Below are 103812 nucleotides of genomic sequence, written 5' to 3'. Positions count from 1 at the left end.
GTCGTTCTACAGAACCTTAACCTCCCCGTAGCCTTTCTCTCCTGTCTCTGCATTCTGTTCTACCGTCGGTTTGATGCGTTCCTGTTGGACTTGGCGCCTCCCTTGAGCGCCTGCTACTGATCAGCAGTGCGCCGGTTCACTTCACTTAATCGACAATCAAATGGTCTGTAACATCTGCGGTGTCTTCTGCAGCATCGTGCATGTAGCAGTGACGCTGTCCACTCCAAGCAGCGGCAGCAGGATCGGGTCTGCCGGGACGTCGTCGCTCATTCGTTTCGTTGTGTCCGATCAACGATTCGAATATTTTGTGTCTGTCGCTTCTCGTGCCCTTGTATTCGATGCGACAACTCACTGGTACTATTCTATGCTTCGACAGGCGGAGACGCGACTCCTGTGTTTCTGTGTAGCCCGCGGCCACAGTAGACGCAGCACGATGCTGCTGCTAAACCGAGCTATTGCTGTGTCATTGATGCGCTCCCTTTCGACGAACGTTGTCGTAGCCCGTAACAGTCCACCTCACAGTGATTTACCACCTTTGTGCCTTCAACACGACGATGAGTGTTACTGCTGTGGCTGGCCTGCGACGGACAAGCCATCTGTATCATTGTCGATGGGCTAGCCAGTTCTGTTCTGTGACAGTCTGCGGTTCGCTGCCGCGTGTGTGTACGTGTCCGTCTGCTCAAGGTTATATAACTTCTGATCTAGACGAACATAGGCCAGCTCTACGTTATTTCTTCTTTTTTCCATTCATTTAACCCGCTTGGTCACAACGTCAACGATCCACCACCGTTCGGCAGATGGTGTGGCTATAAGCTGCAATGCTTAGGACGACGGGCTACGAGCTCTTGGTTTCAAACCTGGACCTAAACTGAGCAGTTTTGATGGCTTGACACGGTGCGATGCCGAGGTGGTGGCGATAATGGTGGTCGAAATTTGAAATGACAACAACGATCGATGTCAATCGCAGTTGAGGCCGTGTCACCGGTTCAACTCCCAGTTACCTCATTGAGGTGCTCGTTTATCGGTTACCAGAAACGTTATATATAGTACAACTATAGAAAGACCCGTAGCAATACAGGGACACGCACGCGCACATATACGCTTCACAGCTGCAGAATGATTTTGTGACACCGTTAGCCTACTACGTTGACCATTATACATCTATACAGGTACCTCGCCTCGACGAAGTGTCGTCGACAGCCTCACTTATGCCTCTTCGATGACTATTCCAACTAGTAGTGGTAACCCTTTAGGACAATGCATCCTTCGGGAGGGTTCCACTTATAATAATAACGATCGATGTCCTGTTGAGCTGTGAAATGTGTCCGCGTGCATTCGGTGTTGTGGTTTAGGCAACTGCAAGGTAGACATGTGGTGAGAAAGCACAGCACTCCGACCGGATCATTCGCTCCTGTCCTTCTTGTTTCCATTTGTTCGCTCTGGCGGTCATACGGTTATGTTGAGTGATGGTATTGTCGTCTTCGTTTTCGAAGCTGTACAATGCAGGCCTCTTAGCAAAAATCGCACGAATAGTTATTATAGAATGGCACCGTCATGAATAGCTGTCCTAAATATTAAGCAGGAGCAGATGAAGCTAACGGCTCAATTGGTGATTTGTCAGTCCGCTTATCCGTTCGCTGCTTATACTTGGCTTGGAGAAAGCTTGACAAGGACTGCCAAAGATGATTGATTCTGTCGAACACATTGTTCCTTCATGGAGAAGTAATGCTGATCCATTGGGCCGTAGGATAACCTGTAGCAAACACCTTTCCTTGACAACTATTGGCGATGCTGTACAAACCCCCGTACGCACTCTGGCAGTAACGAAGTCCCTAGAAAAATAGTATTAAGGAGATGTGCAGATGGGTTAATATTACAGAATCCTTGCTGTGATTCAGTCATTTACCTATTCATCGCATATCTTACCTTAGACCTATAAAAATCTTGAAGCCTGGTTGGAATAGACAGCTTCAGTAAGCTCACTCGACTACTCTGTAAAGAATAACAAAATGCATGTAAACTGTAGTCTAGCATCTTGCATACATTACAGGTAGCAAAACTGTCCAGTACTATTTGGCGCATAGACATTTGAAGTAAGTTCTAAATAATCATGACCACTATAATAACGCGCCAACTTTGGCTAATGTCGTTCGCTACGAAAACTGAACAATTAATGCGTGTAAGTCTATTGTGCCTAAGAGTAATTTTCTAAATAGATTGCTCAAGAAAGCTTCCCAGCACCCCGAGACAATAGGAGCAGATTGAGACTCCGAAATGGATGTTAGTGAAGTGTTAAAGTATCAGCGAATACTCATCGCAGCCAACGCCTGTCTCTATCTAGCAGCCGAATACGGAACCGTTAAGCCTGCATATAGCGAAAATAAGATTTCTTGTAGAAGTGTAGTGAATATAGAAACGTGGCGATTGGCTTTTTAGGGATAATTGTCTTTTTTCAGGAGCAATAACTCTACTGGTTCGGATTAAATCACTTAGAAGTAAAAAAATCTTATTTTTCTTACCGAATCTCTGGTAACGCACTCATATACGTTACAGCGCATTCAAATGAAGGAGAAATCTAAAACTATTTGTTTTGTTGACCGATAGTATCTCGAACTCTTCCATCCATAGAACAAAACTTAAAAACTAATAATAAAAAAGTAATAATAAGTAAATTAGATGAGGGCATTTGTATTTTCCATGTGTCTTAAATTTTGAGTTTTTTTTTTGCACGATCGAACAAGTTATACAGTTAACGCAGTCTTTCACTTTTCGTGTAAATAGACCTGTGGTAATAATAATAATTATTATTATTATTATACGATGTACGTCGTACATTTATTTAGCATACCGTTGCTCTAAATTTCTGTTTAACTCAATACGCTATAGCTTTCATCGAATATATTAGTTTTGACTTCCATCTTATCAAGCTTTATATGAACATTCAAGTAAACTCCTATTCGACGTCAGAGATTTCTCTCACGGTTATCGGATCATTTGTATTTGCATTACAATTGAGTAAGAACTAGAAGTGATGTAAGCTCTCTTTGTCGTGACGACTAGACCATACTCTAGATTAAAGTAATGTCAAACAACTGAAGAACCACACTTCATTTTGCTCCATACCTACATCGCATCAACTAAGAGCCAGTAGCCAGAAAATACACATACTGTGTTTAAATAAAGATGAATACTCAAGTTAGTTAAGCGGCATCTGAAAAGGCCAGAAATACATTTGAAACTACAGTTTATGTAAAGATTACTAAACTTAATAATGCAACGTTTATTACAGCACGCACGCACGTAACGGTCACGCATGTAGTTAACGGCATTTATTCAGGACTACATTGAACAGAGTATGCACTTTTGACCTGCACAGAATAAATACTGTAGGTAGTAAGACATCCAACAAAGACAAACGGGATACAGTAAACGAAACAACGTTTATTCTAAATATTTAGTGTATCTTTACAAATCCAGCACTTTCTCAGTTTTTACACCAAGCCCATGGAAGCATTGCTACTTAGTTTGCTCTTATGTACTACATCCGAGAACTATAAGCAGGCTTTCACAGTCATCCCCCTTGAAAATGCAATTACGGCAAGTAAATTTGAAAAATGTAGTTTCGTAGTTTAAGAATCGGCAGCAAATTGTAACTGAGTTAACAAAGAGAACGATATATTAAAAGTAGAACACTTGTTTTCTTTTAGAAGTTGATTCCTATCAAGTTAACTGGCCGACCTTGGTATTTGTTCGAGATCTCCTGTTCGATCTGACCGCGAAGAACCTTGGCCTTTTTTGCGATCACCTCCAGCTGGGGCTCAAGCCTACAAGGCACAGGAAATTATATACAGCTTGTTTTTATAAAAAAAAAAAATTAGAACTACTAATTGTTATATCAACACTTCAATGGTCTACAATAAGGTACAGTAGAGACAAGAACAACTTACTTGGCTTGGTCCGTCCGGGCTTCTTGACGTCGTGCAATAACGGCGTCCCTGCTCTGAATATACTTATCGGTAAGATACAGCTTGTGTTCCAGTTGCTCCACCTGCCGAACTCAAGAATATACAGATAACTGAACATCTTTATTAGCTCGAAGCCTCTCCAAACACTGTAGCCTACCCTTTATTATTATTACCCATCCATGTTGTCAACGGTAGACGGCAAAAGTATTCCAACGAGCTATCTTCTAGTATATTAATACGTTGCCGCTGAAGAAGATACGAACGTATTGAGCGAACTCATCTAAAAAAACTATGGTTATTAACTAACACATTTCGCTATGATGAAATTCTAGCTAAACATAATATCATACCAAACGATCAACGTATTTTGGTGACGAATGCAATTGGTAGAGGTGAAGCATCTTGTGGCTGGTAAGCGACCCGAGAAGCGCCTTTACGCGTTCCACCATAGCGTGAACCGAGGCAACGCTCTGGCTCTGTATGGCTTCTGTAGCCTTCTGCATGATGCTCACTAGTAATACATCACCTTTGAAGAGTGACGGGATCAAGGCAAAAAGACTCAAATAATCATATGATTAGAGTTTTAATAAATCAAGCATATTTATTATCTGCTTCGGAGACTGACGATATCAGCATTGTTTATTTTGCGATGGAACTAAATGCTGAATAACGTTGTTGAAATCAAGTTGTCGTCAAATTTCGAGCTAGATACTATGCACGTGGGAAAAAAAGTGGCAACAAACCCGTACCTTCGATTAACATTTCTTCAAGACGCTGTGTCAGAAAACACTCGATTTCTCGCAGTTCATTAAGAAACATTTCCCGTGTAGTAGGATTGTGTAGAACAGAGAGTGCATCTATTCCCTGCGCTACGTCCGCGCCTCCCTCATCGCTACCTGAAAACAGCAGCCCATCACCATGAATAGTTACTGAATTTCTATTAGAAGTAAAATGAAATAATTGATAACTCATTTATCGTTAAAAAAACAAAGAAGAGAATAGTCATTTACGACCACTAGACTCTCATCGATATATAAATTCTCCTTCATGGTTACTGCATTTCTAACATGCATTCTAATCACTAATTTCACTAAAATCCAATTTCTATGTACACACATGAAACCCAGTAAATGCTGGACAATTTATTTTTGAGGTTTACGTATAGCTTTCCGCTCACAGGGACAAAAAGGCCCACCTGAAATGCCTCCATTTGCGGCTTCATTACTTCCTGAGCCGTCATCCTGAATAGCGATATCCCACGAAATGTTATCGTCACCGTCGGCTCCAAAATCGATCTGATCAAGATGAACAAAATCGCCATTTGATTGTGAGGTGCTTTCAAGCGAAATAGCTTCATCGGCGGCAGAATCTCCAAAATTAATCTGTTCATCAGAAGCTGTTTCTATGTTAACTGGTGATGACGGACGCCGCTCAGCAACAACATCGGGCACACGCCCGCTTCGCCATTCGTATGTCGTTGTGTTCCCTAGTACACAGATAGCAATCGAACAGTACTGCTAGCGCAAAAGTATACTAAACTGGCATTGATTCAATTTGCGACTTTGATTGTCATATCTGATCTTGCGATGAATGATTCTTCACCTTTTTTTAGGATGTAGTGTGTAAGAGGGAGAAATTCGGCATCTGGAAGATTGTGTCCTAGGGTGAAGTTGATAAAGGCCCGGTAAAAATCTATAGCTGGTTTAAGTTCCGCCACACTGTTCGCAACATCATCAAAAACCCCAGGCAGTTCCTTTAAGAGCGACAGCAGCTCCGACTTAACATGCACGCCCTATTCGGAAATGGAAAATGCGAGCAGCATATTAGATTTTGTTTGAAGTATTGGTCTTTTTCCCCACATATGCTTTGCAAACGCACTTGAAATCAGTACGTACCTTAATTCCGAGCTTCTGGCACTCTCGTTCAAACTGTGTCCGTACCTCAGCGCTGCTTTTGAGGTAGGCCTCTTCTTTGCTAACGCTTTCTTCCTGAAGTTGACGGTTTTTATTGATCTGTCGTTTCATAGATGGAATCTCATAATTTATCGTGCGCGTTAACTGCTGGGCTGCGTCAGCAAGGTACACATTGTCAACCTGTTGCACAAAACATAAGTAAATTTGCCATGCGATACTTATACATCCCACGAGCGTTAGTTCGTTAATTTAGTATTATCATATTAACCTTTCGAGTGCTTATGCTTGCTAATAATATTAATATAATCTATTTATATGGCTTTGATAACATCTGTTTTTTACCTAGATTTAGTCGTTACTTTAACCTACACTTGGATCTTTAGAAAAACATCCCTAAAAAAATGGCTATTGAGGATGGTAATTAGAAAACTATTGAAGTACAAAATATATCATAGTCATATTACCTTATATAGCCGAATAACCTCAAGCCAGTCTTTCATCCTCTGCGACGAATAGCATCCAAAAAAATTTTTAGTATCCTTTTCGGTTTCCTTAAGAATTTCCACCAATCGTTGACAGTTGAAGTAGTTAATAACTATAACAGTATTCACAAAAGCACCAAAAATACTTTGATAAAAAATATTTTAACATAAGAATGTCTTCAAGTCGACAGCACCATTTTTTTCATCAGCTAAACATTATGATAAAGTCTTTATCAATGTTGTTCGGACTAATTTCACACCGTGTGGATTCCTCTATATATCTAGAGCTACGTACTCACTCCAGTTCACCAAAAACTTACATGATCCGGATAGAAGTTCACGAACTTCGTCAAGTTCTGGCATGTCTTGAATAGCTATATTAATTTTTTCCCTTACCGGCACGAGATTTTTCTGCCAATCCTTTGAGCAATGTCGACGACTCACAAGCCATTCTGTGGTCAACCAGCATTGAACACAATGGCATTATCAACTGAGGTGACTCCATAAAATGTACTATACGCACAACGTTTGCACCCAACTGATTTTTTCGATGACCATTTATTAACCAAGTGATCCTTTAACGACCTTTCGTTAGACTATTACTTGCAATAAGACATACCTACCGAGCAATTTGTTGACGGAAATGTCGATTGGAAAATGCGCGTCCTGCAAATAATAGATTAGTTCAATATTATTATGTTAAGCTAACCATATTGAATTATAGACATTTTTACGATGCCTCTTCTTTCGAAAAATATATCCTACAAAACGTTAAACACGCTTAAATAAACAGTCGCAAATACGGTCGTGTACACTGTATTAAAGTGTCCAATTAAATTTTCTGCTGATGTGTTTAGGCTTGAAACTGTTCTTAAGGTTAGAAATTGTTAAGGTTAGGTTTTTTTGTGACGCTCTCAGAAATAAGGTGTTATTTTTTTGTGGTGAACTCTGTGTAACATTCTAGGAAATGCTACTCCAAAGGTGCAACAATAGAAAATGAGTAATTGTTAGAGATGATAAAAACGAATTATCTTGGAATTAAAGTTGGATCAGCGAACATAACAATCAGTATATGTCAGGATTTGCAAATACAACAACAATTTATTGAGAACCATTTATTGAGGAACAATGATTTCAACGGTGTCTTCTCAATATTGATACAGAATGCGTCGATGTTAGTCGAGTTATCTGGATTCAATTATTCATAGACGTTCATTGCCTTGTGTTATATCAGTGTGTTGAAACAAAACGTGAGTCGTGTCATACTGCTTCCATGCACTTGCCTTCAATGTGAAATATATTTGAAACAATAAAAAAAATAACTGAAACATATAATAGTGTAAATGCAGTCGAAGGTTGAAGTATTTATGGTGAAAGATTATTGCATTCTTAATTCACACGTAAGAGAATCATATAAAATGTCGCAGTTCCCAGCACGAAGAGGCGAGCTTCTCTTTATTTCAAATGTTGCACATGAACTCTTTGAATGCATTCCTTTATTTATCCGTAAACACTCACCGACATTATGACAGCTGCTGAGCTTGTAAAGGAAACAAAATGAACTACGTGCATTAATTGTTCTGGTCACTACATTACCAGCTGGATTTGAACGTTAAAACTTGTTGTAGGCTGCAAACAGATGGTTGTTGCGTGTGTGTTTGTGTGTCTGTGTGTGTGTATGCGTCTATATAAATATATCGGTCAACACGCAGAACACGGTCGGTCCAATGGCGGGAAATTTAAGATGTTAGAACGACGAAGCGAAGGTTTATGATTGAGCGTCGTATTGAGTCCGCACATCTATAAAATTAATTGGGACATACACAAATCGAAGTCTTAATTCACAGTCAATTATTTCCTTAACAGGAGCAAATAGTTTGTCATTAAAAAATATTCAGAAACAAATCTAAGCACGCTATAGCAGAGTAGTCTTCTAGTAGTTTCGAATTTTACTGTCTTTTTTTTTTTCGGTATTGCTCATTAGGCATTCCATCTACTGCCGGCTATCTCCCAGCAGAAAACGATGTGTCTGAGCCAGGGTTTGAACCTACATCACAACGTGTTTTTAGGATTAGCACGCAAATCTGTTAAGAGTCATAGGGAATATATCATATTAGATTAGCTCATTTTGATTATAAACTAATGAACTGCTTCTGGCATGAGGTATAATTGATTTGTTTTAACTAGTTCCGTTAATTCGCTAGTTATTTAAGAATCTCATCCTGGAAATCGCGTCTACTTTAAATCCTAATAGCCTAGATTCTTTTTCTTTTGTAAAACGGGTCACAAACTTGTAATACAATGTATTTCTAATAACCTTGAGTATTAAGTGTTTGACTCATTATAGGAGCTTTTATCGCTAGTCGAATAAAATTGGTGCTACTGCGAATTTCAGCTCAGTGAAGGGCCCTAAGTAATTGTTATTACTTGTTACTATCTCTCGCTCTTCGATGAATTGAATAAAATTATAAAATATAGTATATATATATATATATAGTAACAACAAAAGGCGCTTTCCTCTATTGTGGTCTGAGGCTTGCTTTTTGATCGAGACGAAGCAGACGATGGTGACGATTACGATGCACTTGCAGATGACACACTGGCTACAGAACTCTATGATGATTACTGAGAGACACTTCAACGACCTTTTACGCCTTCGTCAGCCGCCGTAATAGCGGTTTTTTCGGTACATTTAATACATAGCATACCACATAACAGCACTGCGCGACTAATGACCTGCAAGTCACCAACGCCAGCCACCGAACCAGGCGGGGCCGGTCGATCAAGTTTGCCAATCTGGGGAAAAAATAAAATAGCATTGTGAGGTCGAGTTGTCGTCACGCAAATAAATTTTTCCACCAAACATATCTTGTGTTATGATATCGTTACGCAAATTTGTCTATTAAACTTTGTATTTTTCAGGAGCGAATCTTTGCGTGGATTTATTGACATATAGAACACTTTTTGCTCTGGAGGTTACCTCGCTGCCATAGTTCGCTTACGATAAGCGAACAACGAGTGAGACCCTTACAGAATTCTACTACGAATGTGGCAGTTTCCCGCTGTATATTCTCTCGTTATTGTTTTTTCCACCTTCGCTTTTCGAGGACAACAGAGGCTAATGCACCCGCCCCATGCCATTGGCTTTCCGCCCGTGTGTGGCGGTCTTTCGACGCCTCGTGCTACTTGACTACGGCTAAGTTAGCACTAGTAAGTTGTTACTATGCAAGGAGTTTACGATAAATTTAGTTATTGTTATAACTAAATTTATCGTAGACTCCTTGGATTAACTTGGCGTTTTTATTGAGCAGAGTAAGACGACCTTACCGTATCTTATGGGCGAGTGCCACGATCTGGTTGCCGAACCTGGTCATACAGATATCGTTTTTTATTGACCTACAGTTACCGATGGCCTGTCACTATAAGTGCTCAAAGAGCTGTCTATGCCACAAAGTTATACTGGAAAATATCTCTAGTTAGTGTCGTTGCTTTATAAACGCTTTATGATATTTTAAGCTTTCCAAACGTTAACTTTCCATATGGAAGAATACAGATTGAACTTATGTCCAAACGCACATCTCGATGATTTAAGACAAAAAGCGTTTTTCTATCGATTATTGAAATACATCTTTGCAGCTTGGCCATTAGCTGAAATTGATCGTCAAATGATATAGAATCAGGTTTTTCGAAATTATCCGCTCGTACGTTAAAAGTGATGCCTTTGACCCTGCTGAAACGTGCCTACTGCCGATAGCCCTTAGACGTTCATTTAGGGGTCTAAATGTGATCGGCTTGTCGAGGACTAGAAACGTGCAGGCTGCTCGACTAGAGAAAATTATAACTTTAAGATATTTTATCGGAAGTTAGCAAACGCTATTTTTTATGTCGCTTCGTTGCACCTCTGTCACAAATTATACAACTCACAGGTAACTGTGTATAAATTACGACTTTTTAAAGCGATGATATAGAAATCTGTAACGTCATATGAATATACGATAATAGTACAGCACTTACATGTTTAAAGTAAGGAAAATAGTCAATGGCAATGGGTAATACAACGACGCACAACGCAACGACAACGAAGTCCTCGAGATCGTATTATCCATAGCGTTTCAAATGGTCAGAATAAAAAGACTAAATGGAAATAGGTAACAAAGATGATCTTCTGTCTCAAACACTGCTCAGTTTATAAGGCCAAAAAGGGGCCATTTTACATGCGATACGCTATATATAACATGTTAATTTAGATAAGTACACTGTTGCAATTTTTTAATAAGAACATTTTTATTCATACTTTATCCTTACGTTCGTTCTACATTTTTGCCTTATTGAGTACAACCCCTAACTCCAGTGGAATTACTCGGGGGTTAGTCGATAAATAGATGCGTTATTGGACTGTGGCAATGCAGTCGTGTGGTCTCGACTAGTATTTCACCTGTAAAGCGCCCGTAAGAATTGTAGAGATGTCTAACCAACCAGTATCAAATTAATAAGGAAAAGCCAGTCCTACTACGGCTATTACCGTCTTACGTGTTCTACATAATTGTCTCTTAGTATTTTGTAGAAAATGTCGCTGTTTTTTTTTAATTAGTTAAACAGTATTATCGCAATGTCCGTAATAGCGTTTTGAATATTTGACAGAGCTAGTCTTTTTATAGTTTGTAGTGCCCTACAGAAAAGTCTTTTTCACTAATAAAGATATATCTACGCATAGGTCTATAGTCTCGGTGACATTAAATAGAGCAACGTAAGCGCCCACTTTTTCCTCTTGAACAATCCAAAGTTCTCGTATCAATGCTCTTCTGTGCACATTATTAAAATGAATACACTTCTAATTCTAATATTGAATTTCAGTTGAAGTTTAAGCCCAATTTTCTTGGAAAGCTTCCTGGCCTTTTCAACATTGTCCAGGCTCTGCCTATCTGTCCTTTCGCCTTCCGAGAAGACAAGGCACTTCTTGATGTACTATTGGGCCTCGGTTTTCTTGCCCATATCTATGAGGACTTCGGCCATAAATAGGTGGTTATTGTTGAATATGCCTGGACACACTGTAGAATAAAAATAGGAACGACAAATGCTATGAGAGAGCTAGCGATTTGCGTTAAGCGTATTGCTTGTAAACTCTTAGGCAAATACCCTTACTTCAGTTATTTAGTTAATTAATTACTCTGGTTTATCGTGACCCTTGGTGTATAATTTGTGCATTATCTGCTCCGAGTTACAGCTGTTGGATTTCCGTTCCAAACGAATACCCCAAATTATTGGAGGTGACTTTACGAATGAGCTCGAATTCATTCATTCGCATGAAGAGTGTGTTGGCGCTTTATGAGCTTTATGGCGCTTATGAGACTTTAACTATAGACCTAAAAACATTAATGTATCGAATCCTACACTTGTGCTATATAGTTATAAATAAATAAATAAATAATAATGAGTATAACGATAACAAGGGTTGGGCGCAAAACGCACGTCCCATTTATGAGAAAGAAAGGTGCAGATGGACGAAATAGAATGAGTTGAGGCTCACGCGCATTCAGACTAATTGTTAATCGATATCATTACTTGCTGATTTGTTCCATCAAATATGTACCAAGCAAGAAAGAATGATGGAATGCATGCGATAGATGTTTTCGAATAAGTCTTGGAGCTTTTGCGGGACTAGATTTAAACTCGATACTGACTAGTAACTATCACGCCGCAGGTATTTTATTGAAAATATCATTACGCAACTATAATATATATGGCTTATAGTACTTGATATTTTGGTAATGCACAGCTAACAAAAAATTATAAAATGATCCAATCATCATGAGAAATACAAGTGTATTTGAATGCAAATAGCAAATCGGAGACCGTAGCGTCGTGTACGCGAGTAATAATGCTCAATCTGTTAGGGTGACTTGGATGGAAATCGCTTGGTGCGTTTTAAGTACAAAATTTGAACTTTTGTTTTTTGAAAGTTACTATTTATGTAGAGCAAAGGCTGATAGCGTAAGATTCCCTGTGGTTACTGCCACCTGATGAAGATTTATCAATTTTTTCAGCTATAAATCTCACCTTACATTGCTCAGCTTTCTGAAAAGCGTTGGCAGCTCCATGAAGGATGGTTCTGATGGCTTCGCGAATGAGGTTGCGGCTGCCTCTTTTTGAAGCCAGGACGAAAAAACCACCTGATAGCATCAGTTTCCGATCATGTAGTATGCCGTCTCACGATTTATATTGAGTGGAAGGCATTCATATAACACGCAACCAAAAACGATCAATAGGCGTCTTTTGGCGAACAACAGTCCTTAAAGCTAGAATTTGAAAGGCTGCATGCACTGGAAGAAGCGATTTGGAGAAGCACGCTATGAGTCAATATCGGCGGAGGATCCTATCGAAATATACTGCTACTAGAGGCTTCTATGGACATAATTCTGCTGCTGCAGAATCTTAGGTCGAATATTAGGGTTCAACATAAATCAAACAGTCAGTAAAAGTCTACTATGTTCCCGAATAACGAATCCTTCTTCGATTTACCGCTTGAAGGAATCATGTTTATCCTTTGAATCGAGGCTGATAGCAAACCAAGGTTGCGAATTGCAACAGTGTGGCTTCGTATTTGTTTTTCGCGAGTATCTCTATGGCCTCAATAATCGCCTTATGCTTTGGCTTTGTCGCTTTGTATTCCGCTTCTGTAAACAAAATTCGAAAGAGAATAAACTAACTATAATATAGTAACCCATATATTTTTGTGCGATATTCACGTGCAAACGCGTGAAAATCATGAAAAGTACTCTGTAAATCTAAACAAATTCAGGCATTGAAATACTACCCGACAGGTCAAAAAAGCCGGTTGATCAGGCAGAATATGTTGTCATTAAAATCATTCTTCGCAATTAAGCTTGCGACGTGGCACATGTCTAGCAATCAGACACCGAGAATAAATTAGAAATATTCGGTGTACTTTGTAACGCGTAAACAAATTTTATAATAGACATCAACATCCGTTTTGTAGTTATTTTGAACTCTATTATAGCATCCCTTTGCGTGCAGTGTTGATACACTATGGTTGCTACTTTGGTATCGACGTTACAATTTATTCAGTACAAAATGACAATCTTTTGTCATTTTCAACTTCTGTGGCGGTCTGAGGGCTTGACTAGCAACACTTCTCGAGCTCGACAATCGCAATAGTTATACGAAAAAAACACTAAACTAACTCGATTTGATCATTGGCATGTTCAAACGGAGAGCCTATTTCTACATTCTATTCAAACGCAATCCCTGCTGATGATATTTTAGTATATGATATTGATTTGGCATCTCGTTCGGTAATGTTTGCTGAGACAAAGGTTCACGATAATAAGTGCGCCCTTATAAGTAAAACAGTTTCAACATTGGTCTCCCGATGGCTATGACATTAACAGTGGCAAATTAGAAATGTTTACATAAACTAGGCCTATTTGTATGGCGTAAATTATTTTCATAGCATAGCACTTGATGCTAGATATTTGTGAAGTTGAATATAATTTAGGCGTCACTTATTACGAATTAGTCATTGTTCTCTCGCCTTAATACCTCCATATACTTGTTTCTAAAAATGTTAAGTTCAGATTACATTCATGACAACTCGATACCTTGATGCATCGTCAATACTACAACGCAAGCACTAGGTGCTGAAGAAAAACATTCGCTACGTAAATATAGCAATAGATAAAATAAAACAATAGATAAAATTCGGATTTAATTAGCTTAAATCGCTGATAATCAATCGACTTTGTGTAATAATATGTTCGTTTCCAACATCTATCGTTCGAGTAACCGATAGACTGCCGCATAGAGCATTAAAACATTTGCTTTGAAGGTGATGAACACTTTCAGTATACGTAATCTATACACTCGCATACCGCTAAGTCTGATCTAAAATTAGATAGCAAAGGAATTTGTAATTGTTCTCAAGAGTTACTGGACGTAGCTGTCAACTCGAAAACAGACTTTTAATTTGTGAACTACCATTTTTATCGCTATTCCAGTTCTGTTTGTTTTATTTACAGAAAGTAAATCCCGAGTGTTACTCCTATAAGGAAATTTTAAATTATTTCCGTATTTAAACCGCTTCTTAGATATGTAATTTGGTTGCGAAGCAGCATTAGTTTCTAGACTGCAATCAATGGTTAAATTTGCTTTGACAGAAGATTACTTGGCCAGGAACATGTTTTTGCTCTATCAATCTAGTAATCATTTCTGTTCCGCTATTATCAGAATTTGTTGACTCAGCTTTGTACATCTAGGGCTGGATCTAACAGTAGATATATACGGAGTGAAGAAAAACGAGAATAAGTTCATATGGTTGCTAAGTTTCATATTATAAATCGTTGACAGTATCGTATATTGTTATTAAGCCATTATAAAAAGGGTCAAATTGTCGTATAAGCATAAGGCGAAGCAAAAAAGCGAACGGATGGCCCAGAAAATCTACAAAAACCAAAATCGGTTTGGAAACGTTCACTTATATAAGGTAGTGCTAACTAACCATTAGTTAATTAATTAATAACTAATCCGTAAGTTTGAAATATGGGCTAATTTTTGGCTTTTAGGTTCAACCTGCTAATTTTTAGGCAACTATCCAACTCTAGGTGGACTTTTATGAACTTGTCATCACGCCATGTATATAGGTAAGCGACTACCTCATGACGGAAGTTTAAGACAAGTAATCACTACACTCAGTCTTCCAATTCAAAAATAAGACTTGCTAATTCGTTTTTGTTTTACCTAGTTTTATTCTGTATTCCGTTTCAACGTTAACGGATGAAACTATTTGCTACAAATTGGCAGCTTCCCCGTAAACACTCCGGTATTGTCGTTGAAGAAAGTAGCTTTAAACTTCACAACAAAATAGCTCGTCAACCGCTGACTATTATTTTTGTCAAGAAATTTTGATACAAGATCATATATTGAATGAGAACTTACAATGAAGCTTACGAATAGCTTCAGATCAGATATGTGCGTGTGTTACATTTTTGTTTTCTTTTATATTTGAGCTGATCTTATTGTCGGTGCGAAAATTAACAGCAATCATTAATTTAGCCTTCTGTTGATAACAATATATATAATCTTAAAAGGCGATGATTAAAATAGTTTTATTCATAAGTTTATCTGTTGCCTATAAAGACTATAATCTCAGAACGTCTAAACTGTATGTGAACACCTATAGCATATGCGTATACGACCAAAACGATGCATCAGAATAGGAGCTGAAGGTGTTTTTAAACCATGCGAAACTCACTGTCTAAAAATTACACATAGTAACGTAGTGATGTAAAAACAAGCAGTATATAATATGCTCTGAGGTAAGATATAACTAAATCACAGATAAGTAGACAAATCAGAAATGCTTAGGAACGAACGAGAATAACCAACAGCTTTATTCTAAATAGAACGCGAATAACGTATTGCACCATTAAGGGCGCTCCAAAAGGACACTAAGCGCGTTGCAACAAATAGGTTTTCCATTTCGGGTTTGAAGGGTTTAGGACTTATCTGTTGTCAATTTAATAGAAGAGCATATTGTAGTGATATAGATGCCTAAAAGAACTCTCCATATATACACGTAAGTCACTTTTTCAGCCTAACGCGTAGATTGGGTAAAACTTCGAAGTCTGAAGTAAAGCACACGGTATGGCGGCTTGAATGCACCTAATACAGGATCGAAAACCACGCTAAAGATTTCGCCAGTGCACAAAATCATGCACCTCTCGTTGGTGGAAATACTTTTCTTGCCGTATATGCCAACACGTTTATTATCAAGGCAATGCTTTAGTCAGAACCGAAGCTCGGCAAGTGTTTTTTAGTCAGAATTAGACGGTGTTTGCTGCCAGTGTTAAAATGTCCCAGGACTGATGTGGTGTTTTTTCCCCCAATTTTCTCTTCCTTTATAGATTGCGACGAATATTGGATTTAAGACGATCAGCTGAATACTATTTACTATCTATATATAGGAAGAGCTGACTATGAGTACATTAAAATAATTTGCATCTTGTACTCGCTAAATTTAATCTCCTCCTAGGCGATACGCTGGAGTTGATAAGCTAGTGCTTAAACGTATCAGACTAATAGATACTGACCCAAGTTGACATTTAGAAGCCAACTTACATAGGAATAATTGCTTCTAAAAACCCCGCAAGTAAGCCCCCACTGGACCTCAGGATTGGATCACCTTCGAACTCCGTAATGATTCATTGTGTTACAACGCTTGATTGCGGCCTCGATCTTCAAGCAGAGTTTTAGGAGCCGCTTTTAAAATGAATATCTCACAAAGCTTTATATTCACTGAAAATATCCGTAGTTGTTGTATCGATAAAGGAGTGCGCCGGTCACCCATGAATAACGGTATTAGCCGACGGACAACATACATAAAGAAAAACAGCCTGTGTAATTTATCGTGTGGCCTTGGTCAGCTCAGCCGGTTTTCATCAACCTGCTAACTTGTCGATCAACTACCGATAGAGCGGCACCGAAAATAACAGGCGAAGGTGGCAGGCGGATTACCTTTTCTTTGACGTCTCTCTGTGCGTAGCTATCGGTCGCTCTGTTATTTTGCATTTCTGTTGCCTCCTTGCTGGCCACCAATAAGAAAGGTCGATGCTAATGGATTTTGTCGTTGTTAGTAAGGCATCAAAACGGTGGAAGTACCAGAAGTTGTTTCCGCTCCTTAGCGTTTCCCCTCCACGGTTTGTTAAGAATGCTCTTGAGTATCGAAGGCCGTTGTAGTGGCGGCGACGGTAGTTCTGGTCAGTTAAGTACAACCGTGATAACGGCGCTTAACAATAATACGTATCCTAGTAATCTTTGGCTTCGGAGGCGTTTATGGGTCCTGATACCATTTCGTGCCGGATGTATCCTGCACGTTTGCTTACTGTTCTCTTTTATGCGGCGACCGACGTCGACAGTATCGAAAGTAGCATCGGTAATAGCGGACTTGGTGTTGCACTGAAACCGTCGGTATTCATTCAAGGGTCTAAACATCGCCTTTGCTTACTATCTGGTTTATGTCGAAGAAGCTAATGTCGTTGAGGCCGACTGAGTAAGCTCTGTGGAAAGTAAGAAAGAGTGCGTGCGCGTATTTAACCGTTATGTAAAAGTAATAAACTTTAGCAAAACAACCCTTGAACTAATCTGCAAGTACTCAAACAGAAGTAACAGCATTAGTTTCGGTGGAGCAGTGGGGGGTTCGGGAGCGTTCGGGACTGACGAATATCGTTCCTGATCCGTGTGTGTGCCACGACGGCCCGCCTTCGACAAGGCACCTTCTGCATCAAGGGACCTTCCAGTCGACTGTGTTAGCGCCTGCTTCAGCCATTACAGGAAAAACAGCATTATGTAGCATTGTGCCAATATTTTATCTCTGATCTACCTGGCAACTGCTCTGTTTATATATATATATATATATATATAGGATTGTCCAAAAAGTATTAACCCTTCTGAAGCCGAATTTTAAACCAATACTTATACATTAAAATAATGTCACTGATATAATTGTATCGCTTTTTAATCCCACTACTATGAAACTTCTATGGTTTCTCGACGAAAACATGTGATATGAGATCTTTGCAACCATACGTTGAAACTAAATTCAACATTATTACTATTAATCAAATTAAACATTAAAGAAGTTCTGTACCAATTGAAGTAAATGATGCTCTGATAGGTGCGCATATATACTATTTCCGGTCGATTTTTTCAAATATGTGGCTTGTTTTAACCTCCGTTGCCAACAGTAGAGGTCCGAATCAAACGTTTAGTCAAGTAACAGCAACTTACAATGCACGTTGTTTTTCTAGTAGTACCAGTAACGTATCAACATGAACTTTTTTGACATCAGTAAAATTATAGAACATTTATTTTTCTTCATTTGCGCATTAATAATCCATTTTTCATCACCCGTGGTTAACCGCTTCAGGAATGATTCTATTTCATTGCATTTTTGTAGAGCTGGAAATATGATTATTTTTTTTGCGTCAGTCCTTGTAGCACCCAAAGAGCTAGCTGTTTTTTGAAGCCAGTTCTTTCAAATTATTTAAAACTGTTTGGTGGTGGATGTTCTGCTTCTTGCAATGCTACGGCTACTCACGTATCGTTCTCGCTCCACCTTTCAATTTCATCAACTTTTTCTGTAAGTGATGGATCTTAACAGGACCATGTTTCACACTGAATCTTCCAGGATGAAAGCGGCAGGATCATTTTTAAACCTTTTTTCTCATAGCGCATTTTAGCCGTAAACAGAACCAATTCTTTTATGGGTTTGGGTACCACGTTTGTCTTTATCGTAATAAAATTGTAAAATATAACGATTTGTTTTATAAAAATTTGACTCGTTTTCAAGGCGCTCTACCGTAAACTTGAATAGAGGCATCCCAACAAGTTTAACACATCTAATAATGCAAAGCCTCCGCTTTTAGATGGCCCTGCCCGATGCGATTTATATTTCATGACAAATGTGACTTTAAATTCATTTAGCTAGAAAAGTGGTCAGAACTTTTTTTGAAAAACCAATATATATTTATGAATATGAAGACTAAGAATAATATTATTGGTGTCGATTGTCACAGCGAGCAGATAAGATGATTTTGTCGAAGCTCCGTGGATGAAAGTAGTAATTGTAGTTATCATAGCGTGGCGTCAGCGTTAGAGAACGGACAAAGAAAAAATGCGGTCGTCGTAGAGCATGACTTTCAGGTTATATAACCATTATCGCAAGAATGCGACAACTTTACTATCGATTGTGAAGCAGCTCTTGCTCCCCAAAGACCAATAACAAAGGGTTGATTCGGTGGAAAACTGACAAATGGTACATGTCATTTTATTTAGTCGTCTATCATCCAACAGGAACGAGACGGCTACAAGCATCTGAGCATTAGACACACAAACAGTCGTCAAGGGAACGACGAGACTGGGGTGTACGAGTGCTGGGGTGGTGTGCAGAAAAATCCTGCGGTCTCTTGAATTTAAACCCCCAAACTGACAGAAAAAAATCGACGTCCACAACTGGAATGACCGTTGGGTGTTCTGTTAAACGCACCAAACGATGATCTGATAAGTGATTCTTGGCTAAACGAGGTACAGATCGCGTTTAAGTTGGACTAGCATTCAGATTTACACGGTTCATATCATATCAAAACGTAAAATTGTATCACCTTATTGGGCTGTGAGTACTCTAAGCGATGGTGCGCACTGGAACCAGAGCCATGGGCTGTGTACAGCAGAACAAAAACGATGACGATACATTTCCGTAAGCATAGGTCATACTAATGAAAACTATGGTGAAAAAAACTATCTAGCGTAACAATCGTTCGCCAGGCTCTCCCTTTGCTATTTACTTGGATAGTTATATTTCATCGTTCAGAACTTGTTTTACCTTTACCGTAACGCTAAAATACATTCGAATAGCGTTGAAGCTTTAAATTATAATAATTTTAGCAACGATTAACAACTATAAGAGAGCGTTGAAGTTGCCGTTTCGCTATATCTATGCATCCTTTTATATTTTGTAGCGCAGATTCAAGAATAAACAAACATTTTTCGCATGACTGCACTATCGAAGAAGGCGTCATTTGTTCTTTTTTGGGCGGAAATCAACCCAGTCGAGATGCTAGAATTGACGTACATAAGGGGCCCGGTTGTTGTACTACCGTCACTTGTTCGCTTGTCACTTGTAGCTAATCCCACTTTATGTATCTGCTTGGCTGCACTCACCTTTGGCCACAATAGCTTTTCCTTGTTTACAAATCGTCAGATATACCTTTGGAATACCTTTACACAGAACCAACTTGCGACATATCGACATTTAAAGATACACCTATGTTTCATCTATATTTAAAAAGCAGTTTGCGGCCGGTGGCAATGAATATAAATAACATTCTACACAAAAGGATTTCCAACAGCTTCAGGTGAAATTCGTTCTTGAATCACGTCTAATCAAAACCTAGGTTGAAGAAACTGACTCTGCTCTATCTCTCCAATCCGGTCAGACTTTTTTAATGATATTCTGTGGTAAATAGCCTATCTAGGCCTTTACTCGAAATAAAAGCAGGAGGAATGGTGCTCTTATAATTGCTCATCTCTACAAGATATATAACGCAACGGAAAAATGTAACATTCTTCTTCATCTAATGCGTAATCTTCATCTTGCCAGGCTGCCTTTAGCGACACAGATTAAGGTACAAACCAAATTATTTAGTATTTTATCGAGAATACCTCACTTACGTCAGTGACATGCCATGAATAATCACTTTAGGAAGGAGACCGATTAATTAATAGACTATATAGACTTCTGTGTAATCCTAATAGCTGCCTGTTTCCTACAGCTGACAAACTGATCGTTGGGGAAGGCATCGACAGAGGGGGCCTAAAACAGATACGTTTCCTGTATTCACCCCTCAGAGTTTTTAGAGTTGATTTTACAAGAAGAAAATTTGTATCGATAGCAGTTCGGATTTTGATATTTGTAAGAGTAAGAGATTCACCAGCTTTATCGAATATATGAACACGCCCTCCACTTATACTGTCAAACACACATAACAAGTCAATTTGGTCAACCTCCGCAAAAATCGCTGCCAAGAAGCTGTTTGTTTGGTAACTTTTTATAACGAACCAGGTGACATAACGTTGAATCGTAAGGCATTACATCAATGGTGCGTCCGTGAGGTACACTTGACCACCTCTCGGAGGATAACAGGAATTCGCATTTTAATGTAAATAATATACAAAAATATGCTTGGTCATCTAGTACACGGTCATTATAGAACAACTCGCTTTAGTACCAGACTACTAGAATCGAGTCTAACGGCTTTTTATAAAATGATACATTTATCGTATTCTTTTTTGGCAAAGGCCTTGGGTCGTGTGCGTTGACTCGTACATAAAATCAATTGTATAGGTTTAAATCGAGTTGGGATAATGCAATTCAATTGTTTTGGAAATAGTTTGCGCTTTTCAGGCTGAGAACTGGCACTAACAAGAAGTGTAACGTTTTTAATCAGCGCTTATCTAATCCATGCATGACAATACCATGCAACAGGCATTCTGCGCCTGTATATATATTTCAAGTTGTTCAGTGAACTGACATTGAATTTTATAGAGTAACAATGAAATTCAAATGAACCATTTAGCTTTGTGTATAAGTCCTGGTCAGAGGCACTTCTGAAAATCCACCTTCTAGCTACGGTGTAGGTCAATGCGCAGTTGAAATGATTCAAGAACAAACATGTCGAGGCCAAAAATTTTATATTCTTTAAAATTGAATACAACTAAGTGATACTAACCTTTTATTTAAACATGGCAGTGTGCGTGTAGCATTGTTGCAAGGTTTTACATGTTTTTCTTTAGCCCTACAATCAAAAAACGGGTGGTGAACTCTGTCCTTTACGTCTGGACTTTATTCGGATTTCCGCAATCAATAATACCGGCCATGGTACAGAGAACTGCCACGTATGCCGCCTTTACCCGTAGTTGTGACGTCAATTCAGTAATAGGAGCTTGATCCCTAAACGTTACCGCTGGAAGCTCCCGAAAAAGTTTCAACTGGTCCACTTCGTATTATTACGGACTATGGGAAAATTAATCAATTAATCGCCAAATTAAGGTAACAACGTATCGGATAAAACTAGATCAGCCCATAAAAAGCTTGTGAGTCAAAGTAGGTCAGACAAAAAAGTTATTACTATAATGATCTCATTGTCCTTTAATGACGCAGCGATGGTAAGCTTCATCTAGCCCATCATGACAATTATTTCAATGGCAAGTTTAGTGCTTGACTGTATCTTTAGACATCCAACATGCCTTTGGCTCGAATTCCTGCTAGACTAAAATAACATTTGAAATTATTTCGCTGCTTATAATAAATATTTTCAATCAAAAATACAGATAATCAAAGAAAACGACGGCAGATTAGAAACCCAAGTGCTGTTGACAATCTGCGATGCAGATCTAGTTGAGTGGTAACTTTGCGCAAGCTTCTTCTAATTGAGCATATTAACTAAATCGGTGAATCTTATACAAGCGTATAATGTGCATGTGTAGCTATAACCATTTACATCGCACACCTGGGAAGGATTCCCGATATCTCGTTTTTTTTTGCTCAAATATATTTTTCTGTAGCCGGCTAAAATTTGCATACTATATCGTCAAAAATAGTTCATGAGTTTTTTTTTTGTCTTTTTGCCTCTCCAGTGTCTCGTTTACCTATTTATGACCAGATGCTAAATGCCGTAATCTCTACAAACCTATCCTAATCAGGTTGTTCTCGTCATGCTTCACTTTTCTCCGACCCGCGCGTCCGGAATCCCATATTGGTTGATAAGAAATTTGCTGAAGCAAGCAACAAACGCACGAACTTTTTTGACGATTGTGTTTAACCCAACAAATAACGACTACTTAATTAAAGAACATATAACAATTCAAAATGTATTTCACGTATACGAAAATCGTGTCATATTAGCTCCTGTAGGTTGATCACAGCTTTCTTCGTTAGAACAATATCGGTCTTTTTTAACCTTTATTATAAATTTTTCCAGAACATACAGCAAAGCGATGTATTACACCTATGTAATAAGTCCATAATACAAAAATTTTAAGTCCATGAATCCATTACTGTATACCAACTTCTATCATTGCTTCGTAATAATAAAGTAAAGGGTCAAAATAAAAATGCCATACCATCCACCACCGTTCACCAAGTTATTAGGATGGAAGACAAAATTGTCACTGAACTAAAAACACGAGCCTTTTGTCATTCATAGTTTTGTCTGCAAGATCGGCACATTCACGATATTTAAAACGAACCACAACCATTATATTCGATTGGCAGCGAAAAAGGATACTGCCAACGGCTACGTTTAGCGTACCTCACATTGGCCATGTTCGATTGTCACTATAAACATGGAAGTTGGGCAAATAATTCATATGGAATACTCATTGCAGTTACCTGGCGCCTTTCAGTTACTTCGCACATAAATTCAGAGGACATTGCTGCTAAGAAGTGCAATTATTTTTCTAATACTGTGTGACAAATGACATCGGTACACTGTGCATGGGCGGCTGAAAGAGAGCCACGCGTAAGATCCATTCAGAACTTGTTGCGTCTTTCCACCATCGAGATGAGCGAGTATTTTGATTTCATATAGAATTAGTTTTATATACATCTTGGTGACTACATAGTCACCAAAATGCACGAGTGTAACATTAGAACGCTGTACCGGCAGTCGATCGTCGTTTTCGTTGTCGCCCAATAACATACATCACATGGTAATATCTACACAGGTTTTCTGGTCACTATAGCTTGATGCCATTCTTTTTTGCGATTCTGCGAGCTTCCTCTGCATTTTTCTTGGATTCATCATCCCGATTTTCCATTTGAACGCATTTTCGAAGATAATCACTTGCTTCTTTATTTTTGCCCATCTGCACCAAACACTGCGCTGCCATAAGGAAGCATGTCGAAAAGATATCTGCCTTCACTGACGTCCCATAGCCGGAAAATACCGCACAAAAAGCAAGTGTTACTATTGAAAAAAAAAAACTTTCATTAGTTTCACATAGTATATTATTCAGGGCCTATTCAGATCAACTGAGCTGAAAGAATTATTGTCAGAAGATATCGGCCGTAATATTATGGATGCTAGTTACGACAGGTAGAAATTAGCTGCAGCTTAACTTTCATAGTCCTTCTAATAGAATTTAAAAAAAATAAATTGAATAAAAAATTATATGCGTTACGAAACAACTGTCTATCGCCGAATCCAGTCTGGCGCTGTGTAATGCAAGCAGAGTACGAAGCGCGCAGTATATTATGTATTCTCTTGAACTCTCGGCATTGGTTAATATTAAACAGGAAATATTTAAAAATCTTTCCTGCATGGTTAGTGGCAAAAATATGTTCAGGCGCGGATGGCAACTCGACCTACATCTTTCAGCATCCTTGAAGTGTTCAAGTGCAATCTCGTACGTGGACTCTGGAGGCGAAGCAAACAACGCGGCGGCAGCCTTCTTTTTATACCATGACACAGATGCCACCTGAAACAAAGGATGACAGATCATAACATGAATTTAGTATAAGTACATCTTCAGCCTTTTTTAACTAATACGTCTCTAAAATTCTATCAGCCAATTCTCAACCTTTATGACCGATGAATAGCTAGGCGCCTCTTTAGCTGAGCTGAATTGAATCGGTTGACATTCATATAGTTTTATACTAACAGATTCAGGAGATTTTGAGAAATCCAAATACAGTACTCCTTTCAGGTTCCACAAAGCAAACAACTTTCGTTTCGTGAATATATCACTTTGTGCAGGATTCAGCCGACTGTCCGGATTAGCACACGACGCTTTACACTAGACATTTGAGTACAGGGTCAATTTCGAACCGTTATTTTTTTTTAAAAGAATTTTTCTTTTAATTCATTTGGTAAGGTAACTTTGTTAATTTTTTTCCAGAAGTTTTCGTAAACTTACTTGATAGCACCATTTCCCAAGGATATAATGAGCATATCCGTCGTCTGGGTTATACTCGATGGCCTTCTGCAATTATCGATGAAGTTTGTGCATTTAGAATAATTTTTAGACTGATCTAATCAAAAACGTCTACTTCAAAATTGATCTAATAGAATATATTCTTAATTCATAGAACCACGAACTTATTTTACCAACTGTCAAATTGCGAAAAAGGACAAAGCAAAAATTGTTGAGATATAATAGTCCAGTGTGCATTTCCAGTATTCACCAAATCAAACAATATGCACAGGAAGTTGGAAGATTACAATAGCTAAAAAAGCATTGATAAAGACGTCCTTTATGAGCCTAATAATATACAGTTAGGTGCAAACACGTAGAACAAAGGTAGGATATTACTGATTCACGTTTTGACCATATATATTGGAAAATAGTATTCTACAAACCTGAAGATGATCCCTAATTAGAAAAGCTTCTTCAATTTGCTCCTTGAACGTGGCATGCTGTTCCTTTGAACCCAGAAGGATCGCGATCCATTTGTGCGTGTTTGGACACTTTGGATTTTTCTCTAGATTAGCACGCAGCATTATAACTCCTTCCTTAATAGCCCGCTCCATTTCTTCCGCTCTTCCACTTTTCTCAGCCACTGAAAAGCGGTTTTGAAGTTATTCACTTTAAAAATTTGCTAATGTTACGATAAACATAATTGACCATTTTTACTTCAGTTTCGACATTACATACCCATTAAGCAAAAGCTTTAACCAAGATGTTTCGGCGCTTCAAGCTCGTTGACGCAGTCGAGTCCCTATCTTCTGAGAGCAATGTTTCAAGTTTCGTCCTGCTTTATTATAATAACCACTGAGTTTCTGTATACACATTTAAAAAAACATAACTTAATTACGCCATAATTTCGTTCACAATACAATTATGATGTTCACGATGTGTGTGTGTGTGTGTGTAAAATAACTGAGCGTCACATAACACGTACAGAATCGTGATGATTTTGAAGTTACCTTTCCACTGCATGCGAGCAACTCTCCATTGCACTTCTGGATCGGGATCGTCCTTAGCGACCATAATAGCTTGATGAGCTTCTATTATGTTTCCAGCTTCGTACAACTCGTCGCACTTCTTAACAGCGTCAATAGTTGTCATTTTGGCTCCGATCGTGAAACTCCACGCGGTGGCAGGGACCGACGATATGAAGAACGTCCGAAACTGTCTATTATGACGGTTAAATCGATTCCGCCAGATGTTCACCTGAACGAATGAACAATGCGAACAATCTCAGTTCAAAAATCACGCGATTTATGTAAAAAATTAGTGCTGCGTTTTGAACGTAAAAATAATCAGATTGAGCTACACGAGCTGACTAAACAATCGCACGAATATTTTAATTCCACGATGAAATAAGCTTAAACCAATTAGTACCTAGCCGAACACGTCTGGAAGTCTTCATATAATCTAAATGCTCTGCGAATAATTATTCTGCATCAGCATAAAACAACTTTGCTAACGAACGATGTACGACCGGTAGAAGAAAGGACACTTTTGACTGTTGAAAATTATAAGGCTCCAACGAAAGATCCGAACCCTCGTTTTGCATTTTCAGGACTCGTTTATCTTTCAAAAATACGCAGAACTCGACTTTGTTTGTTTGCATGTGATAGTCAGCATATAATTGAATATTCGAAACTAAATAACAGACGATAGAATTGATTATCGGAGATTCAAACGACAATCTGTTTTTGCAGCAATGAAACTATCGAATAGTTTCAAGTTAGAAACAGAACCTTTCCGTGGGCACAGAATTCATAATAAGCGACGCTAATACACACAAGCCGTTTCAACTTTTTGGTTGACACTAATGAGAAGAACCAAACTTTGCTCTTCTGCTATGAATTCAAAAGCGTACACAGGAACTAAGATCGATTCGATTGCTGCATTCGGCGTAAAAGCTAAGCTCCCCCCTGAACATCCGTTTTGAAAAGAAGTATCAGCTCTAGTATACGTAGAATACGAGATAGTACGTATTAACAAAACTTGACACCTGCTAAAATGAATGATGTTTCCTCAGAGAGAAATCGAAAGCAATTAAATTGAAAGCTTTGCTGAAAGCAACTTCACTTGAAAACCCCTCACAACTTTGTGCCTGTCTTTCTCGGTGTACACCCATAAACCAATAAAGACACGCAGACATCTTTGCTTGATAACCGTATGTGGTGGAAGATGATGTCACCCTTCATACGCACGTCACGACGACCTTCGAAATGGAAATAGTGGCTTTTTGTTTTTGAGACAATACATTAGGTGCCAGTTTGTGATAATCTGCCGCCACGTAGCAGTTTGTCGTTTAATGCACTCACGGTGACTGTCACACGGCGTGACGCCACTAAAAGAAACTCACAATGGATATTGGAACAACAACACCTACCGTACAACCGGACAGTGTGTTTGCAAAATATTTCGGTACTTATAATCGATCGCACGTGTAAACAACAGCATGGCGAATACACGTCTGGCTATTTTCAAGAAGCTGTCATATCTGCATTGCAAAATCCAGATTAAGCCATTACCTGAGATACAAGTACGCTCTGAATAACAAAACAGTTCGACCTAGTTAAAAATTAACTTTTAACCTCAACGATATTATTATATACTATGCCAGTGCGCGAGAATGAGTGTGTCCGGACTATCGATCAAAATGGTAGAATTTCTTATTTTTTCTTGTAAACTTGACCTGACTGGAAAAGTGTAGTGGGAAGCATTGTTTTCATCTAACGTTACTGGCATTCGCCGTCATCCACGATTGAGTGTCGTCAGCAATTTGGTTTTGCCAATTATTACTGTATCAGTTTCATCAGATATTAGGGTAATGACTAAGCCTTTTAATATAAATTCTGGATTAGTCAACTATCAAAAAGATGTCGAACCAAGTTTTTTAATGTGGTATCAATAAATGTTTCCTCTCTCACCGCTCCTCAACCCGAAAATATGGACCTTTGCTTTTGCACAAAAACAATTAAGCTGAGAAATATAACTAAGCTAAGAAAGATAGATTATTAACTCTCTTTCTTCGGAGCTTTTTGTGGTACATTAAAGCAATAATTAACAGCGCCGTACAACTTCTGCTTCGCTTCTTTAGGTGGAGAAGAGCCTGTTGATTCTGTTATGAGTAAATGGGTACGCTTCAGCCTGGTAGCGTTATTTTCTAGTATCTTACAACAGAGGGACATTAAAAGAGCCAACACTGCCGGAATCAATGGGTGCATATATCGCTTAGCCACTGTGGGAACCAAAACATTCATGTATACTATAATATTTTATACGTTGTCATCAAGCAATTAAGACGTTATCTATTACGGGACTCGAACCAATAATTTAGACCTGTCTGCAGTGGCATCGGAACATTCTCTAAGCGTAGAACGGCAACAATAGGTTATATACGTCATCTGTATACGTGATCTAAATAGTTGGTTTTCTCATCGAGAACAATGCGATATGGCTTGAAATCATTCTATAGGAAGTAGTACAGGTGCAATCTTTTCTGTCAACTGCTAGATCTAACCCGCTTTCCAAATTAACGCCATCGACCACTTACGCATTAGATCTAGCATCTATACAAACCTAAGAGCAGGCTTTGTCAAGGCATACTAACGATTTTTCTTCTGTGACTCCCTGTGTATAGAATGAAATGCTTAATACCGTTCGTGTAACAGTAAATAAAACTAACGGCCAAGTCATTTGACAGTCATGAAATTCAAACCGATTCCTATTTGAATAGCTTAAAAATCACCTCCGGCAAATACTAGTTTCATTATTTAATCACATTTGAATTGTAAAAGCTATTACTGAATTGCCAAAATAGATTGCGTAGAACACATATCGCGGCTGTAACTTTGTATTGATATTTAATATGTAACAGTAAGAATAGATTTGCTTTTGTTTCAGTCAAATGTATTAGGGTCATTCTATTTATGCCTTCTCTTTTACCACGAAGAAGGTAACGGCAATAAAATTAGAAAATTGCCATCAAGCTCCATCAGAGAAGTTCTTTTCACTGCGGTCACACTTTTAGAATAATTCTAAATCAAGACTATTTTCCTATAACTCGGTACGAAGGAGGAAAAAAGCTGTAGGATTAACATATTAGACAAAGTAAAGCACACTAGACAACGCCAAGTCATCATAAAGCGCCGCAAAGCACCCATACTGACTACAAAAAAGGTTAGAAAGTATGCGTCCTAATTTAAAATACTAAATTATTACTAAACATTCAAAAATGTTAATTTTCGGTCCAAAATAATATGGAAATGTGCCGAAATTCTGTGTAAAATATTTGTACTTAAATAATATAAATGCATACAATTAACACGTTTGAATTAACAGACAAAAGCCTGGCATACCTGACCCTGTTGGAAAACCTGGTTGGTTATTTTCAAACAATAATTTTAAAACTTATCCTTAAACAAGCCTTTATCCTTCGAACAATAAGCATTTTACTACTCATGCTGACCACTCATTGGAGTAGTCATGGACACCACTACTCATGTTGTTATAACATATTGACCACAGATTGTCACCTGCCGCCGCTTCAATCAGATGAGAGGCGGAGTACCCACACTCAACGAGTGAAGGCACTGCACACGATACATTATTGCAGAATACAACGTCAAACTCACTTTGGTGGACAGGTAGAACAAAATTACCACTTGAACTCACCACGGTTAAGCTGAAAATGGAGGCGTTGCCTGATTGGACGTAGCTACGTGCCACTGATCCAATGACGCGAGAGACGCCTAATAAGATCCGAGGTCTGACCGCCCCCACTCTGAAGAAGCCCGGTGCGATAATCCACATAGCGCCGGCCTGTACTCACTCGCAGATCACAAGTACAACCAAACCTATGGTACTTACATCAACAACAACGCACAGCATATAGGTACTCGTTACACCCTCACACAGGCCGACCGGACTCTCGTGGAGCTCGTAACGACAACACAGGGAGACACAGAGAGGGAAGGATCGCGGAAGTGCTCAACAATCATAGGATACAACAACTTCAAGGGACAACAGGCGAACGTTGAGCTCGGGAAAAACAATCGCAATTTGTTACTTCAGTCGTTAGCTAAAAGCGGCGACGGCGGCACCAATGATAGAGCGGCGGCACCAATGATAGAGCAGCAGCACCTTGCAGCCACACAACCACGATTCCTTAATGCCGAGGCAAATCTCACGTCAGAGAAGAAAAACTGAAGTCCCACATCGGCAACTATGATACCTCCATCACTGGTGCTGCCCTAGAACACAACGACAGTTTCAGGCAGTCGGCGACGGCAGCAGAAGCGGGTAAGGAGAAGCTCTTTTTTTTTTTTTCGCTCGCCTTAGCGCACTGTACCGTGTCAATGACTGCTGCTGTGGATGGTGATCGCTGTCTGTGTTGTTATTGGCCAGGCGAAATGAGACAATCTTCTTTGACGTTATCGGCAAATAGGCCCCCCAATGTGGGTGATTGACTAAGTAAAAATAAAAGTACTGTTAGTAGTATTGGGGAGTGACGTGCACCTTTTTGCAGGTTGTTCTGGCTAGATAGATCGCTGGCGTCATCGGCGACGTTCCCATGCTTACCGTCAGCTGCTATTACGCCTATAACCCGATCAGCCATTTCGAGCATTGTTACATGATACACAAATGAAAAAATTTAGTAGCAACGATTCTAGGATATTTTTACATATGCATGATTATCTTACGTTTTGCATGATAATGAGAAAAGAGAAAAGTATAATCGAATGCATACCTTGTTCTTTTTTGCCATTGTTAGTTGGGTTAACACTGAAAATTTATAGTACTTTTTTTCTCATTTAAGAAAAAAAAATAGAAAAGAACATGAAGTTTATGAGGATTGCTTTGCGGATTTACCTCTTTCACAATATCTAAGTAATAGTAAACACAATGGAATTACCAGTACGCCATTTTTGGTGTCGAAGTTATTCTTGGCTCCATCCTAAATTGCTCTGTAAGACGTAGACAATAGAACCTAGCGACAGCGGTGCAAATGAAACTGCCCGCATTTATTCCAACAACATAATATCATTATATGTATAATCTTTTCACAGAATGAATACATCATGACTATAGTCAGAAATTACTCGAATAGGGATCTGTGCTCTTATAATTAATAGTTCAATAAAAAAGCCATCCATCCTTTAAATTTACACATGTTTTATCATCGATCAAAGGAACGAAATTCGAGGTACTATGACACTAAATGCCGATGACTTGAATAAATGGACTTAAAAATACGTTAAGATACTACATATAGCATAGATATTTGTATAATGTAATAGTCGTTCAACTTTTGAGATGGTCAACCAACAACAAGATAGATCTAGCGTTCTGATTTGCGGCGAAATTGAACATCTGTTTCCTGATGATATTTTTACGCTAAAAGGCCGTGTTAACCGTGTTGCTGCGTGCTGCAAATAAAGTGATGCTCTGATTGATTTATTGTATAATTGTCTTAATAAGTGCGCTAAGCTGACCTACAAGATAAATTTATCAAATCATTAATTTTTGCATGAAATATAGCAATGCTTTTTATATAAACATTTCTTGGCCACAGCTCGCTTTACTTGAATTCACTTGACAATAGTACTCTCATGCATCAAGTGAATTGCAGAAGAATGGTTCATTCAACTACTAAAAAAAGAAAACGAAACATGGTGAACTAAAAACTAACAAAGATTGTACAAAGAACGTGCTTGGTATCCTTCTGTCATAAACAACTTCGCGCAAACTTCATACATCGAAACTGAACCGTGCTAATCTTTGGGAACGAACGGTTAATCGCCTATGTACTGCATACTATTTTCTGAGACAGTGGGCATTTTGGTGTTTATTAGATGACCTTTTGAGGTACATTGACGTGGGCCTTAATGAAACCTCAACTCTGCTATAAATTGATACTATTATTATTGATATTAGCAAACTAACATCTAAAATGCCTTTCCTCTATACAATTATATAATTTATTAAGAAACATACATTTACCATAATTATCACGCTGGTGTGCTCTCCTTTTGAGGCCCTCCTTGGTTTTGGATGCTCTTAATAAATACAATCCAGTTCACTTAAACCCCACTCATTATTATTACATGATCACAATTCTTCTTCTTCAAGTTCTTTTTTATCCTTGCCTTTTTCTTCTTTTGTTTGCTTTTTAGCCCTGACCGGATGCGTCTAAAGGGGAATGTTTCTACATAACCAACAGATACAATTCGAACGAGCATTATATAATGTTTAGAACGACTTCCATACCATCTTAAATTTATACTTCCTTTACCCGGGCATGGTAAACCTTTTTGTTACCCTTCCCACTTACATCTCAGCCACTACCTAATTACCATCACTCTTTCGCTATATTTATCTATATTATATATATTTTCACTAATGATATTCTAAAAGTACAGTAGAAGCACAGACTCTGGTATCGGGTAATGTTGTGTAATGAGTGGGTAGCTATTTATAATAGATCGTCACGTAAATCTTTCTCATTTTCCCTTTACAGTTTTCCATTAAGTCTAAATAATTCGTTATAGTTTTAATAGCAGTAAAAGTAATAATTAGCCATCGTCGTTTTCTTTTATACATATACCACTCGTCTGATTCGCTTCTTGTTCTTACGCGATACAATAAAACGCTCATTTACGCTTTCTCCAGTTTTTTCCTGTTTTTCCTCAAATTTTTAAAAAGTCACATGTCCTCCTAGGGAGGAGACAAAACAAGAAATTGTTGAGCACAGCCGTACTGAGGTTTTTTCCTTTACTTCGCTTACGATCGGTGCATGCATGAGTTATTTTTATCAACTATCGTTGAGCTACGTAAGTTGTTGTTGTTGTTGTTGTTAGGTTTTACTCCTTATTACAAGCAAAAACCGCCTGTTCTATTAATTCAATAAACTAAGAATGATTTACTTGTGAATTATTGAGTAATCTGCTCGCGTTCTTAGGTCAGTCCCTGCGATATCGATTTCTTCAGTTTATCTTTCAGCTATTCTTTAAATCACATTCTCCCACTAAATATTCTGTGTGTCAGTATATGCGACGACTAATTGCGTCACGTAATCTAGTAATAGAATTTGATGCTCCATGCCGAATCCACATGGAAACCGGGTTTACGGACGGTTACGGTTTGCTCAGCATGAGCGAACTCCAAGAGTTGGTCGCCTAAAACACAGACAGAATAATTAGGTTAATGTTACACAAAAGGAGATGTTTTGAGTGCTAGCTTTTTTTTGCAAGACTTCAGTTTAACAGAAGAAGCAATAAATTTTCATGTCAGCAATGTGTCACTTTTAAATATAGTACTCATTGCTGATAGCAAATTCCATCCAACCGGAGCGAACATACTTAACCTATTTTAGGCAGAACAGCCCAAAAAGAACAGTGAATTCAACCTAATATCACTAAAAAAGTCAAAACAAAAAGTTTCGAATCTACAGTCATAACAAAGAAAAATAATCATGACGGACTAAAAATTTAGTTAAGCTTACCATAGGTAATTTTAGTGGGCAATTTAGGTACTCCAACGAGAACGATTCTTTCCACCCACGCAGGTGTTGTGAAATTCCCTGGGCCCTTGAGGAGCTGGTAATTGAGAACTCCATCGCGGTATTGTGCTAGCGAGTAGATTAGAGCTCCGGAACGGTAATCAAACGTCGCTTCATCGTCAATGTAAAGCGTTCCTATGGCAATGTCCAGACAAACATCAAGAAAAAAACTTAACTTCGTCTAGTTTAATATGTGATACGATATCTATATGTTGTACTATACAGTACTGCTCGTCTTTAGAACTAAGTTTTAACACGCTTATAAAGGTTCTTACCGTTGGCAGATGTGCCGCTTTTATCAAGTGCTATGGTAATGGTGTAAGGGTCTTTAGCTTGCAACGGTGAACTACGACGAACGCGTTCTTTAGTAAAAATTATTGATCCACCTCGTCGGAATACAGGGATAGAGGCTTGAGTTACTGCCTGTGTAACTTTGGTGCCACCCGCAAATTTCTGATGCGTCAAGTAATCATACCTGTTTCAAAGCACGTTTTTAGTCTTGTGTTGATTAGATAGTAGCACAGTGTGGTTCCACTTATGAGAACTGTATATTAGGGCCGAAGCATGGGCTTCGGGTGGAGGTTGTCGATCCTACAATCGGATATTGTGTTAACATGCACGTTGTCTTTCTTACATTCATATAACATTAATGACAACTAAATCAAGTCTAAAAAACATTTAGAGAAAAAAAACTTCCTTCAGGGCAGAATTCCACAGAATTCGACTTGACTTGATTTCATATAATATAATAGAAATTAAAGTCAAGTCGAATTTCTACTAACTCATCGCAAGATTACCAACTTACCAAACAGTGTCTCTGCCTGGGAAATAAATATCGATGCTAGTTGCACCCTGCGTAAGCACCGGCTTCACAAGTAAGCGGTCTCCCACCAGATGCGCATCGTCCATTCCAAACGTCTCCTTATCCATTGGGAATTCCCACCACAAAGGACGCATCGGCGGTTGTCCATCAATTTCATTTTCATAGAAAAGAGTGTACCAAAGTGGGAGCATGCTATATCTCATTCGGAGTTGATCCCGTAAAATATTGACGGTAATTTCATCGAACAGCCATGGCTCGCGTCGCCTTGAGTCGTGATGAGCGTGCCCTCGGAAGAAAGGTTGATATGCAGCCATCTGATTCCAACGGATCATCATTTCACTGTCGGGACTGCCAAAGAACCCACCCACATCTGCGCCTACAAATGTAATGCCAGATATCGATAGCGAAAGCAACATAGGAATCGTCACACGAAGGTGATCCCATGCTGCCATATTGTCACCTGTCCACACTGCACCGTATCGCTGAGATCCTGTAAAAGCATAGTACATTAAACACGTATGCGATGAGCGTTCACCAATAATGGAAACTATTTAGAACTCTGCAATACATACAAATAGAAAACACTTCAGTTGCAAGTGAACAACATACCTGCGAAGAAAGATCGGGAAAGCACAAATGGACGTAACTTGCCCTTGGAGCGGTACAAATGGCCTTCATACGTCGATGAAGTAAACATCAAACCATAAAGGTTGTGCACGTCTCGATGCTCGACATCGCTCACATGCTTACAATCCTTCTGCATTGTCACTTCGGGTCCGTTGAAGACCGAAGGTTCGTTCATGTCGTTCCACGTAAATAGCTGCTCCGTCGAGCCCTTGTATTGGTCCAAAGCAAATTTTTTTGCCCAGTAATCACGAACTTCGGGATTGAAGAAGTCTAGGTACGACGAACTACCGGGCCAGCACCAACCGTCATAGTCGTTGCCCGCTTTATCTTTGACGTAATAGCCTTTAGCCGATGCCTCCGAGTGTACATGATAGTTTGGGTCACGCTTAATGTGTGGATCGATAATAGTTACCATATGTCGTCCTTTTGCTGTCAGGTTGCGAATCATTTCTTCTGGCTTAGAGAACTTAATGCTATCCCATGTGAAGTACCTTTTGCCATCAGTATGCTCAATATCAAGCCAGATAACGTCCATAGGAATGTCGTGCTCATCAAAGCCAGCGTCAACAGCACTAACATCATCCTGATCATTGTAGTTCCAGCGTGATTGGTGATAAGCAAGAGAGAACATTGGAGGCAAAGGTGTTGTTCCTGTGAGCAAAGCATATTGTTTCGCGATATCCTTTGGTTTGGGGCCGAGCATAAAGAACACGTCTATAACCCCAGTTTCCGAAAACCAGTGAGTCTCACGTCGAGTCTCGTGCTTTTTATTACTAACAAAGTCAACAACAGATGATAGCACTCCGCCGGCAGGTGATTCAATATCGATCCAGGTCTCACTTGGGTTTAGCCAGAGAAGGCCAACAGTTCGCTCCTCGTTGTGTCCAATCATCACGGGCACGGTTCCGTACAACGCCATCGGGTTATTAGTTTCGTACTCGAAAACGTCTAAATTGTACATTCGGTACGGATCCGTTTTTTCTCTGCGTAGAGACAAACGATGTAATAAAATATCAATAAATAAATCAGGAAATGAGTCTTGATCTCCATTAAAAAATCATTTTTTAAAGAATTAACTAGTGTACGATAGAATTAAATAGAACAAAGTTCACAATTCCAAGCGGATCGATCTCTACCGATACTGGTTTGCTTGGCCACAAGAGAACCTTTTACACGTACAAGGGAATGATTTGATGAGGGTATTCAACGCCAACTCAGCAATCTCCTTCCAAACAAAATATATCTATCTCCTAAGAAATATGTTGGCACCAACCATTTCACAGCAAAGCCGCAATCAGCAAAATTTTATAATTAAAATCTTTGCGAAAATCCTACTTAGTGCACGCTTACAGGCACACACTAAAACCCATCACCTGCCACTGCAATTGATCCCAGGCGAAATATGCAGTCTAATAAAATTCGTTCGATACTGGGGTTTGCAGCGCTAAGGAACCAAACTTGATTTAGCTTGCCACCAACGAATTACAAAATTCAAACACTTACATAGGCACGCTCTGATTAGTGGCTGTTTTACTGCTTATGGCCGACCCGCTGTCCCTTTTGCTAATGTCAGTAAAATCCAACACAACATTCACAAAAAACAGAAAACAACAGAAATAACAATAGCAACGATAAAATTGCAGGCCGAGTAAAGATACAAGTGTAAAAAATCAACATGTACTAGAGAAATTATATTAAAGGTGACAGATAACACCAGCCGGAATTACAGAAAAAACTCACACCGTTCATCCGCCTGTAAACATACAGAAACTAGGAACTGCGGTCTACCACTACAATCGCAGTCATACTCTTATTTATATATCATCATTAAAGTATTAGAAAACGACAGAATAATACTAAAGGTAATATGCTCGGCACACACAACAGTTAATTTTAAAGTGTTGTCAATTAAAGTAAATCATACGGAATTACCTGAACCATAACGCAGGCCATCGAGAAGTGTCCCTTAATCAAAAACGAATAAGAGAAAAACGAGGCAGAATGACACATTCGTTCAACTAATAATACCCACACTTATGGTCAATCATCATCTGTTTCTCCTATTATAAACGTCCTTTACCGATATACTTACGTTGCAGCTGTTGTATTACAACATGTCCTAAAATTACGGAAGATACGTTGCCATTTATACCAGTCATCCGGAAAATGAAATTTACGTATACTGGTACCTACAAAATGGGAATCTACGCGTAACTTTTTGATGGTATTTTACACAAAAAGCATATCGGATTTGTTTGGTTTGAATTCGAAACATTTTAAAAAGCAGAAGTATCATACGTATTGATATTAGCTATGCAAAAAATGAAAATCAGGCCGGGTTAGATATGACGAGTATAAAATCCGATGGTCCAGGTGATAGTCCCTGGTTTGATAAAGATCTTCTATGCATCTATTTCACGGCAAAGTATGGTGAATATTGAAATTGTAAAATGCAGTGCTCGATCTGATATGAGACAGCCATAGAACAACAAGTGCAACTTCACGCCCATCGATACAGATTTTAGTTAGCCTGGTCTACCTGGACAGACGGAAACTGTAATGAAATACTTCGTTGGTCTTAAGATAGTTGTTTTCGAAATTTTTGATTTATGATCAACTTTGTGAAAATAATATGTCAATAAAAGAATAAGTACGTGAACGGATATCGACTTTCTTTGATTGATTCAAACTCACTTTGTGGGTCTTAGGGCGAAGCTATCAGCATGCTCGGGCAGTCCATAAACGAAAGTAAAATCTTCAAAAGTAAAATCCATGCCTACAGACATCGGGCCTCGGGGTTTCGAATCTATGTGACCTTTAAAGTTCTCCTCCCAAGCACCATCCAGATCTTCGCCTGTCTTGTTGGCTCCTGTGAAAAAAATCACAGGGAAACGCATTTCAATTTATCATCTAATTTTCGCTCAGTTACATATGCACTCTATGACAGCAGGGTTATTGTTAGACACTGTATTAACAGCACCGTTAGCGTGTGACGTCGCTAGCGATATTGCCTTCCGGAGGGTCAGGCGTTCGTCGTACATGTTCGTGTACGCATGTCGATGCAATTCATATAGAATCAACAAGCTCTAATTTTATGTTATGCTGTTACAGTCTAATTGGCTCGATTATATTACTCTGGGAAGTGTGACAGTATTACCTTCATGGGCATTTTCCGAATTGTCCTTTTCAGTGTCAGCATTGGCGTCGATGTCCTTCTTCGCCTCACCATCCTAATCGACAAAAACACATAAATAATACAAATCCACAAAACGAGAGAGTAGACTATATAAAGACATGCAACAGAACCCCTTAACCGTCTACATTTACTGCTCTAGACATGAACAAAGCGCTCTGCGTCTTTTGAATACGTGTAGAATTATTATCAATATGCAAGATATTCAGGTACCTACTGGCTGTCGCTGCACATTTAAGGAAAAAACTATGTCCCATGCAAATTCTTGTTTCGCATGCGGCTTAAGAAGCTCACTGAATTTAAATGCTGGATCACTATCAGCCGCTTATCTCAGAGTTCGATTGTCATGAGATTTCAAACGAGAAAAATAAATACTGTACTATAACGGCTGTTGAAATCTGTTAAATCACGCACCTAATGGATGTCGAAAGGAGTCATGCATCCACTTAATCAATTCGAAATATGAGTGGTATTTTCTGTGCGGCGAACGTGTGTGCGGTCACAGTTCATACCCTCCGTGAGCTATGGACCCGCCAACTTCATCCGTATATTGATCATGCAATACAGCATTATCCTTTCTTCTTGCCGTACGGATTGAAACGAATCGGGCTACAGCTACTAGCCCGATTCAGGTACGCAAAGAATTGATAGTATTTAAGTTAAATATGCTACTCCCCGAGTTTTCCCATTTTAACGCAAAAGCAGAAAAACCAAAGCATGCTATTTTATCTGGGTGCCCTCATTCGAAGCATAATAACTTAAACAGAGTTAGATTTTTTAGAGGGATGCAATTAGTGATCGTAGTATAAATATAATGTAATACCCAGAACTTTGAGAAGAATCCACCCGATAAGCTGGCTTTCTTTCCATCCTGACCCAGAAAGCAAGCAGTCCGAAAAACGTTTGAGGAGTAAAGAACACAGTAAATTTTGTCAGATGGATCAGCTGGTTGTATCACGACTCATTTTTTACGCATCAGAGGTCTTGCATGACACGAACACTGTGTTGTGTGCACGAAAGGCCGCTGGATTATATTTTCCGGATTTCCAAAAGGATAGTTAAAATGTAAAGCGCATTCTTAAATGAACATGCTAGTTGAGTGTCCGATACCAGTAAAGTTCCTGTTATCATAATCACATTTAAAGACCTTTTTTCGAACTATTACATCAAATATTTAGATGACACGGTAAGATGCGCTAGCATAGTCATACAGACAATTATAATAGAGCTATCCTTTGCACCGCGTTTTTGGTCAAATAGAAAGTTTGATTTGAAGCAACCGTTAAATAGCATATTTACTTCACTCGCTAAATGACGCCTAACTGTTTTTCTGAGGTTAAATTGACGTGAGTGCTTTGGAGGCATCTTCACCGCCACTTCTTTCTGTAGCAAAATAATCGCTCCAAAAATGCTATTCGACCAAACCTATTGCCGTCAAGTCTATTAGAGAGAGATTACTCGTTTTACTGCACAATGTATGGAAAAATACATCTAACCATCATTCGTCGAAACAGAAAATTACCATTCAAGATATGTCGAGTTGTGATCAATGATATGTCTATTCGGAGTCATTCAATCTAATAATCTTTTGTTATAATTACCTGATTCCTATGTCGACGTTAATGAGACAATAGACAATAGTACAATCTACTTACCACAATCTTCTCGCCACGTTCGTTATACTGAAAACGAAAGAAATGAATTCTATAAGCTTTATAATGTATGATATAAAGGAAAAGCCGTTTTGGTGTTTTTAGTTGCTTGAAACAACATAACAAGCGAAAAGTCCGAATCTACAAACAGCAGTAAATTTCTGCATAGACTCATACGGGACTCTTAATTTATTATGCCCGGCCGCTTATATTGTTCGTCTACTCACCGAAACTTTCGATGGGTCTACTTCATCATCTGCGTCCTTTTTTTCTTCTTCAGCCTTAGCGTTCTTTCTGTAATCCAGTAAAGTATACATCTAATTTGACAAATAATAGTAATTACATGGTAATAGTAATTTAAAAAGCAAAAAAGTCAAATGTACATTTCTAACGGAAATAGGAGTCGTTTATCCAAGCAATAAAGGAAGCATATGAAGTAAAAAAAAGCAAATTCGTCCATAATAATGGATCAACAGCAATACACATACCATAAATTATGGTAGCTTTTATCACAACAAAAAACGTCAAATAGTTCAAATGGTTAAGTTAACAAAATATATTCTTTAGATTTCAGGTAAACCTAGTTGCAAATAAACGATTTTGGTCGAACTATCGCAAACTGTCAAATCAAGTGAAACTCTCAGTATTATATCCGGCAATTTGCACAATAATTTTAATTGTGGGCTCTCTTTCTAACGTGTTGTATAGCGTCACAAAAATGTTTGTTCCTAGTCAAGTTCATTCAGAATTCCTTTACTGGAACATTTACCACAATTAATTAATCACTTACTTCTCATGTTCACGATGTCGATAGTGCTCGAACACCATAAGGCCACGCGCATTGCCAGAGAACACTAGGGTGTCTCTAGAATATACGTCAATGCGCAGCGGTTCAGCAGAAACGACTACTCGGCCGTCAGCTCCAAATGTGGCCTCCAACTTATCCTCTGTCTTGGATATCAACGTGATCCTGTATCATATTAGCCACCAACATCAATGTATTGTTTTTGTAATCTAACGTGTACAACTCATGCCTACCATGGACCCGGCAGAAGATAGTGGGAAAAAGGGAACCACAAATATTTTAAGATACAACGAGACGATGCTCTAGTCGAGCTTTCAAGAATACACGATCTTAACATTGCGATATAGAGATAGGAAATCACAATTTCTATATGTATTTTGGATTCTTACGGAATGTTCTTGATACCCGAACGAAGCGCTGGTAGTGCTATGTAACGCCTAACAGGGCAGTTTTTTTCATCGATGGTCATCCGAAGAGTGCCACCCTCGATTCCTTCAAGACGAAGCATGAAGGCTTGCTGGTTGTGTGAGTTAAGAATGTCCAACTCGACGTGACTTGCATCTTTCTGTTCGGCAGTTGTTGTCAATGCGATAAAGGGTGATTGGCCTGGCTGGAGACGACGGTTACGTCTGGAAAGAATATAACATATATAGTTAGTGAAAATAACAGCTGATGTGTAGTAGTGGTCATCCAGCTTAGAAACTGGATCAGACGTTAAGTCCGCGGTATCGCTGCTTCAAGTCCCTTAATGCGCATATACACAATGGTTGCCAAAAGTAATAAAAGATCATTAGGTTTTTCAAACCAACCCTATTAGACGAACTAATGGAAAGCATTTCTCAGAGGACTCTAATATCAACGGTCGCGGCGCATTCCACAAATGTTATGAACATCTGTGACATTATCGTCAAACCCTCACGCAAACTTCCTGCAGCTACGTTTCATTCAACATTTTCCCATTCGACTAGTTTCCAGAAAAGTATCCAAAACTATAAAGTAAATATTTCTTTTGTGAACTGATAACCACCAGAGGTGTGTATCAACTATTCAATCTCTTAATAACTGCTGCCATTCTAAGACACTGTGGTGTGACCTTTGATAACTTCTTAACCTAATAGTAGTAGTAGCTATTTTATGTACGATAGATTGAAAACCGTTAACAAATAAGCGGCACCTACTGTTATTGATAACACCAGATTCACGCTAAAAAACAAACTGAACAAGTTATAAGGGAAATCCGATTAATTGCGATCGCTCACATAAAAAAAAGTCTTGGAACTTAACGAGGAGCCAGTTTATACCATACAGGTTCACACGCTAATCTATAATATATATATCGTAAAATTTGGCTGTTCTCGGCAGGCACGAAACGGCACTGGGTGAGCGCATTTTCTGTTGCCAGCTCTCAGCATAAGTTAACAGCAAAACAGTACTTCCTTTTTAGAACAGGGTAAAACCTCTTTGATATGTACATCCGGACCGCAAGCAGGGAAAACGACCTTATTCAAGTCAATCACAGCAATACCCAATTGACAATGAATTTAGTTCTTCATAACCCAGTTAACACTTGCATCTTAGCATCGTCCAATGCGTACGCATTACTTATGCTCCTTCTTTTATAATTTCCTATTAATAAAATTGCGACAACCGCACACCAGAATAAATTATAATAATAAAAAGAAACTGAAAATACTTAGAGCTGGTATAGAGTTCACCTGGCTTTTATCCAATTATTAAGGTTATATCTATCTAACGTCTAGCAGTGATACGTACCTACAGAAGCCGCTCTGTTCGCACGTTTTGAAGTTAGACCGATCAACTGCGTACGTCACCTCTAAGAGAAGAGCAACGAGGACCGTCACGCAAACCGTGATGGCAGTGCCACTGTGTAATAGGTCTCTCATTCTGCAAACACCATAATGCAAAGATAAATACACTTTGTAAAATTAAGAGTTCACTCACAGTAATTAAAAGTAAACAGGACATATTTCAGTGCATGAATTTGTTACTAAGTTGCCTATATGTGCTAACCCAAACACCAGGCATGCATCTTTTACTCTGTATATCTGTGTATTATAGATATACAGCACTTGTTCTATTTTTATAAGACACAATTAACAAAAAATTATGAATACTGAACATTAAGTGTAACATTGTTTTATTGATACTCACCTAGATGATCGACAAAATAATTTACGTGAGTACAATTCAATTACCTCAGTCACGATTAATTGTTAGAAGAAAAATATCTATGATCATAACCGTCTTATTCTTGCTGTAAGACAATTACCTCGTAACAAAACATCACTAAGCGCGTTTTTCTGAAATAATATTCAAAAACAACACTTATCATGTCCTCATCAAGAAGGTGAGAAGATCAGAGAATGCCAAGACTAAGTCATAAATCTATCATAAAAAGCTTGTAACAGATATATTCGAACTTGATATGATTAGCTCTACCCACAAATTTCCGATAGATATTCACGGACTGGGTCTCGAAACATTCATACAATGGAACCTACGCATGGAAGACTGATACTCAACGGTTCGATAGATTTGCTTCTATATGCGAATAATCGGAGGACGCGTTACACGTTATCAAAGCATCATCTTGCACTCGTATTGTGCGACGCAAAATGGCGTCATGGAAGGCTGGAATATTGGACCAGTGGGACAAAATAGCATGCATCGAAAGATGCTATCCATTTCTTAAACCTCTAACAGGTATGTAGTATCTATAGATTAAGGCCTAATAAGCCTGACTGAATAAATCTCTCAAAGATTTCATTCATAAAGATGATACTATGAACTAACGTACTGAAAATGGTGCAGATTGGTACGTTCACAACCTTGTCCTAGAAAACCTTTGAACGTTCCTTAAAATCTCGCTTCTGTTTTTGTTGGTATTTTAATTCTTGGCGACATAGATCGCATTTAGTCCAAATTGAGTTATTTTTTCAACACAAAATAATGTAGAGTACACCATAGGCTTGATATAGTCAATAGTTTGAATCGATCTACCTTTTAGAAGCATTTTGAAAAACTTTCGTACACCTAGAGCTTCTTAAGCTAAGGCTGTCATTTGTAGCTCATGATGATTTTAATTATTGGGCCGACAGTGTAAGGATAAACTGGTAGTTGTTATATGAAAATATATATGGATAATGATCATTCGAGAAAGCAAGACGTATTTGAAACGTCGGCTATTACACAGTACAAGCAACATCCCAGTAAACCTAATAATAAGAAAACCAGTCCTTATGCTACTCACTTGATATACATAGTTTTTGTACGTTTCGTGCTACACTTCTATGTGTTGTTTCACAACAGTTCTAACAGATCGTTAATAGAATCAGTCTTCAAACTTAGCATCCACCAAACACATTCGAATACAGAAATAACGAATAGAGAATTTCTGAAACGCAATCACCATGTGGGTGAACTCTGCTGCCACCTGAAATCTTACTTTTATTTTATCATATACTTACCGAAGTTTATAAAGCGTATCGACCCTTGTGTCTAAAAGATTCTAAGTAATATACCCGTATATTACTTACAACTTTTTAGCAGAAATAAAAACACCTAGAAGAAGGATACGTTAAGATCCCTATGCACAGGGAAATTATTAAAAATAAGCAGTCTTATAATTATGGTTATACAAGAACCATAATCAGAATCAATGGACCTCATGAACTGAATCCCTCGAGCTGGTTTCGAATCTTTGCATCCCATAGGGTGACGACAATAAAAAAACCGAAGGCTAACCACGATGATTAGATCAACTCACTTCACTCAGAAAGTTAATAACCATGTGCAACTTTTACTGACATAGCCTGCTCGCGCCGCTAGCTTCGAGCACGAGTGCCATACTGTCGAACACGAGAAATATCAACCTCGGAACTTAGATCGTCTGTGGTCGCACAGAGCAACTGATGTTAACGTCAGTATGGATGGACCACGCACGCGTTATCTATAGACGGACAAAGTTGTCAGCAGTTCGAGACGCAAGATTCTACCCGGCAGCGACGACTGAGATGAGATCGATCACACATACCCACACATCTTTTTGCAGCTCTTCTCGACGGTCACCATTGCGAGCCGTGCTATTACAGCCAATCGATGCACTGTGCCGAGCGAATAATAATAAACTCTATTTGTGGCACTAGTGCGATTGTAAGAGAATGACTGCAAAAAATTTAGGAGACAATTCGACGAAATAGTAACTTCTCTATAGTAGAAATCTGCCCCTGCGTTTCCTATGCCGGCAACGATGAACCTTTTTCCAACATCTATTATTACATACGCAACGATACCTTCGTTATTGTCTGGTGTATCTGAAGCTTGTGATGTCAATGTGTGAACGGCATCACGGACGTAGTGGTTACGTTACAAAAACGAATAGGAAAAATATGAAGAGAGATCTGTGACGTATACTTACTTGGAGGCCGCCATGTTGGCACTCTAGCAGACGGCGCAAAATAGATGCGCGCCGGTTTTTGAAGCACAAAACTTGATACGTAAAGTATGCTCTGCTTGTAACCGTCACAGGTGAACACGAATGAGAGCATTCACTGTGTTTTTTTTTAAATACATTTATTGATTTGTTGGTATTACCTAAGTATTTATAATTTATTTTAGATAGCAAATGCTATTATGCCTCGGTAGAGCAAAAATATCCCACTTCGGTCATCTCCAAAACGTAAAGACTAAAAGCGTGTAATGATTATCTTTGTTTTCAGTCACCAATCTGTTTTTTGACTTAGACGCGGAAAAAATACGAGCACGCTTTAACGTGATTTGCGAGTGCAAAGTATCTGGCGAAGACAACGGCCTTCATCAGTTTGAACCGGGCTTAGCGAGGTTGTCTGGTTTGTTGATGCGCACAGAGCCGCTACTTGTTTAACATCAGTAATAAATCCAACGGATTCTTAGGAAGCACAGTGAGTAGCAATAGTGGGCGCTAGCGTGGGAACACTGATAAAACTTAAATAAAATGGGATGAGGTGAATTTGAATAGATAATGATCTCATGCCTAATATTGGCGCGGAAAATGTGGTATGTCAGACACTGTATAAAAGAAGAAATTACGTGAATAGACGTTAAAAATTTGTAAGTCGATCTGTTTTTTTTGCGGCGAGAAAAAATAGGTTAGATAATCACTAAAGGAAGTGCAGGCCTATCTTTCGTGTTACTATAAGAGATTAAGCAGTCTTCTACGTTTAGTCACTATCGATGAAATCTAATTTTAATTTCGATGCTGAAGGAAAACAAGCGGCCATCATGGTAAAGATCGGACTCGAACTGTGCGCTTACTTGGAGAATTTGGAGTCGCTAGCACCGACTGATGTGGCTTTCGTATGGTACTTTAAATTGAAGTGCGGAGCTTGTGGTGAGGTGCACGACAACATTGTGTCTCTTGAGCAATCAGAAAAACAGGTACGCACCTCTATGGTTTATGAAGTAAGAATATGCACACGAACTTTTATAAAAAGTTGTTTACAAAATTTAAGCAAATAAGTTCCAAAATTCCTGAATATTCAAGTACTAATGTCATAGTTTCAACCTTTTTTTTTTATTTTTCACCCCTTAGGCTATTCCGGATAAACGCGGTAAAGCAAATCTGGTAATTAAATGCAAATTGTGTCGACGCCAAAACACAATCGACATTCTGCCTGACACAATCAAACCGTACTCCGATTCCAATAAGTTCCAATTAATTGCTGGCTTCGAGTGTCGAGGCGCTGAGCCTATCGATTTCCATCCCAGGTAAATAACATCACAAACCCGAAGTCTGATTCTAGTATTCGCTATCTGATTTGGTGAACGTTCTGCGGCTGCTGATTTGGCAAAGTAACTTCTTGCGGACAAAACGGCATAGCATATCCGCTACTTTCACAGGCGATAAAACCAATTATTCTTGAAAAACTTTTTATGCCACAAACATACTGAAATCAGCCATGGCCTTTGCAGAACACATGATAGCTTACTAGTGCACTCATCTTAGTTTAACGGATGAGTCAGATACTGTGAAGTGATAGAAGTAGGTAAGTTCCATAATAAAAAAATTGTGCTTGGAAGCTATCGTTAAGTTTTCGGTCAGTAATTGACAACCTATTTCTTAGCACATGAGTTTTCCATCGGTAAATCGCAATGCGTTAATGATGTACTTGAAAGAGCTCGTTGGTACAGATAATGGTAGTGGTAATGATTACACTATAATTTACTACATTACCCCCCCCCCCCCCAAGAATTATTTTGGAGTACATTCTGTGGGTAGTTCAATGAATGAAAAGCACTACATCATTATCAGTTGTTATTATTACTTAGCAACATTAAGCCCATAAATATAAATCGCAGTAGGGCATATGCTATCGCAGCACGCGATGTTAAATTATTTGTATTTTAGATCCAAAATGTCTGTATAAACTCTAAAATTAATTTTATTTTACATCCAGCAATGGTTGGATAGCGAAAACAGAAAAAGGGAGCACGTTCAAGGAGGTCGACCTCAGTGAAAAGGAGTGGGCCGACTACGATGAGAAACAGTCACAAACGGTCGGCGTCTATGAATTAAAATGGCAATTTCGAAGGATATAAGTTAATATTATAATAATATATATATAAACATGGGTAAATAAACTTTGTTTTTATATTATTTTATACATTTCTTAATTTATTCTAGTATTTATATGCATGTTTATATTATGCGTACATCTCGGTCAACGAGTCTGATAATTAACAAAAGTACAACATGCGGGGTTTATTTAGGATATGGCAACACTAAGTATGTTACGACGTTACACCTTAAGGACCTACTAGTATATACATACATCTGAATAAAAAGTGGTTATACAGCCGTATTTACTATGGCAAAATCCAAAACTGTAGGCGTTATCTTGAAGTATTGATAAAATAAATTGCTTAAAGCAGATAACCCTATATCATCTAGGAAATACAATTCCTAAAGTTGCCCGTTTCCTCAGACCTTTGAGGAAATAAAATTTAACGGAAAATCACATCATAAAATTTCTAGGGATAACTTGGCACTGCCATATTCTACGTTAAGTTTTTTTGGAAAGCCACATTTTTACTTTAACAGGGTAAAGTCTGAATCTTCGGTGGAACGAGCCAGAAATTTCTGGCCTAAGCTCTGCCATATGATGCATTTTTCATAAATTAGGAGATTGAAAAGAACTTCATTTTGCAGAGGTATGACGCATCGTGGGGCTGGCCACCACTCCATGGCTTTTGCTTGTTAATCCACTACTGGTAAGCGGTCAAAGCTGATGATGAGATTAGAGTTTAGCAACATTTTATACAAACACTCGTTTAAATATAAAGCCGTATTATCTTGTAACTATTAGGTTACTCATTTATTGCAAAGATGTATCATCAGTTTTATTTTTTCAAATAGGAGTGAATCAAACTAACAACGTACTTATACGTTATGTATCAACAGAAAACACGTTCACTGAGATTTTCATCTTCATGATTATTGTTAATGTTCTTATCAGTAACATCATCGGACAAAGTGCGTTATCTAATTTCTTAGCACATTGTTTCAAGCAGATAAATTTGTAGCCGTTTGTTTTGTTAATCTTCAAGCGACGGCCTCCTCTGGCAGCTATATTCAATAGCTGCTAATATCACCACAAAACATAATATTTACTCATGCCTATATGCATTCGTCTTACATAGTAATAAAACATCGTTGTTATTAAGAAAATATGTTAATTATGCTTTAACAGAATATTGTTGGCCAGAAGCGGGCCGTCTTTGGGCTCAGGCGAACTCCGCTAGGGTTTAAATTTGCCATTAACTTTGGTTATTAATTACATGTTGATATTTGATATAAGTAAAACCAAGGTAATGAAAAACATTTCGTCATTGATCAGATGAGAAAGTATAGTAGCAGATGCCTCGTCTAATAGACGTCCATTTCGAGAACATACTCGCTCATTTTATCGATCAAGCTTCCATAGGTTCGTGCAGAGTGGGACCCACTAGGAGATGTTATATCACTTGAGATTTCTAACTGTTTACTTATCTAGCGCTATTGATAGTAACCTAGAGTTAGGACTGTTCAGCTTCGGTCGCTAGCGGAAATATGTACGGCAGTAGTGAACGAAAATCACATTTGCTTCAATTCGCCTGCTTCTTGTTCTCAGTGACTAACTATATTTTTCACGAAATCAAGCTCAAGTTTTTTTTTGAGAACACAATACTGTTACAAAAGGGCAAAAGCTTCGTATTTTTAAATGTCAAAGTTGATGCCATCATCGTATAGCAACATTTTGTCTTGCTTTAGCATACATGAGCAGAAAATTAGATTTCTTTTTTGCTGTCGTGCATCCCGAAATATGCGTAGTTACGAAGTTATTATTCGTATTTGCCTTTTTCTACGTTAGGTGTACATGTGACCCAGCATAGGTTACCTTGTAACTTAAGAATATTTTTACTAAACTAATCTTACTTTTTAATATCAATAAATCAATATGTATTATTATTACATTGAACTCTTTCTGTTTATATATATAAGAATCATATATGTACTAAACTAATCTTACTTTTTAATATCAATAAATCAATATGTATTATTATTACATTAAACTCTTTCTGTTTATATATATAAGAATCATATAAGGTCCCGCTTGCGCACTTCTTATACGAATGCTATAAAATCGGGACTCTGTTAATGGCTATGGTTATGTCTATTTATCTGTAGGTATATGTTTTTTTTAACTGGTAGGGTGTTTTTTTTACATTTTTTTCGTTATTTTTCATTCGGTGCCTTAACAAAGGTCGCTACCATCGAAGGTGTCCTCCTCTGTCCCATTGACTTCACCCTGGCCTAGTTCAACGCCCGATGAACTTTGGCTAGTTGACTCTTTGGCCTTTTCGGCATGGATGTTACGAAGCTGTCTCGCCACCTTAGCCATCTCGGTGTCCAAATGTTTAAGAAAGGGATGGTTCAAAGCGTGTACGATTAATTTAGGCTCACGCTCGTCGAAGCCCTGTGCAAAGAACAAGTGTTTTTTTTAAGTAATTTATTCCATGGATGCTTTTCAAAACGCTAAATTGTCACTTTTTTTCGCACCAGCTGTACTCAGTTCTTCTTCTCATTCAGCTCAATACACCTTCTATTAATTAATGAAAAAAAAAGCATACTTCTCAGGTTATCTAACATTTTGCACAATATTTTAGTGCTAGCGAGCCAGATAGACATGTAGGGTGTTAAATAAAGTTGTTGCTAATACAAACAACTTTATCTGTGCTTAACAGATAAATGCTGGTTTATGCAGGACTCATTAGACCAAATGAATCCGGGCTTGTAAGAAAAAAGTGGAACACCGTAGAATAGTAACTAGTCGTACGGAAAGCGCGTAATGGAACCTTTCGAAATGGTTCCAATCATAACTGTGAATATATGAAAAAATTAAAAAGTCTTAACCCTTCATTCACCTTCAATAGGGTAGACATGATATCGTATTGCTCCTGATCAAGCCATCCCGAGCCATCCCTGAGGGCTTTCTGCGCAGCGATTTCGTCTCCACGAGCTATCTGAATGAGTATCTGATAAACGACAAGACGTCCTGACAGATCACCGCTGGTTCCGTCTTTCTCGTAGCATTCGCGTTGCCGAAGAACCATATTCAAAGCATCATCGTAACTGCCACGCACAAAATTTGTTGAAAGTTACTGATAGTTACAAAGAAGGTTCTCCATGTTTGCTCTGATCTATGTAGATGCGGGCAGTGGTTCTCATTAAACGTTGTATATGCAAGAATGCTGTAGCACTCACAACAGCGTTATTCTTATGACAACTATACTTACTCCTTGAGTTTAAGAGCGATTCGTAGAGCTGAATTATAAAACCCTCCGGCCTGTCGATTTTTTTCTTCCATGAGAGCAAGTTCCGCTGCTCGTTTGTAGAATGCGCGTGCGTCCTTCCAGTGTGGTTCATTTTGTTCTAATATTTTAGCCCCTTTTTCAAGGCATAGCGCCGCCGAATCCGGACTTCTGCAAGCCGATTTATCGATAAAATTATTATTAGGATCAAGTCTGGCTAGTTATAGCCACTTCTAGCCATTTGTTGCCCGATCTAATCGCACTAAAGTTTCAATTCTGTTTAATTTACGGGCTATTCACTGTTACTTTATTGTCTAAACACTAAAAATATCTCAGAAGGACTAAGCTGTTTCATCTGATCGTGCACTTGTTCTCTTACTGCTTAGTTTCAAATTACTCCATTCTTCACTAAGGGCTTTCCGATATTCTTCCTGTTGTTCCTTTCGGAGGCATTGCAGCTTGGTCAGTACTAAATAATTAGTTCGCAATTTTCAGTAATCCTAGGTGTTAACAAGTAATTTCTCAGGCATTCAAAAGCTTGGATTTGCCTTAGCACTTGAACCCTTACCATACATACCATTTTTAGTGGTGTACACCACAAACAACAACAAACCGTTTGCAGGACAGGCTTGTCAAAGGTAGAATAATGTTGAAATACTTAGAAACAATTCGTTTCTTGCAATTGCATTATTCAATATTAATATTTGTACTCTGTAAATAGTGTTTTTTGCAGTTTCGTGTATTTTGATCATACCACTGTATCACAGTTTTGAGCATATATATTCACCACAGCAGCGTCGCCGTCTACCACATAATTTAAGTGCTCGAAACAGTTTTTTTTTGCATTTGATAATTTCTTTTTGTATTTGAAATTTGAAGAAATTTATTGACCCAAAAACGAGGTTTTCATCATATATATAGACATATGTATGCAGGCTTTATTCGTTTCATTTGATATCACTCAAAAAAATATGCTGCAAATCTAGTATGTTATATATGCGTAACTAACTGTAATGTTTTAGATTTATGAGTATGTGCTCATTATACATATTTATTGTATTTAAGACAGTTTTCCTTATGCAATCTAATATGGTATTGATTGCCTTTGTTGCCGTTCCAAAGCAACATCGTACATAGAGAGAGATTAGTCCATTTATCTATAAAGAAGAGAGGTCTAAATGTACACCTGTGCTGGACAAAGAGATTGCTAGCCCGTTCAAAGAGCGCTGACACCTGCGGGTAGTCTTTCATATCTCTCGAGGTTAGAGCAGCTGCCTCGACCTGTTTTCCAGCAGAGTAAAATGAGCCTTGTTTAACGAAACAATCGGCGGCCTAAAATCAGACGACGTTTTTTCGTTAATTAGGAGGGTTTCCACGATATAAATGCATACGTACAAATCGTTGTTATGATTTGTCATCGGATTTTTCAAACACCTATTTGTTCGATACATTCGTACTAGCTACTTTATTTCAATAAAATATTGTCAAATTATATTCAAATTTTTTTAATCGGGCGAGAAAAACTTTCACCTTATACAGTAACAAATGTTATTTCAAAAACGATAAAAACACTTCTACTTTTGCCTGAAAACGTTCGGCAGTATAATAGTATTTAATTACTATCTCAGTTCACAACACCCGACCATACTATCTCTAAAAGCTACCAGTTTATTCACCATTCCTATATTCACTGTATACCTTCAGCAAAGCATCTCGCTGTTTTTCGTGTTGGCCACGAAGCAATTGCGCAGCTCTCTGATAACAATCAGCAGCCAGCTCGAAATTCGGCTGCCATTTAAAGAACGATGTCTTCAGATGCTTTTCCGCGTCTGCAAAACACGCTGCGATTTCCGCCTCCTTACTCATTGTGACAAATTGACTATCTGGGGTGTAGAATAAGATACAGCGAAAACAGAATTAAGTATATTAAACGCGTTGTTAGCGTCGCGATTTATGCTGCCTATGCTATGCCATAACATTCTGGACTACAGGTATCGACATGAATCTTCATGCAAAAAAGTACTGAGTCATTAAGGTGAAGGTTTCAGGATATAAGGACCAAGGCTTTAAATCTTTTAGATAGTTTAAAAACTACATTTCCCCATCAGATGTGCGCTTATATTAAATGTGGAACCGCGTATTCGCACAAGCTCAAGCAAACTCAAAACATATGTAGCAAGTTCTGCCTATTAGATTCTGCTAAATCCACAGACGAAAACGAACGTACTCTTTGCGTTCTAAGCTACTATTGTTTACGTACGATCTCGTGTGTACTATAGTACAGTCGATCATGATGTATATTGTAGTCATTGGCTAAGGCAAACTTCGAATATTCAATCTGAGTGAACAACTAGGGCATGCCAAACATCTCACATATAAGCGCAAAATACAACGTATAGTACAGAGGTTCCTTTATTGTCCCAGTGTTGTATTTTTTATCTGCTTACACGCTCCGCGAACTCAAAGCTTCTGTAGCTCAAGCTTCTAGCGAGGTGCCTCGCAAATAATAAAGTTGTGTGAGTTCGAATACTGCATCATACAGAAAGAGATGTAAACAGTTTATGTCTATTGGTCAGCCTTTGGTTGCAAACCGAGTATTGGCGACGTCAGATTAATTAAAAGACGATAGATGTATAGAACGGCAACTTTGCCCCTATGGATTATGCTGCTCGTTTTCGAAATAATCAACTACTTATTCCGACCAAAAGCATAAATCGTTTTCCACTATTCTTACCGCAGCAACACCAGAGTAGTAGTTCACACCTAACACTGTAGATACTTATAGATGGTTGCAGTTACTTTGTCAAATATTCGGCGGCGCCATGTTGCTGCGGAGTCTTGCTTATTTACAGCGAGCAAAATGGATCTAGTCTCCTCTTGAATGACGTTTATGGGAAGCTTATTTAAATAATCGATATAAAATGAAAAGTTTTTATGTCAAACAGGTTCGTTCAAGTGCACTGGGCAACTGAATAATAAAGAACGTCTGTACAAAACTCGGATAAGTTTCTTATTCTTTATAAGCCGAAGGTGATGCGATATTTTTATTTGTTCTGCATCTAGCTTGTCTGTGCGCTGAGGGTTTGTACTTCGATCGGGGTCACTGTGAACATAAGTAGCTTTTAGTGCAAAACTATGACGACCGAAGAAATAAAAATCGTGAAGGACCCGTTCCCCTCGCCAGTTGGGTTTGAAAAGTAAGTAACAGGCTTTGTGTCACTCAAAGAGTACCCTTATAAGGAGAAAGAGATTCTGCCCTTATTTTTGCAAGGGATACGAGCACTAGTACGATTACTGATGAGGTATTGTTTAGAGCAAGAAAATTTCGTTTTTTAAAGGTGCGACGCACAAGCAATGAGTTTTCTTTCCGTTATCATACAAACAGACTTTGAAATCCCTTGCATGTTAGTATGCGGGCGAAAGTCAATTTCTGTCAGGTACCTATATTTCGTGACCAAACAACAAAACGCTTTTACCAACGTTGACTTTCGAAAGATCCCCGTAAGATCAAATGTGTGTAGTGTACATAAAGATCTGCAGTTCTGAAAAGCAAACTCGATTATTGGCGTATCCATAAATAAAAGGCCGTCTTTTCCACTTAAAACTTAAAGGTGTATGAATTAAACAAAAAGTGGTAAAAAAATTACTTTCTAAATCTGTGAAACCAACATTTTTGCTGGAGTTGAGCACATAATAATATTACTCAGCCGCTACCGCGGTAGCTTGTCGGTCATTCAATGTAATGACGTCAAGCCACAACAATGTTTGAAAGTTCCAGTGTTGGGGGTTTCTAGATTAAGTCCTGCTGTCGACATATACATGTGCAGGATTCGAAGATGCAGGAATCGATTCAAGGGTTACAAGCTGATTATAGGATGGACGTCAAGGAGGCACCTGTTACTATGAATTCCATATAAATGGAAAAAAAGACGGCAGCAAGTTGGAATGTTTCGTATACATTATGCCTGTGTATTCATCTTCTCTTGCTGATTATAGATGGATTGCACGGTTGCGGAAATACCGATTTAAGGAAAAAAAGCCATCGTATTACGACTCACCTGCTGACAAAGATCTTTTAAAGAAGAGCGTCATACTTGGAAGAAGTGCTTTGGCTACTAGTGCATATATCGGTTTATGCGATGCGTTTTTAATTCGCGAATACACGCAGGTACGTAGGGAAGGACACGTAGTTCTGCAAGGTAGCAGTCCTACCGACCGTGCGGATACGTGATTTATGAATTTATGAGATACTCGCGAAAATTATGTTCAAGATTAGTTTATATGTTTTCGTCTTAGAGGGCCGGAATCAGCTCTGGTATTTCAACATGTTTATCTAATTTATTAAACGCCGATTGCGTAAAAAGATTATCGCTTTTAGCTTCTTGTTGAGTTTTGACTATAATGGTGGCGGTTATTAATATTGTTGTTAATTATATTGAGCGTTGTTACGATTGGCCTATTCTTTTTTCTGTCATTTCTAGTAAGTAAATATCTGAAAGGTCTATATTGTGACCAATTACATGTAATACTTCGCCAATTATATATTTTCATGTAGGCTGAATTGATCCCATAAAAGCACGCTGTTTTGTTGACGTTTATTTTTATTCAAATGAAATTCTAATATTATAAGAGGAGAGCACAGCCGTGCAGATCAATGTTATCGTACATACGCCAATCGTTTTTTTCTAAAAAAGGTAGGTCTTTATAGCAGACATTTTGTGGTATTCACGATGCCATTTTATACACTTAACGTAGAGGAAAAGGATGTGTTTTCTATGCTCTTTCGAATCAACTTTGAGTCGCATGCACAATTAAAGCTTGTCCTAACATAGCTTCGGTATATAATGTACGAAGTGTTTTTTCCTGAAATTCTGTTGAATCATTTAGTCTTTTAGCTATTTAGTAATATTAATGAGTTCATTGTTGTAGCAATAATCGAAGAATTTATATATTCCGAACATCTTAGGTGCTTCCGATCCTTTGGCGAGTTGCGTACTGGGGTGTACCAACCTTCGGTTCGTTCGGAGCTTTCATCCTCGGTAGGTTGGCGCTTTGGGTAACGATAGGAGCGCTGTTACCTTTATTCATTAACTATGAAAAACTTACTCTCTTATATTTAAGAACCAAGCGTATTAAGATCATGCCATGTCGAGTGACAGTAGCATTGCTATAGCCTGAGTTGGAATTGATGACGATGTAGTAATTGTTGCTGTCACTGTTTTTGTGATTGTTCTTATAGGGAACGCACTGGCTGTAAAAGCGAACGGCGGTAGAGACATGCCTGCATGTCACATTGCAGGTGCCTTAACCTGGAGTGCAGTGTGGGCAAGGTTCTTCAGGAGTCCTTCGTTATGTTGGATAGTTGGAGCACCACTAGCCGCCCTGATGTTCTATACCAAGGTTAGATGTCGTGTTCTTTCTATAATGCTATAATAGGTTAAGCTAATCGTTGAAGAGTACAATACGCACTTATCTTTTTAAACTGTGAAAAAGAAAATTGCCTTTGCTGATCAAAAAAGTAGGAGATATGCTATATTTCTTTTTAAGCCTTTTTTCATTCAAGATTTCAAGAGTGATCATGTACTCCTGGATATGGCAACCAATTATTCCTTGTGCAGCCCCTTACATGTTACCGCAAATTATGTTACAAAATGACATCTACCTATAACTATTTATCTTGACTACTTTCAACTGCGAAACTGTTTACTTCTTTGTTAGTTAATATCTATTTCCTTATAGGCTAGAAGACGGTTTTGTGATATGGAAGAAATCTGAGACAGCCTTTTCTCAACCGCTTTTATTATTACGCAGTAATATGTTGAAAAGTCGTTGATCAGAGTTGTTGTGTTTGCTACACGGTATCCACAACCACATATCAAGGAGGAAGCAGATGTGCGCGAAAAGCAATAAAAAATAGTTGCATATTTCGCAGTTTAGGTTTACGATAGGTATACTAAGCTAATTACTAATACTAATTAAAACGCTTCTGTAAAAAAAAGAGTAATGTACTATTATAATAATTATGTTATTATTATTATTTAATTTAAAAATTTGATTGTTTCAGCACGCGCGTGATAAAGGTCATATCTATAACTTCTTAGTTGGGGCGCCTGAAGTAACGACCTACTACGTAACAGATACTCCATATGAAATTCAGAAACTTAACTTGTCATTTCGGACTTACAACGCAGAGAAATATACGGAAGAAATTTAGAAGTTAGCTACTCTGTCTGTGCATGAAATGAACGAGCTTGTTCCATGCTAATGCGCTGATAAATGTCAATGTTTCTTGGCAGAAGACAGAGCTAATACGAATCAACAATTAAAACAGTCTTCAGTAGTTATAATGTCAATTGCATAGTTTAAGCGAGGTTAACCGCGAGGAAAGGTCGCATGAATAAATGGTGTTTTATTTAGCCCCACTGATTGCTTTTTAATTTATCTACAAATTATGGCAGGTAGGTAGCAAGGCATATCAATCGTGCAATTCTGGTTAATGAAACAAGCGTTCAAGTGCAGTTCATAAGGGAACTTGTCAATCATGCGCTATTTATCTCTGAATATAGCGAAAAATATGTCAGTGATTATGATTGACTTTTAGGTGCTTGTTTGTTTGTATTTTGTTGACGTCTTAGCTCTTTTTATTATAGCGAACCGCCAGCTTAGAATGAGCTGTCATAGGAATTCTAAAAATATAGATAGCTCGAAGTTTTTGAAAAACATCGAGTTCTAGAGAAGTGTAAAATTTTTAAAAAATTATGAAGAATCTATTGGCTATTTATTATACCCTAGGTAGCTTACGCTTGAATAACCGCCAAAGAACGAATTAGGAAAAAATATTTCTATATTGTAAAATGAGAGAGCAACTTTGGTCTAAAAATACTTCTATACGATAGATAATTAGATTAGATCATATTTAATAAATAGGTAATGGAAAAATAATAAAACCTAGATACAACAGGTAATAGATATTAGTAATGATTCAGATGCCCAAAGAATATACCCAGTCTCTTATTCAGTACATGGTTGAACGTCTTATGGAGATTCTAGCTGTAGATCGTTAAGGTTATGGAGATTTGTAAAAGCCTATGCCTTATGCAGCGCTGGTGAGTCGGATTGAGTAGATCAAACGCTTCTCCGTTGCAGTGACTCTACAAGGAACCAGAGAAGCACACGGAGATACTGGAAGAAAGGCGCCAGTGAAGAGCATTATAGAAGAAATGTTGAATTCGGCAGAATAATAAAGAGCAACAAGCAGGTTTTTCAAGGGGATGATGTGACAAAGGGAATAGCTATGAAAGCGATTTTTTTTTATCTATCCGGAACAGGTAATGAGAACAAACTAGTGAATAGAATATAGGTTGGCAAGCTACTGTAAACAGTTTCCAATAGAGAGTAAGCTACCAACGCCCAGCGTTTTAGCGGGTGCGAGTCCTATAGTATCAAGCAAATACTTCAGACGTAAAGATTGGCCTTCAGATAAACATTTAGCCCTTAGCCTTGTTAAAGAGGCAGTTCGAAGCCGGACATAGACATTTCGTATCATGCTGGGAATCAGCCGTCTAAAGATTGTTTAACGGCAGTACCGGATGTAAAGTTCGAAATATCTATTGGATTTCTAAGTGGTACTGCGCCGGATGCTGTATCTGCGCGCGCATATGTACGTTCGTGATAGTCATTTAGTTGTTGAAAACTACTATACGCGCCGTTTATTGCCGTTATCGTAGACTCGATAATGCGTTCTAGCCAGTACCGTTAGAGTAATGTCACTTTAGATATGAAGGACTACGTATAGAGGAACTACACAAACTCTGTATAAAGAAATGCGTTTATATAAAAAAATTCAAAACTGGAAAATAAACCGATGGTCTTTGTCGTCTACCTAGTAATGTATTAGCGCTGGCAGCGGCTGTCTGCCAGACTATGGTGTGCATCTTTGGTTTTTGTTTTTTTGGGGATTTTTGTTAATTATTTTTTAAGGGCATGTGCACAAATGCTAGGGGCTTAGTTCGACCAGTTTCCGGCCGGCTTTAGTTCTTCCCATAGTGTTCTCATGGGAAAATGGCGTCCTTTTTAGGGGCTCCATAGCGAGGGTGGTCATACTCGTCAAAAGCTTACGATTAGATAAGTTAGACTGTTTATACATGTTTTTAAATCTCAATTTAGTTTTTAGTGGTGAAATAGGACTAACGGCAACGGGAACACCGCTTCTTCGTCACTCGCGAAAAAAGTTGAAAACAAAGCGCCACACAATTTTCGTACAGTACTATGATAGTAGTTACGGACTTTGTCGTCTAGATGTGCTTTGTAGTTCAGTAGTGAAATTCGAGTCGCTGATAAGTGAACGGTTTATTTTTTAGCAGCGACGAAACTGCGCCACAGCCAAGCTGGGGCATCAGAATTTGAGTGTGGTGGTAGATATTGTTACTGCAGGAAAGCTGATGCATAACAGTGCATGCTTCACAACTTCTGCGTGGGACGAGCATAGGCGAGGTAACTTTCTGCGGAATCTTGTTGGCGATGTGTTCTCCTAATAAAATTACCTTCTACTTTTACGTGGATGTCTACGTAGAAGTGGAGGGTAATTTTTTACGAAAGCACGCACTTAGCACAATGACAACGACGATTACCAGCGTTGTCGTAAATATAGAGCCACCCCATTGTGGAAATGTATACAAAAGTCTTAATCACATATTACAAGCAAACTATAAAACTCATGTGCCTTATCTAAATATTTGGTCTGTCTACCTTGGTTCCAAAAATTTACCTGAGAAATGCTAATATAACAGAGCATCGAGGGGGGAAGGGGGACACTTCACTCTAAGTTCCACAACTGACAAGCAGATCTTGCAATTTGAATAAGCTGACAACTGAACGAACCCCGAAGCCCCCGACAATTGAAATTTGTTTTTTTTTTTAATGTGGGCTACAAATAAACATGTGATTTGTTTTGCGTTAAACAAGCAAAACTGCGATTAACAAAAAACTCGTCCGGCGAATTCTATTACCAAAAAATGCAATATAGATGTGATGAATAGACCTTTTGGAAAGACCTTGCTAAAATATGGTTTCTGAAAGAAGAAAATATATTAAGCATGAAAATATTATATAATAAATATAAATCGAGGATTGAGATAAGGAGATGATTGCCCGACATGGTTCACCACAAGCCCTCGATGAGATAGTGTAAGCAAGTGCCTGTTAGCCCTCGGATCTTTTGTAACTTCAAGAACCTTTATCTTCAAGACACAGAAAAAAGTTACAACCCGCAATGCCACAATCAATGGCCTATCAATCACAATCAAAGCTCGTCGTCCTCTTTTGTCACTTCTAGTACCTCGTACACTGTAAAAAAATAACACGCTTTTAAAATCGATAGTTTTTAGCAGCGTATGGATGCGGTATTTTGATTTTTGTAGCGGTTACATCTGGTATATTTGGCCTTCAGCTAATTTTGCGGCAGGGGTGAAGTGCTGAAGTAAGATAAAACCTTTTTACTACTCATGTTACGTGTCAAACTTACTTATTACATGATTCTGACCAAACAGCTTGATTTAATTCTTATTACTTGCGAAAGAAGAAAAAGGTGAACAGCTGATAACTAGACCTAAACAATATGAAACAATGAGCATCAACTGCGGTGCCTTTCATCCGGTTTCTTTATTCTATTAAGATGAGCCTGAGCGATACTCCTAATTGAAGCTATATATTATTGAAAACAATTAGACATTCTGAAGGAATCTAGGGATGCATGGGCCCATAACAAACAACCGTTCAAGGATATCAATGATCTTTGATCTGTGAGTTGGCAAAATTTCCTTTGGCTGTAAACGCAACAGTCGCGTTTTTTAGAACATTAGGCCTTTGCGGCGTGCAATTAATCATAGAGTTAAGTGGTCACAGTTGTAACTAAAGCGTTATAGTATATAGGAAAGAGCGTCATTATTTAAAAGGCCCCCTCAAGGCTATTAAAAACAAATGTTTGATCTCAAACACATTTTCCATACCGCCAAGGCAGCTTACATATGAACTTAATGGTATTGACAATTTATAAGTTTGTAATTTTCAAAACTAAATTTTACTCTATAAATTATTTGCAAAATGATCAAAAAATATCCATTCCCAAAGAACACATCTTAATTTACTTCACATGTATTCATTTATTCAAACGTTGGCAGCGAATATAATTAAAAACCCAGAACATTTGGTTCATGTTTATGCGAATTTCGTATACATTTCTAGCTTAAAAGATTTAGATAAATACTTCTTGAATGTTAACAGACTAATACTAACCACTTCTGCGTATTTCGCTTTTGTAAGATATCCGATTCTGATTTCGTTTTGCTTCCCGCCATAATTTGAACGTTTTGAAAGATTTCTTGTGTGCTCCGCCCGTAGGCTAATGTCATGTCTAGATGGTTGTCGTTAAAAGCAGCCGTCGCACAGATAGGAGCCTTTTCATTTGCTGTGTTAACCGCGTATGCATCGTGGCTGAGCACAGTTGCCGTTCAATAGGGCGAACTGGATGCTTTTGTTGTGTATGTGCTGATAAGTTGCAAATTTCATTAAAATTTTTACCGAGAAGGTATTGTTCTACGACGATGCCCGCGATCAAATTTTCATGAGGAGAATTGCCTATTGTTTCGCAAATAACCTTGTGCGATTGATTAGTCTTTCTGATAACATTCAATGTGTGGTTCTTTGTGGACTGTCGTTTCTTTTGCTGTAAATCCTTTGCTATAGTAAATCCGCATATCGTCATTACAGAATCTGATGAAAGAAGATAAAATGCAGTTCGTGACCACCGAGATATACGAGCCTGGATAGAGGGTATTGCGAGTTTTGAAGCGAAATCTGATGGTGAGTTACGCCACGTGTTTGGGCTGTGCATATCAATCCAAATAGTTATTTTAGTGAGGTCATTTTAAATTCCTATTTAAAAGCTTACGATTGTGTCCTATGATTAAAGAAATGCCTAAGAGCGGGGGCCCTTAAGACAGGTTAGTAACGCCTTTGCTTTTTAGGAAGTGATGGTTCTAACGCCTTTCGAGACGGGCAGTGCTGCAATGATCAATCTGATTATGAGATCTGAGGGCACCATTAATAGCTTCTTAGGGAGTCTTTGGTTTTGAATGTGTAAGAGTTAAAATGGGTATGATTGAATTCTAGGTATAAGCTATGGCGGTCATATATTCGGACTGACTGGAGATTGTGCAGTTGGCTAAGCCAAACTTCGAGAAATTGGTGGAGAAATTTAGTTGGTGACATAAGTACTATTTGGTGAGTAGATCAAAATAATTTTCAGTCAGTCTTAGTGTTCTTCCTCAGTGTTGTTGACAGTTAAAATTTTTCTAAGAGTATGAAAGCAGGCTGTTCAAATTCAAAGGGCATGAATGGACTGATTTTGTGGTCAGCTAGAGGTGCCTCGATGGAAGTAGAAAATCTGCGCCAAGCATAGTTTCTGGAGAACTTTTTTCTCATGGAGCTGATGTTTGGTTATAAAACGACTGCAGCAACTGAAAACTGCGTTGGGTCAGATTAGAAACACCAGCATCGTCTGTGCTAATGTCATGAAAGGTGAAAGGTCCAAACGTGTATTTTTGTGAAAACTAAGAACTGTTGAGTAAGCAATTGTGCTCACCTGTTCTGTGGAAAACGAGCCACATTGTAGAAAAAGCTATTGATTACAGTCATGAAGCAGTAATTGATGTTATTCGACGCCGAGATTGACGTTACAAATATAATTAACCCTTTACGCAGAATGAATAATGGTTTAGTAATGAGACAGGCGCAGGGTATATAGTCTGCAAGTGTGCTCACCCCTGCTGTCTAGCGAACAAATCTAGAGTAATAATGGGTTCCCATTTTCAGGGTAGGCTTCATGAGAATCGGCAACGGTGCGCATACCCATCGAATGACTACTCAACGTTTCTTGTGGTAAATAGTGGTATCCATAAATTTTGTCGTTAAAATTTCTTTACATTAAGATCTTGTATTACGAATGATGACACCTGGTCCGTGTTTATGACTGGCAGTGATTAGGCTCTAACCATTCCTGAACGCATGAAGATACTTTTGAGCGAAGCAGCAGATTAGGCGTCTAAAGATTAATACATGTACCCATTTGTTTCAGAAATTATCAGATAACTGCCATATGCAAAAAGTTTGCGTTACACCGTCAACAGGTCAGTTGATAAGGAGTTCGGGCGGGTGGAGTTAATCGTCAACTAAATCGTACACGTGAAATGATGTCATTAATAATCTGTCAATCCAATGAGTGGCTGTGATTAATCTCCAACTCTACCAACTCTGATCATGCGGTTATTCGATGACTTGTCACGTGGTCGCTCGGAAAGTATCTATAAAAATATTTATTTATTACAGGCGAGCACGGCGATTCTTTTAATTATTAGGAATGAGATCGCCTTTGACTCCGTAATTTATGTTGAAAATCCCAAGGTAAAGTAAAAATTGATTTTTTCGTCGTTGTTTTATCGATGGTGAGCTACAAGCCGATAGTCTTATAATAAAGGATGATTAGGTTCACTGTACAAACATTGATAGTAATATAGTCGAACATTTTGAGCTTGAGTCGAACATCGTGAGGAAAAACAAGGGACGTAATTCAGATTTCTCTGAAGATCTTTTCAGTATCTGATGTATGAAGCTTAACACTTTTCTGTCCCAAGTTGCAGTACACTACTACCAACTTACGAACTTTTCTTAGGAAACGATGTGCTTCGCCAGGACACTTCGGCACGGGGTAATCTATCTTATAGGTGGGTTTTTCATGTTTTACTACACCTAGATTATTTAGGATGATAACTCATGCACCACGCCGAGCATAGTGAGTGACAGAAATACGACATCAACTGACTCAAAAGAACTGTTGTACTTCATACCTCAGCTTCGTAGTAGTTAAAATAACTCAACCGTTTTACAGTTCTCCGAGCAAACTGGAATCGCGAAGATAAACTGCAATGGTTTTATGATGCAGAACATCTACGTTGATGGTAAGAAACCTTTCTTCCATTCTTGTGTGCATTACAGTGGCTTACTAATGTTATCATAGTTTATGATGAAGCATCTAAAGCCTGTAACCGACCCTAGAACCGCCGTGCCTGTACAAAGGCGGAACCCATCGGCGAGGGGTTGGAAAAGCCAGATAAACGCACATCGATGCTGTCTGAGTTTAGTTTCGCAGAACGCTAAATGTAGATTTTACGGTTTAGAGTTTTAGTCTGTAGCAAGTCATTGTATTGTTGATGATAGCTGGTAAACGCAAGTTTTTGATGATCGTTTCAGGCAGACACAACCGGTGGAAAATGAATTCATGTCTCGCTGTAAGTTTGATTTAAATTCATTCAGTTTATCGTAAGAGTATGATGATATTGATTACCGCCCCAGGCTGAGTCCCTCGTGAATGATCGGTTTTGTTACTGAATCCAGTTACACTACGAGTGATAACCGTGCTCTATAGCAAGCTCATAGTAAGTGAAGTCTTGGCTATTCTGTTTTTACAGGAAACTGTAGGTTGGGGAACGGGTTATCAAGCTGTAGGATACTATTGGACGAATTTACTCTGCTCTACTGCTGTTGCGTGTAAGTTCCATTTATTACGGTTGTATCACAAGTCATAATATGAATATCGCCGTATGGGTGTGAGTAGGTTCTCTCCAGAGAAGAGGCTTCTAATAAACCCGATCGGTAATAAAAACTCGGTCCATGGTTACCTGGTGGGGGCTATCCCTCACTGGGACTAGGTGACATGCGGAACAATTTAGTACCCTCAATTTTTTTTGTTATTAAATTGAATAGTTGTTGCGAAGAAGTTGCGCAGATCTCTTCGATGCTTATGATGAAAAATACAACATTCAGACTAGAGTCGCTGAACAAACGTTGATGCTAAACGACTTTCTGAAAATATAGGAATCAGGAACTGTGTGAAACGTCGTACATTTATTACTAGAGCTAGTTTCTCATTGTGTTAAACGTCCTACATTTATTACGGAGTTAATTTCTCATTACAGGTAATAGCTACCATGGATGTGGCCGAGCTGGGCTGACTGCGGGTTCCCTCAGATGTAAACGTAGTGGTAGAGGAATGTGAATGTACTAGCAGAGTATCTGTAAGTTGCCGGTCTCTCAATTTATTAAGGCAATATAGTGAAATTTCCTCCAGAAAAGGAATAGGGGTGACAAAAGTAAATATACTTCAGCGTACTTTATTATTATTAAGTATTAAGTTTACTTAACATTTTTCAGGTCTCGTATCTGGAACTGAAAAAGCCTATCCACGACATCCGAGGACTTGGTTTTTTAAGGTATGTAATTGACCTATTTATTACTCATATCTATGACATATCTATGACATATGTGATGCCTATACATCTTTCGGGTCCTAATTACTTTGCGGACAACATAATCCCTTCTGATATGAAAACGAAAGATACTAGTAGTTATATGAAGCGCGCGCTTTAATCCTCTGATTGTTTACATGCTTTGCTCTAGGTGCTTTCTCGCCATCCGTTCGAGTGCCTATCCGACTCTTCGTTATCATTCAACGCAATTAGTATGTGTACATTACCGCCAAGCTTATCGTGTCAAACCCGTTTGCTTTTCTATTACCAAAGCATTCAAGGTACTTCCAGCACCCGTTTGCTTTTCTATTACCAAAGCATTCAAGGCACTTCCAGCAGTGCTTCGTTCCTTTAGCAAGCAAACCGGGCAGTGCATTGTGTTAATATCGTGCTTTTGGTGTGTACGGACGGTAAGAATTTCGAGACAGACGGGAGAACCTTGGGAAATTTCTCGTAAGGACTCCCCGCCGTGCTGCGGATCTTTGCCGGTTTTTGGGAAACTTTATTGAAACACGTGAAACAAAAGGGCGTGCGTTCGTGGATTCATGCATTCGTAACGCCTCACAGATCGCTATCTATCGCGCAAACTATCTATATTGCCTCAACGTCCATATTCACCAAGGTTCATGTTGCGTGTCACTTCGAAAGTTTCAGAAAACGTTTCTGGACGTCAAATTGATGATTGACACATGCGCAACTGACAGAGCGGATCATACGTACTACATACGTACACAAAGGGCTTTGTTCAGAGGTCTAATCGTCACCGATGAGTAGGTGAGTAATTAACAGAACTTCGTGTAATGACTTTAGTGATGATTCATCAAGACGGGACCGATAATTTTGTGGACAACTTACCCACCTGAGCCATAGTCAATGAAATGTTGATTCAGAATGAAATATTTCAAGAATTCTAATTATTACTTCTTAAGTCTCCTGATTTCAGATATTATGGCACATGATTGTTGATTAGGTGCTGTACTAGGAAAGGTATTATGGCACATGATGGTTGATTAGGTGCTGTACTAGGAAAGGTAAGCATTGCGCTTAACTTAATTGTAACGTACGACACCTCTTATGACGAAGAACTCACTCCGAAATATCATGTGGACCCACATACCTACATTATCTGAAAAAGCCGGTTTTCAAGTTCATGGTGGTTTATAGTGTATACGTACAAAGTTTTGGTACTTACAGGTGTTGCAACTCAGAAAATGAAGTCAGCGCCATTTTTTGAGGTAAGTTCGATTTTCTAGAAAAATCATTTTTCATTGATTTGTCGTAATGATGATTCACCTAGCTCACTCTGAAACTAACAATGTAGATCTTCACACCTACATTATCTGAAACAAAGCGGTTTTCTGCAAACATTCTGTGCGAATTTCAACCGATCACATAGTAACATGTTATTCCTCCTGGTATTTCTCGACAGGTTCATCTAAAGACCGAGGTGCTCTCCGAATTTATAACTACAATGTATTTTTAAGGTGAGGAAGTTTCCAAAATCCCGTTAAGAAGCATTGCACAACGGCCTCTACAGGGCTGGTAGTAGCACTTAACGGGTAACAAGGTACTCGCCCCGTACCAAGCCTGGGATTCATGTGGTCGTTGGGCATGTCTGGCGGCGGATAAAATTGGCGTAAAATTGAATAGTGTAAAACGCACTATTGTGTTGCAGGGCGGTCTTCTGTTATGAATGGTCCTGTGTCAAAAAGAGTGCTAGATAAAGTCGGGTTGTTCTGGCATGTGTTCGAAAAACCCTTCCGATTCATCATGAAACGGAATGTACAAACGATCGCATATATGCGCTGAAATGAAAGTATTGATCTTGCTGTCTGAAAGATTAAGCTGAAACGCGCCAGTTGTCCTACTACGCATCTTGCTTACCCCAGATTAAGGCAATTATGCGTGGTCTGGAAAATTACATGGTGCCACATGAATAACCGTCTAGAGTCAGCTGATAAGACTGCAAAGTCTCTATCGTGTTACTGGCGGCCGACAGTTTTATTCCTTATTTAGCTGCAAAACCATAAAATTGAATTAGAACTAATTGCACGTTTTACTCGGTTTCGGTATCGTTTACAGGGTTTTGCAGAAGTGGTGTTTCACAGCATCGGACCCTACAGGCGCTTAACCGAGGACCCGTATCGAAAAAAACTTTCATCAGCGCCTACAGGCGCTTAACCGAGGACTCGTATCGAAAAAAACTTGTGACTGTAAACAATAAATCGTCAAACAAATTATTCTGAAAATACCTGGAAAATGAATACCATGAATAATGGAGAATGAATGGTGAAGCTTTATTTTCTTGAGGCCATACTTCTGCGAAAATTTATCAGCGGAAGAATTAAGCAAGGTCTTGATGAAGTGAATAATCGTAGGTGAATGGTGCGGGCAAGAAGGGAGTTTGATTGTACATCGTAGACCAACGATAAGGTGGAAACGATTGTTTAGGAACTTAGTCGCGATCGAGAAAATAAAGCAACAAATACAATCCACTTGTTCGTTCGACAACCAAAGCACACACTTTACCTGAGTCTAGTAATGACTAAGGAATATCCAAAATTGGCTTTCCGTGAGCCATGTAGTGCCTTTCTTGGGACACGACTGGTGGGCGAGTATTGTGTTCTAGTTAATCGATAATGGCATATGTTCGGTGTATATGGCTGTTCGTAAGCTGCCAAAGCGTTAATAAAACTCATTAGAATTAGCCCAGCTAATGCAGTCTTTATTCGAAATCTGTTTATATGTTTGTTGGTATCAGGAACGGCATCCCGTAGGTAACATTTCTCTTGTGCGGAATTCTCTCTGTCCTTACGACTACACTGTAAATAAACCGTTTTTGCGTGCCTAGTACAAGTAGGTAGCGGAAATAACTCGTTCACGCACTTCCTCTTATAACCAGATGCACCAAAATACACATGCGTACAACTGATGTAAAATGTCACTTGGTTCAGTGCCAATATAGAATTGTGACCTTGTTTTCGCTAAGCAATCCCACTTATGCAATCAAGTATCACCAGCTTGCTCGTAACGAGAAACGAGAGTGGGAATTTGTAAGGTAAATGTCGCGCGATAGTCTTGAATCTGGGACTCCTTTTTACATACATCGTACGGAGTTCTTCAATTTAAATATCGAATATCTTAAGTGCCTAAAAGTGCCTAAATAAGAACAAGCACTATTCATATTTTTCCGGTCTCAATCGTTCCCAAAGAAAGAAATGCGCTAAAGAAATTCTTATTGCATTAAAAATCCAAATTATGATAACACATACATCGAATTTCTTTGCATCTGTAGGGCTTCATTACTACATCGAAAACAATATTTTATGAAGATCACTACTCTGGCTTTTATTGCACGGCAATTTTTCTATCCACTCGAAGGTCAAATGACTTCACGCTATTTATTTTCATTATATTTACTTAGATAACATTTTATTAACATGCTGCTCCTTTCGCTCCTGATCTTCTTCCTCGCTACTGTATGTTTCCACTATTTTCAACATGTGCTTTTATGTTAACATTCTTTCGTTTGATTTCGCTCAAGTGAAAACTGCAATTAGTTAATTTTAATATTTTCTTTTGGCTTGTACTTGTATTCTACAGGGATGTGGTACGTCATGTTACCGTAGTTCCATTGATAATTTAGATCATATGGACTGCAATGCACATATAATTGATCAATCCCTTCATTCATGTGGTAGTCAGGGGGAGCGGTCTTGTAAATTTTCTCCCCATAGAATGTGCCGACCTAAAAAACAGAAAAGGCAATGCTTAGTTTATAGATTTTGTTTTATCACTGAGCATATATTTAGATATATGCTAATGCTTTCCATTCATTTGACAATAAAAAAATATAAATGTAATGTGGCGGAAAAGGTTTCATACTAATTGACTCAATGTTTGTGGCTACACTGAAATAAAAAAAATGCATGTACTTGGTAGACGCATCAAGCTGCTTTAACTACCATTCGAATGTTAATGGTTGGTTGGTTAGTTTTTTTGGTTGCTGATATTAAGGGAACGCGCATCCGTTTCAGCAGATAGTCATATTTAGGATCAATACGATGATTTGACGGACATTCTTCCTCTCTTAGTTTCGTTTAGATTACTTTGGCTGACAGATCTATTCGTTGGCACAGATTATATGACACGTAGTGTCCCGTGTGCAATATGTTTCTATACAGAGCGTCCGCAAAGGTCACTGTGCGTAGAGTACCTTCTTTGAGCTCTCCTTACGATTCTACGAGTAACTTTGTTCGCAAATGCGATGATTTTTTTAGTGAATCTGATGCAAGCAATGTTTTTTGAAATACAACAATTACCTTACGTCCGAATCTATAAGTTCACATTATGGTATAAAAATGTTCACAGCCTAGTCACTATGAAAGTAATCGATTGCACAATTTGGCTCTTCAATGTATCTATAAACGATATTACCCACAACTGACATGGACTATCGATATCCAAAACGAACGCAAATGTTGCTATCTCTGAGGTAAATTAGAGGAAAGCAAATCCTTTTAATAGCGCTACATAGGCCGCGTTTGTAGCTTGTAGTGCTCTCTGTTATGCTATAGGGTAGTATGCTATTACGTACTTCCCATTCGGGCACATCCTTCATGATTAGCTTCTCTTCTTCGTAGTTCTTGCGTATGTGCTTCAAATAGGCACGATCCCTTTCAGCGACTAGGAACGGCTGAAGGGACACAAACACGTCGTTCGTTTCCAGGTTCCAAAGTCTTAGTCTGTCTCTGTTTTTAAGATACTCTTTGTACATGATCAAAGTGGCTAGTAGAGAGCCTCCAATCATATACGGGCTTTTGAAGTAGCTTCTAGGGAGGATACGCTCAATGCTGATCTTGGCGTAGCCCCCTGGTGGGGGCATATCCTGCTTGTAGCGTGTCTGAGCCATTGCTTTCCGATCTCAAAAAATCAACACCAGCTTTTTATTTTTGTAGTTGCTCTCTACACAAAGCAAACACACTTGACGGGAGTTCGCAGTAAGCGCCAGCTACAAGGGCACTGCGGTGATAAACAGTTGGTGGTAATTTCGAAACCACTAAAAGTATTTACAAACAAACGGCGCCTGAGTCTGCGGACGATTTTGAGGCCCTATGACGCAATATCCAGTTTGTACCTCTATGTTGAACCTTCATTTCAATGTATTTATTGTACCTATTATGATTCGGCAATGACCCTAATTTTACCAAAATTTTGAGTGAAATGTGATTTGATTTTCTGTTGCTTAAAAACACACTGTAAGCGAAGTTTCAATTGTCAGTCTTTTAACAGAAGTAATAGTTTTGGAAAAATTATTTTTTGTAAAACAACAATTGCTGTTTCTTTTCTGGAAACACACGTCTTGTTTCCGAATTTTTCAACCTATAGGTTAAAATAATACTTCGAACACTTCTTCGATTTTTTATATTAAAATTCTTCTGGCATCACAACTGGCATCGAAAACTGTTGCTACAAAGTAACACTCCAGTCTTATCTGAAGCCTTTTTATGATCCTTCTCTATACCGAAACCCGATTTAAAACAAGTAAGGACCACTCAAAAATAGTTTAAAAAGTTCCTAGTTTTAAAAATTGTGTAATGGACTATATCCAAAAACAGCACAAGACCGATTTGCTTTGTTAAAGAAAGCATTTTTCCTGTCAATACCCATTATGTCGTTGGTTCTATACGCTTTGTTAGCATTGCGTATGTCTGTACTGAATGTTTTGATCACTTTAGGAGGCGGAAGGTATTTTGCATAATGCGGGCGGATATAGCACCAGTCCCAACGCAAATTTGCAGAGTTTTAAATTACAGAAAGAAACAGCTAAAAGTTATTATATGTCGTGAAATAGACGGCAAAAATAAAAGAGAGTACACTAAGGCTAAGTTTTTTTTGTTTATTCATAATTTCAATGATAATGTTCAAGTTTAGGCTGCGTAGAGCACACAGCGGCATATTAAATCAAACCTAAATCTGTCGTGTAATGCCCTAAATATTTTTACAGTGTGACTAGAAAATCAGATTATACGAAAAAATATTGCTTCAAGTTCCCTCATGAAAGAGGTGTGAATGCGTGCCCATCCTTCTTTTTGGTAGTATTCGTATCTCTTCTATTCAAACTAGGTATTGATTCTTAATTTTTGTCTTCATGGCTGTTTTACAGCAATCCAGTAAGTTGAATTTTTGACCAAGACCGGAGAGTTTCGAGCATATTAATGGGCATCGAACGTTCTACAGACAAGCCGCTATGTTAGCATCACAGAAAGTAGAAATGCTTTGAACCAGAACTTACAGTAACTGGGATGTACTATGTTAGTCTCGGACTTCCGTATTGGCATATTCTGGCTTGAACTATAACAGAATTGGATAACAAGCTTTTCTGTCAGCCTTGCAAAATAATCTCAGGACATGCTTGCGATTTATAGCTCATGCGATATCGTAGATGTTCAAAACCCAGCCCATCACTGTTTCAAGATCTTCCCGGAAGTAGAAATCCACATACAAAAGGCTTTAAAAAACTTTTCTTTGTTTTGTATCTGCTCATTATTGCACAAGCTATGTGTATGTCTGAATGAGCTGGTAGAATCTTCGGAACCGCCTCGTTACCAGCCAACGTTATTAAGTTTTCAATATAACTGTGATCATTTTTCTCAAGATTAGTATTGCGTTTGACCAAACATTGGCAACTACGAAATTCCCTGAAATTTAGTGTTTAACAAAACTGTTTCCGCAAGCTTGTAAAAAGAATAAGTTGGGTTTCGCCTTGAATAAAGGACTATAAACATTGTTGTATATTTCCTGAACTACATTACTGTCTGTTCTAAACGGGACACTTTCAGCTTTATGTGAGCTGGACGCGCAAACGAATGCCTTATCGCCTTGACTATCACCTATTATTATTTGATTTTTTTTCGCAGATTTCTTGAGAACTATATTTTGTCGGCCTGCATATTCTCATGTATATTCACTCCGAAACAAAAAATCGCAAATAGCACGTTTTCGAGTCGCTTAACGTCTCGCTAGGCTTCTGGCCTATTGCTGGAATTATTATCAAATCCGAAGTTTTTAATAACAGCACACAATCCACGTTTGGTCTTCGTCATTAGATAGACATTGTCACTTCTGATGAAAACTCAAGCTGTATTCACTGTCATTTCTTGAGTTTCCTTTCTATTTAATTTTTCTATTTATGTATTCCTGATTACGGTTTCGTTAGGATTTTCCTTCTCGTCTCGCTGTTTGGTTCCTTTTCTGTTGCCCCTTAGACAGCAAAAGTACTGAAACAAAATTCTGCAGTACCCAACGCAGATGAAGGATAATTAATTCTATAATCGTTGCGCATTTTTTTTTAAATGCGTCATATCTGATTTTTGTATTATTTTCATAATTTTTTTTCATTCATTTGACTATCGTTTTGAGATAAATACACTAGCGTATGCGATACTGTAGCTAAACGGCTATTAAGTTTTCGCGATACCAAATAAATATAGATAATTTGGAGATAGGTTTGTCAGCTAACGAACCAAGACTAGTCTGTAATGTGAATTATGTTTGTTAGAATAGTAAACGTCTTTTTTATATGCAGTCAAGTACAAGGGAAGTATCCCCTAAATGAACTTATATTTAAATTCATCTGCTTTCCGTAATCAACAAGAATATGCAATATTAGTTGTGGCCCTAAGGAGCGGAGAAACAAATGTTGTATTGAGAGTGTTCTCCGTAGCTAAGCGTTCGTAAGTAGCATTGGTTGCAGAAATGGCTATTCCTTTTAATATAGAAGCTTCTGCGAGCTCCTGCAAAAATTAAAATAAGGCAAAGCTAAGGAAATCATAATGTTGCATGCGTAACAATATGAATCTGTTATATTCATACGCAAAAGAACATACACGTAGCCATTTTTCAAACCTAGTAGTACTTACCCTATCTAATTTAATAATAATAGTTCCGACCTAATCAAATTACTAGGCATAAGTATTTGTTTCTACTTCGTAATGAGGACAAAACCAAAGCATATTAAACTTATGTTGGTGTTGCAGATAAAATGTAAGTTGTGTTGCTTAGTTGTTAAATGTTCATAAGTTTGCCCCTAGCAACAACTATTAGCGGCATCCGAGTTCATTCTACTACTTAGCTAATAGCCTTATTACGAGTTACCAAGGCGGTCTTTTTAACATACACAAACATGAAATAGATATGCTCCTGGCATTTAATGAATACCGTGTTTTTATTTCGAAATCATTACGTACTCTCCAAACGAGGTCTAAAGCATATAGCGGTTTATTTTTGGCTAGCATTATATTGACGTCTAGAAATATGTATGTGGAACTTCAACCAATGCTGATTGTAGTTCACATCAATGCACAGTATACAATATATAACTTCTTTATTCACACATTATTATACACTATATATTATAACATTAACTTGGTTGATGAATTCACGCAGGCAGATACCATTCTGTTCGCCTTTGTCTTGATTGAGTACTGGGTCACGCTGTTGTTCTAGTTTACTTGCATTTTAAAATGCGGTATTTCACATTGTGCGTCATGTAATATAAAAGATATCAGGAACTAACATTTTTCATTAGTATGGTAAATTTAGAATTGTAATTAAAAGTAAAAATTAAGCTATCTACCTATTTCTTATTTTTCGCTGGTATATCAGCCGCTGACGCCAGCAGCCAAAGCATCATACAATAGCAGAATATTCACTTAGCAGGAAACATCGCCTGATAGCTGGCAGAGAAAACAAACGATGAGCGCACCCTTCACGAGTAACAGTTAAAATTTCGGTTAATTGTTTACATCACGTATAGAGAAAAAAAAAAGCAGATAAGGCCACATATATGGATATACACGCGGATCAAAAGAGCGGCGAGATAGGCACTAATTTTTTAATTAAAGCAATAATTTGTGCTATCTAGCCTCGGCTTGACGCGAATACCCTGCACTGAAAGCCTTTCAAGGAAGGAAAACAAACTTCATGTTTTAAGACACAACAAATTTTGATTTGAACAGTTCTTACACTGTGTGACGCGGATTATGCCAAACTGATAAAGAGAGCACCGTAGCTCTTAGCAGACAGGCGTAGGCAGGTATGAACATGCCTATTTATTGAGCAAATTCATGGAACTCAAGTGATCTCTATAAGCGACATCAGAAAAAATGCAGAAGGCGATTTGAAGTTTGACCTTAAGGTAAAGGCCATACATGGATGAATGTTCCCGAATGTTGGAAAGCTACATTTCAGATAATGGCATCAGATCTCAAGGGAGAAAGTATACCACCTGGTCGAAAAAAGGCGTTTTCCAAGAGAATTTCATTTCAAAGGCAGGCTTGGTGCTCGTGCTTAAATCGCGTGATAAAATGAGTCCATCAGCTTACCGCCCTAGCTGCCTGCTTCAAATTCTGTTGAAGATTATATAGAGTAACAGTTTAGAGGCTAGAGCAAGAACTATAAAAAAGACAGATCTATAGCAAATCTGAATCTTTTTTTCACTTTAATATCTCTATTCCAGATAACGATATCTGTCTGTCCGCTCATCTGTCCGTCCGAAAATGAGATCTGCTTTTGTACAAATTATTTCGGCTTGTCTGCAGCTGTTCGTTCATGTTTCTACTTTCATTTTTTCGGGGTTGACTTGTGCTTTGATTTTGGTAGTGTTTTTTTGGCTTTTCTACCTCTTCTATCAAAATGAGAGTCGAAAATTTGGCTAGAGGTTTATATAGTACTTGTTATACTTGTTTCTGCTCTTAGCTAATAGATACTGACGTATCAGTCTGAAATGCTATATATATATATATATATATATATATATGCATGTACATGTTCTTGAAAATTTCTCATACATGTAAATTGCAGAGTTGTAGCGGCTCACAACGGCTACATTTTGCTGTAATCTTGTGTGGGAATTCCTTTTCAGGAAACCTTGAAAAAACTTCGGTAAGCAAGATACCTGTGTTTTTGACGGTTTATCTCTAAATGTCGATACATTTTGGCTATTTTAGCTAATATGCAATACTTTTATTATGAGTATCTAAATAAAAGTGGAAGAAATCTTATTTTTGCATTCATTTGTTTTATATGTAGGAAGTCAGGGTTTTTATCCGTGTTCAGTGACAGCTAGGGCGTCCTAGGAATAGCATATTTAAAAGTCGGCCCACGGCTGACTTGATCAACGCATATTGTTGTGACACCGGTCAATTTAGAATAATTGACGAGAATCACATTTTAAGGTGTACTTTGTTTCTGAATTTTTCTTTGGAGAAAAATAACAAAACATTGAAAAGCATTTCCGTTAAATGAAATCTTCAGATTTTGATGATAAAAGTCTCGACAAATTTTGGTTGTTCTAATTAGAATATAACAGTTAAAATAGGCCTTCCTTTTGAAAGCGGCAAAAAATCTACTATTATCATATTCTATCAGTGTGTTATATATATATATACATATATATATATATATATATATATATATATATATATATATATATATATATATATCATAAAAACCTTATTTAAGGAATGCCAGAAACAGCTGAATACGCCAGCTGATTCTACCAACCACAACAACAATTAAAAGTGTTCCGATCCGATTAATGTACGTTGTTGTCGCGCACGCGGAGGCGCTTGGCCGGCGGCCAACTTTATTTACGTACATAGCTGAGATGTGGGCTGATTGTACACTGTATCCGAAACAAAGTCAAATCAGTCAACATTGACAAAGATATTTCATTACAAAACTGTAAAAATTTCAAAAACAATATTAAACCAGCAGCGATGAACGAGACAAAGTTTAGCCAACTGTAATTTAATCTTATTTCCGCAATAGCAAATGGTAACAAAATAAACCAGAAACGAATAAGTACTCAGAAGATCAGAAACTTTGTTCTTCTAATACCGTCAAACGCTAAAAACTCAATGCACCAGTAAGTTGTGATGAGAGCAGTTAAGATAAAGGGAAAGCGTTCCCGATCTTTGAACGTTGTTTTATCATATCTAGGTGTACAGCCTTGGATACAGACGAGTCTTTTAGGGCTCTTTTCTAAAACTCATCTTACGACTACACACATCAGACCTTCTAAACTACAACATATGCAGCGTATACTAAGGATCTTACATTACGTCGACGAGAGCGGAGACTCTATTACAGAAATAAATGAGCAGAACGCTTACAAAAGTAAAAATGCGGATCGAAAAGTACTAAAGGCTACTTCCAAAAAGGAAGGAGAGGCACTCTATTTAGCTGGCAAATATAGATTAAAAGATATAAGATGAAAAGGCAATAAAAGAGGCTAAGTATTTTGGAAATAATGTTAGATGTCGGCTTAACCAGTGTTAAATAGTAAATAATCCATCTGTGACGTTGAGAACCCGAGATGCAAAAAATACAATGTCTCTGTTTGTCTTTTTATCGGAGTCAATGACAATTGTTGGTTTATCAAATATTGATCGAGAGGAACGGTGTCAAGGATTGAGATTTCTTGGCAAAATAATTGAAAGAAAAGAAGAGCTAGGGAACGTCAAAAGTCAACAAGTACAGAAGGAACAAATGTAAAAAAAGTTAATTGTCAAGCAGACACTAGCAGGCCCGACAAATCGAGGTTAGGTGTAATACATCCACCGAGTTTTTGAACTAATATCAAACGCATACATAAGCAGAGTTGAAAAAGGCGTGAGAACATATGTTTCTTTTTTTTTTACTAGTCACTTTCTTTTTGGTAAAAGATTTAAATATCTTTCAAAAAAAAAAGCGTAAACAGAGTCGTTAAAACCGGTTGTCCAATAGGCTCACCTCTTTTTCGAAAAGTTAGTTTTTTTGCGCAGGCCCTTAGTGGCCATTTGATGGAAAGTTTCTGAGTGGTTGATTAGGAGACCTTCCTTTCCGTGGTTGCGCCGTGGTAACGTGTTTGCCTACTAGACTAATCTTGTTGTTTATCTACTATATTTTTTATCAAGGATTATTGTAACATAGTAATAGTACTGAATAGAAAGCAAATAAAGTAATCATCTAAGAACGTCAAAACTGTGTGTAGTATAAGCTTAATATCAATGAAAAGGAGAAAAACCGCATTCAACGCGCTATAAATTTTACAATAAACTACGTTTTGTTTCCACGTCGGTTTTCGTACCAACTGATGGTAAGATATGCTTGATTTATTCTCTTTAAGGCATGGAAAACACCATAATCACTTGTCTCAAAACTAGGACTACAAACGAATTGAGCGAACATGGAATGTTCCTTTGCTCGATCTAGGAAGTAACTGAGGCATGGCAATGAGGTCAGGAGTTGTCAAGGCTGCGTGTTTTCGACTGCTGTGCCAAAGATCCGTAAGTTTCATCAAAAACTCGAGATAACTGCTGCATTCATTGTTTATTTTATGGCAAGTATTTCATAGTAACAGACGTCTCTGATATCCATTGTAGGTGCTACTACCACCTTACGTCCGAATCTACTCGCCACTACCACCGATCTCGGTTTCCTTTCAGAGCGGCACCATTCTTTCACCTTGTCCCTCTCTGGTAGAGATTGACCTAGACCGGTAGAGATACCTAGTATGTGGCGACCGTATACCCCAAGAAGCTTTTTTATTGATTAAAGCTCCGCATGCAGTATGAAATATTTTTTACGAACTTCTAACTCATGGAAATTTACTCAGTTTCCGCATTTTTAGTTCGTGGGTTACGATTTTGTAACACGTTGTATGTAAAATAGCAATTCTGGCCAACAGAGTCCTTAGACTGTAAGCTCTACTATTGTATAAAACCACCTCGACTGCGGCAACTCGGTAAACTCTTGCCCTTTCGATCTCGACATTTGGCCACCTTTTTGCTGGCCTACAATACTTTAATTTTCGTTCTCGAAACGTTTTCACCACTCACGTACTATATTTTTGCTTAAGGCCTTTATACCTAATGTCCTCAGCAATCCTCGATGAATTTCCGCAATGCTGTTGTCTTTGGGAGACAAGAACTTGCCCACCAAACGTTGATTTTCTAGACTAAAGGATATTTTTACTTCTGAACTTGTTTCTCCTGGGCTAAATTCGACCGGTTTGCACTTGCATATAATAGAGGTAACTTTTAAGGAATGAGAGGTCCTTCAAAAGAAGTGTATAACGTCAATTCCAACCGACACCTACAGACAGTATATAAGAAAGGAATCAAACCACTAAATTGTTTACATTTTTCCAGAACGACCGCTTGAGATCCCAGCCGAAGTTAGATTGTTCGACAAGCCACCCTACGTGTTTATGTGCTCTTTGAACAAAATGCTCTTTGTAAGAGTTTTTTCGGCAAACCAGAAATGTTGGGTAGTGTTTCATTTGATGAAAACAATAAATTCACGTATTGAAGTTATTGATTAATTGCAAGAAAGTGCTGTTTATGAATTTGTTTATTCGCGAATAAGTTCATGTTTGTCGAGAAGGATCGACGAACAAACGAATAGCTACTGCTAGCTATTCGGTTACTAACACACTCGCTAGCATGACTAACAGATCGGTAAGTTGCAGCTTTGTTGCTTCAAAAAGTCTCTGCACATGAAGCACTGACTTGAAAACCGCTTGTAGCAGGAAACGTATGAGTCGATTATATTTCGTTACCCTTTGCTCTAACACTTATTGAATATAAATGATTTTCTGTAAAATACTTTGTACATTGCTTTTATGATTTTATACCATGATTTAACATTACATCAGGGTTGTCTTATACTGTTTCTAGAAATGTTTCACTGTAAATATGTTTAGACCTAGATAATAATTGCGTTAATCGTTGTAAAGAAATGTGACCGAATTTTACTTCTGGAAGTGAACCGAAGCTCAAACGAAAAACCTAAGACCTGAAATGAGATTCCTGATAGGGAAAAGTAATATACACGTTTACAACAGTGCACATTTTCTTGGTATAATTACTATAACATTAAGAGCAAGACACAACATTAAGAGCAAATACATAAACAAATCAGCGAAATATCCAGATTTTGCAAAAGATATGACATAAAATTCGATAAAACCACCATTTTGAAATTGTCTTCAAATCGAGAGACATCCAATCAAGAAGATAAAAGTTTGATGTAATGTCTGTCCTCTATCTGTTAACTGTTATAGGCATTCAAAACAAAATTTCATTTCAGGTTAGGTAGAAATCATCATAACGTTGAGTTAATTAGATTTCTCTAAATGGGTTTTAACCAATGCGTTTACTGGACCAGTGCATCTTAAATAATTTCATTGTATGGTCTATTCATTTCTTTAAGCGGTTTAATGCCACTACACTTCCGACGCTCCGAGGTCTATGCAATATCCTCTACAACAGACGAATTGGAGTCGACGCTGATCCCTATCGTTCTCTGATTATCGGGACTTGCGCGACCCAGTGTGCGCTAACTACGTATATATTGCATGACACTACAATTAGGCCGTTAATTTCTTGTACAAAGGACTATATGGGAGAGATGCTAGATTTAGAAAACATCTAAACAACATAAAAGGATATTGGGTTGACTGAGTATGAGTAAGTATGAAGTTCGAAGATTCGAAGTACGCATGATCGAGGGGTATTTAAGGTAAGGGTTTCGGGTTTTACGTGTACAACTATTGCTCACTATTTTATCAAACGGCCTACATAGGTAGAGCTAGTGTTTGAGTAATTCTATTCATGACTCTCTTTCAACAGTATGTAGGTATCCGTATGTAGACGCTCTAGACCTTTCGTGATGTAGTTACTCCGCGGTGCAGACTTTTCCTCTTCTAATCATGCACGAATCATACTTTTAAGAATCATCATTTGACAATGATATTTGTGACGCTGACAAAACACTTACATTAAACCTAAATAATAGAACAGGGAATGCCTGTTAAGGGCAGTTCAAAAAGACAACCCTACCTTACATTAGTAAACCGGCTATCGATGAAACTCGTGTGATATGTTCCTATGTGCTACAGAAGTCCAAAAAAGCATATTCTATGACGAATCCTCCAGGAGAACGTTATCTAATTATCAACAATGTCAACTTCTTTAGCAAGCAATAGCCTCGTTTTAAGGCTAACCAAGGTAGTTTGGCTTGAATCTTTTTTAAAAGCCTTCCACTTTAAGGTCGATGTACTTGCAGATCTAGAAGGCACTATTATTTCAACTGAGAACATGCCTTAAGCAACGTGTCAAAAAGGAAAAAGAGACACTCGTGTGTATTGCTAGCAGTAATGGAGGCCAAGGATGCGTTTACGGTTCGACTATATTTCTGTACAAAACCAATAAAATTTATATTAACATTCATATGAAGGTCAAAAGAATGATCGCTCTTTTGAAGAACATAACGCAAATATGACAAACGACATCATAACCAGTACTCCAAAAGCCATCACAATTTTGGAATATTCCGATATACATATAGCGTTTTATATACATATAGTGGCTGAATAAAAAGCAATTCGATATCGTCAAAATAGCGCAAGATTTCTTTGCGTTTCCTTTGAAGAATTCGTTCAACAAGCCTGGCTTGACGACTTGAAAGATTTGATAAGCCATGTCACTCGTAGTAAATAGTCGTTAAACAGTTAATCCTGAAAAACAATGCTTCGAAGTCGTATTTTGCTCCAGTCCAATCCAGATCGGACGGTAGCAGATCTCGAACAAAAAAAAAAGATATCTGTAGTCGTAAATTGGTTTGTCCACTGCGCAACAATCTGCAGCTTTGCAAAAAATTGAAGAGGAGAATTATCGTACGACACTAGGTTCGAGAAATTAGGGAGGTATAGCCAGAAGAGTAGCCCTGAGAATCAACCATCATACTAAAACAGTGAAGAATTAATACTTTGGAAGCGACAGCATTTTGTCGAAATGTATATGAATAAAAATTATTTTTTTATCAGAATCAGAGCAGCTCAGTACGGATGTTTCCGCAACGGGCAACATAATCTCTAAAGCAGAATAATTTGTCAGTACAAAATATAGCACAAGAAACATGTTCTTATTAACATTTTGTCTCTTTTGTTTTTTTCTTCATATTACCTCCAGCATCATCATAGATTCTTATAATGTTATTCAAATTAGAATCTGTTAAAAATCCACACAACTGTCAGCCTACGAAACGATCTGAAAAGATATTTTTGAAAACACTTATAACTCAGAACGATAACCACAGGACATTCTATTTTGCATATATTACCGTCTTACAATTACTATAAAAATGTAATGCGTTCAAATTAACATCGACAACGAGCTTAAAGGTGAAATGGTTGCTGATAAGTTTATAGAACTTGATTGAAATTTTTGGACGCATAGTAACATGGACTATGATGCATATGTGCAAAAGGCTTAAACTTAAGCAAATAATAGTTTATGGCGGACACGTTTACCTGTCAGTTGTTACAACAATTAGAATGTTACAGTTTTTCGTTTTTATAATTATACTTCTCATTTTACTAATAAGTAAATATTTTAGTTATTTTCTTTTTTTGTTACTGTTATTATATTACTATCTCGGGCCTACTTTTATAGAACCGACATCACCGCTTTTTACCAAAAAGTTCGCTAGTATCTTTCTGAAACTATTTCTTTAAAAATATATGTATTCAGTATCTTCATATCAGTAAAAATAAATATAGTGCCTACGAGACATAGAATTTTCAGATAATCTTCATAGAATAAGGGATAATGGATTGCGTAAGCCAAGTATCTTGAATATCGTACTTCATTTTGAATACCTTGTTTTAGTTACTTTTTGCCTCTGTTATATACGTATGTCCTTTTCAAGTCAACTTAAGCTAGCCCTGTCTGAATACAAAAAATCTTTCTGGCCTCGCAAAAGAAGACAGCTTGTAAAGGCTTTCTATAAAGAGATCCAATAACGTTTCGCTAACGTGGCCTCTAACCATTCGAGAACCCTTGGTTAAAAACAGGGAAAAAAACATATCTTACAGAGTGGTTTGCTCGCATTCTAAAAATTGAATTAATTCGAGAGAACTTGGCAAATTCTAAAAGTTTTGTTCTTTATGTTACTAGATAAGTTAAAAATAAGTGTAGTTAAATTCTTTCTTCGACGTAATACTGTGAATCACCACAACGCAAATGGAAAATTACGATTAAATTCAGACAGGACATAACAAAGTGCATAACAGGTTTAAGTTTATGTTTACATTAAAGACGCGTTATTAACTTATCTCAATTTGTAGAAACATTTGTGCGTACTCGAATGATAACGTTTCTACGAAAAACTATTGAAGTAAAAAAATCAGTAGATATTTTTTTAATGCAGGGCGACTAGAAATTCTGACTTGCACCTCTAACATATACACAGGATCATGAGCCTATCTAGAAGTCCTAAGCACGCTCATCCGTCTTGGATAGAGGTAACAAGGTTGATTTCGATTTAGCTCCGACCAGGTATTTTTCTCTCTGTCATATTTGCATAGAGAATATTATGGATAAACCTACTCGAACAACTCACATGAGAGTACGTCACCGCAACGTAATATTCCAACTGGCACCTGTATCCATTTAACGTTCATGATGGTTACGTGCTGCGAAAACCCATTCTGTAGGTAGATATTTAAAAATGTAAGGTAAGTAGGTCATGTGCCTAAGGGCGATAGAACGACCATTCCCAATATAAGCAACTAAGTAGATAAAGACATGTCCGCGCATTCCTTTCGACTAGACTGACATTACTTCGCCATTTTAGTTTTTTTTTATTTGTTCATGACAGTAACCTTCTAAATATTGCCGAATTGCAAGGCCGCTTCTTTAAGTCGTATGAAGAATACATGGCCATATTAATATGACTGAGGCGTATCAGCTATGACAGCGCTCACATGGTCGCACCGGATGCCTTGGAAGTCATTATCATACGTTTCAGTATTTTCAAGTGCTACTGCATTCACGCTGATCTGCTTCGGTTTATCTAATACAACATATTTGCCCCGTGAGAAGTGGCTGCCTCCACAAAAGTTGTCATTATTTATTGCCATAAAAGTATTAGCTATCCTATAAGAAATAGAACCGAGTAGCTTAATTCACCAAGCTTTTAAAACCTTGGCTTGATTACATACCTATAATTGAAAAAATCGGGTGACAAATATGGCTACAATCATTTATAGTGGATTTCCATCACTCTCTATATATAGGATCTATATATATAATATAGGATCAGAGTTTGCTTATCTACGAATTATCTAAGATATCTAATTATGATCAAAAATCGTTTTAGGTTATATTAAGAGACTGATCAGTTTTTAAGATTATTGGATTTTTTTGCTCGTACTGTTTTGCTATTTTGGCTCATATAAACCTAATTATGGGAGACTTTTTGACAAGTCATCACTTGTGTACTAATTCTCCTTTTTGTCATATCTTGATTTTTGCTTTTTGTCATATTGAATTATATTTTTCATGTCAGAGATAGTGTGGCTTTGAACCGTTTAAAAACACAAAAACATACATTTATACATTACTTATTATATATATAGTTGAGTCAAATGAATACGCGCTTGAGGTATTTATAGAATGCTATTCATAATCGAAAACTTGGAGTTTATTATGCAAGCAATATTTTCAACACGAGAGTGCTAATCCAGAGATGGCATCATTTTGTTAATGTTTAACGAGCTGTCGGTATAACTGTAACTAAAGCACCCCTTATATTTAGGCCAAAACAGGTCGTGTTGTAAGTACTCTTCTCAGGTCCCTATTTGGGCCTAATCAGGACCATGCATACTGGAAACTTTTACAAAATACTGAAACCCTCTTTTTAACTCAGATGTTCCTGACAAAGCTTTACGTGTATCTTGTCAAAAATTTCATTCTGGTAGCCGAAGAAGATTATAAAAACATACTGGCTACGTCTTTACGTAAAGAATTGCCGAATGACTTATTCTTAACAAGCTAGCCTCCTAACCAGACTCTATTTTGTTACAGTTTATTGCATTTGGTTGTTAGCTTTCGTCTGTGTGCTACGTATGAACAGGCTGATCGCCACGTGATCGAATCCTTGCACTGAAGCTCTTGAAAGTCAGCTAGTGTTCCACAGAGTTCTGAATGCGTCTTCCGAAATTCAGCTAACGATGGAATTTGACCTCAATGGATCGTCTGTCAAATGGATTATCATTCATAGTAAATCTGTCAAAATCTAGGCAATTTTCAACGTTAATTACAGAGCCACCGATATTTAATGTTGGTACTTACAACCGGTATAGTTCTTATATCTTTACTTAAACATTAAACCACTCTAATGCAAGACAAATATTTATTACATAACCATTTCTTTACAAGCTGCGTGTTAATTTCTTTTTACTAGCGGTTATTTTCACTGAGTTAACTTCAAAAAAACATCAAACATATCGTCAAATCAAACTAGGCGCTACGTAATCACGTTACGTGTATTCCTGAGTAACACTTTATTAAAAACCGAGAAAATGTTACTTTTATACAAATTTGCAATATTTCATCTTTTAGCAATCAAAAATCATCGTATAAATCCACGGAAAATGCTCAGTTTACTAACCCCAACTATACATTCAAAGATAGATTTCAAAATTTAAAACAAGCTTCATACGTGGATGAATCAAGGTGGTAAATCGATGGTGTGATTAATAAATCAGAGTATGAGCAACCCAATACAAATAACCATAGCCTACAAAACTTCACCCAAAGTATCTGTTGATCTGCTGATACAACGCCAAAGGTTCGTTCGTAAATGCGTAGTCTCCTGTAGAAATAAAGAGTTTAACGAATTATCTACACAAACATCTTTATTAAAAGATAGAGACAACTATTAGCTGTACCAAACATTGATTTATTCGGAGCGGGCAGATCCTAAACCTAGTTTGTGTTATTTTCGAGATCTACGCTCAGCCATAACAGAAGGAAACGCTTCGACCACTATGCCTCTAGTACAAAGCCATCGTAAGTATGAATGGAAGACGAGGCAGTTGGTATTTCTAGTGTAATACATTGTTTACTTACGCAGTCTTTAGACTTATAATCTACGCGTAGAAATGGATACAACAGTGTGTTTTTTATCACACGTTTGTTTAAGGTATAATATCTTGAGACATTACACTTGTTGTATATTTATAACCCCTATAAACCCTATGTTACTCTGCCGACTTGACTAAGAGTTCAATAGACATCGGTCGAAACTTGTCGCTCAACTCAGATATAGCTCGGAATGATTGTCTTGATTTTCACCCGCGTCCTTTCTCCATTTGTGCTTATTGTATATATTTCTCACTTATCCCTAGTATCTGTTTGACATCGTCGTATTTATTACTTGTATCACATAAGCTGTTTTCTCAACCTTGTGTACAAAGTAGGGTGAGATTTGTACTTCTTCACATCCTAGTTGATGGACCGTAAGTGCCGCTTCTCAAAAACGTGTATATCAACGTATACAGATCTCTTCGTTTTTCCAGACCTGCTTGAGTCGCGCCATTTGATCGCTGGTCATCTCCATATATATGTTACTGCACTGGTTCTATTTTTATTGTACTCTGTATATGGTTTGGTAAGTACTGTTCTTAGCAAGTCTATAAATTTGTTAATGACGAAAGAATCCCATATTGTTAAAGCTCCAGGCATTGTTTAAGCAATATACACTAGCTTCTGATGATACAGACTGAATTATTCCCATAAATCTTCTTTCAGATGTGGCACTCTGAAAACGTTTTGAGAGCCATGATGTTTTGGCCCTTTTTCTTTTGATTCAGATTAGTTTCATTCTCACCGACAGACCAATACCTGTTCACAACAGGTAGAACTGACCACATCTGATAACATATAAGCCTAGTTTTTACGTCACTATCTGTCAAATTGGTCACAAGTGAAAATATGTAGTCCATTTTCGATCCTATTGTCTAACTTTCGGTGATCCATAGTGGGAATACTGTGAGGATCTAAACCCACATGGAAGTGTTTTGCCTATACCTGGAATAAACATCAATAACAGGATTAGGAGAAGCACTTTTTACATGAACTCCTTTGTTAGCTAGCATTTTAATATCGCTTGGTTTTTCACCATGCCTCAGATATAACTTCCGGCCAAAAAGGTGCTGTGTTTTACGTCCCGCAGTTTACTGAAGCTTTTCTTATGACAAAATGATTTAGAATATTGTATGCCCTCTTGCCATTAAGAAAAACTTAAAGTTTATGTTTTTACCTGGCTTTGGCTTTATCAAAATTGAAAAAGATCTAGATCATTGGCTACCTCAGCTGTCATTTATTAGGATATGTTTGAGTCTACGAAATTTAGTAGTACTCTACTTGCATTCCTGCTAGGACATCGCCTACGTAGTCTTGACAATTAGGACTACGTTCAAGTTATCCGGTAGTGTGGGTGCTTTATTAATGAAGCCATCAAGTATCAAGCTGTTGTTTTTTATTTCTCTCTAGCTGGGTGACTAGTAAAACTCAGTTAAGTCTAAAGGATAAGCGCACTCCAAGCAAAAAGGCTTTTGCAGCTAGTTTTTACTTACGCTTCTTTTTTTTTTTTACTTGTCCTATTTAAACCCGTTAAGAAGAATAACACTTTAGAGGTCTAAGTTACTGTAGTTCTAGCCGCAATAGAAGGACGTTCCATTACGAAACCGCACAACTTTGCCATTTTTGACGATTCGTGTACTATGATAGTTCAGATGTACAAAGGACAATGAAAGACATAACTATGAAACTATGTATTTTGTTAACTCCGAAAATAAGATTAAAAAATTTCTATTATTTGGGTTCGTCAAATCTTTATGAAAAAAATCTTTGCTGGTAGCAAAATGATGACGCATTGCTACAAGAGACACTCAATATGCTTGTAACTATATTCGTATTTTAGTTATTTTCTAACGTCGCACTTTAGAACACAGTTATTACTCTCATTAATAATAAAACACCTGAAAGTACCGGCAGCCATCAATGTCGTTATTTATTTTTGCCAATATATAAGATACTACTTGTCATTTTAAGCAGGTGTCGGACAGATTTTCCGCTGCTTGTAAACGACATGGTTTGTATATGTATACACTTGTTGGTAATCTTACCCTATAGGTAATTCGTGTGGCGATTTTTGTCGGACGTGTTTTTTGCGTAAGTTTCTTGTAAGTTTTTTGTAACTAAGAAACAATTATTGGAGAGTTAAAAATATATTTGAACCTATGGTAATTAAGTAGACTTGTAAATGCCATAAGATCATACGAAGCTAGAAAAAAAGCATCGAAATAATTGGTTTTGTTTTTTAACTTCTATGAAGAAACGTTTATACAAGTGTTGTGGTTCACAAGTTAGTCAGATGAACAGGATAAAATTAATAGCGGAATGGAATTTGTCTGACCAAAGTCTGTTATTCGGTTTCTCCTTTATATAAGACATGCTTTGAATAAACAGTAATTGTTATAGTTGGTGAAAATATACGAGGAATTAGATCAGGCCTGTCTCCAACTAACAACAGCCAATTGGGGTTCTGCTTTGTTATATGGCACTCTTACGCCCGATGCAAATAAATCATATCAACAAGCAGAATTATTTTGGTATAATTTGTAATTAGCAATTTTCGTTTGCAAATTTTCAAATTTGATGAAAAAAGTCAGCGAAAATCACTATTCCTAGCGTAAAAAGAATTATGCAGCTTACGCTGGTACTTATGTTTCATACCATCGTTTTTCCTTTTACGAGTTGCGTTACCACGCGAACTGCTTCCTGTACACGAAAGGTGATTTCGGATCCATTTTTCTTCTTATCACAATTCTCATTATTCGCACAAAGTTTAAGCCACACGCCGTTACAAAGCATGGAGCCACAGACGTACCCAGGGTATAGTCATATATATTAGCAGTCTACTAGACACAATCGGCATCCGCTCGTAAACATTTTAAGCGGTTAGGGCACGGTCGGCTCGTTCAGCTGAATCGAGCATCTCGCTGAATTTGAACGGTAAAAATAGGTGTCCCTCGCCGTGATAAAATTTCGACTGGAACTCCACCCTGAAGATCAAATACATAATATACGTGGGTTTGTTACTGTTAATTTTCATACGGCGCTTTATCATAGGTGCGCCATTCGTTACCACTGAGCTTGCTTCTTCGCTCGATCACGAGGTCAATCGCTCTGTGGCACAAAAGTGCTAGTGACGAGAAACTAACGTAATATATGAAATTCGAATTTTCGTATGCACTATCATTGATTTTATATGAGCTTCAAAAATCAGGAATTATATTCAAATCATTTATTTAGAGAAGCTACCCGAACTCACTACAAAATAGGGCATATGCACTGCGGTAGATTACTAAACGCACGTATGCAACAATTCTTGCTGGCAGTTTTTTTTTAAATTATCTGAGTAATACAGAGATGAGTATAAGGTCAATATAATAGCCTAAGTATACACTAATCAGCACTGGTAATTTCGATTAATGTTTAAGGTCATGCGATTTTTGTTTCCTTCTTTTTACAGTTCATCAAAATGTTTAATATTGTTACTGAGTGTCCATACCAGTGAAGACGAAGAGCGTGTAGAAAAGCTGAGAGGCCTTCCATTAAGAGCAGCACGGCAGTTGTCAGAAATGCCCAGAACGAAAAGACCAAAAACACTGCGATAAAACCAAACCAGTCCGTCGTGTTCAGTCCTACTTTGAACACCATACTCCATAATACCTCCGACAGCTCTGTCCATATAACAACAGACAGTGTTGATACATACATTAAAAATCAAATGAAAGCTAGTTAGCATAGAAAATTTGCGAACTTCACGGTTATATAAACGAAATTGAAGCTAAATAATCGAATAGGCAAACCTAGAGGCACTGTAACCGAATTCAACTCGAATGCAACGAGAAGAATAAAAATAGCATATCTCCTTATTTTGCGATTCGGGCTAAACCACTGTCCAGTATTGGCATGGTAATCTGTTTTACAGCGTTGTCAAGTCTAGCTTCGACGATTATTTCAATACTTACGAGAGTGGGCCAACGACAACGCCCAAAGTCGGAGATACGAGGCAGTATGAGAGACCGAACCAAGGACGTACTCAATCGTATGAATAACCTGGTTAATTAAACATTCACCAAAATCGAATTCGCTGGTAGCGGGACACCCTTGACCTCTACCGTTATCGGCTGCAGCCGGCTCATGGTTGCCATGGCTGTTCTCCTCGGTCTGGGCGTGCTTAGCCTCCCCGAGTTCTTCAGCGTTAAGTGGCGCTGTTGACGAGGCGCGCATTGCCTTGGCAGGTTCGGCGCGACTCTTCAAGACTAATGGCTTTACAAACAACATCCACGGTACGCATATCATAGCAACGATAATAAAAGTTGTTTGTATCGCCTCTTGACCTTCATACAATGGCCAGTTCGCACAGGTGGCTTCATCATTCTTATTGTACGGTTTATACTGCAATATAAACATGTTGATAAGCATTAAGAGCAGAGAGGGAGCGCAGCTCGCATTGCGGTAGAAGAACGCCCATTTGAGGAATATAGCAATGACCAGGTACCCAAATATGAGGCAGAGAAACAATAACTGGGGAACGAATTCAGCCAGAATCGAGAGTCTGTCCTTTTGAAATAGGTGATTGCCAAGTGATAGGAGCACTCCAAATAGCATCTGAAGCACACCAAAGACGACCGAGGTTTTCATCTTGAATGAGTTCGTGAATGGGATCTTATTCGTTGCTACTTGCCATATCTGTAACAATCAATAAGTGGTATATCGTTAAATACGAGGGCGGTTGTTACAGTATGGGTCAGCCTAATTATATATATGTATGTATAGCGAATTAGCGTGGACCACTTTAATCTAAAGCTAAAACAATCAGCAACACCTCTTTTATAGGTCTATGATCGAATACTGCGAATAGGTAATAATAATAATGCCCGCTGTAACTAAAAGGTATGTCTTCTTATATACAAATAATAAGCGGATAGTACGTACTGTAAGTAATCAATGACTTGAATATATAAGTTTTGAGATTTTGGAGCGACAGACAAATACAAAGATGCTAATAATATGCGATTCAACGCAAAACTATTCGAAAGGGTCCTGGTAATATATAGATGTAACATTGGTCAGTATCTAATTGACATACAGGATCCACTCCAAAGATGTAGGGATATCTGCTATAGTCGTCGTTTGGATCAAGCATCGTGATACCCTCATTGTGATTGGTCTGGTTTTTAGGAACCGTCCAACTGGATCCGAAAATGTTCATCGATTTTGAGAACACGTCGTTATAGATTAAGCCAGTATACATTGAGAAAAAGCCCATCAAAATGATAATGTACCGACCGCCGAAGAACATATTCCAGATCTGTCAAAACAGAATGAATAGAAAAAAGATAAACAGAGGCATGTAGCATTTGATTTACGTAGAAGCCTATTAATAAAATAGTAATAACAATTAAAAACTTTGTTTGTAGCAACTCCTAGTAGAAATTGAAAAAGAAGGATTTTTTTACATGTAGGTTTAAATGAAGAGAGTGAATTAGAGCAAAATATTCGTTTATATAGGATGAAAGGAATAATTAACTAGTTCATTCGCCGATTTAAATTTCGCTGCAAATAATTTGAAATGAATAACCGTTCATTACAACCGTTTTGTTATAGATGTACTGTAACTGTTTATTCTTATTGGTTTTGTGAATTATCAGGTATTGACGTTGCTTTATTTGAAAAAAATGTAATATGTATTGCATATCAAAATGTATAATCTTTCTTCCATAACGCTTACCTCGTTGTCATTCCACTGTTCGCTGAGCGATCGTTCCCAGAGGACCATCCAGAACGCAAAAAGGAACATAAGAAGGCCATGGCCCGCGTCGCCGAACATCACAGCGAACAAAAAAGGAAACGTGACGATGGTAAATGGAGTTGGATTAATTTCCTGGTAGGTCGCAATGCCGTACGCATCAATAATATTTTGAAACGCATTGGTAAATTTGTTCGTACGATTGTAGGTTGGTGGGACCTGATTTGTATCGACTTGTTGCAAAATAGGATACACGTTACTACCCGACGCCACCTGGCCACGATTCAGAGCGTTCTGTACGAGCGCAATATCTGCAACCGGCATCCATGCTTCAGCTAGAAGACATTTTGATGTGATGTCCATATTACAACAATCGAGCGTGTGGAACGTCGCTTTCATTTTACGAACCTGTGTGAAGAGCAGCGACCAATCAAAGTTAAACGAATACATATTGAACATAAGAATACAATACAGTAGAAGCTCAAAATTCAAACAGTTAAAAATTGAAGCAGGGGCTTAGTGATATAGTCATATGCTAAACAGCGCAGAATTCGGTAACTGATTATTCCATAAAGATTTAAACACACCTGGACAAACCACGAGTTGATTTTTCGGGAGGCAGCTCTAAGAACGCGATCTCTGTGATCATCAGCTTCCTGGCGAACTTTCTTCAAATCTTCCAGCCGGCCACGAATGTTATCTAGTAACTGATGACGACCTTTCGGCGTATCCGAGATCGGATATATCGTGGCGTGAAACCTATTCGAATGAGAGAAGTGACGCAATAATATCGCTTTCATTTAAAACAATCTTATTAGAACTTTCAAATTCAATGAGTAGGTTGTTACCGTTTAAACTAGCTAATAAGGAATACCCATGTATCTTAAATATCCATATTAGACTTTACGTAACGGTTTTAATATTTATTGATTGAATGATCATAAATATACATTTTTTTATTTCGATTTGACGAAGAAAATTGGTCGTATTATAATTATTATTGCGCCGTAAAAATAAACAAGTTGAAGACACTAACGCCTGCATGATTTTTTTAATCTTCAATTTCAGTTGTTCGCCCTGGAAGAAGATTAAGACAATGTTCTTCAGCTGCCTGTTACCAGAGTGGGGATCGTCCGGGGGTAGTGAAATCGGCTCCTGACGCAAAAATATGTTGCCCCTGCAGACGCGCCACAGCAGCGTCTCTAAAGACATGAGCTTTTCACGGGGAACTACTCCCGCCAGGAAGAATAGATTAATATTGTCTGTCGGCATCAGTTGAAAGCCGTCATCACGTTGCACCACACTCGCCGAACGTTCTCGCTAAGCAAAACAAAATATTAAACAGATTTTAAGAAGGCTGTAGTTATACATATGCACATCTTGCGTCGAAATAGGTACTGTTGTTAGAAGTTCGGTCGTCTCTTCTAGTGCTTCTTTTTTTTATCGTATGAGCATTTAAAGCAGAATTTCAACTTAAATTCTTGTTACGAACCTGCTCGAAGAACTCCTGCGTTAGCTCCACGATCATCTTGGCCTCAGAAAGTTCGAGGTATGTCCTTTTCAGTTCCTCGCCATTGACGTTAACTTCTTTTAACTCGTCTTCTATTTTTGTAAAGGTTGCCTCCATGTCAATCATATCTTTTGGATGAGGTGCCTTCGGATAGCCTTTGGCGCTCAACTGCGACGTTTCAAAGGAGCGTTTATTCGAGTGTTATCAATAGTATTATTAAGGGGCAAAAAACTGAGTGACATCTATTATGACATCGATCATAAAACTCAACTGCGATTGATTGATCAGTCAAAGGACGTTATATATCATAAGTAGCTGTCGGTGTACACAGAACAAGTAAAATCCTTATTTGTTCTGTACTGTCTTTTAATTTAATTTAATTGATTCAGTAATTTAACTTAGCAGCTTACCTAACTTAAACTGCCTATGAAGCTAGATATTTAGTGCGATGTAAAGTTAGAGCTGTAGAATCAATAATTTTTATCAAACAAAACATCTGCGTAAACAACTGTATCAGTCGATAGTTATATCGACTGAATATCTGCTTACAATAAGACATGCATGTGTACACGCATACATGAAGCTCTATACCACCTGCGGAATATGCAGAGATTTCATTTTAATCTGTCGCAAAATATAATGCAGCTGCCTTTCCATTTCATTGCAACGGCGTATCTCGTTAACGAATCGTCGTTGAAAAGCATTAGTGTCCGGGTTCAACTGGCAAATGAAAAAAAAATGCAAATGAACGTCTACGTCAAGCGATAGACCAAAATCGAGCACGAAAAAGGTACGTGCTGTCGGACAGGCTATAGCTGTTAATGCAAATTAAATTCGAATCATTCTAATAGTCAGAGTTATATGCAAAATAAGATAACTAGAGACACTCACATCGCAGATCTGCACTTGACCGAGCTCGCCTAGTTCAGACATGCAAAAATAAGCAGAATCAGTTGGGAGAAACAACTGCGCCATAGTCATCTCCTCGCTACGGAACGACGACCCCATCTTGGGCGTTTCAGAGTTCACGAGTTCACAAATATTCTGCTAGAAAAAATATATCATTGTTAATTAACATTGACTATGGGTATAAGTGAAGCAACCTGTTCCTTCAACGAAAAGCACTCAACTCAGTCGTAAGTTAAACTCCGTTATATACAGTACCTTCCTGAAGTGATACAGCGTATAGTAATAATAACTAGTGGTGAGTGAGAAGCATAAATAGGCAAACAGTCTGGTACAGCATAGGACACATATACTTTGATTTATAGCGGCCATGTTTGAGAAGTGAACATTTGTGAATTTGTGCATTCAAGAAAAAGACCTACGTTATCTAAAAATAGTTTTATGCGATATAACTCAACACATTTAAACATTTAGGCTATAATGTTTCACGATTAGATCGGGATAAACACATACTTCGCATTTATGGATTTCGTTTAAATGTTAGAGATGCTGAATATAATAAAAAGGACCTACAATAATCTGTAATAAATAAATCTATTCTAATATTCGGTCATCAGTTAAAGCTATTTATAGTCGGTGGTAGTTTCCATAAATAAGAAATAGCCAACTCCTCAGGGAGATGGAAACGACTTGGTAAGCTTCTCCGAAAGCGAACCTAGCTATTTCTTATCTAGCAATCAATTTGTATCAATCAATTATATATATATATATATATATGTATATATATTATAAATCACAAATATAATAAATATATTAATTAAGGGTCACGATAACCATCTGCTAGGTTTGTATGACAGAGAATCAACATATTCTAGAAAAAATAGAAGTGAAACGATAAGTCGCCGTCAGCCGTGATTTGATAAAATCAATTCGAATAGCGATACTTTCATAAAATCATTCTATCACTTTTTTGCGAGGCCCAACCTGTTGAAAAAGGACAGGTATATTATATTAGTTTGCCATCTTCAAAAACCTGCTTCGAAGAAATTTCGCTTGTGTAGTGCAAATACGTTTCGTGTAGACAAGCTCCGTACAACAGAGTTAAAGATAATCACACGTGCCGTATCAACGTATTTTTCATTTCTCTGGGTGATAACATTGACACTTCAGGTGTTACCGGTAGCGCCCGGCTTCTGCGCGCGAACTTTACTTCCGTGTCAGAGATAGAACAGTGGTAGAAATCTAGAATTCAACCGATTGTTTGCCTTTTACCGCACACAACACTTCAATGAACCAATTAAAGACCTAAGTTGAATTAAATCATCGAACATACGCCCAGCGAGGCTATAGAGATTTGCCCTAAAATCTCCTTCCTAGTTTTACTGGCGAGCGCGACAGGCAGAGGGAGAACTAAAGCTGTTTTCCATGAGAATGAACGGTTTGCTGTGATCGCACTCACAATCTGCAATACTACAGAACACTCACCTCGAACTTATACAAATACTTTTTTAAAAAAAGGAACGACACAAACACATTAAGTGATCACTACACACAGATAGAACTAATGTCTTAGACTGTCTCCAGCTTGATATCCTGCTGTTAGCAACTCGCAGCAGCACATGACATACTATCGATCACGTGAGACTCAATCATAGTACGCATGCGTCATTTGCTTTATCTCTATCACTTGTAGACAGATGGCGTCGGCGTCGACCAAAAGAGGCTATGATTGGCGCGAAATTCTACCGCTCTGCCGGAGTTTGCAGGTCAGAAAGGGTAACTAGTAATGATGAAAGCAATAAATGTTTATCACTTTGATGTATTTATTGTCCATGATTTATGTAATTCAAGTTCTATGCAGGTACCAGTACAAAATATTGCGTTCGTATTTCCCATGCAGACCTGTAGGTGAATAGTCGTACATATGAAATGCACCGTCCGGTAAAGTGACGATGTTAACCCTGACAGAAGGTCTGCAAATAGCAAAATAGTCACCCCACCTTAATGTGAAGAAGATCTTTAGAGAACACTTTGTTTAAAATATAAAGTCATTTTCAAATAATTTGGCGCAGAGAAAAAAACACACAACTTGTGTGACAACAATTGCGCCTTACTTTGGTTCCACGAACAAAAATGTAAAGATTAAAAACGCCTAATACAATCTTAATATGAATAATTGCATGCCTAAAACGTTATTAAATCTATTTAAAGAGCAAAAACTGATAGTAAAGAATCACTTGGGATAACTTGTATTAAATGAATCAATGTATATCGTCATGCAAGCGCAGTTCAGTCTAATATATGATTGAATTTTCAAGAGTTAGCCGAAGAAGAAGGAGTGGTTTCGCGCGTATGATAATAATGCAAAATAATGAATACTGAAGAAGAACATCCGACTAATAAATATGAGTCTGAAGATATGCTGAGTACTAGTTACGCTTATCAGTAATTTGCACTGGACTTAATCAGATAATTAGTTATCATGTCATTTGGGATCTGGCGGCGAATAACTGATAATAGAATGGGATTTTCTATGAAAGATAAAGACAAGTCTAGCTTATGGCATATAGTGTAATAGTAGATAAGAGTGAATACAATCAAAAATGAGAATTCATCAACCACAATAACTTCTACGGTCAAGTTTCGAATTTCCGGCTTCGCAGCCCGACGCTGGTGGCTTGAGTCCGGCACTGAGACATATTCCGTCTCCGAACATTAAGCTCATGGCTTCGATACTAATAAAAACAAAGTACGAATAAGCAGTATATTTTTCACATGCCGCTGCCATTACACGGACGCATTACGAAACAAACACGATCTGTTTTTTTCATCATATTTATAATTAGGCGTGAGTAATTCAAGTAAAGATTTGATGTTGTGAAAACGATTTCCTGAAAAAATGTTTCAATTCCTTGCGCAAGCCTCAAGTGCAGAGTAGGTATTGATAGTTGTAGTACCCAAAATATTTTTTTAAATACTTGTGATAGCAAACTTTACACAATGTAGAATACCATTTGAGTTCCTCAAGTAGATAAGGTATCGTAAGATGCGCTATTTTTATTGTGCGTTAGATTTTTTAGGCACCACTGTTACGGTCATAACGTCGTCAGCTATCAAAAACCGTTATGAAACCCTCTCTATTTTTTTAAGTGTTATCAAATAAATATTATGGTTGGTACTTATAATAATAACAAATAAATATTATGGGTGGTATTACTGATTGGTATTAAAAAGCATGCGTGATTATTACGATGAAACCGAAGAACTACTGGATTCATGCAGCTTGGCGAAAATGGAAAGTCATCCTCGGATTGGCAATGAATAAACCTCTCGGCTCTCTAACTAAAACTCGGCTTGCCCTGTATGCTCCCTCCATACCGCTTAATTCGCCCTGATCTACGCCAGCGGCGTAAGTAAAAAATAAACCTCCGACGATTATTTTAGTAACTTTGTAACATTGTAGGGTTACAAGGCCGCACGTTTGAAAAAATTATTATTAAGCTACAGTGTTACGTGATTTGCTTGCCAATTTTCGTGCCCACGTGTTTAACCCGGAGCACCGTCGTAGTCGATCATTGCATTTGTTTTGTGGAAAAGATCTTACCCAGGCGCATCTCCCATTTATATATTTCATTTAGCCTGCAAAAGGCCGAGTTATGGTATAGACAACGAGGTGGATAATCATTATGCTTTGTAAGATGCGGGCTTTTAGAAAACGCAACTTTCGCAGTGTGCTAAAGGCGATTCACTATTTTTTTACACTGACTGGCCTTGATACGAGAGCCAATACCTGTCATGTTGTACAACTAGCCGCATCAACAATAGGATGTTAGTAAATAAGTATCGTAATAATTATGAAATAACGACAGAACGTGCCCGACTCGTAAGCAGTATAGCCTACTGGTTGACTTGCGTGTGTTGCCTCTATCCATCATACCGTTTAATAATATGGTAGCGAGAATAATTTTTTTCAAATGGAGGCATTAAGATGCGTAAAATTTATGGAAGGGACGAAATGTCTTTGGAACTACTGGTACGACATCGGTAAGTGATCTGACCACACTCGTTTGGGAGTTGAAATTACCAACCAGCGACAGCAGAGGCTCATGAACAAGCTCACAGAGTCCCAACCGTCAAGCCCTTTTTTTGTCTTCGAAGTCCCCGTTTTTGTAGCGTTAGTGCTTTGTATATCTTAAGCACTGACCTGTGTGAGCATTCAGTGTAGTCTTATTGAACCAGCGACTTTGTACTTCGCCAGCAATCGACAGCGGAATGATAGCTACGTCAAGGCGGGTATCATACCACACCACAGCATCGTACCGTTATCATGGCAGTAGCAGCATGATGTTCTAGTGCTGATTTATAGTTACAAACTGCGTTGATTAACCCATGCCAGACTAGGCCACGCCGGTTACCGTCCTTCGATACGATGGGCAAACCATGAAATCCACCCAAGCGTTCTACTGCACCCCCAGAAATCCTACCAAGTACCGGCACACGAACTGGCAGGGAAATCCATACATTGGTATAGCATGTGTACGAACGGTGAAGAGGCCAGTTCGCCCGCAGCCAGCCCAAGCACCGGAGCATACAGAGCAGGCAATAATAAAACAGCAAGCAGACCGAAAAATGCGGTTAACAACGGGAAGCTAATACCGTTGACACAAGTATTCTCGCTAGATGTCGCCAGTAGAAAATTCTATCTAATCTGCGATAAGTGTGGTGTGTCCGCAGGCCTCGGATAGGCCCAAGGCGCTACCTAGCGGCGTGCCTGCTATCGGCAGCGTGTGCGTATCTTGGGTTTGTCTGTATAGTGTCCTTTGGCGTAACCCCGCCTTCTTGGCGTACGTACGTACACTGGTCGCCCCCATCGCTAACAGTACCCACCCTAAACTCTTACTGCACCCCCCGATACAGTAATCATCGGAAGCTTCATGGGGCACGGACGGCGAGTAGTGCGGCGATAGAACGTAGCAGGAAGAGAGATAGAGAAAGTGCCTGAACTAAGCTTGATAAAGAATGTACCTATTTCATCTACTTCGGTCTGATGTCAGCTCAATCAACAACGTCGACTCTGTTGAGATTATCTAATGGTTTCGTTATACTGTAACGGATCTGATGACATTGGACCATTACATTTGACTACGCTGTAATGAGCCGAACAACTCGACAGATAATTCCAAAAAAGTTCTTATATTTCAAATCATGTTCAGAATATTTCCTTGAAATTAAGGAGACCAAAGTTTTCTAAATACTTTCTTTTAAGCGTTCCGATTGCTCAACCACAATCACCGTTGAGTGGAGGCGCATCGAAGTGAGTGCGGGTAGCGACGCTGGCTGCATTCTATCGGCGGGGCTCACAGCACTGCAAGAGTGATCAGTTCATCATTCAATATGGCGTGTCTATTTATTTACTTGTGGTTAGATGCCCACTGGGGATTATTTGATCGTCGCCAAAACTTTAGTTTTATCTTTTTTTCGTAAGTTAAGTTGTGTGTCTGATGGAGGAAAAGTTTTTTGTACAATATTTGCAAGGATGACCCTCGCAAGCCTTTATTTGTGTAGTGTGTGTATAGTTTTGGTCGAACAACTGGTAATGGCATCGTTGTAGCCATTGTAGTTTTCTAATAAAAGTTTTCTAAGAGTCTCGCCAACTGCACCTGTCAGGTAAGTAAGCATGGAGAGAGGGAAATTGGTGAAGAAAAGATGGATTACACAAAATAACGGCTGTGAAGTGTCACCGATTCTAACAAAGTTCGAACTGAAAAATTTTCGAAAATTCATACCGACGGTCAGCCTAAATTTACTTGTATCCAGTGTTATAACACCAATGATTTAACCAGGCAGTGACACAACGGCTTCTGAGATGAAAAATACTAGGTTATATATCCTATATAATTCTATATAATTAGTATGGCAAGTCGGTAGGCAGCTCTCTCTAAGTGTATGTAATCAAAAAAGAATAAAGTTGCGTCCTTTTATGAGATTTACCAATGCCGTTCGTTGCTGTCCGCAACATTTTCTTGGTTTTAACCTGTTTAGTCTTTAAGCGGTTAACAAAAGCAATACTTTTTATTGAACATTGCATACCCGCGGAAGCGGAGGATCTAAAAATCGCTTGCAACGAGGCATGAAATTTTCCAAGCAAAAAATAGCTCGTTGGCTAATTATTTCCCTGGTTGGCTACCTTCTCCGTTTTAACAGTGTAGTCAGTGGTAAAGGAAACTAACTGAATTTCCAAGTACAATCAACGAATTTGTATTTATAGAATGACAACTTTTGCCTCACTTAATTTTTGGTCCCAAGCGTGGTACACTTATATTTCGATATTCTAAAGGTGAACGGTCTTAGTTGCACTTATCTGACGCGATTAGTACCTTTACCGAAGCAATGCCGTAACGCCATTTGTTAGGCTATTACACTATAGTCATGGTGTAATTTTTACACAAATAAGACTTTTTCTTTTAATATACTTAATAACAAGTATCGAATATTTACACATGATGCCAGTATCGAATATGAAATCACTAAAACACCTATTTGTTTATATTGCTTTTCTTATTTCATTTGTTTATCATTTTGACTTGACCTTTAAAAAAGCATTCTTCGTAGAAGGAGGATACAGTAGAGAAAAGTAGTGTAGTTGGGGTTTCGGTCGATAAAGAAATATAGTCTGTATATATCCTAGCACAAAACTATTAAAGAAAACCGGCTTTGAACTTTTTCGATGAATATTTTCTGGTTCATATTGGTCACATAGGTCATTGTTTGGAGTTGAGTTAGAAGATTAGACCAACACCCACAGCATATCCACCCAGGATTTTTCTAGTTGTTTTCTCGCAACCATAAAAAATTGTTGAGGCATGAATTGCACCACGCTTATGATATGTGCAAGCGCAGATATTCACGCTTAATAAGGATATTCCAATTATTCGCACTCATCGGTGTGTTTATTGCCCAAACTGTTAGTTGCGATTAGTTTGCTGAAGTGTTGACATGACTTCTGTTTTGCAAAAAAGTAGGATAAAGACCATCAGACGTAACGAAAACAAAAAAAAAGCCGTGCTTAGTATTTCTTTAATTCTATGCTACGCAGAATGCCGTGTTTAGCAACTCAACTTCCGACGATAAACGTACGTTTGATTTGAAGATGCGATACATAATACATTGAGATATATTTTGATAGAAAGAAAGTGCGGATTTTTCTAAAAGTGGCTTTTATTGTAGTACATATATATTGAGCATTTTACTCTATTACAGAAGTGCAGTCAACACCGAGCTCTTGAAATGTTTTTACTATGAAAAGTAGCCAGTTAAACTGGAACATACGATTTGCACGCTTACGACACTACATTTAAGCCGGCTACGAAGAATTAGGTTCTCAGATCAGATCTGTGCTGGATGAAAGACGGGCGTGCTCACCAACAAAGCTCACGAAGTAAGCGCGAACTAGGGAACCTGGATTGCCCATAAGCGGATACACCCATTGTCGGACAAAATGTTTCGCAAGAAGAAGCGTCCTGTTATTTCGATGCCTTCGAATTTCGAACATCGCGTGCACACTGGTTTTGATCGTCGCGAGGGCCGCTATGTGGGTTTACCTCCTCAATGGGCGTCTTTGATTCAGGTCCCACAAGCGGCTGGTTCAGATGATCCATCGATGCGGCCCAAACCGATTATCGATCCTTCTAACATCACACCAACTGAAATTCTGGACCTCAAGATGCACGTTAGTATAAGCATGTTTAAATTTTTTGGTTTCTAGAGAGCGTTAAAAGGCAAAGCCTCATAATACCTCGTAGTTAAACAAATGCATCGTATTTTAGTGTACATTAGTTTGTTTCGAAGACGAATATTTTGTCAAATAAAGAACGCGTTGTTCGAATGATTAGAAGTGGAACTTCAATAGATAACAATCCAAAATAGTCCAATGTTGATGTGGATTTTTATTTTTTTACCACGAATAAACATGTAGATACAAAATGAAGTCGATAAATAGATGGAAGATACGCAGACTCAACGAGATAAAAAAAGTAGACACAGTTTTAGGCCGTTTTATAGTTTTATACGATTTTGTATAAAAAAATATTCTAATTACAGACGATTGTACGAGGCACTGCGGCAACATCAAGCAGCCGTAACCTTGTCGCACGCTCAAATTCTTTGAGATCGCATTCACCCCCGGCGGTGCGCGGTCACCTGTCATCATCCCTACAGCAGCAGCATCTGCCTCAAACGATTCAAGAAGATGCGCCATTGGCAAATACCTCCTTAGCCCCACCTACCGGCAATACGCCACATCCGACCGTACATCAAGGCCAGCCATCAAGTCAAGGAGCACCCGGTCATCTTAACCCCCCAGGTCATCCTGGTCACCCGCCGCATCCGACCCATCAGGTGCACCCACCGCAACCCCCGCCGCATAATTCTGGCCAGTTGATGAATCAATCGTTCAGTCATTCAGTGCCACTACCTCAAGCAAACCAGATACCAAGACTTAACAGTTCGGCGAATTCATTACCACCGAACCCACATGCAATTCCACCCCCTAAAGGCCAGTTTGGCTTCAACCCCGCCATGAGGATCGCCCCGGCAGGCAAACCCCCAGCACCTCGACCAATGATGGATAATAATAACGAAAACGAGAAATTGCCTCCACCTCCGCCTCTTCCTCAACATGGCTCTGCGCACCAGGGAGCACATTTCTCACAACAGGCTCAAGGCCAAATACAAGGACATCCAGGTGGACCGCCAAGTCATCAAATAGTTCCCCAGTCGATTGGGCCTGGTTCGGGAGGCCATCCTCAAGGTCCACCCGTACCACCGCCTCATACGGCTAATCACAATAAGCCTCAACCCATGCCGCTACCGACTGATTCTTCTGTGCATCAGCAGCATGCTCAACACCAACAGGTAAGACCTTTTGTACTTCATTGCTAACCATATATATTATGTGTTATATGCGCAACTGATAATAACCGTTACTTCTAGTGATTAACTTTTACTTATTATTATGTGACCCCTACCTCGTTTTTCAGCCGGCTAGCCCTGAGCCGCAGGTGAGTACTAACAACAAGCCTTCTCAGCAGCAACCACAACAACAAATGCCAGATGCCAATCAACGTTTATCGCACGAGCAGTTCCGGGCAGCTCTTCAAATGGTGGTATCGCAGGGTGATCCCCGGAACGATATTCTTGAGTTTGTTAAGATTGGAGAAGGTTCAACAGGTGTCGTTTGCATCGCAAAGCAGGTTAGCACTGGAGAAGTAGTCGCAGTGAAACGCATGGATCTTCGAAAGCAACAACGGCGAGAGCTTTTATTTAATGAAGTTGTCATTATGCGCGATTACAAGCACGCAAACATTGTCGAAATGTATGCATCATACCTAGTTGAGAATGAACTGTGGGTCGTCATGGAATTCTTGCAAGGTGGAGCGCTCACTGACATTGTTACGAGCTGTAAAATGGATGAAGTACAAATCGCCACTGTATGCAAACAGGTTCTCAAGGCACTGGCGTATTTACATTCTCAGGGTGTTATTCACCGCGATATCAAAAGCGACTCCATTCTTTTGGCTCACGATGGACGTGTAAAGTTGAGCGATTTCGGTTTTTGCGCTCAGGTAAGCGCCGACTTGCCTAAACGAAAAAGTCTCGTAGGCACGCCATATTGGATGGCACCTGAGGTGATCAGTCGACTTCCCTACGGCCCCGAAGTGGACATCTGGTCACTAGGTATCATGCTGATCGAAATGGTAGACTCAGAGCCTCCATTCTTCAACGAGCCACCCTTACAAGCTATGCGGCGGATTAGGGATATGCCCCCACCGAAAGTGCGTGCTTCTGGCGTATCAGGTACCCGGCTAGGCGGCTTCTTGGATAAGATGCTCGTTCGCGATCCTTCGCAGCGTGCCACCGCATTTGAGCTGCTACAGCACCCATTTTTGAGACAAGCTGGAGCTCCCAGTGTTCTGTTGCCTTTATTACAGACAAGGCAGAGTCAACAGACGCACAAATAGGCATATGGAACACCACACATGATTGAACCTAGTTGTTTTTTTATAAGATAAGACGTGAAACAAAATACTGCCTTCATATGCCATCGACTTGGACGTTGGCTCCGTCCTGTCCTGTGAAACTCATGTTAACGAGTTCCTTTTTAGTGACTACACCACTGAGTTAATGGTGATAATAAAACCGCTGTGACAGCCGTCTCGGAACAACAAGTGTGTTCCATTTTCTAGTTAGTCAACCAGATTTTGCGTCCCTAATGCGAATATACATACATACATCACAGTATATTTATATTAACGGTAAGGGAACAGCTGTAAAAAAAAAGCGCTGAAGGTGTTTGCTTTGACATTCATCACACAGTGGGCCTAAATATAGAAATGGCCATGGACGGTCTGTTTACGAATGCATTTATGTACAAAGATAAATTTCAGCGTACTAAACGGACATGACAAAAGGAAAGCTATAATTGATGGTTCCAGATAGAAATATTAGGGACGTGGCTGTGAGGTTAACGAAATATCGGTACAAGGTTGTCACAACAAAGCACCCCCTAATCGATCGATTACCCATCACGGCACAAAAGGATACTACGACCACATATCACACTAACGGTAAAAGACGCAGAGCAATGAAACTCACTAAACGGGTTGTGCAACTAAAAAGCGCTCTTAACAACGACGTGACACATTGAGCAGAGATAGGGAGGAACCGAGATGACTACGAAGGAACGCTGTTCTGATATGTAAAGTATTTAATAATAATAATAATAATAATAATTTATGAAAACAAGAAACAACAGACAGAAAGAGTGGACATATGTAATGAAACGGAAGATTGGATGTATGGAAGTCAGCATTGCTGAGATAGTGATAAGAAGAGAACTTGAGTACTTATATATAT

General features: G+C 38.3%; 9 protein-coding genes and 5 long non-coding RNA genes across 56 annotated transcripts in view; 6 read left to right on the top strand and 8 right to left on the bottom strand.

Annotated features, from left to right (window-relative positions):
* Positions 1-3421: 3421 nt before the first annotated feature.
* LOC111247855 (CDK5 regulatory subunit-associated protein 3) lies at positions 3422-8168 on the bottom strand. 6 transcript variants are annotated; one of them, XM_022799322.2, is made up of 11 exons: positions 7879-8168; positions 6984-7026; positions 6681-6812; positions 6343-6473; positions 5861-6058; positions 5568-5757; positions 5161-5451; positions 4715-4861; positions 4316-4491; positions 3948-4056; positions 3422-3824 (listed from the first exon to the last, which is right to left on the bottom strand). In XM_022799322.2, the coding sequence occupies exons 1-11, from the start codon at positions 7930-7932 to the stop codon at positions 3802-3804; spliced, it is 1494 nt and encodes a 497-aa protein (XP_022655057.1). In that variant the 5' UTR covers positions 7933-8168; the 3' UTR covers positions 3422-3801. The 6 variants fall into 6 exon arrangements, with proteins under 6 accessions (XP_022655057.1, XP_022655056.1, XP_022655059.1 ...); XM_022799321.2 differs by having other exon boundaries at positions 3948-4048; positions 7879-8161; XM_022799324.2 differs by having other exon boundaries at positions 3948-4048; positions 6980-7026; positions 7879-8160.
* Positions 8169-15737: 7569 nt separating this feature from the next.
* LOC147757057 (uncharacterized) lies at positions 15738-21656 on the bottom strand. The gene is made up of 2 exons (XR_015325181.1): positions 20605-21656; positions 15738-17688 (listed from the first exon to the last, which is right to left on the bottom strand). It is a non-coding gene; the product is annotated as an uncharacterized LOC147757057 (long non-coding RNA).
* A 1121-nt stretch (positions 21657-22777) lies between these two features.
* Positions 22778-31706, bottom strand: LOC111248249 (regulator of microtubule dynamics protein 1-like). Of its 9 annotated transcripts, none has more exons than XM_022800258.2 (6): positions 29569-31706; positions 25860-26106; positions 25293-25492; positions 24850-24915; positions 24303-24411; positions 22778-23900 (listed from the first exon to the last, which is right to left on the bottom strand). In XM_022800258.2, the coding sequence occupies exons 1-6, from the start codon at positions 29704-29706 to the stop codon at positions 23671-23673; spliced, it is 990 nt and encodes a 329-aa protein (XP_022655993.1). In that variant the 5' UTR covers positions 29707-31706; the 3' UTR covers positions 22778-23670. The 9 variants fall into 9 exon arrangements, with proteins under 9 accessions (XP_022655993.1, XP_022655994.1, XP_022655995.1 ...); XM_022800259.2 differs by having other exon boundaries at positions 29572-31706; XM_022800260.2 differs by having other exon boundaries at positions 22778-23855; positions 29569-30689.
* On the top strand, positions 27266-32493 carry LOC147757056 (uncharacterized). Of its 4 annotated transcripts, XR_015325179.1 has the most exons (3): positions 27266-27718; positions 27992-29073; positions 29422-32493. It is a non-coding gene; the product is annotated as an uncharacterized LOC147757056 (long non-coding RNA). The 4 variants fall into 4 exon arrangements; XR_015325180.1 differs by lacking the exon at positions 27992-29073; XR_015325178.1 differs by having other exon boundaries at positions 27266-28029.
* On the bottom strand, positions 31852-45096 carry GCS2alpha (glucosidase 2 subunit alpha). 11 transcript variants are annotated; one of them, XM_086985588.1, is made up of 17 exons: positions 44868-44958; positions 42845-42875; positions 42328-42459; positions 40944-41183; positions 40540-40719; positions 39977-40043; positions 39753-39779; positions 38921-38968; positions 38062-38134; positions 37599-37773; positions 36837-36869; positions 36408-36467; positions 34887-35887; positions 34260-34767; positions 33730-33929; positions 33398-33589; positions 31852-33071 (listed from the first exon to the last, which is right to left on the bottom strand). In XM_086985588.1, the coding sequence occupies exons 3-17, from the start codon at positions 42456-42458 to the stop codon at positions 32971-32973; spliced, it is 3036 nt and encodes a 1011-aa protein (XP_086841714.1). In that variant the 5' UTR covers position 42459; positions 42845-42875; positions 44868-44958; the 3' UTR covers positions 31852-32970. The 11 variants fall into 11 exon arrangements, with proteins under 11 accessions (XP_086841714.1, XP_086841712.1, XP_022655985.1 ...); XM_086985586.1 differs by lacking the exons at positions 42845-42875; positions 44868-44958 and adding an exon at positions 44993-45096; XM_022800250.2 differs by lacking the exon at positions 42845-42875 and having other exon boundaries at positions 44868-44993.
* On the top strand, positions 43129-47214 carry LOC111248252 (CXXC motif containing zinc binding protein). 6 transcript variants are annotated; one of them, XM_022800268.2, is made up of 5 exons: positions 43129-43278; positions 45294-45494; positions 45818-45990; positions 46145-46320; positions 47010-47214. In XM_022800268.2, exons 3-5 carry the CDS (start codon positions 45835-45837, stop codon positions 47149-47151), a joined length of 474 nt encoding a protein of 157 aa, XP_022656003.1. In that variant the 5' UTR covers positions 43129-43278; positions 45294-45494; positions 45818-45834; the 3' UTR covers positions 47152-47214. The 6 variants fall into 6 exon arrangements, with proteins under 6 accessions (XP_022656003.1, XP_022656002.1, XP_022656006.1 ...); XM_022800267.2 differs by lacking the exon at positions 43129-43278 and adding an exon at positions 44962-45102; XM_022800271.2 differs by lacking the exon at positions 43129-43278 and adding an exon at positions 44962-45102 and having other exon boundaries at positions 45294-45609.
* An 812-nt stretch (positions 47215-48026) lies between these two features.
* Positions 48027-53293, bottom strand: LOC111248250 (gamma-soluble NSF attachment protein-like). The gene is made up of 6 exons (XM_022800264.2): positions 53138-53293; positions 52102-52286; positions 51590-51735; positions 50389-50574; positions 50017-50224; positions 48027-49568 (listed from the first exon to the last, which is right to left on the bottom strand). Exons 2-6 carry the CDS (start codon positions 52267-52269, stop codon positions 49347-49349), a joined length of 930 nt encoding a protein of 309 aa, XP_022655999.1. The 5' UTR covers positions 52270-52286; positions 53138-53293; the 3' UTR covers positions 48027-49346.
* Positions 53294-53447: 154 nt separating this feature from the next.
* On the top strand, positions 53448-56825 carry LOC111248251 (uncharacterized). Its single transcript, XM_022800265.2, has 5 exons — positions 53448-53600; positions 54400-54571; positions 55370-55442; positions 55643-55803; positions 56468-56825. Exons 1-5 carry the CDS (start codon positions 53539-53541, stop codon positions 56615-56617), a joined length of 618 nt encoding a protein of 205 aa, XP_022656000.1. The 5' UTR covers positions 53448-53538; the 3' UTR covers positions 56618-56825.
* A 3979-nt stretch (positions 56826-60804) lies between these two features.
* LOC111247241 (uncharacterized) lies at positions 60805-67475 on the top strand. 2 transcript variants are annotated; one of them, XR_002672020.2, is made up of 15 exons: positions 60805-60941; positions 61171-61263; positions 61573-61683; positions 62275-62340; positions 62537-62588; positions 62788-62862; positions 63131-63182; positions 63347-63416; positions 63709-63746; positions 63927-64005; positions 64434-64532; positions 64669-64727; positions 64915-65998; positions 66193-66247; positions 66846-67475. It is a non-coding gene; the product is annotated as an uncharacterized LOC111247241 (long non-coding RNA). The 2 variants fall into 2 exon arrangements; XR_002672025.2 differs by having other exon boundaries at positions 63099-63182.
* Positions 67476-68085: 610 nt separating this feature from the next.
* ND-B16.6 (NADH dehydrogenase (ubiquinone) B16.6 subunit) lies at positions 68086-69819 on the bottom strand. Its single transcript, XM_022797924.2, has 2 exons — positions 69361-69819; positions 68086-68511 (listed from the first exon to the last, which is right to left on the bottom strand). Exons 1-2 carry the CDS (start codon positions 69673-69675, stop codon positions 68320-68322), a joined length of 507 nt encoding a protein of 168 aa, XP_022653659.1. The 5' UTR covers positions 69676-69819; the 3' UTR covers positions 68086-68319.
* A 154-nt stretch (positions 69820-69973) lies between these two features.
* Positions 69974-78637, top strand: LOC147757055 (uncharacterized). 2 transcript variants are annotated; one of them, XR_015325176.1, is made up of 3 exons: positions 69974-70307; positions 76936-77095; positions 77960-78637. It is a non-coding gene; the product is annotated as an uncharacterized LOC147757055 (long non-coding RNA). The 2 variants fall into 2 exon arrangements; XR_015325175.1 differs by having other exon boundaries at positions 77192-78637.
* Positions 78638-83259: 4622 nt separating this feature from the next.
* On the bottom strand, positions 83260-94543 carry LOC111247009 (V-type proton ATPase 116 kDa subunit a 1-like). Of its 9 annotated transcripts, XR_002671919.2 has the most exons (12): positions 94384-94543; positions 92884-93036; positions 92587-92712; positions 91975-92160; positions 91519-91802; positions 91070-91241; positions 90465-90890; positions 89823-90044; positions 88699-89422; positions 88236-88407; positions 87398-87726; positions 83260-85687 (listed from the first exon to the last, which is right to left on the bottom strand). XR_002671919.2 is itself a non-coding variant. In XM_022797518.2 (11 exons), exons 2-11 carry the CDS (start codon positions 92998-93000, stop codon positions 87615-87617), a joined length of 2541 nt encoding a protein of 846 aa, XP_022653253.1. In that variant the 5' UTR covers positions 93001-93036; positions 94384-94543; the 3' UTR covers positions 86648-87614. The 9 variants fall into 9 exon arrangements, 8 of the variants coding, with proteins under 8 accessions (XP_022653253.1, XP_086841146.1, XP_022653256.1 ...); XM_022797518.2 differs by lacking the exon at positions 83260-85687 and having other exon boundaries at positions 86648-87726; XM_086985020.1 differs by lacking the exon at positions 83260-85687 and having other exon boundaries at positions 86648-87726; positions 88236-88272.
* A 5555-nt stretch (positions 94544-100098) lies between these two features.
* Positions 100099-103812, bottom strand: part of LOC111246671 (uncharacterized) — a 7244-nt gene continuing 3530 nt past the window's right edge. The window contains exon 3 of one of the 2 annotated variants that reach the window (XR_002671752.2): positions 100099-100615. This is a non-coding gene — a long non-coding RNA (uncharacterized LOC111246671). The remainder of the gene's footprint in view (positions 100616-103812) is intronic. The other variant, XR_015324845.1, reaches the window with a different exon arrangement.
* mbt (serine/threonine-protein kinase PAK mbt) lies at positions 100397-103124 on the top strand. The gene is made up of 3 exons (XM_022796644.2): positions 100397-100627; positions 100999-101811; positions 101937-103124. Exons 1-3 carry the CDS (start codon positions 100397-100399, stop codon positions 102915-102917), a joined length of 2025 nt encoding a protein of 674 aa, XP_022652379.1. The 3' UTR covers positions 102918-103124.

The sequence above is a fragment of the Varroa destructor genome, unplaced genomic scaffold (assembly GCF_002443255.2).
Source record: "Varroa destructor unplaced genomic scaffold, Vdes_3.0 BEIS01000003.1, whole genome shotgun sequence".
Classification (NCBI taxonomy): Eukaryota; Metazoa; Arthropoda; class Arachnida; order Mesostigmata; family Varroidae; genus Varroa; species Varroa destructor.
This window is presented reverse-complemented; position numbering and strand designations above follow the sequence as displayed.

Bases quoted from the DNA above. Each gene is read 5' to 3' on its own strand.
- LOC111247855 (XM_022799321.2), bottom strand. From the start codon at position 7,932: ATGCACGTAGTTCATTTTGTTTCCTTTACAAGCTCAGCAGCTGTCATA. The intron at 6,813-6,983 runs GTAGGTATGTCT...GGTTGACCACAG, and splicing joins TTCCGTCAACAAATTGCTCG to AATGGCTTGTGAGTCGTCGA. The intron at 5,758-5,860 runs GTACGTACTGAT...ATTTCCGAATAG, and splicing joins GCCAGAAGCTCGGAATTAAG to GGCGTGCATGTTAAGTCGGA.
- LOC111248249 (XM_022800258.2), bottom strand. From the start codon at position 29,706: ATGTGGATTATCGCACCGGGCTTCTTCAGAGTGGGGGCGGTCAGACCT. The intron at 26,107-29,568 runs GTGAGTTCAAGT...TCATTCGTTCAG, and splicing joins CCATTTTCAGCTTAACCGTG to GTGAACATCTGGCGGAATCG. The intron at 24,412-24,849 runs GTAAGTTTACGA...CCTTTGTTTCAG, and splicing joins TTGGGAAATGGTGCTATCAA to GTGGCATCTGTGTCATGGTA.
- GCS2alpha (XM_022800247.2), bottom strand. From the start codon at position 44,646: ATGGTGACCGTCGAGAAGAGCTGCAAAAAGATGTGTGG. The intron at 34,768-34,886 runs GTATGTTGTTCA...ATGCTTTTACAG, and splicing joins TTCCCGATCTTTCTTCGCAG to GATCTCAGCGATACGGTGCA. The intron at 33,590-33,729 runs GTAAGAACCTTT...ACATTGCCATAG, and splicing joins AAGCGGCACATCTGCCAACG to GAACGCTTTACATTGACGAT.
- LOC111248252 (XM_022800268.2), top strand. From the start codon at position 45,835: ATGGTAAAGATCGGACTCGAACTGTGCGCTTACTTGGAGAATTTGGAG. The intron at 45,991-46,144 runs GTACGCACCTCT...TTCACCCCTTAG, and splicing joins TTGAGCAATCAGAAAAACAG to GCTATTCCGGATAAACGCGG. The intron at 46,321-47,009 runs GTAAATAACATC...TTTTACATCCAG, and splicing joins CCTATCGATTTCCATCCCAG to CAATGGTTGGATAGCGAAAA.
- LOC111248250 (XM_022800264.2), bottom strand. From the start codon at position 52,269: ATGAGTAAGGAGGCGGAAATCGCAGCGTGTTTTGCAGACGCGGAAAAG. The intron at 51,736-52,101 runs GTATACAGTGAA...GTCTGATTTTAG, and splicing joins AGCGAGATGCTTTGCTGAAG to GCCGCCGATTGTTTCGTTAA. The intron at 50,575-51,589 runs GTGTACATTTAG...ATCGGCTTGCAG, and splicing joins AATCTCTTTGTCCAGCACAG to AAGTCCGGATTCGGCGGCGC.
- LOC111248251 (XM_022800265.2), top strand. From the start codon at position 53,539: ATGACGACCGAAGAAATAAAAATCGTGAAGGACCCGTTCCCCTCGCCA. The intron at 54,572-55,369 runs GTACGTAGGGAA...CGAACATCTTAG, and splicing joins TAATTCGCGAATACACGCAG to GTGCTTCCGATCCTTTGGCG. The intron at 55,443-55,642 runs GTAGGTTGGCGC...TTGTTCTTATAG, and splicing joins GTTCGGAGCTTTCATCCTCG to GGAACGCACTGGCTGTAAAA.
- ND-B16.6 (XM_022797924.2), bottom strand. From the start codon at position 69,675: ATGGCTCAGACACGCTACAAGCAGGATATGCCCCCACCAGGGGGCTAC. The intron at 68,512-69,360 runs GTACGTAATAGC...TCTGTTTTTTAG, and splicing joins AGGATGTGCCCGAATGGGAA to GTCGGCACATTCTATGGGGA.
- LOC111247009 (XM_022797518.2), bottom strand. From the start codon at position 93,000: ATGGGGTCGTCGTTCCGTAGCGAGGAGATGACTATGGCGCAGTTGTTT. The intron at 92,161-92,586 runs GTGGTATAGAGC...GAAACGTCGCAG, and splicing joins AATCTCTGCATATTCCGCAG to TTGAGCGCCAAAGGCTATCC. The intron at 87,727-88,235 runs GTATGGACACTC...TTTGATCTTCAG, and splicing joins CACGCTCTTCGTCTTCACTG to GGTGGAGTTCCAGTCGAAAT.
- mbt (XM_022796644.2), top strand. From the start codon at position 100,397: ATGTTTCGCAAGAAGAAGCGTCCTGTTATTTCGATGCCTTCGAATTTC. The intron at 100,628-100,998 runs GTTAGTATAAGC...TTCTAATTACAG, and splicing joins TTCTGGACCTCAAGATGCAC to ACGATTGTACGAGGCACTGC. The intron at 101,812-101,936 runs GTAAGACCTTTT...CTCGTTTTTCAG, and splicing joins AGCATGCTCAACACCAACAG to CCGGCTAGCCCTGAGCCGCA.